This window comes from Mobula birostris, chromosome 14 (genome assembly GCF_030028105.1).
Source record: "Mobula birostris isolate sMobBir1 chromosome 14, sMobBir1.hap1, whole genome shotgun sequence".
Taxonomy (NCBI): Eukaryota; Metazoa; Chordata; class Chondrichthyes; order Myliobatiformes; family Myliobatidae; genus Mobula; species Mobula birostris.
In genome coordinates this window covers 38063146-38207324 of record NC_092383.1, presented here as the reverse complement: position 1 = coordinate 38207324, position 144179 = coordinate 38063146, and the positions used below count along the sequence as shown (strand labels likewise).

The 144179-nt window shown below is 45.6% G+C and overlaps 3 protein-coding genes across 5 annotated transcripts in view; 1 reads left to right on the top strand and 2 right to left on the bottom strand.

Moving 5' to 3' along the window:
* LOC140209483 (cortexin domain-containing 1 protein) overlaps positions 1-40070 on the top strand; it is a 60732-nt gene extending 20662 nt beyond the window's left edge. For 2 of the 3 annotated variants that reach the window (XM_072277732.1, XM_072277730.1), the window contains exon 2: positions 39010-40070. In XM_072277732.1, coding sequence (XP_072133833.1) covers positions 39052-39243 — 192 coding nt within the window. In that variant the 5' untranslated portion in view covers positions 39010-39051 and the 3' untranslated portion in view covers positions 39244-40070. Of the gene's footprint in view, positions 1-35785; positions 35854-39009 lie in introns of those variants that run through there. The other variant, XM_072277731.1, reaches the window with a different exon arrangement.
* A 20969-nt stretch (positions 40071-61039) lies between these two features.
* Positions 61040-66572, bottom strand: LOC140209482 (fumarylacetoacetase-like). The gene is made up of 3 exons (XM_072277728.1): positions 66475-66572; positions 65393-65510; positions 61040-61508 (listed from the first exon to the last, which is right to left on the bottom strand). The coding sequence occupies exons 1-3, from the start codon at positions 66559-66561 to the stop codon at positions 61429-61431; spliced, it is 285 nt and encodes a 94-aa protein (XP_072133829.1). The 5' UTR covers positions 66562-66572; the 3' UTR covers positions 61040-61428.
* Positions 66573-71454: 4882 nt separating this feature from the next.
* fah (fumarylacetoacetate hydrolase (fumarylacetoacetase)) lies at positions 71455-143218 on the bottom strand. The gene is made up of 14 exons (XM_072278400.1): positions 143024-143218; positions 130622-130732; positions 126902-127023; positions 121370-121419; positions 119642-119732; positions 107251-107348; positions 94263-94315; positions 86039-86138; positions 84527-84657; positions 80744-80819; positions 79560-79606; positions 76890-76991; positions 75808-75925; positions 71455-71923 (listed from the first exon to the last, which is right to left on the bottom strand). Exons 1-14 carry the CDS (start codon positions 143102-143104, stop codon positions 71844-71846), a joined length of 1260 nt encoding a protein of 419 aa, XP_072134501.1. The 5' UTR covers positions 143105-143218; the 3' UTR covers positions 71455-71843.
* Between the last annotated feature and the right edge of the window lie 961 nt (positions 143219-144179).

Sequence of the window (144179 nt, the reverse complement as noted above, 5' to 3'; positions counted from 1 at the left end):
CCCTCCATCAGTAGCTCATTGTCAACAGAATACACTGCAGCAACTCATCAAGGTTTCTTCCAAATCTCTGACCTTCTCGACTGGAAGGACAAGGACAGCGGTACGTGGGAACACCGTGGCCACCACCCCGTGCACTGTTTAACATATGCTGCAGCTCCTTTGCAGCTGCTGTGTCAGAATTTTGAACTTTCAATAAAATGGCAACACAAGTGTGCTTGCCCCAATCGTATATCTCGCCTTCTTGAGAGCTGCTATGAATTGTAAATACAGCTCTTGCTGAACCCATGTGCCAATATTTGCTTTAAGCATTTTCCTGGATCAGCCAGGGTGCTGATTGCTCAGACTGGGAGTCTGTAGACTTCATATAATGCCGTAGCATTATGCTAAACTGCTTTCAAAAATCTAAAATTCAGCCAGTCTAACATCTACAGTGCTACACAAAACAGATTTCTGTGCCCTCTACCCTTGGTCAAGCTACAATCACTCTCCCATTTTGGCCAATTTCTCATTCTAAGTTGAATCAATGTTTAATTTCTCAGCAGCTTTTGAAGGAAAGTCGGTTTAAAAATGTATGCAATATTTTCAGATGTGGGATTCCAGGGTGCCTGACAACCTCCCTGATGACTACATCTGCAGGAAGTGCACCCAACTTCTGCTCCTGACTGACATGGTCAAGGAACCAGAGCTGGGTGTACTCAGGGTCCTCTGGGAGGCTGAAAACTGCATGGATAAGACCGTTACCGAGGTGGTCACAGCCAGAGCGCAGGCTTCAGTTAGAGATGAGTGACCACCAGTAGTAAGGGGAGTAAGCAGTCAGGGCAGGGCTCTCTGTGTATCCCCCTCAGCAACAAGTATACCCCTTTGGATACTGCTGGGAGGTGGAGTGGTGGTGTTGACCTATCCAGGCCCAGCAGCAGCAGCCAGGCCAGTGGCACTGTGGCCAGCTCTGATGCTCAGCAGGGAAGGGTGAAGTCAGGCAGAGCTGTAGTGATAGGAGGCTGTGTTGCTGAGCAGAAAGATCTTGGGATGCAAGTTCATAGCTCCTTGAAAATGGCTACACGGGTTGATAGGGTGGTTAGGAAGGCTTATGGAATACTTGCTTTTATTAGTTGAGGCACTGAGTTCAAAAGTCAGAAGGCTACATTGCATCTTTATAAAACTCTAGTTAGGCCACATCTGGAGTATTGCATACAGTTCTGGTCACCCCACTATAGAAGGATGCTGAGTTTTTGCAGAGGGTGCAGAGGAGGTTTACCAGGATGCTGCCTGGTTTAGAGGGCGTGTGCTATCACAAGAAGCTGGATAAACTTGGGTTGTTTTCTCTAGAATGCTGGAGACTGAGGGGAGATCTGACAGAGGTTTACAAGATTATGAGAGGCACAGATAGAGTGGACAGAGAGTATCTGCTTCCCAGGGTTGAAATGTCTAATACCAGAGGGCATGCATTGAAGGTGAAGTGGGTAGGTTCAAAGGGGTTGTGAGGGGTAAGCTTTTTACTTAAAGAGTGGTGGATTCCTGGAATGCGCCTCCTGGTATGGTGGTAGAGGCAAATACATTAGCAGCTTTCAAGAGCCATTTGAATAGGCACATGACTGTAAGGAGGATGGAGGGATATGAACATGGTGTAGGTAGGAGGGATTAGTGTTGGAGTGTTTTTGATTTACTTTTTTAGCTGGTTCAGCACAACATTGTGGGCTGAATGGCCTGTTCCTGTGCTTTACTGTTCTATGTACTCTGAGACTCGCTAGTTAGGGGGACAGACAGCAGGTTCTGTGGCCGTGAGAGAGAAGCCAGTATGATGTGTTGCCCTCAAGGTGCTAGGGTCCAGGATGTCTCAGAGCGGCTGCAAGAAGGAGGGTGAACAGTCAGAGGTCACGTGTACATTGGCACCAATAACACAGGTAGACAAGGGGACGTGGTCTCGCACGGTGAGTATAGGGAGGTAAGGGGAGGCTGAAAAGCAGGACCTCCAATGTAGTCATTCCTGGATTACTCCCAGTACCACATGCTGGTCAGGGCAGGAAAAGGATGATAGTGCAGATGAATGAGTGGCTGAGGAACTGGTACAAGGGTCAGGGTTTCAGGTTCTTGGATAACTGGCCAGGAGTGACCTGTACAAGATGGATGGGTTGTACCTAAACTGGAGGGAAACCAATATCCTGTGGCCAGGTTTGCTAGGTCTGATGAGGAAGGTTTAAACTAGTTTGGCAGGTTGATGGGAACCAGGAAGATTGGGCTGAGGATGGGTCAGTTGGTATACAAGTCAATGCATTGTGAGTGAGACTGTGAGGAAGGACAGGCAGAAGATGGGAAAAATTACAGTCAGTGGGATGAGTTGGAGTGTAACATGGGGGCAAGATTAAAAAGGGTGATGAATACAGGACCAAGGGATGTTGTAGTTGAATGCATGGAGTGTACAGAATAAGGCAAATGATTTTGTAGTGCAGTAAGAGATTGACAGGTTATAACATTGTGGCCATGCACTTTGCTAGAAGGAATAAAGGCATAGGCTATCTTCTAAGCAGGAAGTAAATCCAAAAATCAGAGGTGCAAGGAACTTGGAAGTCCTTGTGAAGGATTTCCTAAAGGTTAACTTGCTGGTTGAGTTGGTAGTGAGGAAGGCAAATACAATGTTAGCATTCACTTCGAGAGGACTCAAGTATAAGAGCAAGGATGAGAGGCTGAGGCTTTATAAGGCACTGGTCAGACCACACTTTAAGTATTGTGAGCTGGTTTGGTTCCCTTATCTAAGGAACAGATAAGGGATTGGAGAGGGTCCAGAGGATTGTATCTGAATTGAAGATGGGCAGGTTGGGGGAGTGGTTACCCACGTGCCTGCTGCCCAAGTACCTCCAGGCAGTGGAGAAAATGGAAATGTCTAGAAGACAAATACCTGCATTTTCATGTCTCCTTCAGGATGCTGACAAGGTCCTGCAAACGTCAATGTGTGAACGTACAGATTTATTTTACTATTATACTTGGTATTGGCTGTAGGGCAAATACTAGTCAAGACACTGGGGATAATTCCCCTGACCTTCTTTGAAACAGTTCCATGGGATAGTTTTATATTGGGAGAGCAGATAGGGCTTTGATTTAATATTTTGTTCAAAAGGTGGTCCTCTCTTGACTCCAAACAAACGTTTCAATTAAATTTTTGGTACTAAAGTCTTGGGAGTAGAGCATGAATTCAGAATATTTTAGCTTTAAGATATTCACAGTGTCATATTAAAGTGGAAGGTAGAAGGAAGAAATTTATAAACTAGAATTTTAACACTCAGGCCCTCATAGTTAGCTTTCCTCCATTCCCTGAATCACCTCCTCTCTCTGATAAACTATAAACCTCAAGGTTTCTATCTAAAAGCTTCACTTCTGCCACACTATCATGGCTTTTCTGTCACAATGCATCCTTTTAAAATTGCTACGGTACGTCTACCTTTCCTTTTCAGTTAAATTATGTCAACAATAGAACATAACCACCTTAATGATATTCCTGTCATTAACAAGCCATGGCTGATCTGATCTTGGCCTGAACTCCTTTCCCCGCGATTTCCCTTGACTCTGGCTAGAATATATTCAGTCACGCTGCCTCCGCTGCTTTCTGAGGTTCAGAATTCCAGTGGTTCCAGACTCTCTAAGAGAAGAGATTCCTTCTCCCCTTGGCCTGAAATGAGTTAGTCCTTACTCTGAAACACTGGCCTTTAGTTCTTCATTGAAGTGAAGCATCCTTTGAACATTCATCCTGTGGAGACCTTTCAGAATTAGGTCACCTCTCCTCCTTTGAAATGCCAATAATACATCCCCATTAACCTTGTGAACTTTGAATAAACTGCTTTCAGTACAAGTATATCCCTCCATAAATGAGATCAACGGTTTCACAATCCTCCCAGGTGTCATCTCTCTCTGCAGATGTAGGAAAATTTTAATATTCCATCCCCTTATAATTAAGGTCCCCACTGGCCATCTATTAGATGCCATACCTGCACACTAACTTTAAAGTTATTTGATGTGTGGCAACACACAGATCCCTCTGCACTTTGATTTTTTAAGCCTGTCTACATTTAAACATTAGTGTTATGCAGCACAGGAGGCCCTTCAGCCCAGCTTGTATATGCTGACCAAGATGTTTTCCCCAGTTAGTCCAGTTTTCCTGCGTTTGGCTCACATCTCTCTCAACCATTTCTGTCTGAATGTCTTTTAAACCTTTAATTGTACCTGTCTCCACCAGGTTGTCTAGCACCTCGTTCTGCATACCCACCACCACCTGTGTGAAAAACTTACCCTTTGAGTCCCCTTTAAGTCTCTCCCTCTCACCTTCAGCCTGTGCCCTCAAGTTCAGACACACAGACTGCGATCATTCACCTTACCTATGTCCCTTGTGGTTTTATCGACTTCAAAAGAGTCACCCTTCAGCTTCCAATTCTCCAAGAAAAACAGTCCCAGCCTCTCCAGTTTCTCCTTACAACTTAAACCGTCCACTCCCGGCAACAGACTTGTGAAGCTTTTCTGCACTCTCTCTATCTTAATGGCATTCTTCCTGTAGTGTGTCAAGTGAAACTGCACATAATACTCCAGCCATGATCTTGCCAGCATCTTTTATAAATGTAACATAACATCCCAGCCTTGTACTCAGTACCCCACTCAATGCCACATGCCTCTTCCCTACCTTACCCACCTGCGTCACCACATTCAGTGAACCTTGTACTTGTACTCTCAGTCACTCTGTCTATAACACTCCAAGTGCCCTGTCACCCACTGTATACAGTATATCCTACACTGGTTTAAATTTCCAAAATGCATCTCTTTGCATTGTCCAAGTTAAATTCCATCAGCCGTTCCTTGACCCACTTTCCCAATTTATCTGGATTGTGTTTTAACTTTAGACGACCTTTTTCACTGTCCACCACACTGCCAATTTTGGTGTTATCTGCAGACCTGGTAAACAGGCCACCTGCATTTTCATCCAAGTCATTAATATATATGACAGTGGCAAGGGGCCCAGCGCCAATCCCTGTGACACACAATTAATCAGAAGCCTCCGATCTGAAAGTCAGACATTAAGCTTATCTATTCTTCCCATCAATCTTGCTGATCTCTCAGTTCTCTTTATTAAATCTCATCTGCCAAACTTCCATTACTTTCTTAACCCATATATAAGATTCTCCTCACAACTTACTCTTATACCTTTCTTTGCATAATCACCAAATTTGGTGATACTTTGACCTGGTTACAGTTTGTCAACCCTAAAATACCCCGTTATTCCAACTTTATTTCCCAGTAGTTACCAAAACCCCCAGTCACGTCCAGAGCTCAGTGTCGTACAGTAACTTCCAGGTGGTGTCTGTGCTTTCTGCCCTCTCTAGCAGGCAGTTGTGAACAGATCTTGAGCTCTATATCCACCTGGTATACTTGAAACAAGAATTTATTGCTTAGTAAATGCTCTGGACAATTTACAGGAAAAGCTGTAATTGTGAAGATTAACAGTCAGCTTCCCGGTCTGTCCTACAGCTCCAGTCAGAGCACTATGTACAGTATTGAATATGTTATTAGGCAGAGTATGTTGAAATCATAGAGAATGTTCAACATTGATTAGAAAGTTAATGAGAGAAGTCCAAGTTACTTGAGGGTGCAAAAGATTACGAAGTGATGCAAATAAATGTTTACATAGCGTTATGAAAAGGTGAATGGAGAAATTTCTGGACACGGACGCAAGGTAAATAGCCATCAATTCAATGCTGGCTTTAAGAGTGTAATAAGAGGTTATCCCTTACAGTGATTTTTATTAGAACGTTGACAAGCTCACACAGAAAAGTTCAGGTAAAGATCAATGGCCTAGAAATTGGATCATGTGCTGTCTTTATTTTTAGCTTTCTATAGCCTATTATCCAGTTGATGAGTAAATTTGATTGGCATGATTTCAGGTGGAAAAGGTTACCAGTTATGCAGTTTTAGTAGTCACAACTGGTCCTGGCCCACTTTAGCAGATCTGCCGTTGTGCCCATGCAAGACACCAATTGTCACTCAAAAAGCTCCTCAGTCCTTTTTGTGAAGAGCTGAAGGAACAGTCTGTGATGTGGAACAGTCTCGGGAAGATGGGGAGCACAGTAAGCCTCCTTTGTGCCTGAGTTGCACTCTACTGATGCAGGGGACGCCTAGAACTCAATTAAAGATTGCTCAGACAACTGCCAAAGTCCAGAGGTGGTTTAGTCGGCAGCTACTGAGCAACTCACTCAGTGGTGACACCACTGGTGGCACACTGTTATTGCAAGCTTTCAAATGGGAGCTCAGAGGATCAGGAAACATGGAGCAAGGGGCAACAAGCAATGAATCGATTTAGAGGTGGTAAGAGACCAGAGGGAGAGTGAAGGTGAATTGAGAATTTTGGAAGTGGGATGTTGATGTGACACTGTGTACTTCGATTTTCCACTCACCTCTCGGCCATGATGGAAGTATCCAGTTTCCTTGTCCCAGCTGGTTCACCTCAACATGGGTGCTCAATCCCTCTACACTTCCACCACAAGTCAGGTGAGTCCCACATCACAGAGTTTCTTCCCGAAACAGAATGCCAACTAAATCTCCATGCAACACACACAAAATGCTGGAGGAGCTCAGCAGGCCAGGCAGCATCGATGGAAAAGAGTCAATAGTCGATGTTTCAGGCTGAGACCCTTCATTGGGACTGGAGAAAAGAGATGAGAAGACAGAATAAGTCAGAGTTATCCTTACTCTGAGTTCTTCTCCTTCCTTTCCAGCCTTGATGAAGAATCTTATCCTGAAACATCGACTGTTTAGTCTTTCCTCCAGCATTTTCTGTATGTTGCATGGATTTCCAATATCTGCAGATTTTCTCTTGTTTTAGATTTTCTCCACAACCATACTTGGCTGGACTTGGTTTTACATTGTACAACTTCTCTTTCAACTCCACTCACTTTCTCCAGATCAAAGGTATGCACAGGCACTTGCACATTGCCAAGTTATGCCTGTCTTTCTATGTGGAGTAGTTTTTGTTTCAGTCTTACTCAGGCCCATTCTCTCAACTCATCAGGCGTATTGACAACTGCTTCCTGCGCTCAATCAGAACATGAAAATTTCATCACTTTCTCTGCATTCTCCACCCTGCTCACCTTCACATGCTCTACCTCGGACTCTTTGCTCCCTTTGATCCCTCTGTCTCCATCTCAGGAGACAGGCTGGCCACAAGTGTCCATTACAAACCCATAGCATCCCACTGTTATCTGGACTATATTTCCTTTCACCTTGCCTCCTGGACAGCTTGCATTCTATTTTCCCAGTTCCTGCATTTACTTCAGTATGAAACTTTCTCCGCAGAAGGCTGAATGTCAAATTATCCAACTCTAGGTAACTTGCTCTTGGGACTGTGAGGCTAAGCACAGCTCCAATGCAGTATTTAAGTTTGCTGACAAAGGTGGTGACAAATCAGCATATAGGAGGGAGACTGAAAATCTGGCTAAGTGGTTCCATAACAACAACCTCTTACTTAATGGCAGCAAAATGAAGGAACTGATTATTGACTTCAGGGGGAGGAAACTGGTGGTTCACGAGCCAGTCCTCATTGGGGATCAGAGGTGGAGAGAGTCAGTGACTTTATATGCTTCAGTGTTGTCATCTTAGAGGATCTGTCCTGGGTCCAGCACGTGGGTGTAATGACGAAGAAACCACGGCAGCGCTTCTACTTTGTTAGCAGTTTGTCACTATTGAGCTCATCTACAAGGAGCATTGAAAGCAGCATCCATCATCAGAGACCCCCGTCACATAAGTCATGCTTTCTTCTTGCTGCTGCCTTCAGGAAGAAGGCCCCAACACCCACACCAGTGGGTTCAGGGAGGGTTATTTCCCTCAATCATCAGGTTCCTGAACCAGTGGGGATAATTTCACTCAGCATTACTTTCCCCAACACCGAACTGTTCCCACAACCTATGACTGAGGCTTTGCTTTAATTGCAGTAATGCAGAAACTGCAGCTTCTGTAATCATCTGCCACAATGGAAAGCAGTAAACTACAAAAGCCGGAATTCTGAAACAGAAACAGAAAACACTGGAAATGCCCAGTGTGGCAGACAGCATCTGTGGAAAGAGAAACAGAGTTAAAGTTTCATTTGAATACCCTTTGTTTGAACTGGAAAATAGGGAAAAACAAAGCAATTAGTGTTGAGTTACAAAGGCGGTAAGGGAGGAATGGATGGGACAAGGGGAATATTCACAATAGGGTGAGGCCAGAACTGTGTAAGGGATCAATTGTGAAGGCCATCTGGTTGATGAGGTCTAACAGAAGGAAAAGAAACTGAGCAAAAGCTGGGAAAAGCTGCAATCTTCTGGAAAGCAAACAAAATCAAAGTTACAGTGCATTTATCTGCTCAGTCAGTGTTGGGGTTCATTCTCGATAAATACATTAAATGAACCTGTCTTGATTTTTTAAATTAGCATTTTGCTGTTCAAACCCTTCCTTAAGGCTTTCCCCACCTTACCCCTTTAGGCTCTCAATCCTCATTTAACAGTCAGCATGGAGTTGATGGGCTGAAGGGCCTGTTTCTGTGTTGTACTCCTCAATAACCATGTTTATTCTACACTTGCTGATTTTATGCTCCGTTGCTCTTGTGTGAAGTAGATGCATCAACTGCACCACTAGGGGAATGTGCCTGAGATCTGACAGGACTTGCAGGCAATTAGCAACTGAAATGGCAAGAAAATTCTTCACTTAACACTTCAAAGTCTCTCTTCCTGACGGTTGTGGAGATTTGAGCCACTGAATTAATTCAAACCTGAGACTTAAAGATGATTGGAAATGTAAGGACTTAAGTGAGATTGGCACCGACCGGGAAAATTGCACTCAGTGACCACTTTATCAGGTACACCTGTATAGTACAAATATCTCATCAGTCAATCATGTTGCAGAAACTCAATGCATAAAAGCATGCAGACATGGTCAAGAGGTTCAGTTGTTGTTCAGACCAAAATCAAAATGGGGAAGAAATGTGACCTAGGTGACTTTGACAGTAGAATGATAGTTGGTGCCAGATGGGGTGGTTTGAGTATCTCAAAAACTTCAAACCTCCTGGGATTTTCACACACAACAATCTCCAGAGTTTATAGAAAATGGTGTGATAAACAAAAACAAAACATCCAGTGAACTACAGTTAGTGAGAGAGGTCAAAGGAGAATGACCAGCCTGGTTCAAGCTGACAGGAAGGTGACAGTAACTCAGATAACCACGTGTTACAACAGCGGTGTGCAGACAAGCATCTCTGAACCCACAACATGCCAAAGCTTGAAGTGGACGGGCCACAGCAGCAGAAGACCCCAACACACACTCAGTGTGTGATAAAGTAGCCACCGATTGTATAATGACCTATAAGCTCTGTTGATTAATATCAGAGAAAATAGCTTTCTCCTGCTCCTATTCTTACCTTATTAAAATTCTCCTCATGTTCTGTGCATTAGCTATCATTGGGAAAGCTGGCAGAAAGGATCAGGCAACCCTACTGGAAAACCAGCCTGATTTTTTTTTCGCTTCAGGGTGTGTCAAGGCTTCATCTATCTCCCAGGAATGAGTAGGCATTTTGTGGAGATTCAGCAGGAACAACTGCAGATGCAGCGTAAGTCAGGCCTGAGTGCTCCCTAAATCTCTCCAATATGTTCAGGGGGTACAGCAAAACCCGAAAGCTGGCGATAGTGGTAACAAGAACAAAGAAGTATTTGACTAATTCTTTAATTCCGTGTCCATCAATACAATGAATTTTAAAAAGTGATTATGAATCAATAATAGCTTCTGAATGTACTAAAACATTTAATTAAAATTGCATTGCTTTCCAATGAAGCACAGAGAGTGCTGCAAGGAGTCAAGGAGCTCTGATTTACTGCGTAATTGTTGGCTTAAGACGTACAGCTTCAGTGCCAGTAATGACCCAATGCATAGGGATAATGCTGATCAGGCTGGATCCTGGCACAGAGCAGTGTTCGAGGTCGGGCTATACAATAGTCTTAGTGCATTAGTTACTGATTTCTCTAACATTTGCAGAAAAGGCATCCCGGAGTTCCTGGGAGCTAGTTTGTGTTTGGTGCTGTATTGGGTATTTTGCCCACTGTCGCACAACAGCCAGGATACTGCCTACCCCAGCTGGCAAAATGGCTGATCTGGAGCGTTTGAGTATAACTTACAACTATGGTGAGAAAGTCAGTGTGCCAAGCAAACAGGAGGTTAATGCTGCTGATCCTTATCAGCTTCACAATTTCAGTTACAGCCAAAGCTGAACATCTTTGTCTCTTTTTACAGTGAACATTAGTAATGAACCTTGCTAGCTGGGGTCAGCAGGTCTTCACTTACTTATCACAAACCAGAGAAAGGCCATTCGGCCCATTGAACATATGCTAACACAACAAAAAATTCCTCACTCCCATTTCCTTTAGTCTGAATCTGACCATATTTCTATTCCCCTCCTATATCTGGACTTGAGACTCATATGTTGCAATTGGCTTGATATTGTGGGCATTTTCCTTTCCTTGTTATATTTGTTTTGAAAGGGCTGTATCACTTTACTCTCCCCCACGTTTTTTTTGGCTAAGTAAATTACTTCTCAGTCACTCTTGATTTTAGGAACAGTTTCCTTCCTCGCCAATATGTTATTTATTAATATCCAAAAAGTTGGAGCCTATGTTTCATCATTTAGAAAGTTAATTTTATTTAAGTCCACTGAGTTCTCATGTCTGCAAACACTGACTTCATAGAGAGGGACAAAATGGGATCTAGCAATTATCAAAATGATTACACAAAATAAACCCTTAAAAGCACCATGACCCATACTGCATGAAGGAGAGCAATATCCATTGTAAACACAAGAGATTCTGCAGATGCTGGAAATCCAGGGCAATACACACGAACATCTGGGGAACTCAGCAGGTCAGGCAACATGTATGAAAATGAATAAGCAGTCGATGTTTCAGGCTGAGACCCTTCTTCAGCACTGGGAAGGAATGGGGAATACACCAGAATAAAAGGGCAGAGGGACGGGAAGGAGGATAGCTAGGAGGTGTTAGGTGAAGCCAGTTGGGTGGGAAAGGGAAAGAACTGGAGAAGAAGGAATCAGATAGGAGAGGAGATTGGACCATAGGAGAAAGGAGGGGCAGGAGACAGGTGATAGGCAGGTGCGGAGAAGAAGTAAGAGGCCGGAGTGGGGAATAGAAGAAGAGGGAGAAAAAATTACTAGAAGTAGAATTTGATGTTCATGCATCAGGTTGGAGGCTACCCGGATGGAATACAAAGTGTTGCTCCTCCACCCTCAGAATGGCCTCATGGTAGCACAAGAGGAGGCCATGGAGTGACATGTCAGAATGGGAATGGGAATGTTTGGACCAGGACACTCCACTGTCGGTGGATGGAGCAGAGCTGCTCACCAAGGCGTTCCCTCAATTTACGTCAGGTCTCACCAATGTAGAGGATGCCACATCAGGAGCATTAGATACAATAGATAACCCCAACAGATTCACAGGTGATGTTGCCTCACCTGGAAGGACTGTCTGGGGCCCTGAATGGAAGCAAAGGAATAGGTGAGTTGGCAGATGTAGCATTTCTGTCGCTTCCAGGTATATGTAATGGGAAGGAGGATTAGTGGGGAGCGAGTTATGGACAACAACACCACAGAGGGAGCTATCCCTGTGGAAAGTGGGAAGTGAGATGTGTTTGGTGGTAGGATCCCATTGAAGATGGTGGAAGTTGCAGAGTATGATGTGTTGAATGTGGAGGCTCATGGGGTGGTAGGTGAGGACAAGAGGAACCCTATTTCTGTGAGAGCAGTAAGAAGATGAGGTGAGTATGGATGTCTGGGAAATGGAGGAGCTGTGGTTGAAGGAAACATCAATGGTGGAGAAGTGAAACTCCATGCAACTATATACATTCAATTACATAAGTTCTATACAACATTGCAGTCCCTCGGTCAGGTATCTCCTTCCATATATAACGCAGCCAGATGTGTACGGTATTTCAGGGCTCACCAGGGCCCTGTATAATTGGAGCAAGATGTTATTTCTCATTATTAGATCTTTCTCTTACTCTTTCTTTTTATGACCATAAAACCATAAGACAAAGGAACAGAATTAGGGCATTTGGCCTAGTAGTGTAGATGAAGATGAATTTTTTTGATGGCTTATATAAGATCCCATACTAGAGGTTGGTAATCAAAATTGGAGCATGTGGAATTGGAGGCATGGTTTTGACCAGCAAACAATCTGAATATTGGAAGTTTTGAGAGGAGGGGACTTCAATCAGGTACAATGTCTGAGTACAAAAGGCAGCAGCGTGTCGGTACAGCGAAAACGAGCTTTGACCAGCAATCAATCGGCATTTATGATTGATTAGCAAAAGGAAATAAAAGGAAGGCAGAGGCAAGCCCAGAGGCCATCATTGCAGTCTGAGTGGATAGTGTCAGACTGGAGAACATGAGGCTTTGGCTCTTCGAGGCGTCCGCAGATGCCAGACAGGACAGTGGAGCGCTCCTCTTGTGGGATATGGGAAGGCAAGGAGACCTCCAGTATCCATGACGACTACAACTGTGAGAAGTGCATCCAGCTGCAGCTTCTAACAATCCACATTACGGAGTTGGAGCTGGAACTGGATGAACTCCGGATCATTTGGGAGACTGAAGGGGTGATAGATAGGACTTATACCGTGGTAGTTACACCCAAGGTGCAGGACACAGGAAACTAGGTGACAGTCAGGAAGGGGAAAGGGGTTAAGGAGCCAGTGCAGAGTACCCCTGTGGGCATTCTCCTCAACAACAGGTATATCACTTTGGATACAGGCAGGGGGGTGGGGGGGGGGGTGATGACCTAACAGAGGAAAGTCACAGTGGTCAGGTCTCTGGCACTGAGCCTGCCTTTGTGTATCAGAAGGGATGGAAGGAGAAAAGCATGCTGTGGTGATAGGGGATTCGTTAGTTAGAGGTAGTATTCTAAAGGAAAGATATATCAACCACGGCTAAGGAGAGAAGTCAAAGCCAACATAAAAGCTCATGAGAGGGCATATAATAGAGCTAAAATTAGTGGGAAGTTAGAGGATTGGGAAGCTTTTAAATACCATCAGAAGGCAACTAAAAAAAGTCATCAAGAAGGTAAAGATGGAATATGAAAGTAAGCTATCCAATAGTATTAAAGGGGATACCAAGTTTCTTCAGATATATAAAGTGTAAAAGAGAGGCAAGAGTGGATATCAGACTGCTGGAAAACCATGCTGGAGAGGTAGTAATGGGGGACAAGGAAATGGCAGAAGAACTGAACAAGTATTTTGCGTCTGGTTTCACTGTAGAAGACATTAACAGGATGGTGAAAGTTCCAGGTGTCAGGGGGCTTGAATGAACCAGAGATGATTAGGGACCTTAAGATATAAGAACAATTAGGAGGCAGATTTCATAATATGATTGAGTTCAACTTGAAATTTGAGGGAGAAAATGAGGTGATTAGGCAACTTAAGGAACCCTTAGGAGGCAGTGATCACAATGTAATTGAGTTCAACTTGAAATTTGATAGGGAGAAAGTAAAGTCTGACGTAGCAATATTTCAGTGGAGTACAGTGATATGAGAGAAGAGTTGGCCAAAGTAAATTAGAAGAAGTTGCTGGCAGGGATGACAGCAGCGCAGTAATGGTGTGAGTTTCTGGGAAAAATGAGGAAGGTGCAGGATAGATATATTCCAAAAGCAAAGAAATACTCAAATGGCAAAATAGTACAACCCTAGCTGACAAGGGAAGTCAAAGCCAATGTAAAAGCGAAAGAGAGGGCATATAAAAATGCACAAATTAGTGGTAAGACAAAGGGTTGGGAAGCTTTTAAAAACCTACAGAGAACAAATAAAAGAAGCATTAGGAGGGAAAAAATGAAGTATGAAAGCAAGCTAGCAAACAATATCAAAGTGGATAGTAAAAGCTTTTTCAAGATTGTTAAAAATTAAAGAGAGATGAGAATGGATAAAGGACTACCAGAAAATGACACCGGAGAAATAATAACAGGGGACAAGGAGATGGCAGATGAAATAAGTGAGTATTTTGCATTAGTCTTCACTGTGGAAGGCACTAGCCCATTGAAAGGTGCGAGGGAAGAGAAGTGAATGCAGTTACTATTACAAGGGAGAAGGTGCTCAAAAAGCTGAAAGATCTAAGGGTGCATAAGTCACCGGGACCGGATGAATTGCATCCTAGGGTTCGGAAAGAGAGATTGTAGAGATTGTGTGGGCACTAATAATGATCTTTCAAAGATTATTGGACTGGCATAGCGCCAGAGGACTGGAAAAATGCAAATGTCACTCTACTGTTTAAAAAAGGAGGAAGGCAGCAGAAAGGGAATTATAGACCAGTTAGTCTGCCTTCAGTGGTTGGGAAGATGTTGGAGTCAATTGTTAAGAATGAGGTTATGGAGTACCTGGTGACACAGGACAAGATAGGAAAAGTCAGCATGGTTTCCTTAAGGGGAAATCTTGCTTGACAAGCCTGTTGGAATTCTTTGAGGAGATTACAAGTAGGAAGATAAAGGGGGTGCAGTGGATGTTGTATATTTGGACTTTCAGAAGGCCTTTGATGAGGTGCCACACATGAGGCTGGTTACCAAGTTAAGAGCCCATGGTATTACAGGAAAGTTATTGGCATAGTTAGAGCATTGGCTGATTGGTAGGAGGTAGCAAGTGAAGATAAAGGGATTCTTTTCTGGTTGGGTGCCAGTGGCTAGTGGTGTTCTGCAGGGGTCAGTGTTGGGACTGCTTCTTCTTATGCTGTATATCAGTGATTTAGATGATGGCTTTGTTGCCATGTTCGCAGATGATACAAAGATTGGTGCAGAAGGACTTTGACAGATTAGAAGAATGGGCAAGAAATTGGCAAATGAAGTGCAATGTTGGAAAATGCATGGTCATGCACTTTGGTAGTAGAAATAAATGTGCGAACTATTTTCTAAATGGGGAGAAAATCCACGAATCTGAGATGCAGAGGGACTTGGGTGTCCTTGTACAGAACACCCTAAAGGTTAACTTGCAGGAAGAGTCAGTGGTGAGGAAGGCAAGTGCAATGTTAGCATTCATTTCAAAGGGTCTAGAATACAAGAGCAGGGATATGATGCTGAGGCTTTATAAGGCACTGGTGAGGCCTCACTTTGAGTACTGTGAACAGTTTTAGGCTCCTTATCTAAGAAAAGATGTGCTGGCATTGGAGAGGGTTCAGAGGAGGTTCACAAGTATGATTCTGGGAATGAAAGGGTTATCATAGGAGAAACATTTGACAGCTCTGGGTCTATACTCACTGGAGTTTAGAAGGATGAGGGGGATTTCATTGAAACCTTTTGAATGTTGAAGGACCTAGACAGAGTAGATGTGGAAAGGGCGATTCCCCTAGTGGGGGGGGGTCTAGGACAAGAGGGCACAGCGTCAGGATAGAGGGGTGTCCATTTAAAACAGAAATGTTGAGAAATTTCTTTAGCCAGAGGGTGGTGAATTTGTGGAATTTATTACCACAGGCAGCTGTGGAGGCCAGGTCGTTGGGTGTATTTAAGGCAGAGCTTATTAGGCTATGGGGAGAAGGCTGTGGAGTGGAGCTGAGGAGGAGGAAAAAAAGATCTGCCATGATTGAATGGCGGAGCAGACTCGATGTGCCAAATGGCCTAACTCTGCTCCTTTGTCTTATGGTCTTATGGTTTAAATGTGTGAAACTACCATTACTAGAGAGAAGGTTCTTAGGAAACTGCAAGGTCTGAATGTAGATAAGTCACCTTGACCAGATGGTGTACACTCCAGGGTTCTGAAAAAGTGGCTGAAGAGATTGTGGAGGCATTTGTAAAGATCTTTTAAGAATCATGAGATTCTGAAATGGTTACAGAAGACTGGAAAATTTCAAATGTCACTTCATTCTTCAAGAAGGGAGAGAGGCGGAAGAAAGGGAACTATAGGCCAGTTAGTCTGACCTCAGTGGTTGGAAAGATGTTGGAGTCGATTATTAAGGATGATGTTTCAGGGTACTTGGAGGCACATGATAAAATAGGCCACAGTCAGAATGGTTTCCTCAAGGGAAAACCTTCCTTGACAAATCAGTTGGAATTCTTTGAAGAAATAACAAGCAAAATAGACAAAGGAGAATTGGATTTTCAGAAGGCCTTTGCCAAAGTGCCACACACGAGGCTGCTTAACAAGCTATGAGCCCATGGTATTACAAGAAAGATTTTAGTATGGGTAAAACAGTGACTAATTGGCAGGAGGCAAAGAGTGGGAATAAAAGAAGCCTTTTCTGGTTGGCTGCTGTTGACTAATGGTGTTCCTCAGGGTTCTGTGGTGGGACCAGTTCATCTGGGAATTGATGGCTTTGTTGAAAAGTTTGCAGATAGTTTTGAGGAAGTAAAGACTACAGAAGGACTTAGACGGATTAGGAGAATGGGCGAAGAAATGGCAGATGGAATACAATGTTGGGAAAAGTATGGTCATGCACTTAGGTAGAAGAAATGAAAGGTTTGACTGTTTTCTAAATGGAGAGAAACTACAAAAAAGAATCTGAGGTGCAAAGGGACTTGGTAGTCCTTGTGTAGGATTCCCTAAAGGTTAACTTGCAGGTTGAGTCTGTGGAGAGGAAGGCAAATGCAAAATTAGCATTCATTTCAGGAGGACTAGAACATCAAAGCAAAGATGTAATGAGGCCTCACTTGGAGTATTGTGAGCAGTTTTGGGCTCTTATCTGAGAAATAATGTGCTGAAACTGGAGAGGGTTCAAAGGAGGTTTATGAAGATGATTCCAGAATTAAATGGCTTGTCATATGTAGAGTGTTTGATAGCTCTAGGCCTGTATTCACTAGAATTCAGAAGAATGAGGAGTGACTATATACCCTGCAAAAATTCATTTCAAGGAGGTAGCACCATCAATTTGCGGGAGACTTCCGGGAGAGGTGGGATGTCTGCAATAGGGTAGCTCCTTAGCAGCTAGCCAGCTAGTTTAAATAATGTTAGCTATGCTAATGAATGAATGACACCTGTTAAACTCACCTCAACATGTCTTTTACAGTCATCTGGGCAATAGAAAAGTCACTGTTGCAAACAGTGCAGCAAGCAACACTGTCATTATTTTTGACCCCTATTAGGCAGGGGTACACTTTAGTGTAGTCTGGGGTGACGTATGTTTTATATTTTCTTTTTTTGGAATACTCTGCCATGGCGCACTCTCTCTCTCGTGGTCTCTGTCCTGCTCGCTCGCGCTCTCTCTCTCTCTCTCTCTCTCACTCGCTCGCTCTCAAAAAAATTGATTTCCGGGGCATTGTATATAATTTGTGGGCATCAGGGAGCCACTATTAATATGCAGGAGACTACTGGAACTTCCGGGAGAGGTGGGATGTCTGCTATATTGAAACCTATCGAATGGTGAAAGGCCTTGATAGAGTGGATATGGAGAGGATGTTTCCTATGGAGGGAGAGTCTAGGAGCAGAGGGCACATTCTCAGAATAGAGGGGCGTCTTTTTAGAATGGAGATGAGGGGGAATTCCTTTAGCCAGAGAGTGGTGAATCTGTGGAATTCTTTGTCACGGGCAGCTGTGGATGCCAAGTCTTTATGTATATTTAAGGCAGAGGTTGATAGATTCTTACAAAATGCTGGAGGAACTCAGCAGGTCGGGCAGCATTCGTGGAAACGATCAGTCAACATTTCGGGCCAGAGCCCTTCGTCAGGACTGAAGAGGATTCTGGCCCGAAACATTGACTGATATCCTGTGACATCCTGTTTCCACGGATGCTGCCCGACCTGCTGAGTTCCTCCAGCGTGTTGTGAATGTTGCTTTGACCCCAGCATCTGCAAATTATTTTGTGTTTTGATAGATTCTTGATTGGTCAGGGCATGAAGGGTATGCGGAGAAGGCTGAAGATTGGGGCTGAGAGGAAAATTGGATCAGCCATGATGAAATGACGGAGCAGACACAAAGAACCAAATGGCCTAATTCTGCTCCTATATCTTATGGTCTTACGATTGAGAGTCAGTTAACAAATAGAAAGCCAAATGTCAGAAGGAGCATTTCTTTCTTGGGCCTGTACTGGTGAGATACCATGTGGGTCAATACATTTGGCTGAGGGGAGCAAATGTAACGTTTCTAGTGAACATGATGAATATGACGGGGTTTCAGAAGAATGTGAATGAGGTGAGAGTGTGTGCAACGTCGTGACAGATGGAGTACAATGTAAGGCTAAAAATGGAAATGCTGCAAACTTTTTTTGATCATGGAAGATTAGGAAGTGCTGATGTTCAAAGAGCCCAGAGGGTCCTTATATACAAGTCACTGGAAGATAATTTGCAGGTAAGGAGAAGAGGTAAGAGGCTAGAATGGGGAATAGGGAGAGACTCAATCAGAGCACACCCGGAATATTGTGTACAATCCTATCTTTTTATCTTTAAAAGACTCAGTGAAGTGAAGTTTCACCATAAGATGCTGGGTCTGCCATTATGCTGAGAGACTTATTAAGCCAAGCCTCTATAAAGTTGAGAGAAATGGGAGATGACCTCACTGAAATGTGCAACATTCTCAAAGCGCCTAACAAGGTAGTTACCGAGAGGATGGTTCCCCTGATTAGGGAGTGTAGAACTAACGTTCATGTTTGCAAAATTTAAGACTAAAATGATGACAGATTTCTTCATCATCCACCAGGGGGCCAGAGGGGATTGGTCAAAAAGTAGATTAGGGAATTAAAGGGGCATGGGGATAGGACAGGAAAGTAATGCTGAGGTAGAGAATTAGTTTGTTGAATGATGGAGCAGGGCTTGAAGAGATGCATGTTGAGCTTCTTGAAGGCATGATTTGGAAAGGAATTACAAGTATAATGTGGCAACTCTACTCCATTCCCCTCTTTACCTGCTTCTTCTGGTCATTAATTTCAAGACCAATGACTGAACTATTAATCAAAATGGTGGTGGGGGGGGAATCTTTCAGTGCATCAGACAGCATCTGTAGGGAGAGTAACTGTCTCAGCTTCATCAGACTGGAAATGTTAGAAAATAAATGTGTTTTAAGTTGCAGATATAGAGAGAGTTGAAGGAAACAGAGGGAATATCTGTGTAGTGAGCAGTTTAAGAATATCAAGGTATTGATTACTTTAAAAACTGCCAGTAGACAGAAGAGGAAACAGCATTACGGAAACTCAATTGCGACGTAGGGAGGGGTTTTCATCGCTGATTGGTTGCGTGGCGAACTCTATGCATGGTGGTCTGAAATTTTGCCCACATTGGCTTATAAATAGGATCAACTCGACTTTTGTATCCTCTGCCTGATAGAAGGAGTGGGGAGAATGACTGGGTGGGAGAGATCCTCAATCCAGTTGGCTGCTTTTCCAAGGCAGTGGGAAGTGTGGACAGAGTCAGTGGATTTAGGACAGTACACAATTAACAAAGAAGTTACACTTTGCCAGATCGTCTTAAACACCTCCCAAGAAAGAATGACCAAACCCAAAGCTCATTATGATACTAAGGAGAACTGCCCTGCTTTTGTTCGAATAATGCCATGGATCTCTTCCATCCACTTGAGAGGGCAAACAGGGACAGGGATACCACAATAACAGCACAGCCCTCCTTCAGTACTCACTGAGGCGTCAGCCTACCTTCTGACACTGGAGTCCGTCTTAACTACATGAAAAATATCTGTTCGATATGAAGTTGTTTTCCAGATATCCTCGATTTGTTGAAGTACGTCACACCTGACTCTTCTAATTCCAACCTTAACCGCCTAAGATCACATTTGTGTTGTAAATCAATCTTTATTCTGCCTTAATATCCTGACGTACATCACAATCATACTTGAGTGGGCCAGTAGGAGGAATGACCATCAGCATACCGGGCAGTTCTCTTTTATCATTCTGAAAACTCAACCACAACAAGATCTATCTCGTGTGCAGTCATTTCACCTGACCTTTTCTTTGGACTGCAATGCAAAGATCAGGCAAATAAACCTTTAACAAGATGTTTACACATGGTTTATGCAGTTGGTTAATTTCCAATTCATTTTTACATGGATGCAAGCCAAGTCTGAGTTGAGAAAATCAAAAGAAAGGCAGGTTTGGCAGCTGAACTTCTTAACCAATGCTTCTTGTTAAGGCACCACTTTGACAATTAGAATGCAGTTGGTGCATGGATTCATTGCTAGCAGGAGTCTCCATCAATATAATCCCAACTTTAAATTCATCATTAGGAGCTCAACATTCCCGGTGGCTGTAGTGTATATACACCCTTTGGCCACTTCATTCGGTACACCTATACAACTGCTTATTAATGCAAATATCTAATTAGTCAATCATGTGACAAAAACTCAATGTATAAAAGCATGCAGATGTGGTCAAAAGATTCGGTTGTTCTTCAGACCAAACATTCGAGCGGGAAGAAATGTGTTCAAAGTGACTTTGACTGTGGAATGATTGTTAGTGCCAGACAGAGTGTTGGAGTATCTTAGAAACTGCTGATCTCTGGGGATTTCCATGCTAAACAGTTTCTGGAGTTTACAGAGAATGGTGCGAAAATCAAAACATAAACATTCGGTGAGTGGCAGTTCTGTGGGCAAAAGTGGCTTGTTAGTGAGAGAGGTCGGAGGAGAATGGCCAGACTGGTTCTAGCTGCCAGGAAGGTGATAGTAACTCAAAAACCTACGCATCTCTGGATACACAACACGTCCACACCTTGAAGTGGATGGGCTACAGCAGCAGAAGACTATGAACTGCACTCAGTAGCCACTTTTTTAAGTACAGGAGGTACCTTATAAAGTGACCACTGAATGTATGTCTAGGGGACCTTTAAAAAAATGTTTGAATCAGGTGGTATGCCTTCGGATATATCACTATACCCTGACAACCCAGTGTAGCTGTGAGTTACTGTCTTTAGTGAAGTTGGTCTTGTTTTTGCCTACCCATCTCATTATTGTTCTAATGCTTGAAGCAACACAAAGGAACTCAGAGTTCAGTGTCTGACCTTTCCCTTCCTGACTTAAATCAGGAATTCTCCAACTGACTTCCATTATTCTAAGGCGTTAGATATATTTTATAAATATTGATTGTATTAGTAATATCTGAGATCTACAACTTGGATTCCTTTAATGGATTGCAGTTTCACTGTAATAAAAATGGACAGAGTTTAAAATGATGAATTATGATGGTATGTTGCATAAACCTGGCTTATATTCCCCTGAGTGGAGGAATGATTTCAGTGAACCATGTAAAATATTTATGGAAGACAAGAGCATATATAAAATTTTATTTGACGTTGGTTAGACCACATCTGCAGTATTTATTTGTGCAGTTGTGGTTGTCAGAGCGGATGAAGCTGAATGGAGACTTGGTACCGGAGCTTAGTATTATGACAGTATAAACAGGATAGAAAGGGGGAATTAGCCCATTTGGAAATGGTGCTTTTGTTTTTCTGTTTAGAGATACAGCACAGTAGCAGTGCCTTCTGGTCCAGCAGGCTGCACGGCCTAATTGCATTCTTGTCACCAATTAACTACTAACCTACGTCTTTGGAATGTGGGAGGAAACCGGACAACGCGGAGGAAACCCACACAGTCCACGGGAGAACATGTACAGTCCTCACAGACATTGAGCCTGGGCCACTGGTGCTGTGACGGTGCAACACTGACCACTACACTACCGTGCCGTCTATAAGAAACTTTTCCCCGTAGCAGAGGTCTCCAGAGGGCGTAGGCTCAATGTAAAGGATAGGCAGTTTAGCGAGGACCTCAGGAGGAATTTTTTCACCGGGGTCTGGTTGGAATCCGGAAAATGCTGTCTGAATGGTTGATGGAGGCTGAATCTCTCACAACATTCATGAGCACCAAGACTGTGGAAGACTATGAACCAAGTGTGGATAAATGAGATTAGTACAATGTCATACACAATGCTGCGGGCCTATACTATGCTGTACTGTTCTATGTTCTGGGATCTCCACTGTTCCTGTGGCCTGTTTCTGAGACTAAAGGCTGATTTATACTTCTGTGTCAACTTGACGCTGTAACCTACGCAAGTGGCCTACGCGCGTTGTCAGCATTTATACTAGTGCGTTGGTGTGTCTGCGTTTCCCCGCAATTCGCGCACAGATCTGCCCGTGCAAGGCTTCATGGTCGTGGTAGTCTTTCTTGGGGTAAACAAGTTTGAAGCGAGCATCTTTTTTCATAAAAGCGAAATGTGTCCTCCATAATTTCGGAGGTCTGTAAAGCTTTATGGAAAGCATTGCAGCCAGAGTTCCTTCCCTGCCCTTCAGTCGCCCAGTGGGAAGCTATTGCAGCGTAGGAAGAAATGCGATGCTACCAAGTGGACCAATCACAGTTGTTGCGGTCTGCGTTGCCGCGACGCGTAGTTACATTTTGGGAGAGGTGTACATCAGGCTATGGCGTAGGCACAGCGTAGGGTTCGCGGCTACGCTGTACTTACCGCATCAATTTGATGCAGAAGTATAAATCAGCCTTTACTGTCATTAGCATTTAATTGAGTTGTTCCCTGTCCCGAGTGGTGTTATATATTCTTCAGTGCTGCCACACTTCAGCAGCTACTGGGTCCACTATGTCAGACGGCTTTACCCAAGCCATAAACACAAGACGTCCTATTGATGCTGGAGGTCCACAGCAACACACACAAGGTGCTGGAGGAACTCGGCAGGTCAGGCAGCATCTATGGAGAGGAATAAATAGTTGACGTTTTGGGCCGAGCTCCATCATCGGGGAAAGGAGACAGAATAAGAAGTTGGGGGAGGGGAAGGAATACCAGTTGGCAGGTGATACGTGGGACCAGGTGGAAAGGAAGGTAGCTGTGTGGGGGAGGGGGGGATAAAGTAAGAAACTGGGAGAGGTAAAGAGTAAACGGCAGTAAATTTTACCCAAGTTCTCTCCTCAGCCACTCAGCAACTAACGTTCCAGTTTTGAAGGACAAATGAAGGCAGGACTTTTACATTGAACAGAGGGGTCTTGGGTAGTTGTAAAACAGAGGGACTTTGGAGTACAGAAGCATGGTTTCCACGAAGTGGAATCACAGGTAGATAGGGCAGTGAAGGAGGCTCCTTGCACACCCGCCTTCATCATCCAAGGCACCGAGTATAGGGGTTGAGCGGGTGCACTCAAGCTACATTTATTATCAAAGTCTGTATAACAGTAAACAACCCCCACCGACGGCTATGAAACAAACAAACTCCTTGGAACCCACTCAAAGGAAAACATCAAACCCCAATGTGCAAAAAGAAATTGCGCAAACAGCAACAAAAAAGAATGGGCAAAAACACAGAATATAAACCACAAAGACAAAGGAGTCTATATTCACTTCCGCTCACTGTTCGCTCTCTGCAGTGCGCCCCGATACAAAATCGCCCAAATATAGTAACAGGAGGGGGAGTGACCAGAAACTAGAAAATACATCATAACATGAATTACAGTCCAATCCACAAACAGCGTCGCTGAAACCGTGCTCTGACACCGTCCTCTGAGAGCATCGAGGGAGAGAGAGCGATCACTCGGAAGTGGGCAACTTCCTTCAGGAGCAGCGAGTGAGAGGGAGAGAGAGACCGTCACACAGCCACCTTCTCTGGCAGCAGCGAGTGAGACGCTGGTAGATGGCGCTGAACACTCGCTTGCCTTCCGCATTTGCCTTGATGTTTTCAATTTTCCTCGATGCTTTGACCAGTGAGGCCAGCGGGAAATGGAGTCGATCAAGGGCTCGTGCCCTGTCCCCAAGCTTCTTGCTCTCAAGGAGGCCGCTCTCCTCCAAGAACCTTCTTGAAATCAGCAAAGCCTGAATCGGCCCGAAAACACACCACCAATCTGTAGATCACAGTTGTGAGTGTACAAGTCATTGGTGGGACCACAGTTGCAATATTAATTCACTTTGGTCACCCTATGATTAAACTGGAAACAGGACATAAAATATTTACAAGGATATTGCCGGGAGGAGTGGTGCCCCACACAGACTTCCAATCTGCGCCTTGTAAGGCATGAAAATTCCCGACGCAGGCCTCTCATGGTCCGAGTCGATGTTCTCTCCTGCCAGGACTCAGGGTACTGAGTTATAGGGAGAGCTTCGACAGGCTGGGCCCTTACTCCTTGGATTCCTCATGGAAATAAATGAAATTAGGAGGAGTAATGTGTGTGGTCTTTTTTACAGGGTTGCTGAATTGAAAACTAGAGGACATAATATTAACGTTTGAGCTGAAAGGTTTAATAACGACCTTAGGGACATTTTATTTACACAGAAGGTGGAATTGTATGTTACAGCTACCAGAAGAAGTAGCTGAGGTACATTATATACAATTAAGAAGTGGAACATGGGTGACAAGGGTTTAGAGAGATATGGGCCAAGCGTTGGGAAATAAGATTAGCTTGAACGTGCATCTTGGTCTTCACGGATAAGAAGGGCCTTTTTTCATACTGTACAACTCTATGAATGTATGAAGGTCTGATCATTTCAACCGTTTGCTGATTGCCTCATCCTGACCAGCATTCACCAACCATTCCTGAAGCCCCTGACTGCACGTGACCAACCTACAGCTCCCGAGAATACCTGACATGGCCGCATTAAAGTACTCTTTCAGCGTTTCATTCTGTCCTGCTATGATCCCTCCTTTCTAGCTTCTGGCAGTAGTAGAATTGGTATGGTTCTGTCAGAGAGGTCATTGCCCTCCTCCTCCTCAGCTTCCGGGCATTGCGTGACATCCCGAACATATTTCTCTGTTCCTTGTCCTCCCTGCGACCCCTGTGATCTGGTTCACCCTCTGGAACTTTTTCTCTCACTCCGCGTGCAAGCTGAATGGCTGAATCTCTCCATCACTGCTGCTGCACTGAGAGAACCCTGTCCTCTGTTACCTCTCTCAGATCAAAGTCCTCGCTCAAGCAGCAGCCTCGTGTTCTTGTCACTGCACTGAAACCGTATTCTTGTGTTGCTTGGGATAGAGGTACTAGTAACACATTCCTCACTGTAGACATTCACGCTCAGCTGATAAAAATGTTGGGATAAGTTCATGGATAGGAAGAATTTAGAGGAGGACGGGGCAGATGTTGGCAATTGGGATGTCTAGTGGGCACCATTGTTGGTATAGATAGATGGGCAAAGGACTTGTAAACAGTCAATCTGCCTAATACACACTGTTATTAAAGTTTATCTATATTGTATTACCTTTCTTAGACTATCAGTCCCTTTGCCGTTTATTCTCTCCCCCTCTGTCACAAACCTACACTGCTGCCCTGCCCCTCATTGTCCTGCCCATCCCGGACTCTATTCCCTGCACTAAACCCCTAACTTTTCCTGGTTCTGCAACACTAGCTCTGCTCCTCTTCTCCAATGTCGCTACCTGATCTACTGGGCACACTCACCATTTCCTGTGTATCTCCCTGTGTACCGTACATTGTTTAACACTTCAGGTTAGTCCTGGCGCAGGGTTTCGGTCTGACGTTCCTCTTGCCCCCCCCCCCCGCCACGCACAGATGCTGCTTGACCTGCTGATTACCTCCAGCAGATTATTTGTTGTCCCAGATTACACATATTGTTTTCAGTGAAAATTAGATAAATCCTTTGTTGGACTGAAATTATTTTAACAACTTCATGGATGAAATCAAATCAGCTTAGAGGGAGATGTAAATTTTGATCCATTATATTGAGTACTGCTGCCCAAAGTCTCTAAAATACAATCAGCATGTCGATTTCTACAGAGCTGGATCTCAGGAATTGCAAACAACAGGAATTCTGCAGATGCTGGAAATTCAAGCAACACACATCAAAGTTGCTGGTGAACGCAGCAGGCCAGGCAGCATCTCTAGGAAGAGGTACAGTTGACGTTTCGGGCTGAGACCCTTCGTCAGGACTAACTGAAGGAAGAGCTAGTAAGAGATTTGAAAGTGGGAGGGGGAGGGGGAGATCCAAAATGATAGGAGAAGACAGGAGGGGGAAGGATGGAGCCAAGAGCTGGACAGGTGATAGGCAAAAGGGATATGAGAGGATCATGGGACAGGAGGCCCAGGGAGAAAGACAAAGGGGGGGGAACCCAGAGGATGGGCAAGGGGTATAGTCAGAGGGACAGAGGGAGAAAAAGGAGAGAGAGAGAAATGATGTGTGTATATAAATAAATAACGGACGGGGTACGATGGGGAGGTGGGGCATTAGCAGAAGTTAGAGAAGTCAATGTTCATGCCATCAGGTTGGAGGCTACCCAGACGGAATATAAGGTGTTGTTCCTCCATCCTAAGTGTGGCTTCATCTTTACAGTAGAGGAGGCCGTGGATAGACATGTCAGAATGGGAATGGGATGTGGAATTAAAATGTGTGGCCACTGGGAGATCCTGCTTTCTCTGGCGGACAGAGCCTAGGTGTTCAGCAAAGCGGTCTCCCAGTCTGCTTCGGGTCTCGCCAATATATAGAAGGCCACATCGGGAGCACTGGACGCAGTATATCACCCCAGCCGACTCACAGCTGAAGTGTTGCCTCACCTGGAAGGACTGTCTGGAGCCCTGAATGGTGGTAAGGGAGGAAGTGTAAGGGCATGTGTAGCACTTGTTCCGCTTACAAGGATAAGTGCCAGGAGGGAGATCAGTGGGGAGGGATGGGGGGGACGAATGGACAAGGGAGTTGTGTAGGGAGCGATCCCTGCGGTATGCGGGGGGGGGGAGGGAAAGATGTGTTTAGTGGTGGGATCCCATTGGAGGTGGCGAAAGTTACGGAGAATAATATGTTGGACCCGGAGGCTGGTGGGGTGGTAGGTGAGAACCAGGGGAACCCTATTCCTAGTGGGGTGGTGGGAGGATGGAGTGAGAGCAGATGTGCGTGAAATGGGGGAGATGCGTTTGAGAGCAGAGTTGATGGTGGAGGAAGGGAAGCCCCTTTCTTTAAAAAAAGGAAGACATCTCCCTCGTCCTGGAATGAAAAGCCTCATTCTGAGAGTAGATGCAGCGAAGACGGAGGAATTGCGAGAAGGGGATGGCATTTTTGCAAGAGACAGGGTGAGAAGAGGAATAGTACAGATAGCTGTGAGAGTCAGTAGGCTTATAGTAGACATCAGTGGATGAGCTGTCTCCAGAGATAGAGACAGAAAGATCTAGAAAGGGGAGGGAGGTGTCAGAAATGGACCAGGTAAACTTGAGGGCAGGGTGAAAGTTGGAGGCAAAGTTAATAAAGTCAACGAGCTCAGCATGCGTGCAGGAAGCAGCGGTGATGTAGCGAAGGAAAAGTGGGGGACAGATACCAGAATAGGCACGGCACATAGATTGTTCCACAAAGCCAACAAAAAGGCAGGCATAGCCAGGACCTATACGGGTGCCCATAGCTACACCTTTAGTTTGGAGGAAGTGGGAGGAGCCAAAGGAGAAATTATTAAGAGTAAGGACTAATTCCGCTAGACGGAGCAGAGTGGTGGTAGAGGGGAACTGATGAGGTCTGGAATCCAAAAAGAAGCGTAGAGCTTTGAGACCTTCCTGATGGGGGATGGAAGTATACAGGGACTGGACATCCATGGTGAAAATAAAGCAGTGGGGGCCAGGGAACTTAAAATCATCAAAAAGTGTAAGAGCGTGGGAAGTGTCACGAACATAGGTAGGAAGGGATTGAACAAGGGGGGATAAAACCGTGTCGAGGTATACAGAAACGAGTTCAGTGGGGCAGGTGCAAGCTGAGACAATAGGTCTGCCAGGACAGGCAGGTTTGTGGATCTTGGGTAGGAGGTAGAAACGGGAAGTGCGAGGTGTGGGAACTATAAGGTTGGTAGCAGTGGATGGGAGATCCCCTGAGCGGATAAAGTCGGTGATGGTGTGGGAGACAATGGCCTGGTGCTCCTTAGTGGGGTCACGATCGAGGGGTAGATAAGAGGAGGTATCCGCGAGTTGTTGCTGTGCCTCGGCAAGGTAGAGGTCAGTACACCAGACTACAACAGCACCCCCTTATCAGCGGGTTTTATAGTAAGGTTAGGATTAGTGCGGAGGGAGTGGAGAGCAGAGCGTTCTGAAGGAGTAAGGCTGGAATGGGAACAGGAATTGAATGGATTTCAGATAACAATAGAAAGTGCTATGAAGAATGCATGAATAGTACTTCAAAAGTGCTTTCCCAAGATATTCAGTGCTACCAATAAAAGTAATTATAAAGTTATCTGCAGCACGGTGTGTGAACACATCTCTTTGAACTTTCTGTTTGGAAGTAAAAAGCATTACTGAAGCAGTGATGATTGATTAATTTTGGCTCCTTGCCCAATGCATATAAACCTTGGTCCTTTTCAAATGGACAAACTGACACAACAGGGAAAGTGCTGGCACTGCAGCCCTGTCGTTTTACCTGGGACTCAGTTTATCAAACGCTCTGTCGGATGCAGAGTACTGTGGTGCTGAGCACTCGGCTGTGTGGAATCTCATATTTAAAACTCAGCACGACTGCCAGGCAGTTCCTTGACTGATCAGTGAAATTAGAAATCAGAAGAAGGTTTGTAACACAATAGATGAAAATGGTGAACTGTGTCTTTGCCTTAACGTGTGTCTGAAATATTTCTGATACCGCTTCCCATGGAAGGCACATCTTTAACTTCACAGGCCATCGTGCAGCAAGTTCCGACTCCAAACTGTACAAAGCAGGCTGTCAAAACTCTGCCCAACACTACAATTAGGGACACGGGAGGTATACATTATGAGGCAAACACGAGGAAATCTGCAGATGCTGGAAATTCAAGCAACACACACACAAACCTGGTCGTCACCTACCACCCCACCAGCCTCCGGGTCCAACATATTATTCTCCGTAACTTCCGCCACCTCCAATGGGATCCCACCACTAAGCACATCTTTCCCTCCCCCCCCCCCCGCTTTCCACAGGGATCGCTCCCTACACGACTCCCTTGTCCATTCGTTCCCCCCCATCCCTCCCCACTGATCTCCCTCCTGGTACTTACCCTTGTAAGCGGAACAAGTGCTACACATGCCCTTACACTTCCTCCCTTACCACCATTCAGGGCCCCAGACAGTCCTTCCAGGTGAGGCGACACTTCACCTGTGAGTCGGCTGGGGTGATATACTGTGTCCGGTGCTCCCGATGTGGCCTTCTATATATTGGCGAGACCCGACGCAGACTGGGAGATCATTTTGCTGAACACCTACGCTCTGTCCGCCAGAGAAAGCAGGATCTCCCAGTGGCCACACATTTTAATTCCACATCCCATTCCCATTCTGACATGTCTATCCACGGCCTCCTCTACTGTAAAGATGAAGCCACACTCAGGTTGGAGGAACAACACCTTATATTCCGTCTGGGTAGCCTCCAACCTGATGGCATGAACATCGACTTCTCTAACTTCTGCTGATGCCCCACCTCCCCCTCGTACCCCATCCGTTATTTATTTATATACACACATTCTTTCTCTCACTCTCCTTTTTCTCCCTCTGACTATACCCCTTGCCCATCCTCTGGGTCCCCTCCCCTTTTCCTTCTCCCTGGGTCTCCTGTCCCATGATCCTCTCATATCCTTTTTGCCAATCACCTGTCCAGCTCTTGGCTCCGTCCCTCCCCCTCCTGTCTTCTCCTATCATTTTGGATCTCCCCCTCCCCCTCCCACTTTCAAATCTCTTACTAGCTCTTCCTTCAGTTAGTCCTGATGAAGGGTCTCGGCCCGAAACGTCGACTGTACCTCTTCCTAGAGATGCTGCCTGGCCTGCTGTGTTCACCAGCAACTTTGATGTGAGTTGCTTGAATTTCCAGCATCTGCAGAATTCCTTGTGTTTACACACACAAAATGCTGGTGAACGCAGCAGGCCAGGCAGCATCTCTAGGAAGAGGTACAGTTGAAGTTTCGGGCTGAGACCCTTCATGGGGACTAGCTGAAGGAAGAGCTAGTAAGAGATTTGAAAGTGGGAGGGAGAGGGGGAGATCCAAAATGATAGGAGAAGACAGGAGGGGAAGGATGAAGCTAAGAGCTGGGAAGTTGATTGGCAAATGGGATACGAGGCTGGAGAAGGGAGAGGGTCATGGGCTGGGAAGCCTAGGGAAAAAGAAAGGGGGAGGGGAGCCCAAAGGATGGAGAGCAGGCAAGGAGTTTTTGTGAGAGGAACAGAGGGAGAAAAAAGATAGAGAGAAAAAAGGGGTAAAAATAATAAATAGTAAGTAAATAAATAAGGGATGGGGTACAAAGGGGAGGAGGGCAACATGACTTGTTTGAAGTCACTGACAGTCTCAGTGACAAAGCTGACGACAAGACTCGCTGTTTAGGAACCTCTGTTGGGGAATTCTCAGGAGTAATGCAGGGGAAACTTGCAATGTCCACAGCTTTTTAAAAATAGAAAGACAGATCAATAAGTGATCACACTTTACATTTGGGTTGACTCAGCTGATATCCCCTCACTTTAATACCTCATGCCATCACTCCGTTGTTGATCCGTTCATCTCAGGTGGCACATCCAGGTTGAGGATAAATCACTGCCGGGGTTCTGTGGTTCTGGGAGGTGGCTGATGAGGCCAAGGAGGAAATCACAAACCCTCCTGCAATGAGAAAGAAGGGGCCTAATGTAGGCAGCTTGGTAGTTGAGGGTTGGTGCGTTCCCTCTACCATTTTACCATTTCCCTTTTCATTTGTCCTCCCCACCCCACTGGGGCAGAAGGTAGAAAAGCCAGAAAGAAAGTACCGCTAGGGTAAAGGACAGTTCCTACCCCATCGTTATAAAACTCCTGAGCAGACTTTTTGTACGATAAAATGGTACCCCGCAATCCACCTCGTCATGACTTTGAAGCTTATTGTCTGCCTGCACTGCATTTTCCCTGTAACCATATCTTACATTCTGTTATTGCTTTTGCTTGTGCTGCCTCGATGTACTGATGTCATGAAATGGTCTGTGTGGGTAGCATGCAAAATAAAGCTTCTCTCTGTACCTCAGTACAGCTGACAATAAAAAACCAATTTGCCAATTTATACTGGACCTCTGTTTGGTCCTCAAACATGGATTTGGGTTTCTCAAAACCATTCCAAATGCTTCCTCTCCACTCTGAGCAGTGATTCATGGGCTAGGATTCAAGGGGGATACTACATTTTTCTAAGGGTATCTTAAGAATACCTATGAGTCTTTCTTGTAATCACTTCCTGTCATAGAGCATAGTTCTTTGGGAGTCTGATGCCGATCTTGCAAATGATGGGGGTTGCCTCACAGAGCCAATTATGGATAAATAAGTATTCACTGTTGGTGACGTTGGCCTGCGAGAGCACTGATGTTGGTCATTGCAGTGGATCTGGAAGAGATTGTGGAGACGTGTCCAGTTCCTCAAGGTGCCCGCTGTTTGGTAGTGCAATTCTCACAAGAACATACTCTAGTTGAGCAGCAGTCACTGCTGCCCAGTGGGTCATAAGCTTTGTATTGGGTCCAAAGCCTTGAACTTCAAAAACTATTTCCTTAGTTGACTAAAGATGTCCTGGTGCACAAGCAGTGGTGAATTTGATCAAGGGTGTCTGCCTTTATTGAGAGATGCCTCCTCAATGTAAGTAGTTAGCAGACACGCATATTCCCCATTACGAGCAAGCGTGCTGGAGGCGAGAGGGGGAATTGTGGGATAAAAGATGGCGACCCTCATGTATTGAACAGAGATGTTGAAAGGAAAGCTGTTTAAACCAAAGAAAAACATGTCTTTGTTGTTTGAGCATTAACAGTTGAGTATAAGAGCCAATCACCTGTAGGCTTCTGTGAAAGAGTCGATGGTAGCCTAGAGTTTGACTTTTGATGTCTGCCTTGTCAAATACTAAGGTTGGGGTGACCTTTGTTCTGGAATGGGGGAGATGTTGAACATCTGTTAGTCTATTTGTTCACATCGTCTACTCTTTCTGCAGCCCATATCTTGAGAGAACTAGTTCCTATTTGCTGCCTGCGAACATCCTTGCTTTCTCTCAGCAAACCATGGATGCAAGTAACTGGCTTATCCCCTCCTAAGAAACTCTGCAATTCCACTGTTTGACTTGACTTTCATTTCTGTCAGCCTGGCGGTCACCAGATTCCAGCTCCATTGCTGCCCCCAGCTCAGACACCACGCTCGCCTGAATGGAGGGAGACACTCGTACCCTTGTGGTCCTTCTCTCACCATCCCAGGTGGAGCATAGTGGGCCAAGAAAGCACCATTTTATAAAGAATTCACGCTCGGTAACATTCAGCTGGCATTATGGGTGGATTTGAGACTCCTTGTTGCCTCCCAAGCCCATCTGACCAGCAGTCTGCTTAAGTGGGGTCAGTGCACCCCGCAGAGTGAGGCCCCTCACTGCCCCAGGCCGTGCACACAGTCCCTCATTCTGAATAACTCCCTTGAGATCGCAGCTGTGAGATCCTTAACTGTGAGGGATAACTAGACACATCTTTTTCTCCCGGGGACCCAACAGTTCACCTTCCCCATAACCTGGAGGCTCCCTCCCTTTCATATGTTAGCACCCAAAATGGCAGGGAGAGGTGGTGTTGTTTCAGAGGCATGGCCTGGTTTGCACCAAGCTCACTCACTGCATATCAGTACAGATGTTTGTAGTTCTCCCTCAACCAAAAAGGTGGCCTTAAATGTTGTGTCTTCATCACCCTCCTCCAGGGTGCAATAGATCCCATTCCCCATTGCTGCTTCTGCCTTCTTCTGCCATGAGCACAGCACCCCAGTGAGTCTGTTCCCCCTTGTGTCCAGATAATTGACATTCCACAGGAGCCTGCACCTCTTGTGCAAAGTGCACTGCTCTGAGAAAATTGCAGCCTGGGCCATTTTGATGGGTCACTCTGAAACCAGGTAAGATCTCCTGCCCTTTGCAATGTGTGATCTGCTGAGATCTTGCTGAACCTGCCTGCACATCCATGTGATTTGGCTGCAGTGAAGTCCACATTGCTATTGACGTCTCTCTCTGCTTATTCCAGGGCTCCACGCCCTGCGCTAACAGTATGACACATTTGCAAGTCTGTCTCCCTCCTGGTGACCATCCCACACACGCAGCATTGATTCCTTTGTCACACTGCATATCAGGTGACCTGGCATCTTCTGATCTAAAAATATACTCTCTAATTGTTTGTATCCTCACCCTAACTGCATGCTCACCAGCTGTTCTGTTCCCCAGGTCTGCACAGAGCCTTGAAAAAGTCTGATGTTGTTTGATTAAAATTACTCTTTCACTCTTCTTTCACGTGAACCTTTGTCCGTAGTCGGCCAATTATTACCTCACATATCTCCAATGTCTCATGTTCTCCTTCCTCTTCTTGTCTATTGCCACATTCCCCTTCCTGTGACCTTTCTCCAGATGTAGTTTGCCCTCAGATACATTCCAACTCATTCCATATACAGTAAAGCTCCAGTAACCCAGCACTGGTATTGCTAGCGAGCAGATTTTCCAGACCATTACTTCTATTAAAAACCAAACACACTTCAATTTCTTTTTTTTTTCACGTTTTACACAATAGTATAATTTTCTAATGAGCCTGGTGAATTTAAAGGGAGTGGGAAATATACAAACACTCCAGAACCTAGTCCAGCTGTAAACCCACCCATGTTCCAGACCTGTTGTGTTACAGATCCCAACCTACTTCCAATTGCATCCAGATCCCAGCTTTGCTATATTCCAAACTAACCAATCCCCCCACTCGGCTCTGGCCGCACACCCAGACCCCTGGTTCACATTCCAGAATAGTCACTGAGCCAGAGGTCGGACCAAAAGCATTTCCATATGATCAGATGCTGCATTATTGGAATTTTACCACATGTACTTCTCTGTTTCCTTCCAACTGCCTTGGCATGCCCAGAGTAGCAACTTCCTGAAGGGCGTCATGGCTGGAGGTTTATTTCTTGTTGCTGCATGCATAAGCAAGTAAACAGAACTTCCTTCACTGAAGGCAGCAGGCTTTGAACAGACAACAGTATCATGTAATAGAGATGTTACAGATACCCTGTGTGCATAGATATGGAACACTGGTCTACTCCTGATCCTACTGCAGGCGAGGGCTCGTGTCAGAAGAACGAAAACCTTGAAGGGATATTTTAATCTGAAATCCTCAAGAGCACTCAAAGCAGGGAAGGAGCACTCAGGATGTCATTTACAATCTCGAAACTGTGCACTGAGGACACACAAAACCTTACGTCAGCAGCAGAGGACACACGTCGCCTCAGAAGCTAATCCCACCACCTCCATCCCCCCAGTTCCCACCTTGACAGCTCCTGCCCCAACTGTGCACAAGTCTACAATTCCCACTTTGGCATCATCATCCAACATTCACAGACCTGGACTGGAAACAAGTTGCCCTCAATCTCAAGCCTATGCGCAAGAAGAATATTCAACATTGAGAAAGAATTCCAGATGGAAAAGGAAATCATTTGCATTCCAAATAAAAGAGATTACATCCTTATTTACAAACGAGGAAAAAGTAAAGCAAATCGGTGGATGAGATAATCCTACCACATTGATGAATATTAATATCACTGCCCCTGGAGAACTTTGCTTGGTATCTGGTCTCTGTTTTATGAAAAGCAGATTGCACCAGGAACCTGAAGATTCACACTCAACAACTCAGGAACAGCTTCTTTCCCTCTGCCATCTGATTTCTGAATAGACATTGAACCCATGAACACCATTTTTATTTCCTATTTTTGCACCGTTTATTTAACTATCTAATGTATTTATATAGTTAGTGTAATTCATACTTTTCTCGATTATTATGCATTGCAATGTACTGCTGCCAGGAAGCCAACGTATGCCGGTGAGTTTAAACCTGATTCTGATTCTGGACGGATACAGAGAGAAAGACTGAGTGAGAGAGGGATGGATGAAGTAGATTTTGAGAAAGATTATACACACTGGACTTGTTCTCGCAGGAAAGAGGGGTTGTGATGAAAGGATAGCTGTAAGCTCCTGGTAATGTTGACTCTGAGAATAGTCTGCTGAGTTTATTCAGAACAGCAGGATCGGGCTCCCATCACACGGCTGCAGAGGATAAACTCGAACCTGAATCAGGAAACATATTCAATGACAACGTGATTCCTCTTTAGAAGTAGCCCCCTGGGGAGACGGTGGAAGCAGCTGGTGTTAATTCATTCAAAAAACAAATTAGATTTCTGTTTAGAAAATAATGAATATTGTACGATAAAAGAAGAATGTGAGGCGTGACATGAGGTACATGAGACATGATTAGGAAGAACATTGGGCCAGTAGGGAAACAGTCCCACTGTGCCTGGATCTGTTGCAGACTGACATGGAGAGATTAACTACATGATTAGTCAATAACTCTATTCTTATTTTAGCACGGAACAACCAGAATGGTGGAAATCAATCTTGATAGACATTTATCATATCGCAGCTCCCGTCCGTACAGTGTTGGAGACTAGGGGAGGCCCGGTAACAGTATATAAAATTATGATATGATCACCATCATCCACTGTTTTCTCACTGTTACCATCAGGTAGGAGGTACAGAAGCCTGAAGGCACACACTTAGCAATTCAGGAAGTTTCTTCCCCTCTGCCATCCGATTCCTAAATGGACTTTGAAGCTTTGGACACTACCTCACTTTTTTTAATATACAGTATTTCTGTTTTTGCACATTTTTTAATAATCTATTCAATATATATAATTGATTTACTTGTTTATTATTATGTTTTATTTTATTTATTTTCTCTCTCTCTCTCTCTCTCTCTCTCTCTCTCTGCTAGATTATGTATTGCATTGAACTGCTGCTGCTAAGTTAACAAATTTCATGTCACATGCCAGTGATAATAAACCTGATTCTGATTCTGACCTGCCCTGTTCTCATTGCTACCATCAGGGAGGAGGTACAGGAGCCTGAAGGCACACACTCAATGATTCAGGAACAGCTTCTTCCCCTCTGCCACCTGATATTTGAATGGACATTGAACCCATAATCACAACCTATATATACTTCCTGTAATTCACATTTATTTTCTCTATTATCATCTATTGCATTGTACTGCTGCTGTGAAGTTAACAGATTTCACGACATTTGGCGGTGACGTTAAACCAGATTCTGACTCTGCCAGTATAGGTGATCAGAGTTTTTCCTGGGTGAAAAGGTCAAACACTGCAGGGCATAGGTTGAAGGTGAGAGTGGGGAGGTTTAAGGGAAATTTGCAAGGTGAGTTCTTCACATAGAAAGTGAATAGAGGGGCCTGGAGCAGCTGCAAGGGAGGTGGTGGAAACGGGTATGAGAGCAGATGAACAGGCAGGGACTAGAGGGATATGGACCATGTATGGGATTAGTTAGATCAGTCAGAACAGACAGGATGGGCTGAATGGTGCTATACTGTTCCATGTTCTACAACTATTTTTCCTATTTTTACTGGTCTTGTCATCATTTTTTTTGTATTGAGTATGGATTTAACATAAATGATGCGCTTGATTCTTAAAAGGCTTCTTCATCAGTGTTTACTTTCACATCCTGGCTACAAGAATATCATCGCTAGAACAGAGTATAACATGGGATTGAGCAGAGGGAACTAAGTCTCAGATTAAGACAAAGAGTGACAATTGTCCATCTCAGGAACCCGGAAGGATAGGGAATGCACAGAGTGACTTCTCAGGAACTGAACAGATATCACTCCGAAGATGAGAAGCATGTGTAAATATGTTTCAAATGTTCTTTCTGACCAAGCATGAGGAGCAAGAGTGGATACATGGGGCTTACTGGTAAGTGTTCTCCTCCGTGGGTGACTTTCAGCACACCCTAGACAATGCACCACCCACTGGCTGGAGTTCCCGCTGCCCCTACACTTACCCCGGGTCCATCAATGGGGCGCACTGGAGAGGGTCAGCAGGGTGCTTTACTGCACTGAGTTGGATTGGCTGGGTTTGTCTTCCTTGGAGTGGAAGAGGTTGAAAGGGAGCCCTTATTAAATATGCAAAATTATAAGGGGCATGATTCGGAAGAGAATCAGAAACTAGACACCTGAGGACAGAAATTTAGGGTAAAGGAAAAGGTTGGAAAGTTTAGAGAGGATCAGAAGAGGGTTGTTATCACCCCTGGGGTTATTGGAATCTGAAATGTGCTGCCTGAACAGGTGAAGGAGGAGATCCCCTCACAATATTTAAAATGAACACTTGATGGCCAGGACATAGAAGGCTTCAGGCCAAGTGCTGGTAGAAGGATTAGTGTGGGTGAGCATGAACACGGTGGGTCAAAAGGCCTATTTCTGTACTGTATGGCCATCCACGTGCATCTCCAGCATTGTGCCTTTTCCTCCAGTTTCTTGGCCAGGGATCTGGGCATTGATCTTCTGGGTGGCATAGTAGTGTAGGGGTTAGTGTGGTGTTATTACAGTGGCAGTGGTCAGGGTTCAATTCCCACTGCTGTCTGTAAGAAGTCTGTACATTCTCCCTCTGACTGTGTGGGTTTCCTCTGGGTGCTCTGGTTTCCTCCCACATTCCAGGGCTAGTAAGTTGTGGGCATGCTATGTTGGCACCAGAAACCTGACACTTGGTGCCCAGCACATCCTCATTGCAAATTATGCATTTCACTGTAAATTTTGCTTAAGAGATTGTAGAGGCATTAGTAATGACATTTCAAGAATCCCAAGATTCTGGAATGGTTTGGAGGACTGAAAAATTGCAAATGTCACTCCACTCTTCAAGAAGGGAGGGATGCAGAACAAGGAAAATTGTAGTCCTGTTAGCCTGACCTCAGTGGTTGGGAAGATGTTGGAGTCGATTGTCAAGGGTGAGGTCTCAGGGTACTTGGATGCACATGCTAAAGTAGGCCAACGTCAGCATGGTTTCCTTAAGGGAAAATTTTGTCTGACAAATGGATTGGAATTCTTTGAAGAAGAAACAAGCAGGATAGATAGAGGAGGATTGGTGGATTTCATGTATTTGGATTTTCAGAAGACGTTTGACAAGGTGCCCCATAGTAAGAGCCTGTGATATTACAGGAAAGGTGCCAACATGGATAGAGAATTGGCTGATTGGTAGAAGGCAAAGAGTGGCAATAAAGGAAGCTTTCTCTGATTGGTTGCTGGTGACTAGTGATGTTCCGCAGGGGTTGGTGTTGAAACCATTTCTTTTTACATTATATATCAATGATTTGGATGATGGAATTAATGGCTTTGTGGTCAAATTTGCAGAAGGTATGAAGATAGGTTCAGGGACAGGTAGTATTGAGGAAGCAGGGAGGCTGCAGAAGGATTTAGATTCGGAGAATGGGCAAAGAAGTGGCAGATGGAATGCACTTTGTCACGCAATTTGGAGAAGGAATAAAAGCATACAGCCCATTTTCTAAACTGACAGAAAATGTAAAAATCCAAGGTGCAAAGGGATTGGGAGTCTTCATGAAGGATTCACTAAAGTTTAACTTGCAAGTTCAGTTGATGGTGAGGAAGGCAAATGCAATGTTAGCATTCATTTAGAGAGGACTAGAATATAAAAGCAAGGATGTAATGATGAGGCTTTATAAGGCACTGGTGAGGCCCTACATGGAGTATTTTGAGCAGTTTTGGGCTCTTCATCTAAGAAAAGATGTGCTGACATTGGAGAAGGTTCAGAGGAGGTTTACAACAATGATTCCAGGAATGAAAGGATTACTGTATGAAGCGCGTTTGATGGTTCTGAGCCTGTACCGCTGGAATTTAGAAGAATGAGGGGATATTTCATTGAAACCTATCAAATATTGATTGACCTAGATAGAGTGGATGTGGAGAGGGTGTTTTCTATATGGGTGAGTCTAGGACCAGAGGAAACAGTGTCAGAACGGAAAGAATAGAGATGAGATTGAATTTCTTTAGCCACAGTGTGGTGAATCTGTGGAATTCGTTTCCACAGGCTGCTGTGGAGGCCAGATCATTGGGTACATTTATGGTGGAGATTGATAGGCTCTTGATTAGTCAGTGTGTGAAAGTTACAGGACAAGGCAGGAAAAGGGGATTGAAAATGAATCAGCCATGATGAAGTGGTGGAGGAGAGTCAATGGACCAAATGGCCTAATTCAGCTCCTATCTCTTATGGCCTTATAAGTAGACATTATAAGAATATAGTTATTTTTCTTTATGTAATCCTGAATTAAAATCGTCATGTCTACCTCCTTTTTATTTGAAGGAATTTCAGGATGGGAGCAGTGACAAGCCAGCCTGATGAAAGATGTCCAAAGCAATGGAGAATGCGACCCCTGAACCAGTTTATGTCGATGTGGACAAAGGATTGACATTGGCCTGCTTTGTCTTCCTGTGCCTCTTCCTAATCGTGATGATTGTCCGATGTGCTAAGGTGATCATGGACCCGTACAGTGCCATCCCTACATCCACGTGGGAAGAGCAGCATCTCGATGACTGATGACAATGCCAGGGCAGAGGAGCTCACCGGATTCCTCCACGGGCAGCTGGGAAGGAATCCTGTGCTTCTGGGTCTGTGGGAGAGAATGGAACCATTTACCAAGCCGAATATTAGAATCCTGTGGAAGTGTTTACTGAAAATTGCATGTGAATAAGTGCCTCACTAAAATGTTGTGTTTGTCTCAGATGACCTTTGTGTTAATATTGTGCAATGCACTGAATCAATAGAACCATATATCTGGCACACTTCGTCTGTTGTCTTAGGGTAGCATAGGATAAACACAAGTCAATTATCTGCAATCAAATATAAAAATAACATATAATGAAGTCTTGGCCTATGCCTGCTAAATTCTATGGTCAAGATTCCTAATACTTTCTATAAGCAATATCTAGTGAAGATATCAGTTTGGAATGCTTTGTAGCGAATGTGCCTACCTTAATTCCAGTAAGGCGAGAGAGTGTGATGAGAATCAGACTTGTTAATGAAAAATGTTTACAATCATTGGTGCTTCTCAACTTGTAACCTTGCTCTCATTACAGCTACACTTGCTAATTTTCTCAAGAAGATTTGTTTCCTGTTTCTGAAAGTAAGTCTCAGCAGTTGAATGATTGAGCAACCCCTTCCATTATAACCCACTTGGTTATTCAGATCATTGACCCTGGACTACATCACATGACTCTTAGTTATACAGTACATCCACTTTGTGTGAAAGAGCAACCAGCCATGCATTGTGAGCCACTTTGCCATCCTAACTCCAACACCAATGCCAGTATTTAACAAGCATAATAAAGGCAATTTTAAAACTTTCAATGTGAGTCCATTGTTAAATGGTAGCAATTCGTGCATATTGAGGGAATTTTCCCACATCTTCAATGGCTTCACTGGACTCGGTTAGTTCTTCCCTGTTATGGTTTGTATTTAGAATGGCTTGTGAATCTCAGAGTTTGCAGCAGTTCTTTCCAAAAGACTATGCATAAACACTATTCACCTGGTTTTACCTGGTGTGTATATTTTACTGCAGTGCAGTGTATTGTGCATACAGTCTTGAGTTGTCACAGTGAACATGATGGCTGTCGTGTCATTGCGTCTAAGTGCCCCTGTGGTAATGAAAAATAAAATGGTCTCTCAATGACTCAACAACATCTTGCTTTGAAACATTTTCATCTAGTTATAAACAATGAAAGAGAATGTCCACTTTGAGTACGTCAGCCGTCCAAGTCTGCCTGAAACTCTTTCTGTTCAACATCGAAAAGTTGCTGTAATCTGTTTTACCATGAGCTTTCCTGACACAAAAAACAGCATTTTAACTGTAACTTTAAAATGTATTCCTCCTTATGCTTCAGAGTGGAGATTTTTGAAAAGTCATACCGTCCAAGTGGAAATTACTTTATCACAAGACTAGTTCCAAAGCAAATTTCAACAGACATCGGAAATCCAAAATGAAGAGGGAAAATGCTGGAAGGGCTCTGCAGGTTTGACTTTCACCTTCTGCTTCCTCCCACTGAGCCAATTATAAATACAAAGCACCATCTCTCCCTGTGTCCAATGGAGAGCAGCCCCTTTGACAAGCATGTGGGAGCTTGCCAAATGCCTTGCTAAAGTCCATATAGACAACATCCACTACCCTATCCTTATCTACCCTCTTGGTTGCCATGTTGACTGTCCCAGAGCCTTGTATACCCTTTTGGAAGCCATGCTGACTGTCTCAAATCAGACACTGGCTCTCTAGATGTTGGTAGATCCTGTCTTTCAGAATTCCTTCCAGCAATTGACCACCACCGGTGTTTATTTGTGCTACTAATTTTAAACAAATGGTACTACTTCAGTCACTCTCCAGTCCTCCAGAATCAGGTTTAAAATCACCAGCATACGTCATGAAATATGTCGTTGTGGGTTTGAGGTGTGCCCAGCCACACAGTTGTGGCTGTAAAGAGAGTAGACCGTGGGCTAAGCATGCATCCTTGAGATGCACCAGTGTCAATTGTCAGCGAGGAGGAGATGTTATTTCCGCACTGACTGTGGTCTCCCAGTGAGGAAGTCAAGGATCCAGTTAGAGAGGGAGGTACAGGGGCCCAGATTTTGGAGCTTGTTGATTTGTACTGAGGTTGTGATGGTGTTGAATGCTGAGCTGTATCAATAAACAGTAGCTGATGTAGATATTGTTATTGTCCAGGTGATCCAAGGCTGTGTGCAGACCCAGTGAGATTGTATCCACTGTAGACCAATTGTGGAGATAGGCAAAATGACACAGTGGTGGGGCATTGGGAGCAAGGGTGGACCCAAATGCAAGACACATCTTGTGAAGTTTCTTAGATTTAGTTTATTGTTCAATACCAGGAGAGCAAGGCAGGAGCAGGAAATAGCAAACTGGACAAGGACTTAGGTCTACGACTAGGCTGGGACCAAGGGTCTGGGCTTGGACTCGGAATCGGCTCCCAGAACTAGAGGCGACATGAAGAGGCTACGATATGGACTCCGAGCCGGGGACCAGGCAAGGACCCAGTACCTGGGTCTTGCCCCTGGCTCGAACCCCAGAACCAGGCGTGGACATGACATGGGCTAGGGAGAGGAGGAACATGGAAAAACAGAGCCTCGGTCTCGAGAGAGCAGGTACATGGAACCATGGACACATACACAGAACACAGAGTTGGGACCCCTCCTTGGGTACAAGACATAGGGCCGGGACTCACACACAGAACAGAGAGCCGGGACCCCTCCTTGGGTACAGGACATAGGGCCGGGACTCACAACCCCACGTGGGGCAACAGCAAGACGGCCTGATTTACCCCACGGAGGCGAGGACAAGACAAGACAAGACATGACCCCCCACGGGGCAACGGCAAGACAGCCAGACTTACCCCACGGAGGCGAAGACAAGACAAGACCAACACGAAAGAACACCAGACAGTACCTATCTAGCTCCGGCGATAGAACTAGACCGAAGTGCAGGCAGGGGCTGCAAATGAGGGCTAGAGGCGAGAGGGGCAGAGAAGGGATTCAGACAAGGGGGTAGGACAGGAATCACAGACCGCCAGGGCCAGGACTTGACTCGGAACTTGGATGCCGCCAGGGCCAGGATTTGACTTGGAGCCTCCGGGTAGTGGTGAGCTCTTGACTTGGCACAGGAACAGTAGACAGCGGTCTTGATTCCCTCCGGTGGGTTAATTGACGGACTCACCTCGGTGAGGAAACTTTGCAGGCTTGCTTTGGTGAGGTAACTTGACAGGGTTGCTCCAGTGAGGAAAGGCGAATTACCGGCACTCGCTTCGGGCAGAGACTAGGCTTGCTCCAGCCAGATAACATCGGCACGCTGTACCTTTGGTGACTTTGCAGACACTCTCACACCGAACAGCTGAAAGCCAGAGACTATAAACTACCGGTTCAGCCGAGAGTAAATTGCCTCTAATCACCAAGGTTGAGGGACATGGGAAAACAGGGAACCAAAAGGAAACAAGGAGTCAATGGTCCGGATTGTAACATAAACAAAGTAAATTTAAAGGAACCCTGATCTGGACCATGACACAAAATGCAGTGGGTCCATGTCCTTGCTTAGGCAAGAGTTGATTCTGGCCATGAGCAACATCTCAAAGCATTTCATTACAATAGGTGTGAGTACCACTGGTTGTTAATCAATGAAGCATCTCACCCTGCTCTTCTTGGGCACTGGTATGATTGTCACCCTTTTGAAGCAAGTGGGAACCTCCGACTGCAGCAGTGAGAGATTACAGATGTCCTTGAACATTCCCCCCAGTTCGTTGGCACAGGTTTTCAGACCCCTACCAGGTACACCAGGGTCCTATATAGCTGCAACATTACTTCTCAGCTCTTAAACTCAGTCCCACAGTTGATGAAGGCCAATGCACCGTATGCCTTCTTAATCACAGAGTCAACCTGCGCAGCAGCTTTGAGTGTCCTATGCACTCATACCCCAAGATCCCTCTGATCCTCCACACTGCCAAGAGTCTTACCATTAATACTATATTCTGCCATCATATTTGACCTACCAAAATGAACCACCTCACACTTATCTGGGTTGAACTACATCTGCCATTTCTCAGCCCAGTTTTGCATCCTATCAATGTCCCGCTGTAACCTCTGACAGCCCTCCACACTATCAACAACATCCCTAACCTTTGTGTCATCAGAAAGTTTACTAACCCATCCCTGCACTTCCTCATCCAGGTCATTTATACACATCACAAAGAGTAGGGGTCCCAGAACAGATCCCTGAGGCACACTACTGGTCACCGACCTCCATGCAGAATATGACCCATCTACAACGACTCTTTGCCTTCTGTGGGCAAGCCAGTTCTGGATCCACAAAGCAAGGTCCCCTTAGATCCCATGCATCCTTACTTTCTCAGTAAGCCTTGCATGGGGTACCTCATCAAATGCCTTGCTGAAATCCAAATACAGTACATCTACTGCTCTACCTTCATCAATGTGTTTAGTCGCATCCTCAAAAAAGTCATACAGGCTTGTAAGGCTTGACCTGCCCTTGACAAAGCCATGATGACTATTTCTAATCATATTATGCCTCTCCAAATGTTCATAAATCCTGCCTCTCAGGATCTTTTCCATCAACTTACCAACAACTGAAGTTAAGACTCACTAGTCTATAATTTCCTGGGCTATATCTACTCCCTTTCTTGAATAAGGGAACGACATCTGCAACCCTCCAATCCTCTGGAACCTCTCCCGTCCCCATTGATGATGTAAAGATCATTGCTAGAGTCTCAGCAATCTCCTCCCTTGCCTCTGGAACAATGGCGGGGCATTGGGAGCAAGGGTGGACCCAAATGCAAGACACATCTTGTGAAGTTTCTTAGATTTAGTTTACTGTTCAATACCAGGAGAGCAAGGCAGGAGCAGGAAATAGCGAACTGGACAAGGACTTAGGTCTACGACTAGGCTGGGACCAAGGGTCTGGGCTTGGACTCGGAATCGGCTCCCAGAACTAGAGGAGACATGAAGAGGCTAGGGTATGGACTCCAAGCCAGGGACTGGGCAAGGACCCAGTACCTGGGTCTTGCCTCGGGCTCGGACCCCAGAACCAGGCAAGGACATGACATGGGCTAGGGAGAGGAGGAACATGGGAACACAGAGCCTCGGTCTCAGGGAGCAGGTACATGGAACCTTGGACACATACACAGAACACAGAGTCGGGACCCCTCCTTGGGTACAGGACATAGGGCTGGGACTCACGCACAGAACAGAGAGCCGGGACCCCTCCTTGGGTACAGGACATAGGGCCGGGACTCATGACCCTCCGCAGGGCAAAGGCAAGACAGCCTGACTTACCCCACGGAGGTGAGGACAAGACAAGACAGAACATGACCCCCCGGCAGGGCAATGGCAAGACGGCCTGACCTACCCCACGGAGGCGAGGTCAAGACAAGACAAGACATGACTCCCCGCGGGGTAATGGCAAGACGGCCTGACTTACCCCATGGAGGTGAGGACAAGACAAGACCAACATGAATGAACACCAGACAGTACCTATCTAGCTCCGGTGATGGAACTAGACTGAAGTGCAGTTGGGGGCTGCAGACAAGGGCTAGAGGTGAGAGGGACAGAGAAGGGATTCAGACAAGGGGGTAGGACAGGAATCACAGACCGCCAGGGACAGGACTTGACTCAGAACTGGGAAGCCGCCAGGGCCAGGACTTGACTCAGAACTGGGAAGCCGCCAGGGCCAGGACTTGACATGGTGCTTGAATGCCGCCAGGACCAGGACTTAACTTGGTGTTTGAATGCCGCTGGAGCCAGGACTTGACTTGGAGCCTCCGGGTAGTGGCGAGTTCTCGACTCGGCCCGGGAACAGTCGACAGCGGTTCTTGATTCCCTCCGGCGGGTTAACTGACGGACTCACCTCGGTGAGGCAACTTTTCAGGCTCGCTTTGGCGAGGTAACTGGACAGGGTTGCTCTGGTGAGGAGAGGCGAATTACCAGCTCTTGCTTCGGCAGAGACTAGGCTTGCTCCAGCCAGATGACATCGGCACACCGTACCTTGGATGACTTTGCAGATGCTCCCGCACCGAATAGCTGAAAGCCGGAGACTATAAACTACCGGTTCAGCTGAGTGTTAATTGCCTCTAATCTCCAAAGTCGAGGGACATTGGAAAACAGGGAATCAACGGTCTGGATTGTAACATAAACAAGCTAAATTTAAAGGGACCCCGATCCGGACCACGACAGCCTCCCACAGTAGCCTGGGGTACATCTCATCCGGTCCTGGAGACTTATCCAACTTGATGCTTTTCAAAAGCACCAGCACATCCTCTTTCTTAATATCTACATGCTCAAGCTTTTCAATCCGCTGTAAGTCCTCCCTACTATTGCCAAGATCCTTTTTTGAACCTTTCGTAAGCTTTTCTTTTCTTCTTGACTAGATTTACAACAGCCTTTGTACACCATGGTTCCTGTACCCTACCATCTTTCCCCCGTCTCATTAGAACGTACCTATGCAGAATGCCACACAAACATCCCCTGAACATTTGCCACATTTCTTCCAATACATTTCCCTGAGAACATCTGTTCCCAATTTATGCTTCCAGGTTCCTGCCTGATAGCTTCATATTTCCCCTTACTCCAATTAAACGCTTTCCTAACTTGTCTGTTCCTATCCCTCTCCAAAGCAATGGTAAAGGAGATAGAATTGTGATCACTATCTCCAAAATGCTCTCCCACTGAGAGACCTGACACCTGACCAGGTTCATTTCCCAATACCAGATCAAGTACAGCCTCTCCTCTTGTAGGCTTATCTACATGTTGTGTCAGGAAACCTTCTTGAACACACCTAACAAACTCCACCCCATCTAAACCATCTCTGATCAACAGTGCCACACCCCCACCTCTTCTGCCTCCCTCCCTGTCCTTTCTGAAATACCTAAAGCCTGGCACTCCTGCCCCTGAGCCATCCATGTCTCTGTAATGGCCACAACATCATAGCTCCAAGTACTGATCCACACTCTAAGCTCATCCGCTTTGTTCATAATACTCCTTGCATTAAAATAGACACATCTTCAAACCATCAGTCTGAGCATGCCCCTTCTCTATCACCTGTATATCCTCCCTCTCGCACTGTCTCCAAGCTTTCTCTATTTGTGAGCCAACCACCTCTACCTCAATCTCTTCAGTTCAGTTCCCACCCCCCAGCAATTCTAGTTTAAACTCTCCCCAATAGCCTTAGCAAACCTCTACCAGGATATTGGTCTCCCTGGGATTCAAGTGAAACCTATCCTTTTTGTACAGGTCATGCCTGCCCCAGAAAAGGTCCCAATGATCCAGAAATCTGAATCCCTGCCCCGCTCCAATCCCTCAGCCACGCATTTATCCTCCACTTCATTCTATTCCTACACTCACTGTCATATGGTTCAGGCAGAAATCCTGAGATTACTACCTTTGATGTCCTGCTTCTCAACCTCCTTCCTAACTCCTTGTCGTCTGTTTTCAGGACCTCCTCCCTTTTCCTACCTATGTCGTCAGTACCGATATTTACCATGACCTCTGGCTGTTCACCTTCCCACTTCAGGATATTGTGGACATGATCAGAAACATCCTGGACCCTGGCTCCTGGGAGACAAACTACCATCCGTGTTTCTTTCCTGCGTCCACAGGATCGCCTATCTGACCCCTAACTATAGAGTCCCCTATTACTGCTGTCTTCTTCCTTTCCCTGTCCTTCTGAGCCACAGGGCCAGACTCTGTGCCAGAGACGTGACCACCGTTGCCTCCCCCAGGTAGGCCGTCTCCCCCAACAGTACTCAAGCAGGAGTACTTATTGTTAAGGAGGACAGCTACAGGGGTATTCTCTAGTATCTGACTCTTGCCCTTCCCTCTCCTGACTGTTACCCACTTACCTGTCTCTCAAAGCCCCAGTGTGACTACTTGGCTGTAGCTCCTCTCTATCACCTCCTCTCTCTCCCTGACCAGACAAAGGTTATCGAGCTGCATCTCCAGTTCCCTAATGCAGTCCCCAAGGAGCTGCAGCTCGATACACCTGGTGCAGATGTGGCTATCCGGGAGGCTGGGAGTTTTCTGACGTCCCACATCTGACACCCAGTACAGAACACTGGCCTCACAGACATACTTCCTGTATGTATTCTACACAGGTAACCTACCTTGCCTTGACCTGTTATTGCCAAAGGCCCGTAGAGCCAAAGCCATCCTACTCTGTCTCCCTCTACTCTAGCACCCGCTCTGTAAAGGTATCTTCTTTTAAATTCTTTGCACCGGTCTAACTCGCTGATGTCCACCTGCTTGTGCAGTTTTCCCTTGATCCCTGTTGATTAGTTCTGGATAACTGGTCTTTAATGCCACAGAAGATTATAAATCTCCTGGTTCATCGACAGCTTTTGGTTTAGGTAGGTTGGAATGTTCTCAAAGGCGCACACTCATCCACACAGGTCTTGATGAAGTTGGTGACTTCTGTGGCATATTCATTCAGATTTGAACATGAACCCTGAATATTGTCCAGTCCACTAACTCAAAAGCAGTTCTGTAAGTGCTCTTCTACCTCTTTTGACCATACATTCTCAGTCCTCTTCACTTTAGTCCTTAGTCTCTGCCTATTTGCCAGGAGTAGCTAGTTGGACTTTCCGAAGTGGGAGCATGGGGTGGCACAAGAAGCGCTCTTGATTCTGGTATAACAGTGGTTGAGTGTATTGGCTCCTCTGGTTCCACAAGTGAAATGTGATAGTAGTTGTTCAAAGACTCCTCAAGCTGCCCTGCAATGATAAGGAAGGCATCAGGGTGTGCTGTTTTGTGACTGTTGATCACAGTGCTCAGCTTCTTTAGTGCCTGCTTGATGTTGGCCTGAGGTGGAATGTACACCGTTACCAGGATGGTGGCAGAAAACTGCCTCAGCAGACAAAATGGATGACACAACAACTGGATGTTCCAGGTTGGGTGAGCAGAACTGAGACAGAATTGTCACGTCTGTGCACCACGATGAGTTAATCATGAAGCATACTGCCCCTCCTTAACCTTTAAAAGACTCAACTGACCTGTTTTTATGGTGAATGATGAAGCTATCGAGCTGTGGCACTGCATCTGAAAAGGTGGTGGTTAGTCATGTTTCTATGAAGCAAGGTACAGGCAGTTCCTGATGTCGCTCTGTAAATGCAAGCTTGCTCTGAGGTTAGCAATTTTATTTTACAGAGACTGTACATTTGCCAGCAGGATAGTCAGGAGCTGACGTCTGAAGCCCCTGCATTTCAATCATATCTGTAGCCCAGTGCACCTTCTCCATTTCCTTTTTTTTAAAGGGGAAGTGTATTTGCGACCTGAGACTACCATAAGATATAGGAGCAGAATTAGGCCATTTGGCCCATCAAGTCCACTCTGCCATTTCATCATAGCTGATCCTCTCAGCTCCAATCTCCTGTGTTCTCCCCAAATCTCTTCATGCCCTGATTAATTAAGAATTTGTCAACCTTCACCTTAAATAATGACTTAGCCTCCAAGCTGCCTGTAGCAACAAATTCCACAGATTCAGTTGTTACTGTGGAAAAGTTACAGAACCTAAGGAAAAGGGGGAAATTAGTGTTGATGTCTTAGAGCATATACGAATTAGAAGTGGGGAGGTTTTGGAGGACTTAAAGTGCATTAAAATGGATAAATCCCAAGGACCTGACCTGGTACATTCTTGGACCTTGTGGGAAGCTCAAGAGGAAATAATGGAGGCCATTACAAAGATCTTTGTTTCATCTCTGGTCACAGATAAGGTATCAGAAGATGGTGCCGATAAGTGGTGACTCTGTTAGAATCATCAAATATTCCCATTTAGGACAACTACAGCTGAAATCCACAGTCACAGCCGTGGCTACTTCAGTAAGCAAAATTGTTTTAAGATGTTTAAAAAATCCAGGTTTATTCTCTATCAGATTCCATCATCTACGGCTCTCTGTGGCCTCCACTGACCACCTCCCAGCCTCTGTCACTATCTCCACTCTCCCGGCTTCCATTTGCCTATAACCCCACTTCACCAGGATCCACCTATTACCGGCTACATCCTGTTCCATTCCCTCCCTTCACCATTTTTGCTCTGGCTCTCTCCCCTCCATTTTTCAGTCCAGATGAAGGGTCTCAACCTAAAACATCGACTGTCCATGCTTCCCTCCACAGATCCTATCTGGCCGGTTGAGTTCCTCCAGCAGTTCTTTTTCAGCATTATATCTGGTGTGTCCCTAGGATCTGCCTTGGTCCCACCCTACTCTATGTTTCCCACGTCCTATACAGTGTCAATGCTCCTCAGTAACGCTCCACCCCCACCCCCCACTCCATTGCAGTTGTACTTCCATGAAGGTCACAGTCACCGTTACAGTGCTCAGTTTAATTGCACTCATCATCAAGTGAGCTAATTTGCTCCTGTTTGACCTCTCCATGGATCTATAAACTGATACCCAAGATATACTGCCTGGAGGCTCAGCAGTCTGCTCTCCCCAAATCTCCTCACACTGTACCGTCCACAGTTTCTGCTCACACTGTACCGTCCACGGTTTCTCCTCACGCTGTACCGTCCACAGTTTCTCCTCACGCTGTACCGTCCACGGTTTCTGCTCACACTGTACCGTCCATGGTTTCTGCTCACACTGTACCGTCCACGGTTTCTGCTCACGCTGTACCGTCCACGGTTTCTGCTCACACTGTACCGTCCACGGTTTTTCCTCACACTGTACCGTCCACAGTTTCTCCTCACGCTGTACCGTCCACGGTTTCTCCTCACGCTGTACCGTCCACGGTTTCTGCTCACGCTGTACCGTCCACGGTTTCTCCTCACACTGTACCGTCCACGGTTTCTGCTCACACTGTACCGTCCACGGTTTCTGCTCACGCTGTACCGTCCACAGTTTCTGCTCACACTGTACCGTCCACGGTTTTTCCTCACACTGTACCGTCCACAGTTTCTCCTCACACTGTACCGTCCACAGTTTCTGCTCATGCTGTACCGTCCACGGTTTCTGCTCACACTGTACCGTCCACAGTTTCTGCTCACACTGTACCGTCCACAGTTTCTGTTTACGCTGAGGCACTGGTCAGCCTCTTAGTTCCTTCTGAAAGCCCCTGTATGACAACCAGATTAGACCAGTGAGCGCCTGTTTCCAATGTGCTCAAAGCAGGTGAACGTTAGTTCATGTGAGGAACTCCTGCTTGGATCTCGCCCTCTGATAATGCAGCACGTTTAGCCTTTCACCACACTTCACCTCAGCCTGGACAAAATGTTCAGGATTCTGGAGTAGATCCACATCTGTGACTTCAAAAGCAAGCCTGTTAACCCACTGCTAAGCCAATGTCCGAGGGCCAAACCTTTAAAACTTTCATTGGGCATTGGAGTATTTAAGTGCTGTGGGAAACAAATCTACAATCTTTTGAACAATGTTGTTTCAAGGCATACAGTTAGTTATACAGGAGGGTAGTCCATCTTGTACAAAGTATTTCATTGAACCAGAACTAAGTAAAACCCAAACCATTACCGTGAAACAGAGCAATGTTTTGTGAAAGGCTTTCCTGTGTCGGTCTCGTTCACTTATTTTCTTGCTGAGTTCCATTCCAGAGTTGTAGTGCTGTCCTCGGACACTAGGCTCCTCAGGTGGAACTGAAAGGGCACAACAGAAAGATTAAAACTAGCTGTCGTCTTTCCATTCACAAACAAGAGAAAATCTGCAGGTGCTGGAAATCCCAGCAACATACACAAGATGCTGGAGGAACTCAGCAGGCCAGGCAGCATCTAGGAAAAGAGTACAGTTGATGTTTTGGCTGAAACCCTTCAGCATGCTGGAGAAAAAGGCTAAGGAGTAGATTTAAAAGGTGGGGGGAAGGAAGAGAGAAGCACAAGGTGAGAGGTGAAACCTGGAGGGGGAGGGATGAAGTAAAGAGTGGGAAGTTGATCGCTGAAAAGAGACAGAAGGCCATGGAAGAAAGAAAAGGGGGTAGGAGCACCAGAGGGAGGCACTACCTCTCTCACTACCATTCAGGGCCCTAAACAGTCCTTCCAGGTGAGGTGGCACTTCACCTGTGAGTCTGTTGGGGGTCATATACTGTGTTCAGTGCTCCCAGTGTGGCCTCCTGTATATCAGTGAGACCCAATGTAGATTGGGAGATCGCTTCACCGAGCACCTCAGCTCTGTCCGCCAGAGGCTATCCTCTTAATTCCACTTCCCATTCCCATTACAATATGTCCATCTTTGGCCTCCTCCATTGTCATGATGAGGCCACATTTAGGTTGGAGGAACAACACTTTATATTCATTTTGGGTAGCCTCCAACCTGATGGGATGAACATTGATTTCTCAGACTTCCGGTAATACCTCACTTCCCTCCTTCACCATTCCCCATCCCCTTTTCCCTCTTTCACCTTACCTCCCTGCCCACCCATCTCCCCCCTTCTGGTGTTCCTCTCCCCTTTTCTTCCTTCCATGGCCTTCTGTCTCCTTCACCAGTCAACTTCCCACTCTTTACTTCATCCTTCCCCCTCCAGGTTTCGCCTATCGCCTAGCATTTCTCTCTCCCCTCCCTCCACCTTTTAAATCTACTCCTCTGCTCTTTTCTCCAGTCCTGCCAAAGGATTTCAGCCTGAAATGTCGACTGTTTACTCTTTTCCTATATGCTGCCTGGCCTGCTGAGTTCCTCCAGCATTCTGTGTGTGTTGTCTTCCATTCGCTATTTTGGCAGGTAAACTTGTCTGAAATTAACTGCTACAGACATTGACACTAGCCCATGGAGCAGAGATTGACTAGTTGTAGACATTTACTGGAATGAAATCTTCCCTCAACAACAGCCAATAGCATTACTTCAAAGTTAACTCAAGTTGTTCTGCTGGATTCAAGAGAGGTATAGGAAACACAAGCTTAGTTTTCAGGGCTGTAGCTGGGTAATGTAGAAGATAATTTGATTCATCACTCAATCTGTTCATAGTACCCTGCATTCATTAAGTTGAAGGGCTGCGGCCAGCAACGATCAGTGATGAGGTTTGAGGGGCTGAGTGGCCTACTGCTGTTCCTATTTACTGTCTTGAGTTAACCAAGTTAATGAAAATTAATTAAGAATAATTAATGGAATAGCAATGGCTAGAAGTCTTTTTCAGAATGTACAGGTTGACCTTCACTAATCCAGCACCACTGGGACCTGAGAAGTGCCAGATTAGTGAAAATGCCGAATTACAGAAGGATCACATTAAGCATAATCAGTGCCCGATTATCGAAGGAACCGGATTACAGGTAGTCAGATTAGTGAAGGTCGACCTGTACTTGGGTCAATGGAATTTGCTCTGAACAAAAGAGCAAAAAGTTCATTACGTCATATTTCTTCAGGGGCAAATTCAACTGAGCTATGATTCCGGGATCTCTGGACTGAAAATTAACCTTACAAAATGGAGTGGTGCCAGTAAAATGTTAGCTTGTGAAAGGAAACAAATTACTACATGAAGCGCAGAGTGAATGTCACAGAGAGCTGGATATTAAGTGCTTACTTATTAGGTTTCATCCTGGCAATTAGCCACAGTCTTTAAAATGTACTCCTTTCATTAAGGAAATGAATGAAGATACACAACACATGCCATTGTAATTCGGTAGATTTATACAGAAAGACTGAGGAGGTTGATAAGCTGTAATGGAGAGAGAATGGTCACATCTGTGCATGTATTCAAGGTGTTAGTCCCACTGGAGCTCAGTTCACTTGTAGCTACAGAAGATCCGGTTTCTGAAGAACTCTGCAACTTCTCAGTACAATTTCCATTGATTGAGACTCTGCCCCTCTGTAATCTATTGGCCTTCTGTCTCTGGATCAATTAGATTAATTTGTTAATAATAAATATTAGTTTCTTTGCAGTATTAATGTGTAACATTAACAGGACCCAAGTCCTCGGCCAGCTGCTCTCATTGCACCACACTGTCCCCGGACAATAAAAGGTGATGACGAGAGCTTGGTAAAGGTACACCACTTCCCATATCCCATACTCACATCACAAAATGCTTTACCACCCTTAACGTCGCAGCATAGCTTCTGGTTGATTGAGAGAAAAAGGGATCTGAAGATCAAGATCTCCACTGGGCACAGATACATGGTCTACAGGCTAGCAGTGATTTATATGCTTCTGAGGTTGGGACTAACTACAACAGCCAACTCAAAGCACTGGAATAATAGCACTACAAAAGCATAGGGTCGTACACCCAGAAATAGCCTTTTCAGACCATCCATTCTGCTCATTTCATTTTCCAGTATTTGGCTCATGACCTTGACATTTCAAGTGCCCATCTAATTACTACTTAAACATTGTGAGAATACATCCTCCCTTAGCATAGTGCATCCCAGATTTCAAATACCGTCTTAACCTTACTCTAAACCTTGGCTCTCTGCTTGCTATGGGAAGGACTACCTTACTATCTACCCTATCTATGCCCTTTGACATTGTAATCTCAATCATATTCTCCCTCAGCCTCCTCCTCGTAAGGGCAATAAACTCAGAGTATCCAGTCTCTTGTCATAAAATTCTGGGACATCTCCTCTGCAGTACCATCATACCTTTTACGCAAGCAGAACTGCACGTTCCAGCTGTGACCTAACAATCACTTTGTGAAGTTGCACCACATTCTCGCTACTTTTATTTTCTATGTCCTATTTAATGAAAGTGCCTTATATCTTCCTTGCCACTTATCAACCTGTGCAGCCACCTGCTAGGATTCTTGGATTGATAAACCAAGATTTCCCTGATCCTCAATACTCCCTCTGTATGTCCTGACACTAGTTCAAAGTTCAAAGTTCAAAAGTTCAAAGTAAATTTATTACCAAAGTACATATATACGTCACCATATACAACCTCATGATTCTTTTTCATGCAGGCATACTCAATAAATCCATAGGATAATAACCATAATAAAACTAGTTTGAGCATTCTACCAGTGTGCAAAAGACAATAAAAGACAACAAAAAGAAAGAAATAGTAATAATAATAAATAAATAAATAAACAATAAATATCAAAAACATGAGATGAAGAGTCCTTGAATGAAGTTATCATCTTTGGTTTGGTTCAAGAGCCTGATGATTGAGGGATAATAACTGTTCCTGAATCTGATGATGTGAGTCCTGAAGCTCCTGTACCCTTTTCTTGATGGTAGCAGCGAGAAAGGAGTGAGAAGTAGAGGTGCTGCCATGCTTTCTTATTAATTGCATTTATAAGCTGGGTCCAGGACAGATCTCTGAAATACTAACATGGAGGAATTTAAAGTTGCTGGCTCTCTCCACCTCTGATCCTCTGATGAGGACTGGCTCATGGACCTCTGGTTTCCTCCTCCTGAGGTCAATAATCAGCACCTTGGCCTTGCAGATATTGAGTAGAAGGTCCCTGTTATGGCACCACTCAGCTAGGTTTCTGATTCAGCACCACCTTTGATGCAGCCCACAACAGTGCTGTTAGCAGCAAACTTGAATATGGCATTGGAGCTGTGCTTAGCCACACAGTCATAGGTGTAAAGTGAGTAGAGCAGGGGGCTAAGCACATAGCCCCGTGATGCTCCTGTGCTGAGAGAGATCGCGGATTCTCCATAAGAACATTGCCTCACATACTATCCTTGGATTAAATTCTATTCTCTGTTCGTTGCACCAACTTATTAAAGTCCCCACCATCCAGGATATGTTCTCTTCTCATTACTACCATCAGGGAGTATGTGTGGGAGCATGACAGCCGACACTCAATGATTCAGAAACAGCTTCTTCCTCTTTGCCATCAGATTTCTGACCCGTCCATGAATCCATAAACACAACCTCATTATTCCTTTCTTTTGCACTACCAACTTATTTCTGTGATTTATAGATTTTCATATCTTTGCATTGTACTACAGCCACAAAACAACACATAATCATGTCATGTATCAATGATAATCAATCTGATTCTGATTCAATATTATCTGGTAGTCCAAGACATCTATATCACTACAGAAAACACCACCAAAATTGTGTCTTCTCTGAACTGACTAATTATACTCCCACATTCGTTTCAAATCGTTGATGTGTATAACAGACAGTAAGGATCCCAGCAGGAATTATTGCAGTAAAGCACTAGTCACCAGGCTTCGGATCACAAAGACAACCATCACCCTAGTCTGTCTTCCTCTTCTAACCAAAGGGAAAAAATTCAGCCAAACATATTGCTCCTGAAATGTTCCATTCCAGACAACTTGTGGGTCTACACTGAATCTTCGGCAGTGCATTCTTGTTGTTTGACTCCATGCACAGAACACCCCTTCTTTATTGCCCCTGGTGTTCTTTAGTATTTTCCCTCAAGAGACCAGCAATAGCAACCTCAGCTATAGCTGTTCAGGCACTGGTGATATATACATATCCAAGTCTTCTTAGAAATACAACAACTTCTTCTTTATAAGAGTAACTTGCACCAGAATTTTATCGTTCTCCTTCCTGAATTTCCTTCCTCCATCTCGGAGATGAAAACAGATGGGTGGTATTACTATAAGATCTCACCCACATCGTTAGTTACTGATATCCCTTTAGCCCCTATAGGCCTTACTCTTCCCCGGTCACTCTGTTTTTCCTTAATATACTTACAATATGCTTTAAGATTGACTTATATTTTCTGCTAGTGATATTTCATGCCCCCTCTTTGGAGACATTGTGTCATACAGTACAGAAACAGGATCTTCAGTCCAACTCTTCATGTGACCTTACGAACTACTTTGCCCTCCTATTCCCTTAAGTACCCTAGGCCTTCGGCTGGTGGTGTAGTGGCATCAGCACCGGACTTCAAAGCAGATGGTCCTGAGTTCAAACCCAGCTGGGTCCCAAGCTGGGCAGCAGCAGTATCTGAGCGGAAGGAAGGCCTGACAATCTACTCCTGTATCTTGCATGAAAACTCTACCCTATGGTTCATGAGGTCACGAAGAGTTGGACTCAACTTAATGACTGAATAACAACAGGCCTTCCATACTCCTAATGAGCCTCCCCCATTTTCAGTTCCCTAAACATGTTAATATCCAACTTTCAATATTCCTTAATATCCTTTCAATCTTTCAGTAAATTTGGCCCAGTTTTCTCACTGTTTCACTTTAAACTTCTGCACATTCGCAGAAGGATAAGTGAACCAGTGTTAGTGTCCTGTACCGGACACCTGCAATATTAGAGCTTATTTTCACTCCCTGTCAGAGAGGTTAGTCTGCTTGTCATTATTGTTCTGACACCATACTGATGAAGTTGTCATTGTGTTCCAAACTGCCAAGGGAGGAGATTACCAGGTGAACAGAGAACAAAACTCTAGGATGTACTCAAAACTTTCTTTAAGAAATACAACGGTCTCACTGACTCCTGGGACCCTCTGGAACATGGGTGCTCAAAGTGAAGAAGGAGCATTTGAGCTGAGGCAATGCATTGGGAGCACTCCCAAGTCCTACATACAAATCCCATTGTGGAAGGTAAGTTTGCAAGTAGTGTAATTCAATGGAAAATTGGGAAATTAAACCTAAACCTGGTATGAATGTTATTAAGAGGACACAAGGTGTAAGGTGGACAGGCGATGGTTAACAATTAAACAAATAAAATGTCTGACTCACACAAAATATATATTCCATTCAGACACCTAAACCCCGCAGGAAAAGTGGTCCAGAAGTGACTGACAAGAAAAATTAAAGTTAGTATTAAATTGAAGGAAGAGTCTTATAAAGTTGCCAAAGGTAGCCATAGGATTGAGGATTATGAGGATTTTAGAATCCAACAAAGGGGGACCAAGAAATGGATAGGGAAAGAAATGGAATTTGCAAAGTTAAGTGGCAAGAAACATGATAAAAGGACTGAAAGGTCCTTTATGAAGGATCTAGTAAAAGTGAGGAACTAAAGTATTAGTCAAGGAGAAATTGGTGAGACCAATAGCCAATAAATCCCAAGGGTCCAATGATCATATCACAGAGCTGTGAAAGAAGTAACTATTTGGAAAATTAATGCATTAGTTATCATCTTCTGAAAATCCATATTTTCTGGAACTGATCAGATGATTTGAAAGGTGATGCAAGGGAGGGAGAGAGAAAGCAGGGAACTACCAGCCTACTAGGCGAATGTCAATAGCAGGGAAATAGCTGGAATTTAGAATAGAGCATGTAATAACAGAATGCCATGAAATATATAATAGAATAGAGCAGAGACAGTGTAGGTTTATGGTGGTTGTCTAACCAAGATGCTACACCACACAGTCAACTGTGCTAAAAACCATTTTCATATTCTTAAAATTTATTAATAGGAAGTCAAAGTCACACAGCATAGAAATGGGCCTTTGGTCCATCATGTCTGTGTCAGACATCAGGTGCCTAATTAAGTTAATCTCAATTCCAGTACTCAGCCTGTAGCCTTCTATTTCATACATTCCAAGTGCTGATCTAAATGCTTCTTCAACACCCATTCAGCAGTGGTACAATATTATCTAACAACCCCAGGATGAAAAAAAATCTTCATTTCCTCAAGGTCTCCAACTCCATACTGTAAACCTGTGCCTCCTGGTTCCAGGTATCTCTGTTTAGGGGAGGGGGAATTTTTCTCTCTTCTATATATATCTATGCATTTATAATTCTGTATATCTCTGTCAAGTTCCCTATCAGCCTTCTTCACTCCAACTTACCCAGTCTCCCCTCATAACTCAGACTCTCCAAGCAGGCCAATGTCCTTATAAATCTCCTCTGCACTCTCTCCAATGTAAGCACGACCGCCTTACGGTGCAGTTTCCAGAGCTGCAGACCGTACTCCAGATGTGGCCTACAAATTTTTATGGAGTGTGACGAAAGTACACATAGACTAAGATGTTAACTGTCCTGTGCTGGCACCAGTGGAATCAGCAGTTGGTCTGCCACCTGTCTTCAGGAGAAAGAGAGATAAGGAAAACAGTGGAGCAGCATTCAGAGATGTTAATGAAGAGACGGGAGAGCTGTCAAGACCGGCTCCTCTTTGAACCCTGAACTGTTTGAAGCGATGGACAGGCGATACCCCAGCGGGGGGATAAAAAGGGACAGGTTCGCTAAGGCAAGACACACACGACACCACGAGGTAATGAGACCCTGGAAGCGGTGTGCCTCCCACAAGTCGGTGGGAGTTTTGGAGGGGTGATCACGAGACCAAGCCACAGACGCACAGGGTGGAAAGGTACGATCGACGGGAACCTGGTGTGTGTCCGCCCTTGCCTGGGTGCCAGGTTCACCGCAGAGAAACGATCGTATCTGGAAACGGAGGGGTCACAGTCAGTGACCTCAGAAGACATTACAAAGGACTCGCCCGAAAGCTGACTGCGAAGAATATCGAAGGTCTGTGTGGAAGCCGTTTGAATATTCATTGGCTTGTGCTCTCTCTCGCCTCCCCCCCACCGTCCATCGCCACGGCAGTGATTACTGTGAACTGAACTGAACTCAATTGAACTGAACTTTGCATCACTTTTAAACTGGTCATTTACCCCTAGACAACGATAGAGCTTGATTGATCCTGTTATCCTAATTCTGTGTACATGTGTGTTTATCATTGCTGAACTGTTGCATTTAGTATCCTTTTGATTAGAGTACTGTGTTGCTTGTTTCTTTAATAAAACTTTCTTAGTTCCAGTAATCCAGACTCCAACTGAGTGATCCATTTCTGCTGGTTTGGCAACCCAGTTACGGGGTACGTAACAGGAGTTACTGTATGACTCTATACAGGCAGTCCCTGGCTTTCCAACATGTTTTTTTTTCAAAGGTACATTTAATGTCAGAGAAATGTATACAATATACATCCTGAAATGCTTTTCCTTCACAACCATCCATGAAAACAGAGAAGAGCCCCCAAAGAATGAATGACAGTTAAATGTTAGAACCCCAAAGTCCCCCCAGCTCCCCCCTCCCACGCATAAGCAACAGCAAGCAACAATCCCCCCTCCCCCCACCGGCAAAATAAAAGCATCGGCACCTGTCACCAAGCACTCAAGCGTGAGCAAAGCAACAGCAAAGACACAGTCTTGCAGTTACTCCAAAGACTACATTGTTCACCTGGCATTCAGCATAACATAGGCTCTCTCTCTCCCCCTAATAAGGGAGAAAGAGGTGTCTCTGTTTCACAGCAAAAGGGGAGACATAACAAACAACTCGCTGGTTTACGATGTTGAAAGTCCGTTGCCTCACTTTCTCCGAGCTCTGTGCCCAAAGATCTCAGGTCTCTGGGCACACAGCCTTAGATCTTCCATCTCAATAGACAATAGGTGCAGGAGTAGGCCATTCGGCCCTTCGAGCCAGCACCACCATTCACTGTGATCATGGCTGATCATCCACAATCAGTACCCTGTTCCTGCCTTCTCCCTATATCCCTTGACTCCACTATCTTTAAGAGCTCCATCTAACTCTTTTTTGAAAGCATCCAGAGAATTGGCCTCCACTGCCTTCTGAGGCACAGCATTCCACAGATCCACAACTCTCTGGGTGAAAAAGTTTTTCCTCAACTCCATTCTAAATGGCCTACCCTTTATTCTTAACCTGTGGCCTCTGGTTCTGGACTCCCCCAGCATCGTGTCATCTCTCATGACACACCAGTCTCCTGCCTGGACACTGATCTCCAATCGCCCCATCTCCAGAGCTACGAAATCTCGGTCCTCCAAAGATGAGTGAAGCACTTAGGCCAAGCCCTTGGCACGCCGAATAATGGCCATTCCTGAAACCCCAAAAGTGGGTCCCATTCCTGCAAAGAACCATAGTCAGTGCGTAACTTCAGGTCAGGGTCTTCAAAAGAACCCTGAGAGGGAAAAATAGAGATATTAAAGATGGAAATAGAGCCATTTCCAAAGATGCAAGCAAAGGAGACACCGTTTTATGAGTCAATTTTGATGATAAGTTGTAAAATACAATAAAGTCACTTGATAAGAGTACACACACACCCACAGCATTGTAAAGAATGGTGTCAAAGGGGGTCAATTAGCATGACCTTTATTTGTCTTCCCCTTGTCTAGTTTCAGTGGCACAGAATCAGGATGCCCCACACTCAGTGGTCGGTTTTGATGGACCTGAGGTATCAGTCGATGTTACACTGTTGAACAGAGTAGGGTTGCACAGGTAACAAGTGATTGCTTGTCAATGTCCAAAGCAAATCTCATAAGTGGCCTCCCGCAGTGAAACTGGCAGCCTGTGCTCTTAAGAGGCAATGATGACTAATTGCTGTGGGGAGGTTACATGTAAACAGATTTTCTTTTACAAGACTGGTCTTCCTTCAGATGGAATAATATTCATAAGAACTCCTTCATAGGGATGGGATCTCCAAACATTGGGTGTTCATAACCCAGAGAGGGTCTATAACATGTTCCATCACCTTTCTTAAACATAGGTAGAAGTTCCAGTATCCACAGCTTTCCTGCTAAATATTTCTTATGATGTTCTTCCATCCCATCCTGAGGTGTGTCCACCAAATACCCTTCAAAAAGCATTCAATAATTAAGTGACAATCAACTCAGATAACCTTAGTAACTAAAGCACCTAAAGCATTCCCATTACTCAGTGGCTGATTATACGGAGTGGTTCTAGGTGTGAAATTCATGTTCAATCTGTTTGATTTCTGTGCTCTCCAAGGGTAAGGGCATTGGAGCTCTATTGCATATCCTCAGCCTACATCACTGAAACAGATTATCTGCCATTGGTGTTTGCAGGGTATCCTGGCCAGATTGGACAACCCTAAATTACAACTCTTACAAAAGTACGTCAGATCTCGTGAGGCACCCTGGAGCATCTGAAGGGTCATTAAAGGTGATATATAAATGTAAGGATTTCTTATATACATCTAGTACAAGCTCCAGACACAATGATCCTTTCAATGACAACTTTTATTATAATATCATCACTTCACAACAGTTAATTCTGAAATACACTCTGAAATGTTTGGCTTAAAATTCAGCAGAGAATAAATGTATCCCTTCCTCACAATAAGACATCATTAGGATTTTCTTTAAGAGCATAGTGTTTTCAGGGGTCCCCAACCTGCTTTGTGCTTTGGATCAATACCACTAAACAAGAGGTCGGTGGATCCCAGGTTGGATTTAAAAAAGCATTACAAATCACAGCATTCAATCACGAGATGAGCAACCCCATAAGTTGTAAATGTGGACCGAGGGAGCAGTCAGTCAAGAGCAATTCCACCAAGTAATGGTCGCAGGGGAAACTGGGCTGCATCCCTCGGTCTTCAGTCATGGCATGCTCAGTACATCTGAACTGCAGGAAGCACTTTCCCAGCACATTCCCCGAAGCCGACTCGATAACCATTGCCCTGGCAAAATCCTAAAAGCAAAAGGAAAATCATATTAACACTGGAGACGCAGAAGATGACAGATGCTGTAATCTGGAGCAAAAAAGTGCTGGAAGATCTCAGTAGATCAGGCCCATCCCTCTGCCTCCAACAATGCTCCCTGGCCTGCTAAGCTCCTCCAACAGTCTGGTTTCTATTTTACATTGAGTTGCTTTTAACTGCGTCAAGTGTATTTAAAACAAGGTGGAATTACTGTCAGATTATAGATTGTGGCCGAGCCCATTTCCACAGTGAAGGTACTTTGTTGAGGGGTGGTGTGCCCCTTGTTCTCCCTGCCTCGCCACCCAGCTTTTCTCCCTCAGGTAGCACTGATGCCAGGTGATACCTTTGACATTCCCCCTCCCGCACTGAGGCGAGGCAGAGCAAGCTCAGCTGCCAGCTCAATATACAAAGCGCCTGGCGCGCCTGAAAACGGCGTGACTTCACCAGGGCTGTTGCTGGATGCTCACTCACTGCTAGCCCCCCTCTGCTTCACCCTGCTTATCCGATTACCAGGAGCAGCCTCAGTGTCACAGGGAGAGGAGCTTCTGCCTCCATCTCCAGTGACTGGTTCCCTCTCCACCCCTCCCGGCCTCCAGTGCTGCCTGTGTGGGAATTACACATGCTGCCTGCTTCTCAAGGTTCCTCCCACACCCCAAAGATATGGGGGTTAATCAGCCCCTGTTGTTTAGGTGAATGGGGGGGTGGGAGTGAGGGTGATGGATCGTGGGGAGAATAAAATGAGATTCCTGCAAATGAATGCTCAGGTAGTCAGCATGAATTTGGTGGAATGAAGAGCCTGTTTGTGTGTTGTATGACCCCAGGCAGATGCAAGCCTTTTGTTTTCTTTATATGCCGTAGTGATCATTATGTAATTATCTGTCATTTGACTTTCAGAAGATCAAAAACTATTTTCTATTTTTTAAGGGAAGGTTCCTTCTTTCTGTACCAGAGAACAGAGAGAACCACTGAACTCACAGCTCAAGGTAAAGAATTAGAGGCTGAGTATAAAGTATTTCCACCATTTAAAGTTAAATTGGATAGCTATATGGACAGGAAAGGAATGGAGGGTTATGGGCTGGGTGCAGGTCTGTGAGACTAGGTGAGAGTAAGAGTTCGGCACGGACTAGAAGGGCTGAGATGGCCTGTTTCCATGCTGTAATTGTTATATGGTTATTTCCCCGGTACCGCCGGGATTTTCTCTCAGTTACTTATGGAAGGAGGGTGTCACTGACAAAGCCAGCACTTACTGACCAGGAGAAGGGGGCGGTGAGGCAACTTTTGGAACCCGTGCATTCACTCTGTGAATGTGATGTTGGGGTGGGGATTGCAGGACATAGACCTGTGACGAAGATTGCATTCCCAGATCTGATCTGTGGTGTGCAGCTTGGAGAGGAACAGCAGGAGGTAATGTTCCCTTGTACCTGCTCAGTAGCTGCCCTTGTCCTGACACACTAGGTGAGGAAAGGCTCGGGAGAGACCTCAGCAAGTTCTTTCTGTGTGCTTTGCCGCTGCTGTGGAACACTGGTTGAGGGAATGAGGGTTCACGGCCAAGTCCATGCTGACTATCGTCTGCACAGGGTCATACAGCACAGAAGTAGGCCCTTCGTCCCATCAAGTCCATGCTGAGCATCCTTTGTATAGGGGCATACAACACTCATTTGCACCATCAAGCACTCATTTGCACTCATCTCATTTTACTCTCCCCTTATTCCCGTCACAATCAAGTGGGCTGCTTTGTCCAGGATGATGTGGTACTTCTTAGACTATCCAGGCAAGGTGAGAGTGTTCCAAAACTGTCCTGACTTGTGCCCTGTGGATAGTGGAAAGGCTTTAGGGTGGTAGAAGGTGAGTCACTCAGTGCAGGATACCTAGCCATGATATTTGTTTGGAAAGACAAGGCACTGCAGATGCTGAAATAGAGACCTAGACTAATACAGCATGTAAACAGGCCCTTCAGCCCAATCTAACCATTTGCCCAAATTTAGCCCATTTCCCTCAAAATCTTTCCTATTCATGTATTTGTCAAAGTGTCTTTTAAATGCTGTTCTTGTAAATGCTTCAATCACTTCCTCTGGCAACTTCTTCCATAAACAGTACATACCACCCACTTTGTGAAGAACGAGGGTAAGGTAGGTGACCACCCTCCTTATGAGAACCTTGGGTAAGCACCTACCTTTCTACATTCCTTCCTGCATATGGGGTGTTATTTATTTCTCTCCCTACCCTTCCTTGTGTTGTGTGCCTTTGTAAGAGCTATCTGCCTGTAATTTCTCCAGAAGATAAATGGATCACCCTTAAGTTACAAGTTCCAGAGATGACTTGACTTTTTTCCATTATAAGGAAAACTCAGGCCAGCATCAAAGTTTCCTTTTCACTTCAAGCTTGAAGGCCAGCATTTGTCAGTGAAGAAGTCAAAACCAGATAGGAGTGACAAACATTGGCATCAGGAGCAGGAAAAGGCCACTTAGCCCCCCAACCCTGCTCCAATCTTCAATATGATCATGTCTGATTGTAACCCCAACTCTGCATTCCTGTTTATCAGTGATCTACCTCACCTAGATACCATTTTGTATCGACAATATCTCTCTGCACACTTTGAAGAAGAGAATTTCAAAGTTTCACAGCCATCTGAGAGGAAAAATTGCACATCTCTTTCTTAATTGGATGACCATTGATCTTTAAATATTGACACCCATTTCTAGACTCTCTCACAAGAGGAAACATCTCTGAGGACCCTATAAGTTTCAATCAAACTTTTTCTCACCTTTTCTAAATTCCAGCGGGAACAAGCCCAGCCTATCCAATCTTTAGATCATTAAACAACTTGCTTATTCTAGGTTGGAGTTTAGTAAACCTTCTCCGAATCAATTATGACGTATTTAAACAGGAGATCAACACTGTTCACTGTTCTCCAGATGTGGTCTCACCTATACTATATATAAGTGAAGCATTACTTTTTGTATTTAATTTCTCTCATAATAAATGATAACACTTGCAATACCTGGGTATCAGCTTTACGGGGTCTCAGAGAAGCAAGGCAGAAGATAGCAGCATCGAAACAGCAAGCTGCTAGTCTCCCGCCCTCACTGTTGCAGGAGCAACACCTTCCTCCCTCGATGGGGAGAGAGACTGTCTGAGATACCGAAGTGTTAGGATGATTATGGTCTCTTTGGGAGCTTTGCTATGGCTCACATAGTGGGTGGTGGGGGGGGGGGGGGGGGAGGGTGTGATTTGATGCTTTCCCTGGTGCAAGTGGGAGGAGGAGGAGAGGGAGGATTGAAGCTTTTACTGCCACCTGTGTGTAGGAGAGGGAGGGAGGGCTTTGGGGTTCTCATGTTTCTATCAATCATTCTTTGGAGTTTTTTCCCTGTTTCATGGATGTCTGCGTAGAGTAAGAATTTCAGGTTGTATATTATATACATTCTCTGATATTAAATTGAAGAATATCCGGATCCCTCTATGTCTCAGAGCTCTGCAATTTCTCAATATTTAGACATTATACTTTTGAGGTTTTTTTTCCTGGCAATTTGACATTCTCTCACATTATGCTCCATTTGCCAGATCTTTGCCTACTCACTCAACTGGTTGGTTTCTTGTATAATCTTCGGCTGTGGCAAATAATGTGAGGCTGGATTCACGAGAGCCAGCATTAATGATCTTGAGTTCCTATGCAGACGTTTGCGTGGCATGTACATAGCCCAAGGATCAGGGACAGAAGCTGGAAAGCTGAGCACACACAGACCAACAGCTTCAGGGGATATGGACCCCCCCCACCCCCCGCCACCGATTTCTTTACACCTGATGCAAGCCAGTCTGGATTCACAGCCCTCCAGTCCCTGCAAGCCCTGCGATGCCATTTTCTCTGTGGCCGTACCAGTTAGGATAACTTCGTCACCATCCTGAAGAAATTTGCGGTTGTGTCCACTGCCCAGGTCAATGGCTTTTGTTCCCTTCCACGACAGCTCTAGCATTGAACCGAAGTTCTCTGGGCTCTACAGTACACGGCCAGATACATTCCATTACACAATGTTCAAGAACATTTAAAAGCTATCAATTAAGAAAACTGAAAAATTATTAATTATCAAAAGATACAAAATCTTAGACACCATAAAACAGCTTGATCTGAAGTAAGTAATGTGTTAACCAGTGCTCGTCATTCTCACAGTGTAACTGTACTGAGTTTGTGCACCAGGTATCAGAGAGTTAGACAGCACAGAAAAAGTCTTCAGCCAGCCAGTTCCGTGCCAACCACCCATGCATTACACTCGTACAGCACAGAAGGCAGCCCTTCAACCCATCGTGTCTTTTCTGACCATGCAGTAGCAACCAGCATAGATGGGAAAGTCTTGGGGTGGAGATGTCAGCAAAGTTGCATGGAATCCCAAACCTCCTGATACTCACAGGGGAATATGTGGCTCTGCTCATAACCTCCAGCATCTTGTGGCCATTTTGTAACAATTAATCTTGCAAAGTCAGCTGCAGGTTCATATTAAGCGCAGAGAAATGCGGCAAAGATAGTGTATAATCAGTAAGAATACCACACCATTTTCCAGTGTTGTTGGATCTGTGAATATCCATGGATTCTTTTGCCACTGGGTGAGACAGGGATCAGCCTGGTGGCTCTGCACCTGTGTCACAGTTCCAGCATCCTGGATTCCATCCTGACCTTGGACACTTTCGGTGTGGAGTTTGCATGTTTCCACAGTGACTATGTCAGACTCCCTGGGGTGCTCTGGTTTCTTCTCACATCCTAAATTTGTGCTGGCTGGTAGGCCAAATGGCTGCTCTAAATTTCCCCTCGCGTTGGGGGGTGGCAGAAGAATTGGGGAAGAGTTCATAGGTTAAAGGGGAATAAGTGGGTGGGATTGATCTGAGAGCCAAAATAGACTCAATGGACCAAGTGGCCTCCAGTTAGTTGTTAGAAATGTGAGACAGGAGAAAGAGACTGATACTCACATGGCCACTGATAGTTCCAGATGCCAGTAAGTCTCCAGGCCTTATGTTGCACCCATTAATTGTATGGTGAGCCAGCTGTTGCTTCATTGTCCAATACATGTTCTGAGGAAAAGTGAAGAACAGAATTAGAACACATTAATTTCTGTTTTAAAAGAAGTGTATTCAGCAAACCCTATAAAGGCAATTCCCTACATATGTTGGTCACTTTTAATATGCCAAAAGGTCGGAAGGCCATCCTTAAAGGTGTCACCAGAGAACATCTGACAAGGAGATAGGGAGAAGTCACGAGTAACTGGAAGGCAGGTCTTAGGAAATGAATTGCAAGGATGCAGCAAGGAGAAGGGATTGGGGAGGAAGTTCATGGTTTTGGCTGGGTGGCTGACAGCATGGTAAGCAAGTATGGAGTAACAGTGAGGAAGGAGTAATGTCATCACCAGGAATGAGCAAAACACCAGAACACCAGGAAGGCAGAGATACTGGGGGGTGCGGGAGTAGGAAGAGGCTCCACAGACAGAGTAAGGGCATGGAGGGGTTTGAAAGCAAGGATAGTGAGCATGTACAGGTGGGCAGGATTGTCCATCAATGTAGATGGCAGTGTGAAATCTGCAGCCCCACAACATTTGCTCCAGGTATTTGATGGAATGTCAGCAGCTTTTCTCTAACTGTTCCTGATGGGTAACTTCTGCACCAGCAGTGCTAATTCAAATCTCACGCCCTGCACTTCATCCTTAGAGACTGAGACTACTCAAGCACCCATCACATGAGTTCATTCTGTATCTGTTTTGTTTGCTTGGAGCTCCGAAGGTGACCCACCAGAGGGATTCAGGTGAAGGTGTCCTACCAGAGGGACATAGGGTGAACGTGTCCTACCAGAGGGACTAGGGGTGAAGGTGAACTACCAGAGGGACAGGGGTTAAGGTGACACACCAGAGGGATTGGAGTGAAGGTGTCCTACCAGAGGGATTGGGGTGAAGGTGGCCTACCAGAGGGACTGGGATGAAGGTGGCCTACCAGAGGGACAGGGGTGAAGGTGTCCTACCAGAGGGACAGGGGTGAAGGTGTCCTACCAGAGGGACAGGGGTGAAGGTGTCCTACCAGAGGGATTGGGGTGAAGGTGTCCTACCAGAGGGACTGGGGTGAAGGTGACCTCCCAGTGGGATTGGGGTGAAGGTGTCCTACCAGAGGGACTGGGGTGAAGGTGACCTCCCAGTGGGATTGGGGTGAAGGTGACCTACCAGAGGGACAGGGGTGAAGGTGTCCTACCAGAGGGATTGGGGTGAAGGTGTCCTACCAGAGGGATTGGGGTGAAGGTGTCCTACCAGAGGGACTGGGGTGAAGGTGACCTCCCAGTGGGATTGGGGTGAATGTGACCTACCAGAGGGATTGGGGTGAAGGTGACCTACCAGAGGGACACGGGGAGATCCAGAAAATCCAGGTTTTGATTTATGACCTTAATCATTCACACTCAGTTCAAAAAGGCGTACTTTACTCTGTGAGTAGTGGAACCTGTTTGCTTTAAAAGGATATCGCTGGTGCATTCCTTATACGAAGTAGTCTCAGTTTCAGCTGAGCTTTAATTTAATCGGAGTGTTGATGACACACTGTAGAGTTTTGGATCACAAACCAGACTCGTGCATTGTCTGAGAGTGCCCTCCGCACCCAACTCATTCCCTGCCTCCTCTGCTCCGGCCTCCACAGCTCGATACTGATGACCAGCGCCCTCTGCACCATTACACCTCCTGACTTCCGGACCGGCGACTCCCCTGCTCCGTCACCGCTGCCGAACCCCTCTGCTCCGCAGTGGCTTTCTGCCCCTTTGTACCAATCCTGGCTTCTGATCTCTCCTGATTGTTGGCAGTTCCTGCTCCCCCTGCACATCATCAGCTGCTCCACTGCTCAGCAACGCAGCAATGAAACTTCCACACTCCTTGCCCGACCTCCACTGTAAGTGCCAATTACACTAACGTTTCCCTCCGGCAATTTCACGATTACTTTGGGAGCTACAGATCAGCAGTTGGTCTGCCACCTGTCTTCAGGAGAAAGAGAGATAAGGAAAACAGTGGAGCAGCATTCAGAGATGTTAATGAAGAGACGGGAGAGCTGTCAAGACCGGCTCCTCTTTGAACCCTGAACTGTTTGAAGCGATGGACAGGCGATACCCCAGCGGGGGGATAAAAAGGGACAGGTTCGCTAAGGCAAGACACACACGACACCACGAGGTAATGAGACCCTGGAAGCGGTGTGCCTCCCACAAGTCGGTGGGAGTTTTGGAGGGGTGATCACGAGACCAAGCCACAGACGCACAGGGTGGAAAGGTACGATCGACGGGAACCTGGTGTGTGTCCGCCCTTGCCTGGGTGCCAGGTTCACCGCAGAGAAACGATCGTATCTGGAAACGGAGGGGTCACAGTCAGTGACCTCAGAAGACATTACAAAGGACTCGCCCGAAAGCTGACTGCGAAGAATATCGAAGGTCTGTGTGGAAGCCGTTTGAATATTCATTGGCTTGTGCTCTCTCTCGCCTCCCCCCCACCGTCCATCGCCACGGCAGTGATTACTGTGAACTGAACTGAACTCAATTGAACTGAACTTTGCATCACTTTTAAACTGGTCATTTACCCCTAGACAACGATAGAGCTTGATTGATCCTGTTATCCTAATTCTGTGTACATGTGTGTTTATCATTGCTGAACTGTTGCATTTAGTATCCTTTTGATTAGAGTACTGTGTTGCTTGTTTCTTTAATAAAACTTTCTTAGTTCCAGTAATCCAGACTCCAACTGAGTGATCCATTTCTGCTGGTTTGGCAACCCAGTTACGGGGTACGTAACAGGAGTTACTGTATGACTCTATACAGGCAGTCCCTGGCTTTCCAACATGTTTTTTTTTCAAAGGTACATTTAATGTCAGAGAAATGTATACAATATACATCCTGAAATGCTTTTCCTTCACAACCATCCATGAAAACAGAGAAGAGCCCCCAAAGAATGAATGACAGTTAAATGTTAGAACCCCAAAGTCCCCCCAGCTCCCCCCTCCCACGCATAAGCAACAGCAAGCAACAATCCCCCCTCCCCCCACCGGCAAAATAAAAGCATCGGCACCTGTCACCAAGCACTCAAGCGTGAGCAAAGCAACAGCAAAGACACAGTCTTGCAGTTACTCCAAAGACTACATTGTTCACCTGGCATTCAGCATAACATAGGCTCTCTCTCTCCCCCTAATAAGGGAGAAAGAGGTGTCTCTGTTTCACAGCAAAAGGGGAGACATAACAAACAACTCGCTGGTTTACGATGTTGAAAGTCCGTTGCCTCACTTTCTCCGAGCTCTGTGCCCAAAGATCTCAGGTCTCTGGGCACACAGCCTTAGATCTTCCATCTCAATAGACAATAGGTGCAGGAGTAGGCCATTCGGCCCTTCGAGCCAGCACCACCATTCACTGTGATCATGGCTGATCATCCACAATCAGTACCCTGTTCCTGCCTTCTCCCTATATCCCTTGACTCCACTATCTTTAAGAGCTCCATCTAACTCTTTTTTGAAAGCATCCAGAGAATTGGCCTCCACTGCCTTCTGAGGCACAGCATTCCACAGATCCACAACTCTCTGGGTGAAAAAGTTTTTCCTCAACTCCATTCTAAATGGCCTACCCTTTATTCTTAACCTGTGGCCTCTGGTTCTGGACTCCCCCAGCATCGTGTCATCTCTCATGACACACCAGTCTCCTGCCTGGACACTGATCTCCAATCGCCCCATCTCCAGAGCTACGAAATCTCGGTCCTCCAAAGATGAGTGAAGCACTTAGGCCAAGCCCTTGGCACGCCGAATAATGGCCATTCCTGAAACCCCAAAAGTGGGTCCCATTCCTGCAAAGAACCATAGTCAGTGCGTAACTTCAGGTCAGGGTCTTCAAAAGAACCCTGAGAGGGAAAAATAGAGATATTAAAGATGGAAATAGAGCCATTTCCAAAGATGCAAGCAAAGGAGACACCGTTTTATGAGTCAATTTTGATGATAAGTTGTAAAATACAATAAAGTCACTTGATAAGAGTACACACACACCCACAGCATTGTAAAGAATGGTGTCAAAGGGGGTCAATTAGCATGACCTTTATTTGTCTTCCCCTTGTCTAGTTTCAGTGGCACAGAATCAGGATGCCCCACACTCAGTGGTCGGTTTTGATGGACCTGAGGTATCAGTCGATGTTACACTGTTGAACAGAGTAGGGTTGCACAGGTAACAAGTGATTGCTTGTCAATGTCCAAAGCAAATCTCATAAGTGGCCTCCCGCAGTGAAACTGGCAGCCTGTGCTCTTAAGAGGCAATGATGACTAATTGCTGTGGGGAGGTTACATGTAAACAGATTTTCTTTTACAAGACTGGTCTTCCTTCAGATGGAATAATATTCATAAGAACTCCTTCATAGGGATGGGATCTCCAAACATTGGGTGTTCATAACCCAGAGAGGGTCTATAACATGTTCCATCACCTTTCTTAAACATAGGTAGAAGTTCCAGTATCCACAGCTTTCCTGCTAAATATTTCTTATGATGTTCTTCCATCCCATCCTGAGGTGTGTCCACCAAATACCCTTCAAAAAGCATTCAATAATTAAGTGACAATCAACTCAGATAACCTTAGTAACTAAAGCACCTAAAGCATTCCCATTACTCAGTGGCTGATTATACGGAGTGGTTCTAGGTGTGAAATTCATGTTCAATCTGTTTGATTTCTGTGCTCTCCAAGGGTAAGGGCATTGGAGCTCTATTGCATATCCTCAGCCTACATCACTGAAACAGATTATCTGCCATTGGTGTTTGCAGGGTATCCTGGCCAGATTGGACAACCCTAAATTACAACTCTTACAAAAGTACGTCAGATCTCGTGAGGCACCCTGGAGCATCTGAAGGGTCATTAAAGGTGATATATAAATGTAAGGATTTCTTATATACATCTAGTACAAGCTCCAGACACAATGATCCTTTCAATGACAACTTTTATTATAATATCATCACTTCACAACAGTTAATTCTGAAATACACTCTGAAATGTTTGGCTTAAAATTCAGCAGAGAATAAATGTATCCCTTCCTCACAATAAGACATCATTAGGATTTTCTTTAAGAGCATAGTGTTTTCAGGGGTCCCCAACCTGCTTTGTGCTTTGGATCAATACCACTAAACAAGAGGTCGGTGGATCCCAGGTTGGATTTAAAAAAGCATTACAAATCACAGCATTCAATCACGAGATGAGCAACCCCATAAGTTGTAAATGTGGACCGAGGGAGCAGTCAGTCAAGAGCAATTCCACCAAGTAATGGTCGCAGGGGAAACTGGGCTGCATCCCTCGGTCTTCAGTCATGGCATGCTCAGTACATCTGAACTGCAGGAAGCACTTTCCCAGCACATTCCCCGAAGCCGACTCGATAACCATTGCCCTGGCAAAATCCTAAAAGCAAAAGGAAAATCATATTAACACTGGAGACGCAGAAGATGACAGATGCTGTAATCTGGAGCAAAAAAGTGCTGGAAGATCTCAGTAGATCAGGCCCATCCCTCTGCCTCCAACAATGCTCCCTGGCCTGCTAAGCTCCTCCAACAGTCTGGTTTCTATTTTACATTGAGTTGCTTTTAACTGCGTCAAGTGTATTTAAAACAAGGTGGAATTACTGTCAGATTATAGATTGTGGCCGAGCCCATTTCCACAGTGAAGGTACTTTGTTGAGGGGTGGTGTGCCCCTTGTTCTCCCTGCCTCGCCACCCAGCTTTTCTCCCTCAGGTAGCACTGATGCCAGGTGATACCTTTGACATTCCCCCTCCCGCACTGAGGCGAGGCAGAGCAAGCTCAGCTGCCAGCTCAATATACAAAGCGCCTGGCGCGCCTGAAAACGGCGTGACTTCACCAGGGCTGTTGCTGGATGCTCACTCACTGCTAGCCCCCCTCTGCTTCACCCTGCTTATCCGATTACCAGGAGCAGCCTCAGTGTCACAGGGAGAGGAGCTTCTGCCTCCATCTCCAGTGACTGGTTCCCTCTCCACCCCTCCCGGCCTCCAGTGCTGCCTGTGTGGGAATTACACATGCTGCCTGCTTCTCAAGGTTCCTCCCACACCCCAAAGATATGGGGGTTAATCAGCCCCTGTTGTTTAGGTGAATGGGGGGGTGGGAGTGAGGGTGATGGATCGTGGGGAGAATAAAATGAGATTCCTGCAAATGAATGCTCAGGTAGTCAGCATGAATTTGGTGGAATGAAGAGCCTGTTTGTGTGTTGTATGACCCCAGGCAGATGCAAGCCTTTTGTTTTCTTTATATGCCGTAGTGATCATTATGTAATTATCTGTCATTTGACTTTCAGAAGATCAAAAACTATTTTCTATTTTTTAAGGGAAGGTTCCTTCTTTCTGTACCAGAGAACAGAGAGAACCACTGAACTCACAGCTCAAGGTAAAGAATTAGAGGCTGAGTATAAAGTATTTCCACCATTTAAAGTTAAATTGGATAGCTATATGGACAGGAAAGGAATGGAGGGTTATGGGCTGGGTGCAGGTCTGTGAGACTAGGTGAGAGTAAGAGTTCGGCACGGACTAGAAGGGCTGAGATGGCCTGTTTCCATGCTGTAATTGTTATATGGTTATTTCCCCGGTACCGCCGGGATTTTCTCTCAGTTACTTATGGAAGGAGGGTGTCACTGACAAAGCCAGCACTTACTGACCAGGAGAAGGGGGCGGTGAGGCAACTTTTGGAACCCGTGCATTCACTCTGTGAATGTGATGTTGGGGTGGGGATTGCAGGACATAGACCTGTGACGAAGATTGCATTCCCAGATCTGATCTGTGGTGTGCAGCTTGGAGAGGAACAGCAGGAGGTAATGTTCCCTTGTACCTGCTCAGTAGCTGCCCTTGTCCTGACACACTAGGTGAGGAAAGGCTCGGGAGAGACCTCAGCAAGTTCTTTCTGTGTGCTTTGCCGCTGCTGTGGAACACTGGTTGAGGGAATGAGGGTTCACGGCCAAGTCCATGCTGACTATCGTCTGCACAGGGTCATACAGCACAGAAGTAGGCCCTTCGTCCCATCAAGTCCATGCTGAGCATCCTTTGTATAGGGGCATACAACACTCATTTGCACCATCAAGCACTCATTTGCACTCATCTCATTTTACTCTCCCCTTATTCCCGTCACAATCAAGTGGGCTGCTTTGTCCAGGATGATGTGGTACTTCTTAGACTATCCAGGCAAGGTGAGAGTGTTCCAAAACTGTCCTGACTTGTGCCCTGTGGATAGTGGAAAGGCTTTAGGGTGGTAGAAGGTGAGTCACTCAGTGCAGGATACCTAGCCATGATATTTGTTTGGAAAGACAAGGCACTGCAGATGCTGAAATAGAGACCTAGACTAATACAGCATGTAAACAGGCCCTTCAGCCCAATCTAACCATTTGCCCAAATTTAGCCCATTTCCCTCAAAATCTTTCCTATTCATGTATTTGTCAAAGTGTCTTTTAAATGCTGTTCTTGTAAATGCTTCAATCACTTCCTCTGGCAACTTCTTCCATAAACAGTACATACCACCCACTTTGTGAAGAACGAGGGTAAGGTAGGTGACCACCCTCCTTATGAGAACCTTGGGTAAGCACCTACCTTTCTACATTCCTTCCTGCATATGGGGTGTTATTTATTTCTCTCCCTACCCTTCCTTGTGTTGTGTGCCTTTGTAAGAGCTATCTGCCTGTAATTTCTCCAGAAGATAAATGGATCACCCTTAAGTTACAAGTTCCAGAGATGACTTGACTTTTTTCCATTATAAGGAAAACTCAGGCCAGCATCAAAGTTTCCTTTTCACTTCAAGCTTGAAGGCCAGCATTTGTCAGTGAAGAAGTCAAAACCAGATAGGAGTGACAAACATTGGCATCAGGAGCAGGAAAAGGCCACTTAGCCCCCCAACCCTGCTCCAATCTTCAATATGATCATGTCTGATTGTAACCCCAACTCTGCATTCCTGTTTATCAGTGATCTACCTCACCTAGATACCATTTTGTATCGACAATATCTCTCTGCACACTTTGAAGAAGAGAATTTCAAAGTTTCACAGCCATCTGAGAGGAAAAATTGCACATCTCTTTCTTAATTGGATGACCATTGATCTTTAAATATTGACACCCATTTCTAGACTCTCTCACAAGAGGAAACATCTCTGAGGACCCTATAAGTTTCAATCAAACTTTTTCTCACCTTTTCTAAATTCCAGCGGGAACAAGCCCAGCCTATCCAATCTTTAGATCATTAAACAACTTGCTTATTCTAGGTTGGAGTTTAGTAAACCTTCTCCGAATCAATTATGACGTATTTAAACAGGAGATCAACACTGTTCACTGTTCTCCAGATGTGGTCTCACCTATACTATATATAAGTGAAGCATTACTTTTTGTATTTAATTTCTCTCATAATAAATGATAACACTTGCAATACCTGGGTATCAGCTTTACGGGGTCTCAGAGAAGCAAGGCAGAAGATAGCAGCATCGAAACAGCAAGCTGCTAGTCTCCCGCCCTCACTGTTGCAGGAGCAACACCTTCCTCCCTCGATGGGGAGAGAGACTGTCTGAGATACCGAAGTGTTAGGATGATTATGGTCTCTTTGGGAGCTTTGCTATGGCTCACATAGTGGGTGGTGGGGGGGGGGGGGGGGGAGGGTGTGATTTGATGCTTTCCCTGGTGCAAGTGGGAGGAGGAGGAGAGGGAGGATTGAAGCTTTTACTGCCACCTGTGTGTAGGAGAGGGAGGGAGGGCTTTGGGGTTCTCATGTTTCTATCAATCATTCTTTGGAGTTTTTTCCCTGTTTCATGGATGTCTGCGTAGAGTAAGAATTTCAGGTTGTATATTATATACATTCTCTGATATTAAATTGAAGAATATCCGGATCCCTCTATGTCTCAGAGCTCTGCAATTTCTCAATATTTAGACATTATACTTTTGAGGTTTTTTTTCCTGGCAATTTGACATTCTCTCACATTATGCTCCATTTGCCAGATCTTTGCCTACTCACTCAACTGGTTGGTTTCTTGTATAATCTTCGGCTGTGGCAAATAATGTGAGGCTGGATTCACGAGAGCCAGCATTAATGATCTTGAGTTCCTATGCAGACGTTTGCGTGGCATGTACATAGCCCAAGGATCAGGGACAGAAGCTGGAAAGCTGAGCACACACAGACCAACAGCTTCAGGGGATATGGACCCCCCCCACCCCCCGCCACCGATTTCTTTACACCTGATGCAAGCCAGTCTGGATTCACAGCCCTCCAGTCCCTGCAAGCCCTGCGATGCCATTTTCTCTGTGGCCGTACCAGTTAGGATAACTTCGTCACCATCCTGAAGAAATTTGCGGTTGTGTCCACTGCCCAGGTCAATGGCTTTTGTTCCCTTCCACGACAGCTCTAGCATTGAACCGAAGTTCTCTGGGCTCTACAGTACACGGCCAGATACATTCCATTACACAATGTTCAAGAACATTTAAAAGCTATCAATTAAGAAAACTGAAAAATTATTAATTATCAAAAGATACAAAATCTTAGACACCATAAAACAGCTTGATCTGAAGTAAGTAATGTGTTAACCAGTGCTCGTCATTCTCACAGTGTAACTGTACTGAGTTTGTGCACCAGGTATCAGAGAGTTAGACAGCACAGAAAAAGTCTTCAGCCAGCCAGTTCCGTGCCAACCACCCATGCATTACACTCGTACAGCACAGAAGGCAGCCCTTCAACCCATCGTGTCTTTTCTGACCATGCAGTAGCAACCAGCATAGATGGGAAAGTCTTGGGGTGGAGATGTCAGCAAAGTTGCATGGAATCCCAAACCTCCTGATACTCACAGGGGAATATGTGGCTCTGCTCATAACCTCCAGCATCTTGTGGCCATTTTGTAACAATTAATCTTGCAAAGTCAGCTGCAGGTTCATATTAAGCGCAGAGAAATGCGGCAAAGATAGTGTATAATCAGTAAGAATACCACACCATTTTCCAGTGTTGTTGGATCTGTGAATATCCATGGATTCTTTTGCCACTGGGTGAGACAGGGATCAGCCTGGTGGCTCTGCACCTGTGTCACAGTTCCAGCATCCTGGATTCCATCCTGACCTTGGACACTTTCGGTGTGGAGTTTGCATGTTTCCACAGTGACTATGTCAGACTCCCTGGGGTGCTCTGGTTTCTTCTCACATCCTAAATTTGTGCTGGCTGGTAGGCCAAATGGCTGCTCTAAATTTCCCCTCGCGTTGGGGGGTGGCAGAAGAATTGGGGAAGAGTTCATAGGTTAAAGGGGAATAAGTGGGTGGGATTGATCTGAGAGCCAAAATAGACTCAATGGACCAAGTGGCCTCCAGTTAGTTGTTAGAAATGTGAGACAGGAGAAAGAGACTGATACTCACATGGCCACTGATAGTTCCAGATGCCAGTAAGTCTCCAGGCCTTATGTTGCACCCATTAATTGTATGGTGAGCCAGCTGTTGCTTCATTGTCCAATACATGTTCTGAGGAAAAGTGAAGAACAGAATTAGAACACATTAATTTCTGTTTTAAAAGAAGTGTATTCAGCAAACCCTATAAAGGCAATTCCCTACATATGTTGGTCACTTTTAATATGCCAAAAGGTCGGAAGGCCATCCTTAAAGGTGTCACCAGAGAACATCTGACAAGGAGATAGGGAGAAGTCACGAGTAACTGGAAGGCAGGTCTTAGGAAATGAATTGCAAGGATGCAGCAAGGAGAAGGGATTGGGGAGGAAGTTCATGGTTTTGGCTGGGTGGCTGACAGCATGGTAAGCAAGTATGGAGTAACAGTGAGGAAGGAGTAATGTCATCACCAGGAATGAGCAAAACACCAGAACACCAGGAAGGCAGAGATACTGGGGGGTGCGGGAGTAGGAAGAGGCTCCACAGACAGAGTAAGGGCATGGAGGGGTTTGAAAGCAAGGATAGTGAGCATGTACAGGTGGGCAGGATTGTCCATCAATGTAGATGGCAGTGTGAAATCTGCAGCCCCACAACATTTGCTCCAGGTATTTGATGGAATGTCAGCAGCTTTTCTCTAACTGTTCCTGATGGGTAACTTCTGCACCAGCAGTGCTAATTCAAATCTCACGCCCTGCACTTCATCCTTAGAGACTGAGACTACTCAAGCACCCATCACATGAGTTCATTCTGTATCTGTTTTGTTTGCTTGGAGCTCCGAAGGTGACCCACCAGAGGGATTCAGGTGAAGGTGTCCTACCAGAGGGACATAGGGTGAACGTGTCCTACCAGAGGGACTAGGGGTGAAGGTGAACTACCAGAGGGACAGGGGTTAAGGTGACACACCAGAGGGATTGGAGTGAAGGTGTCCTACCAGAGGGATTGGGGTGAAGGTGGCCTACCAGAGGGACTGGGATGAAGGTGGCCTACCAGAGGGACAGGGGTGAAGGTGTCCTACCAGAGGGACAGGGGTGAAGGTGTCCTACCAGAGGGACAGGGGTGAAGGTGTCCTACCAGAGGGATTGGGGTGAAGGTGTCCTACCAGAGGGACTGGGGTGAAGGTGACCTCCCAGTGGGATTGGGGTGAAGGTGTCCTACCAGAGGGACTGGGGTGAAGGTGACCTCCCAGTGGGATTGGGGTGAAGGTGACCTACCAGAGGGACAGGGGTGAAGGTGTCCTACCAGAGGGATTGGGGTGAAGGTGTCCTACCAGAGGGATTGGGGTGAAGGTGTCCTACCAGAGGGACTGGGGTGAAGGTGACCTCCCAGTGGGATTGGGGTGAATGTGACCTACCAGAGGGATTGGGGTGAAGGTGACCTACCAGAGGGACACGGGGAGATCCAGAAAATCCAGGTTTTGATTTATGACCTTAATCATTCACACTCAGTTCAAAAAGGCGTACTTTACTCTGTGAGTAGTGGAACCTGTTTGCTTTAAAAGGATATCGCTGGTGCATTCCTTATACGAAGTAGTCTCAGTTTCAGCTGAGCTTTAATTTAATCGGAGTGTTGATGACACACTGTAGAGTTTTGGATCACAAACCAGACTCGTGCATTGTCTGAGAGTGCCCTCCGCACCCAACTCATTCCCTGCCTCCTCTGCTCCGGCCTCCACAGCTCGATACTGATGACCAGCGCCCTCTGCACCATTACACCTCCTGACTTCCGGACCGGCGACTCCCCTGCTCCGTCACCGCTGCCGAACCCCTCTGCTCCGCAGTGGCTTTCTGCCCCTTTGTACCAATCCTGGCTTCTGATCTCTCCTGATTGTTGGCAGTTCCTGCTCCCCCTGCACATCATCAGCTGCTCCACTGCTCAGCAACGCAGCAATGAAACTTCCACACTCCTTGCCCGACCTCCACTGTAAGTGCCAATTACACTAACGTTTCCCTCCGGCAATTTCACGATTACTTTGGGAGCTACAGATCTGATATCAATAGCAACCTTAGTGCAATTCAATTTCTGTGCAATCCAGCCCATGTCTGGAGGCTGAAAGCTCAGTAACCAGAGGATTCAGGGCTGAGGAGTCACGGACAGCAGTAGAAGTGTTTCTAGAGTCAGGGACACCCTCCTGGAGGGAATGATAAAGCAGATTCATCTGTAATTTTCAGGAGGGATGTTGTGATGTCGAAGTGTTGGGATGGACAGTGGTTTCTGATTGATTTTTGATCATGGTCTCCGAGGACTTGTTGTTACTTGCATAGTTGGGGCGGAGTCAGAGAGTCTGAACCGTTTGCTGGAACAAGTGGAGGGAGGAGGAGGGCGAGGGTTGATTCTTTGGGGCTGCTTGTGCGTGGGGTGGCTTTGGGGTTCTCATGTTCTCTGTCTTTCATTCTTTGGGGTTTGTTTTTTCCCTCTGTTTTGTGAATATCTGTGAAGAGCAATAATTTCAGGCTGTATACTGTATATGGTCTCTGACATTAAATTGAATAATTGGAAGTTTATTTAAATCAGAAAATTCTATGCTGTTGCTGGTAAAGTGCAAAACAGGTTGGGTAGTTGTCTGGGGCAAGATGGGCTGATTGGCCTGCTGTGGGGTTGTAGGATTCAGTGACTGGAAAATGATGGGATGCAGGGCACCAATCTCACCTTGAAGTTGGTCCGGCAGATAGTTGCCTTTTCTGCCATCTCTTCACCTGCACCAACACAAAAAAAATTCTTGAAGCCAGATCAGATATCAATAGTTTGATTAATTGAATTACTGGATTAAAAAAGTCAATGGAATAGCAAAAATGCGTCATAGAAATTTATTTGTATTTTTAAACAGATTCAAGCACACAAGGGCGAACATTAAACTTTATGAAGTATTTGATAGATTACATCCCCTAAGCAAACATCATTCTTTGTACATTTAGAAAACAGACTGTTCCATTAAAACAAATTGTAGTTTCTTCCCTCTGAGACAAGGGCTTCCAACAAAACAAAGACCTTTTTCTCAGTCAACTGACTTCCAATAAATCCAGTGAGGTAAAACGTCAGCTCCAGGTGGGTGATTGCAAGAAGCATAGCTAGAGCACTGATTCAGCCCAATTTGACTGGACATTGGCTAACTCTTATCTGGATATGTCTTCCCTATTCCCATTTCAAGAACCTTCCTCCTATTATTAATCTTTTTCAAATCTGCTTCTAATTCCTCTCTTCATGAAATTTTCATCTCCGAGTCAATATCTTTGGGCAGTATTTCTAATATCTCATGCTATCAACTTTTAAAGCATCCAGTGTTTCAATTTCCTCCTCGTTCACTGTTACTTTATTAGCACCCTCCTCCCTGGTAATGACAGTTGCAAAGTACTCTCCCAGCACTTGAACACTGACCTGAGAATTCATGTACAGGTTCCCATTCTTATCCTTCATTAGGAACCAATCCTTTCCATCAGTAACTGAAATGAAACACCCTCACTAGGTAAAGGGATGTCCCCAGGTTAGAAACGGCCAACTTATAGACACCGTATATATGAGCAAGCTCCCATGATGTTATTAAGTTCAAAAGTGTGTGATGTACATACCCACGTCTGTTCCTAGCTCTCTCCCTCTCCCCACCCTCTGGAGGTACTGTAGTGGGACAGTTACCATACTGAGTGATTTGCAGTACTTTTGGACTAACGGACGCTTGCTAAAATGGAACCCATCATTAGCTGGGAACAGCCTGTATTTACAAATTGATGTTGATAAATAAGGTTACAATATTGAATTTTTAAAAAAATTATCAATTGATTTCATTGCCCCAAATTTAAAAAGTGACGCATGACACATAGAAGTTTTCTGTAACTCACCTTTAATGGAAACAAAAAGGTTGATGTCAAATGTGTACGGATCTTCACTTTGTAGGTAGGGCAAAGGCGTGGGATCCTATACAATCCAAACATCAACACAATGAAGTCAACTGACATTCCAAGCTGCATTAGATACTTAAAACTCAACACCCACTCCGTCAGAGTCTTGATTCTGTGCTTAAATACAGTAATGGATGTCTACTGGGCTAGCAAAGGGGTGGAGGGCTTAGCTGGAATACCAGATAAATATCTGTTTTTGCCAAGTAGGATTGCACCAAATTCTGGGCGGAAAGAAGATGGCAGAGATAATTATGGCGAAAAATGATGAGGAGAAGGTGCAGAAAAAAACAGGCAATATTGAGGAAGGTGTGAAGGCAGCACAATCTCTTAATTCCCCCTGGACACAGGGGAATTGCCAGGAGAGGTTCAATACCCTTGCTCAAAGCAAGGTTCAAGGTCATGTCTGGCAATCACAAGATGGTCAGTTAACTTCAGTGGTGGGGAAGCATTTAGAAACAGTATGATGGACAATGCTAATATGCATTTGCAGAAGCCAGAGTTGATAAAAGTCCTCCAAAGTGTATTTATGTAAGGCTGAATGAGCCTTTTGATTGGGTAACAAAGCAGGTTGAAGGGAATATTCTCATTTTTTTTTTCCAGTCCTGATGAAGGGTCTCAGCCTGAAACATTGAAGGTACTCTTTTCCATAGATGTTGCCTGTCTTGCTGAGTTCCTCCAGCATTTTGTGTGTGGCATTGAAGGGAATACTTCTCAGCCTTGAAAAGATAGCCAGGGGTGTTCTCCAGAGCTCAGTGCTGACACTCTCCTTTCTGTGATGCATATCGATGACCGGGATATGCAGGTAGAATCTCTTTTGCAGATGTCAGGACACTAGTGAATCGAGATGTAGATCCAAAAGGTGTGTGGGTCTGTACAGGGTGTAGGTGCATCTGCATTTTTGAAAGTAGCAAGGCATGCTGAGAGTGTGGCTTGTAAAACACATGGTGATCCAGGATTCACAACCCAAGCACAGAGTATACAAGTAGAAGGTTTAGCTGAGATATGCACACCAAATGCTGGAGGAGCTCAGCAGGTCAGGCAGCATCTACGGAGATGAATGAACAGTTAATGTTTTGGGCTGAGATCCTTCATCAGACTGCGAAGGAAGGGGGAAGAAGCCAGAAGCAGGTTAAGCTGAGCTGTTGTAAAATGCTGGCCAGCTCAACACTAGACCAGACTATTGTCTCCAATTCAAATCATCCAGCTATAGGGGGACTTGAAGGTGAGAGAGTGCCGACGTGATGGCTGCAGGTTGGGGCATCTCAGCTCCAGGGTTACATGGGAAGTTGGGTCGTTCTCCTGGAAGACGACAGAGTCATCAGTTTAATTCAGGGTAAACAGAGAGAAGCAGTTCCCATAAATGGGTGCTTCAAAGAATGGGGCCACTCTGTAAGAATTCTCAGCAAACGTACAAGGCGGGGTGAGGCGTAGTTGTGAACAAAAGGTTTAATATACGCAGAGAGTGACGATGGCTTAGAGCCTGGTGTCCAGATGGGTGTGGAAGCAGAATCAGTGAAGTTCTGACAGGGAACTCAATACAGATTTACAGGGCAAGAGCAGGGCAATGGAAGCTCAAACAACAGGAATTCTGCAGATGCTGGAAATTCAAGCAACACACATCAAAGTTGCTGGTGAACGCAGCAGGCCAGGCAGCATCTCTAGGAAGAGGTACAGTCGACGTTTCAGACCAAGACCCTTCGTCAGGACTAACTGAAGGAAGAGTGAGTAAGGGATTTGAAAGTTGGAGGGAGAGGGGGAGATCCAAAATGATAGGAGAAGACAGGAGGGGGAGGGATAGAGCCAAGAGCTGGACAGGTGATAGGAAAAGGGATACGAGAGGATCATGGGACAGGAGGTCCGGGAAGAAAGACAAGGGGGGGGGAACCAGAGGATGGGCAAGGGGTATATTCAGAGGGACAGAGGGAGAAAAAGGAGAGTGAGAGAAAGAATGTGTGCATAAAAATAAGTAACAGATGGGGTACGAGGGGGAGGTGGGGCACCAGCGGAAGTTAGAGAAGTGGATGTTCATGCCATCAGGTTGGAGGCTACCCAGACGGAATATAAGGTGCCGTTCCTCCAACCTGAGTGTGGCCCCATCTCTACAGCAGAGGAGGCTGTGGACAGACACGTCAGAATGGGAATAGGACGCGGAACCAAAATGTGTGGCCACTGGGAGATCCCACCCTCTCCGGCGGACAGAGCGTAGGTGTTCAGCAAAGCGGTCTCCCAGTCTGCGTTGGGTCACGCCGATATATAGAAGGCCACATCGGGAGCACCGGACACAGTATATTACCCCAGCCAACTCAGAGGTGAAGTGTTGCCTCACCTGGAAGGACTGTTTGGGGCCCTGAATGGTGGTAAGGGAGGAAGTGTAAGGGCATGTGTAGCACTTGTTCCGCTTACACGGATAAGTGCCAGACTTGTTCTGCTTACACGGATAAGTGCTAGAACTTACAAGTTCCGTGTAAGCGGAACAAGTGCTACACATGCCCTTACACTTCCTCCCTTACCACCATTCAGGGCCCCAAACAGTCCTTCCAGGTGAGGCAACACTTCACCTGTGAGTCGACTGGGGTGATATACTGTGTCCGGTGCTCCCGATGTGGCCTTCTATATATTGGCGAGACCCGACGCAGACTGGGAGACCGCTTTGCTGAACATCTACGCTCTGTCCGCCAGAGAAAGCAGGATCTCCCAGTGGCCACACATTTTAATTCCACATGTCTATCCACGGCCTCCTCTACTGTAGAGATGGGGCCACACTCAGGTTGGAGGAACACCTTATATTCCGTCTGGGTAGCCTCCAACCTGATGGCGTGAACATCGACATCTCTAACTTCCGCTAATGCCCCACCTCCCCCTCGTACCCCATCTGTTACTTATTTTTATACACACATTCTTTCTCTCACTCTCCTTTTTCTCCCTCTGTCCCTCTGACTATACCCCTTGCCCATCCTCTGGGTCCCCCCCCCCCTTGTCTTTCTCCCTGGGCCTCCTGTCCCATGATCCTCTCGTATCCCTTTTGCCTATCACCTGTCCAGCTCTTGGCTCCATCCCTCCCCCTCCTGGCTTCTCCTATCATTTTGGATCTCCCCCTCCCCTTCTCACTTTCAAATCTCTTACTAGCTCTTCCTTCAGTTAGTCCTGACGAAGGGTCTCGGTCTGAAACGTCGACTGTACCTCTTCCTAGAGATGCTGCCTGGCCTGCTGCGTTCACCAGCAACTTTTATGTGTGTTGCAATGGAAGCTGATGGGATTGTTCCACAGGCGGCTAGCAGAGATGGGCCAAATGGATAGAGTATTTGGTAGTGGTTCAAGGAAAGCACTCCCACTTTGAACTCAACACAACGTGGGTCCAAGTTTCCAAAGCAGAGTGTTGAGCACAAGATCCAGACTGGGTCTGCATTGCTGAAGAGAGCAGTGGCAGGGAAAGTCAAACCAAGAAGATTGCAGACAATAAATATTCCAATGTACAATCCCAGAGAGCATTGGTAGCTGTCTGCCATCTAACAAACGATACTTCATCCTCCACCATCATTACTGAAATCTGATATTTATTTCATTGTGGCCTGCGGTAAACTGCCGCAGTAAATTAACCGCAATCTTTTACAACAGAGGCCACACCTCAAAGCCAAGCTTTCATTCTAATCAAGTAAATCAGGAATATTGTTATAGTTAAACTGACATGAAGCCAGCCAGTTACCTAGTAACCTTGCCATTTACCTGTACTGGATTGGCCACTACAAAGGGCAGCAAGGCTTCCATTGTTACGACCCAGGGAGAGATGGTCGTTCCAAAACTCTTCCCCAGAAATGGTCCAAGGGGAACATATTCCCATTTTTGAATATCTCGGGCTGTAAAATAGAAAACCAGCTTCAGGCTGAAAGCAGCAAGCGATAGCAAGGTGAAGCAGCCTTGGCACTAATCTCTCTCTCCCTCTCTCCAAGTTCTACCAAGTTACAATCCTTTGAATGAACCAAGTTTTAACAGTGACATTTTTGACAACAAGGCAAGGCAATATTTGGATGGACTGAGGCTCACAGGGAAGGTTAAATACTGGCTGAGTGTGAGAACAGTGGATAAAATCAGAATGCATCAGGACGTGTACATGAATCCAGTAATCTCAGCCCAACATTCTGAGTAAAGACGGGAAGATTGGAATGACATTGGAATGATAGTGTGCACGTAGCATGGGAAAGAGGAGGTGAGCAAGGATGGGGGCAGGTTAGGAATGTGAATGCAGGCTGCAGATAGGCGTGGGGGTGGGAGAACAGATGGTGCGGAGTGATGGTCGGATTGAAGATGTGGACTGAGAATAGAGATGAGAAGATCAGTTTCATGATGAAAATGAAGATAGAAGTTCAAATCAAGATCAGAGCACAATATAAAGGTAGCCAGAAATATGACAGTAAGAGTTTCCACTGATATTTAAAAAGAGCTGACAAGGTGAACATTGGTCCTACAGAATGCAATTCTGGGAAATTAACTTTGGGAAACAAGTAGATGGAGGTTGTATTGAGTGGTCATTAACCTTCCGTCCGGAGGATACAAGTAACATCATAATAACTCCAATTAGGAACTGAAAGGAATGGAGGAGCTCAAGGAAATTATAATCACCCCTCCCCAGTGTCCAGACTTCTCTCATCATTTTGTCTACTTACTGAGGATGTGGGCTGTGGTTGAGGCTTCTGGGAGGTTGGCAGGAACGTGGAGTTGAGGTTTACATTCAAAGAAGTCAAGATCTTATAAAATGGGGCAACAGACCCAAGGCAGGGAGAACTAACCCAGAAAGAGCCAGGCATTAGATTCAGTTCTGGGGATGATAACTGAAGAAGACCAACAATTAAGTAGCAGCAGTTTGGTGGTAATAGAAGATATGACAGGCCAATGAGAGAACATGATTGGGACTGGTCAATGGCATAGGGAGCACAGGTTCTGTAGGGGCCTTGAAAGTTCTAACTAGTTCCATTAACACCAGGAAGAAAAATATGATGCATCATCCTTCCTGTTTCCAGCAGTGAATGACCTGCTGGGCATTCCCCAGCCTTCTACCCTTTCCATTCCAGACATCCAGAACTAACTTCCAGAGCAGCATGAGCAGAATGACATAAGAAACTACGATTACGGTTTCAAGCATCGTACTTAGACAAATCTCTTTCTCATGCACATCATGGGTTTTTTCCACAACGGACATAACACCTGACTGGGGAGACAATGACGAAACGGTCAGCTTACCACTCCAATCGTTCATAAGAACCATGCCAAAGATATGCTCATGTGCCTGGGATATGGGGATAGGCTCTCCCAACTTGTTGCCTGGTCCTATAAAGAAGCCCTAATTTAGGAAGAAAAAAAGATGAGAAGTTACAGTTTGTTTTCCTTCTGATTATCACAAGCACAAAGCATATAACCATATAACAATTACAGCATGGGAACAGGCCATCTCGGTCCTTCTAGTCCATGCCGAACCCTTACTCTCACCTAGACCCACTGATCTGCACTCAGCCAATAACCCTCCATTCCTTTCCTGTCCATATATCTATCCAATTTAACTTTAAATGACAACATCAAACCTGCCTCAACCACTTCTGCTGGAAGCCCGTTCCACACAGCTACCACTCTCTGAGTAAAGAAATTCTCCTTCATGTTACCCCTAAACTTTTGCCCTTTAACTCTCAACTCATGTCCTCTTGTTTGAATCTCCCCCACTCTCAATGGAAAAAGCCTATCCACATCAACTCTATCTATCCCCCTCATAATTTTAAATACCTCTATCAAGTCCCCCCTCAACCTTCTACACTCCAAAGAATAAAGACCTAACTTGTTCAACCTTTTTCTGTAACTTCATTCTAGTAAACAACAGGAATTCTGCAGATGCTGGAAATTCAAGCAACACACATCAAAGTTGCTGGTGAACGCAGCAGGCCAGGCAGCATCTCTAGGAAGAGGTGCAGTCGACGTTTCAGGCCGAGACCCTTCGTCAGGACTAACTGAAGGAAGAGTGAGTAAGGGATTTGAAAGTAGGAGGGGGAGGGGGAGATCCAAAATGATAGGAGAAGACAGGAGGGGGAGGGATGGAGCCAAGAGCTGGACAGGTGATAGGCAAAAGGGATAGGAGAGGGTCATGGGACAGGAGGTCTGGGAAGAAAGACAAGGGGGGGAGGGACCCAGAGGATGGGCAAGGGGTATATTCAGAGGGACAGAGGGAGAAAAAGGAGAGTGAGAGAAAGAATGTGTGTATAAAAATAAGTAACAGATGAGGTACGAGGGGGAGGTGGGGCACCAGCGGAAGTTAGAGAAGTCGATGTTCATGCCATCAGGTTGGAGGCTACCCAGACGGAATATAAGGTGTTCCTCCAACCTGAGTGTGGCCCCATCTCTACAGTAGAGGAGGCCGTGGATAGACATGTGGAATTAAAATGTGTGGCCACTGGGAGATCCTGCTTTCTCTGGCGGACAGAGCGTAGATGTTCAGCAAAGCGGTCTCCCAGTCTGCGTCGGGTCTCGCCAATATATAGAAGGCCACATCGGGAGCACCGGACACAGTATATCACCCCAGTCGACTCACAGGTGAAGTGTTGCCTCACCTGGAAGGACTGTTTGGGGCCCTGAATGGTGGTAAGGGAGGAAGTGTAAGGGCATGTGTAGCACTTGTTCCGCTTACACGGATAAGTGCCAGGAGGGAGATCAGTGGGGAGGGATGGGGGGGGACGAATGGACAAGGGAGTTGCATAGGGAGCGATCCCTGCGGAATGCAGAGAGTGGGGGGGAGGGAAAGATGTGCTTAGTGGTGGGATCCCGTTGGAGGTGGCGGAAGTTACGGAGAATAATATGTTGGACCCGGAGGCTGGTGGGGTGGTAGGTGAGGACCAGGGGAACCCTATTCCTAGTGGGGTGGCGGGAGGATGGAGTGAGAGCAGATATACGTTTAATGGGGGAGATGCGTTTAAGAGCAGAGTTGATAGTGGAGGAAGGGAAGTCCCTTTCTTTAAAAAAGGAAGACATCTCCCTCGTCCTAGAATGAAAAGCCTCATCCTGAGAGCAGATGCGGCGGAGACGGAGGAGTTGCGAGAAGGGGATGGCATTTTTGCAAGAGACAGGGTGAGAAGAGGAATAGTCCAGATAGCTGTGAGAGTCAGTAGGCTTATAGTAAACATCAATGGATAAGCTGTCTCCAGAGACAGAGACAGAAAGATCTAGAAAGGGGAGGGAGGTGTCAGAAATGGACCAGGTAAACTTGAGGGCAGGGTGAAAGTTGGAGGCAAATTTAATAAAGTCAACGAGTTCTGCATGCATGCAGGAAGCAGTGCCAATGCAGTCGTCGATGTAGCGAAGGAAAAGTGGGGGACAGATACCAGAATAGGCACGGAATATACAACCCCATCATCTAGATCATTTATATGACAAACAACATTGGACTCAGTACAGATCCCCGAGGCACACCACAAGACACCGTCCTCCAATCTGACACACAGTTATCCACCACTACTCTCTGGTGTCTCCCATCCAGCCACTGCTGAATCCATTTTACTACTTTGATATTAATACCGAACGATTGAACCTTCCTAACTAACCTTCCATGTGGAACCTTGTCAAAGGTCTTACTGAAGTCCCTATAGACAACATCCTCCGCTTTACCCTTGTCAACTTTCCTAGTAACCTCATCAAAAATTTCAATAAGGTTTGTCAAACATGACCTTCCACACACAAATCCATGTTGACTGTTCCTAATCAGACCCTGTCTATCCAGATAATTATATATACCATCTCTAAGAATACTTTCCATCAATTTACCCACCACTGACATCAAACTCACAGGCTGATAATTGCTAGATTTACTCTTAGAACCCTTTTAAAACAATGGAACCACATGAGCAATACGCCAATCCTCCGGCACCATCTCCGTTTCTAATGACATTTGAAATATTTCTGTCAGAGCCCCTGCTATTTCCACAGTAACTTCCCTCAAGGTCCGAGGGAATATCCTGTCCAGACCAAGAGACTTAGCCACTTTTATATTCCTTAAAAGCGCCAGTACTTCCTCTTCTTTAATCATCATACTTTCCGTAACTACCCTTCTTGTTTCCCTTACCTTACACAATTCAATATCCTTCTCCTTAGTGAATACCAAAGAAAAGAAATTGTTCAAAATCTCCCCCATCTCTTTTGGCTCCGCACATAGCTGTCCACTCTGATTCTCTAAGGGACCAATGTTATCCCTCACTATCATTTTGCTATTAATATAACTGTAGAAACCCTTTGGATTTATTTTCACCCTACTTGCCAAAGACATGTTAGCTAACTTCTGCAGACAGCCTGGTACCTTGGCAAGTTCAGTGTCCTGTCACCTACAGAACTGAGCTGTTACTTGCCCTTTTAAACCTCTGCCTCAGAAATAAATTCACAATGAAATAAGCTCCCGGTGGAGTCCTGGACTCTGGGAGTACAGATGTGAGGACACTAGTGGAGAAATAAAGCAACATTCCTTGTCCCTCTTTTTAAACGGATGCACTGGATCTTCTTACATCACGTGAAGTGGGTTAAGTGCCCCATTCACAGGGTGTCACAGCAGATCGGGCAGCAGGCCTTTGGTCCTGCAGCAGAGCATCAGACTGCAAGAGTGCTTCAGAATACAACACCAGCATACAGCAAGGCCCTGCCCACTCAGCTAAGATTACAGCGTGCAGTCTTTGAAGGAGATTAGATTAAATAGGAGGAAGACACAGGAGACTGCAGATGCCGGAACCTGCAGCAACTAACAAGTCGCTGGAGGAACTCAGCGGGTCAGTCAGCATCTGTGAAGGAAAATGGACAGTCAATGTCTTGGATCAGGACCCTTTGTCTGGACTGGAATCAATAAATCAAACAGATCTCAAATATTTAATAGAATTTGTCAAATTTGGAAACTCTGGCATGGTTTCTGCATTATTATGCTGCTACAGATTTTAAGGAGCTGGGACTTGCACTGTTTGCTCAGCAGTGGCGAGCGGAGCCAGTGTGGTGTAGAGGTGTCACCAACCCAGACCTCAGATTGGAGGGTGCAGCAGTCAGCAACCACAGTTCTTCCGGCACGTAGACTTTGAGGAGAGAAGAGTCTCGGTGAGGCATGGTTATCTACTTAAAGGCCCTATTTTGGATCAAATGCAACTTTTTAATTCACGAGATAACCTGATGGTGAACCTGGGATCATTTGGCTGGTGTGATTACGGTTTTCACTCCATCTTTGAGGGGGTTTGCTCTCAATTCTAATCTACTACACACCTTTAATTAAAACTTGCATCTTGAAGCAGAGTTAGTGAAAAGACAAATAGCCAGAGGATAACCAATTGCTTAGCCAAGTACATCGAGCAATTAAGTGAAGGCGTGCACCGAGTGTGGGCAATGTGTCACAGCAGACCCTTGGAACTGAAAAAGTGCTGAGCTGCAGCTGGAGACCACCAAACTGATGCAGACTGGTGTCGTCCATGGCAACCACATCTGCAGCTCGGGCAGCTTCAGCTCAGAGTTGACCAGCTTGAGTCTGAGATTTGAGCACTGAAGCACAAGGAGGGGTAGGGCTGTCTGGATGCTTTGTCCCTTTGATTCAGCACTGCCAAAATGGTCAGTAGAAAGGACTCAGACACGAGGAAATCTGCAGATGCTGGAATTTCAAGCAACACCCAAAAAATGCTGGTGAATGCAGCAGGCCGGGCAGCATCTATAGGAAGAGGTACAGTCGACGTTTCGGGCTGAGAAGGTCTGGCCTGAAATGTCGGCTACCTCTTCCTATAGATGCTGCCTGGCCTGCTGCGTTCACCAGCATTTTTTGTTGTGTTAGTCGAAAGGACTGCCAAGTGTGACTGCAAGGGATGCAGATATGGCAGAAGGCAATGTTCGAGGAGAGCCTCACCCCATTTACCTGTGTTTGAGCAATGGAATTCTTGAAGTCACTCCAGGGGTGATGAGTAAACTGTTCACAGCACCGCAGTACACATGACCATTTGCCTTGTGAAAGTGTAAAATATAGCAGTGCTGGGAGTGGTATATTTAACCAATTTCCCCCGGGATCAATAAAGTATGACTATGACTATGATTATGACTTTAGAGGGGAGAGACACCCACAGGCATGAAAGTAAATCCCAAAGGCAGTAGAGCTGAGTTGGTTAGCACCAAGTTGATCAGCAAATCATCGGGGCCGGACTTAGTGCATGAACCGCTGGAGCAGAGTTGGTTAGCAAATTGCCTGAGCTAAATTGGCGAATAAATTGTCCGGGCTGGGCCAGTTCACAAATTGTCCGGGCCGACTGCGTTATTGAATTGTCTGAACCAACAGTACTTCCCGACTGGTGCCAAGACTGACAACTGGGGCAGGAAAGGAATTCGTAATGGACTAGTTCCTGACCTTTATTATGTCCTATTCACCATAATTATTCACTTCCAGATGTGGTGGTCTGTGCAGGAACCAATAACACAGAAAGAACAGTGGTGGAGCTCTGTTAAGATATTTTACAAGTTTAAGGTTTAAATTCAACCAAAGGCAATAATTTCTGGATTACTACCTGATCCATGCGTAATTTGGTAAAGGCCAATACGATTGGAAAGTTGACCATGTGTCCTGGGGACTGGCTTGGGCAGAGTAGCCTTCAGTTCATGTAATGCTGGTACCGGTATTGGGGAAGTTCAGCGCCTCACCTTACCAGGGCTGGGACCAGCATTCTATCAAATCAGCTCGGGGTGCAGAAAAGGCTTTAAACTAAGTAGTTGGTTGTGAGAAGTGAAGGGTGAAGGATAAAGAGGGAAGTTTATAAAGTTAAAGAGAATGGACAAACTGATGCGTAGTTGCACTGAAATGAGTAATGATTTTCGGAATCAGTCAGGAAGGCACAGAGTGTATACACAGTAGAGACACAGTGAGGAAAACGGTAAATAAAAACAAAATTGAAGGCAGTTTATCTAAATGCATGCAGGACTTGTGATAAGTGAGACAAATTGATGGCACAAGTATATGTAAGTACATGGTCCAACAGCCATCAGGGAGATATGGTTGCAAAGTGACCAGGGCTCAGAATTAATTATTCCAAGATGCTTAACCTTTAGAGTAGAGAGAGAGATGAGATAAAGCGATTACAGAGAAAGGATCTAGGCTCAGAAGATTAAGAAATAGAGCCAGCATTGCTCGAGCTAAGAAGCAGCAAGAGACAGTAACAATTGATGAGAGTCGCCAATAGAGTCCTAAAAAATGATGGTAGATAGGACACAGTAAAAGTCAGGAACCAGTTATATCTGTAAAATTAGTCAGCACCATCATGGGTACTAGCCAAGACATCTTCAAGGAGCAGTGTCTCAGGAAGGAGGTCCATCATTAAGGACTCCCATCACCCAGGACATGCGCTCTTCTCACTGTTACCATCAGGAAGGAGGTACAGAGACCTGAAGGCACAAACTCAGCGATTCAGGAACAGCTTCTTCCCCTCTGCCATCTGATTCCTGAATGGACATTGAACCCATGAACACTACCTCACTACTTGTTATTTCAGTTTTTGCATCACTTATTTTAACTGATACACATACATAGAGTAACAGTTTGCGTGCTACGAGCCCATTTCTGGTTCCAGGCACCTTGTGGAGGGTATAGAGTTCCTTCCCTCTCCCCCTCTTTCTCCTCCCTCTGCCATGCCTCACAGAACCATTGGGAAGGTGCGCTCTGAGCCCACTTTGAACTGAGTATCTGTTTCTCACAAAGCCCGTGATCCTATTTCAACATTACATGGAAATGCACACGGTCACAGGGAGAACATACAAACTCCATACAGGTAACACGGGATGTCAGCACTGAACCAGATCACTGTGCCTCTGTGTTTTGAGGCATTTAAAGAGAATGGTTCACCGTGGCCCAATCAGAGCATGGGAAATTGTGACAACACTGTTCCTGACCAAATCTCTTTCTAATGTTAAAGCACTTGAGACTCTGCATTTGCTATTAATTCAGAGCAACACTGCTGGAGGAACTCAGCAGCTCAGGCAGCATCTATGGAAGGGAGTAAACAGTCGGTGTTCTGGGCTGAGTCCTGATGAAGGGCCTTGGCCCAAAGTGTTGACTGTTTATTCAATTCCATAGATGCAGCTTGACCTGTTGAGTTCCTCTGGTATTTTGTGCGTGTTGCTCTCTCTAATCTCACTTGAAAACACACCTCCAAAATGGGTGGGATCAATTGCATCATGCAATGATAGAATTTCCCTTCATTCACTGCAATTTCTTGGAATAAATGCATTTTGTTTGCAGAATCATAGTAAAATATAACACAGGAGGCTATTTGGCCCACTGAGTCTACTAGCTCAATGTAGGAGCAATCGAAATAGTCTCACCCTCTTTGCTTCTCTTGTGGAGCTGTAAAATATTGTCTTTCTGCTGCTTTTTCACTTTTGAACATTCTACATTATCCTTTTTCTTCCCCTCCTTTATAATTATACATTTCCATTCCATCACCAGAGAAAGACAGATTTCCTTCTCTTGGGGAGATTTGTGAGCCCGGTGTGCTTTGGCAACAAGCCAGTACCTAGTGTTCCATTTCACTACCCCTCACGAGTTTACAGGTGGCGGGGTGGAAATGCATCTCTACCAAAGGAGGTGTGAGATGCCCCTTATCACCCTTGGGAAAGGTGCAACATCTGCCGAGCTCCCCCCCCCCCCCCCAGTCAGGGTCACGTGAAGCCACGGGACCAGGCGATGGATGGTTGTATGAGCAGCCGGTGCATATCACAAACCCTAGTTATGCACCCACTGATGCCAAGCAGACAGTCTCTGGAGAGTATTGATAATGGCTGGGCTTACCCATCTTGTAAAGACACTACCCAGAGAAGGCAATGGCAAACCACTTCTGTACAAATATTTGCCAAGAACAATAATGGTCATGAAAAGACCATGATCACCCATGTCATATGACACAGCACATAATGAACGAATTAACTAATGAGTTTATTTTCAATTCCAGATAAAGTCTTTCCTGGTAGGATCTGAGCTCATGTCTCTGCAGTGTAATCCCAGGCCTCTGGTTGACTGATGCAATAATTCAACCACTCCTCTACTACCATACTTCGAGCTCCTTTTAACACTTGCTTCAATCATGAAGAGTCAAAACATCACACAGCGTAAAACAGGCCATTCAGCCCATCATTTTCCATGCTGACCATCAAGTACACATTCATATTAATCCCATTTATCAGCTCCTGGCCCATTGCCTTCCTTGCCTTGGTGATTCACCTAGATTCTTCCCAACTGTTGTGAGCGTCTCTGTGTCCACTATCCTGGCAGACTGTGGATTAGTTTCAAAGTGATTTCTCTACTTAGCAGAAGCTTCTTGCGTCAACTCTGTGTCCTATATTTAATCAGCCCTGCTTTCCAATTGCTGCCTGACACAGCAGGTTACACATCTGCCTCTCTGTTGCTGCTGTAGGCCAAGAAGGAATGGACCAGACTTACCATCTCCAACTCAAAGTCCAGAAGTTTGCAGGCTCCGAACACGGGCGGCTTTGCTGAAAAGGAAACATTTTTCAGCTGTAAACGTCACCATGGAAAATACTTTTCAAAGCATTAGCTCTGTTGGAATTTTTAAACATGATCATTTGTACAGACATGTTCAGCAGATAAAATTACTGAAAGATGTCCGGCACAGCGACGGTACGTTGGGTGCAGGGAGGATGTTCCCGATGGCTACTGCTGAAGGCTATGGAGGCCAAGTCTTTAAATATATTGAGGAAGGAGGTAGATATACTTCAAGACATCAAGGAATATGGGGAGAAGCTGGGAACAGAGCCACATCCCAAGAGCCAAATGGCCGATTCTGCTGCTATTTTTATTGTTTCTAGGTACCTGTTGCATTGGGCTCCAGCTCAGCAAGAATGTGGCTCCTTTTCCCATGGTGGAGAATCAAGAACCAGCACAGGTGAGAGGGAAGGGATTTCACAGGAACCTGAGAGCCAACTTTTTCCACCCAGAGGGTGGTCCAGATATGGAACAGGGTGCCACAGGAGGTTGTCCAGGCAGGTACATTAACAACATCCAAAAAGGCACTTGGACAAGTGGCTGGAAAGGAAATGTTTAGGGAGATCTGAGCCAAGCGTGGTCTAGCGTAGACAGGCATTTTGGTTGGCATGGATTAATTGTTCCGAGGGCCTGTTTCTGTGCTATTTAACTCTACGACTCTGCGATCATTAGTGAGCCATGGATGGTTTGGGTTTTAATGGTTCAGTCACCACAGTAGGGCAGAGTACAGCGGATGCCCACGTTCGGTCTAACGCACTGCAGGCTCTCCATTCCCTAACAATGGATAAAGTGGATTAAAGAGCAAACAAATCGTAGCGTAGTGGTTAGCACAACGCTTTACGGTACAGGTGACCTGGGTTCAATTCCCACCACTGCCTATAAGTAGTTTGTACGTTGTTTGTACGTTCTCCCTGTGACTGCATGGGTTTCCTCTGGGTGCTTCAGTTTCCTCCCACAGTCCAAAGCCGGATTGGTATTGCAAACTGTCCCGTGATTATACGAGGATTAAAATCAGGGGATTGCTGGGCGGCAGTGCTCAAAGAGCCAGAAGAGCCTATTCCGTGGTGTATCTCAGTAAATAACAAATTAAAATGTCATAGTGATTGTTCTGTCACCCAGAGCTCCGGATTTGTGGCATTCACTTCCCAAATGACCTGTATGAAGTCTGAGTGAGTCTGGTTCACAGAAAAAGACACAGCAGCAAGCAGGATGGGACTGGAGGGCTCTCTGGTCAGGCTTGGATAAAGCCGTGGTATGGGGTTTTGAGAGAAGTAATGAGATTCTACATCCTGTCAAAATTAGGAACATACACCATTCATCAGACTTGGCAGGCCTTCACTTGAATGAACAGAAAGGAAAGGGATTAATGAGATGACCTTGAAATTTTGGGATGCATCATTTGGTAGTGAATACTTGTCAGTCGACAATACTTGGATTGTCGCACAGACACCACAGCGCTGTGAGAGAAAGTAAACAAACTGCGTCTCTTCTGAACAATCCAGTGTGAAACTGTACAAATATCAGCAACAATACCTCCTGAAAGGCCATTGAGGTAAAAGTGTGGAAAATTTATTCAGCAGTACATGCAAACTGTTGAAGGACCTCAGCAGTTCATACAAACGGTCAACAAAAAAATCAAGTCAAGTTCAGTTTATTTTCATTCAAACATACAAATGCATGTACAGTACACCACCAAATGAAACAGTGTTTCTCCAGGCCAAGGTGCACAATATATAACTCACACACATAACACATAAAGTAATTCAGGTTCAGTACCCCTTATCCAAAATATCTGGGGACAGAAGAGTTTTGGATTCTTTTGCATGTTTGAATAAATAATGAGTTAGCTTGGGATCGCCATCATTCCTGACTGAATTTAAGTGCTACTGGTAATCAGTTGTTCATCACACATATGCAGTGATGCAGCCTTTCAGCAGGCTAGGTTTTCATCAGCGGCTATCTTGGCAAACTCATCGATGAATTTCTGTGCTGCTTCATGATCAACAGGCGCTTTATCACCAAAAATCTTTAAAATTTTAATGCTGAGCCTTTTCTTAAATTTCTGCTAACAGCCTGCTGAATATTCACAATTATCTTCAATCTTCAGTTCATCCTGATAGGTCTTAGCTTATTTCATGATTAGCATACTATTAAGCAACATATATTCATTTCTGCACTGATGGATTCACTCTTCCAATACACAATCGAGATCTTCATTTTTCACTGTATGCAGTGCTTTTCTATTTTTCATTAACTTCTCATCATTACATACGTGAGGTCACTTCTCAGAACTGCCTGCAGTGTGCAAAACCTCGCGCATTGCCTGGGGACTTTTCCAGTGCCTTGTGGAATTTGTGACATCATGTCAGTGCTCAAAAAGATTTCAGATTTTGGAGGTTTTTAGATTTTGGAATTTCGGATAAGGGGTACACAACCTGGATTACTGCAAATAAGTGCAATGCCCTAGTTAAGAACATGTTTTATTGTATTCCTGCTGCTATGCTGTTAAGTATTTTATTTAAGTATTAAGTGGCGGGAGGAGAAGATGGCAGCGCGACGCAGTGCGCACAGCTCTCCGGTGAAATGATCTCGTATCTGTAAGTAGGACGCCGTGCACAATTCTGATTTGATGGAGACAGACATGAGAAGCAGAGGAACATCTGGAGAAATTTCTGAAATGCCCAGTTCACTGCCGCTGCTACTGTGCGATCGAGAATCTCCGGAGGGAAGGCCCCAAAATCCCCGGCTTTGCCTGCTGCTGGTGACCGAGGCTGAGGTCGAAGTGTTCGGCAGAGATGGTGCTCGGTACTCGGTGTTGGAGGACTGATCAGAACTCAAAGTTTTCGGACGACTCAGAGTCGGACTGTGGTCGGGCATGGCAGGGAGAGTTTTCTTTCTTCTCCTGTCTGCATGAGATGTGGGACTTTCAAGAGACTTTGAACTTTTTTACTGTGCCATGGCCTGCTCTTCATCAAGTTATGGTATTGTTGCACTGTTGTAACTATACATTATAATTATGTGGTTTTTGTTAGTTTTTCAGTCTTGGGCTGACCTGTGTTTCTGTGATATCACACAGGAGGAATATTGTATCATTCCTTAATGCATGCATTACTAAATGACAATAAAAGAGGACTGTGTGTCTTCATAATCTAATCTAATCTAATTTCAGCAGCTTTCCTGTAAAACACAGTGTGTTCTGGTAATTAAGCTTCGTAGACTAGTTATTTTGGTTTCCGCTAAGATGAGGAGACGTTGACTCAGCTGAGGCATGTTGAGTCAGCCGATCGGGTTTGACTCGGTAACGTGCTGTCCAGTGGGATGCAATGAGCATTTCAGAGAGCTGGGCGGCATCAGATTTCTGAGGGACAGTGGGTTGCTTTTGTGCCTTTGTTGGCAGGCGTTGGAAGAATGAGGAGGTGCGGAGAAGAGCACAAGGGAAGACACTCGCTGAATCCCACCTGAAGGGGAGACGCTGTTGTAAGAAGCGCATTATGCAGACGAATGGTTCCAAGCAGAAAGTGCCAATACTCTGTGTCAGCAGTTTGTTCATAACTTTCTTCATGGGAAGTTCGTACTGTGGCTGGTGACAGGGGTTCAGCGTCGTGAGTAATTAAAACAATACAACCGACTACTTCGGAAAGGAGCTCCAACGTTTATGTGCACATTTAGACGGTTTAACTGTAATGGACCCTTTTCTTTTTCTATTAACTGTTGTTAAAGTCGAAATACCTGGAAACATACTTCCACTTTAATAATTTTATGCCGGTATAAGGTCTGTTATTTCCTAGCAAATGATAACTTTGCATGGGGCAATATTGATACAGCATTCACCCAATTTTCATTCCCTCAGTGGAACAGTCCAAATTTCCTATCTGATTGAACCTGAATCAAACCGACCCTAGATGTGTGTTGTTTAATAAAGGAGGCCTTCTGTTACCCATCCAATACTAACTCACATGGCTGATAGCCAAAGTTAGCTAACGAGCCTAGTTTGTTACATGCCTCGGTGAGGGGGCTATATAAGGTGCACTTACAAGGCAAGTTAGGAAGTAAACAGTATAACGCAACTGGTGCTTCATACATGATGAGATCTGGGTAGTGGCAGGGAGTTCAATAAAGTTCAAAGTAAATTTATTTTCAAAGTACACATATGGCACCATAAGCAGCTCTGAGATTCATTTTCTTGTGGGCATACTCAGTAAATCTATAGAATAATAACCATAGAAGAATCAATAAAAGACCACTCATCTAGGGAATTCAACCAGAGTGCAGAAGACAACAAATTGCAAATACAAAGCAAAGAAATAAGCAATAAATATCAAGGACATGAGAGGAAGAGTCTTTGATGGCTGTGGGAACACTTCAATGATGGGGCAAGTGACATTGAGTGAAGTTATACCCTCTGGTTTAAGAGCCTGCTGGTTGAGGGGTAATAACTGTTCCTGAGCCTGGTGGCTTGGACCCTAAGGCTCCTTTACCTTCTTCCTGATGGCAGCAGCAAGAAGAGAGTGTGGCCTGGGTGGTGGGGTCCCTGATGATGGATGCTGTTTTTCTGCAATAGCATTTCATATAAATGTGCTCAACGGTGGGGAGGCTTTACCCATGATGGACAGGGCCATGTCCACTACTTTTTGTAGGAATGTCCATTCAAGAGCATTGGTATGTCTACACCAGGTTGTGATGCATGAGTCAATATGCTCTGCATCATACATCTGTAGAACTTTGTCAAAGCTTTAGATATGCTGAACCTCTACAAACTCCTCATGAGATAGAAGCACTGCTGTGCTTTCTTGATAATTGCACTTACATGATAGGCCCAGGATGGGTCCTCCAAAATTATAACACCTAGGACTTTAAAGTTGCTGACGCTCTCCACATCTGATCCTCCAAGGAGGACTGGCTCATAGACATCTGGTTTCCTTCTCCTGAAGTCAATAATCAGCTCCTTGGTCTTCCTGACATTGAAAATCTGGCTGAGTGGTCTCATATCAACAAGTTCTCACTCAATCTCCCTCCTGTCTGCTGATTCACCATCACCTTTGATCACCATCACCATCTCCCTCCTGTCTGCTGATTCACCATCACCATCTCCCTCCTGTTTGCCGATTCACCATCACCTTTCATCACCATCACCATCTCCCTCCTGTCTGCCGATTCACCATCACCTTTCATCACCATCATCATCTCCCTCCTGTATGCCGATTCACCATCACCTTTCATCATCATCACCATCTCCCTCCTGTCTGCCGATTCACCACCACCTTTGATCACCATCACCATCTCTCTCCTGTCCGCCGATTCACCATCACCTTTCATCACCATCACCATCTCCCTCCTGTATGCCGATTCACCATCACCTTTCATCATCATCACCATCTCCCTCCTGTGTGCCGATTCACCATCACCTTTCATCACCATCACCATCTCCCTCCTGTCTGCCGATTCACCATCACCTTTCATCACCATCACCCTCCTGTCTGCCGATTCACCACCACCTTTCATCACCATCACCATTTCCCTCCTGTCTGCCGATTCACCATCACCTTTCATCACCATTTCCCTCCTGTTTGCCGATTCACCATCACCTTTCATCACCATCACCCTCCTGTCTGCCGATTCACCATCACCTTTCATCACCATCTCCCTCCTGTATGCCGATTCACCATCACATTTGATCACCATCACCATCTCCCTCCTGTCCGCCGATTCACCACCACCTTTGATCACCATCACCATCTCCCTCCTGTCTGCCGATTCACCATCACCTTTCATCACCATCACCATCTCCCTCCTGTCTGCCGATTCACCATCACCTTTCATCACCATCACCATTTCCCTCCTGTCTGCCGATTCACCATCACCTTTCATCACCATCACCATCTCCCTCCTGTCTGCCGATTCACCATCACCTTTCATCACCATCACCCTCCTGTCTGCCGATTCACCATCACCTTTCATCACCATCACCCTCCTGTCTGCCGATTCACCACCACCTTTCATCACCATCACCATTTCCCTCCTGTCTGCCGATTCACCATCACCTTTCATCACCATCACCCTCCTGTCTGCCGATTCACCATCACCTTTCATCACCATCACTATCTCCCTCCTGTATGCCGATTCACCATCACATTTGATCACCATCACCATCTCCCTCCTGTCCGCCGATTCATCATCACCTTTCATCATCATCACCATCTCCCTCCTGTATGCCGATTCACCATCACCTTTCATCACCATCACCATCACCCTCCTGTCTGCCGATTCACCATCACCATCTCCCTCCTGTTTGCCGATTCACCATCACCTTTCATCACCATCACCATCTCCCTCCTGTATGCCGATTCACCACCACCTTTCATCACCATCACCATCTCCCTCCTGTATGCCGATTCACCATCACATTTGATCACCATCACCATCTCCCTCCTGTCTGCCGATTCACCACCACCTTTCATCACCATCACCTTTCATCACCATCACCATCTCCCTCCTGTTAGCCGATTCATCATCACCTTTCATCACCATCACCATCTCCCTCCTGTATGCCGATTCACCATCACCTTTGATCACCATCACCATCACCATCTCCCTCCTATCTGCTGATTCACCATCACCTTTCATCACCATCACCATCTCCCTCCTGTATGCCGATTCACCACCACCTTTGATCACCATCACCATCTCCCTCCTGTATGCCGATTCACCATCACCTTTCATCACTATCACCTTTCATCACCATCACCATCTCCCTCCTGTCCGCCGATTCACCATCACCTTTGATCACCATCACCATCACCATCTCCCTCCTATCTGCTGATTCACCATCACCTTTCATCACCATCTCCCTCCTGTCTGCCGATTCACCATCACCATCTCCCTCCTGTTTGCCGATTCACCATCACATTTGATCACCATCACCATCTCCCTCCTGTCTGCCGATTCACCATCACATTTGATCACCATCACCATCTCCCTCCTGTATGCCGATTCACCACCACCTTTGATCACCATCACCATCTCCCTCCTGTATGCCGATTCACCATCACCTTTCATCACCATCACCTTTCATCACCATCACCATCTCCCTCCTGTATGCCGATTCACCATCACCTTTCATCACCATCACCATCTCCCTCCTATCTGCCGATTCACCATCACCTTTGATCACCATCACCATCTCCCTCCTGTATGCCGATTCACCATCACCTTTCATCACCATCACCATCTCCCTCCTGTCTGCCGATTCACCATCACCTTTGATCACCATCACCATCACCATCTCCCTCCTGTATGCCGATTCATCATCACCTTTCATCACTATCACCTTTCATCACCATCACCATCTCCCTCCTGTATGCCGATTCGCCATCACCTTTGATCACCATCACCATCTCCCTCCTGTATGCCGATTCACCATCACCTTTCATCACCATCACCATCTCCCTCCTGTATGCCGATTCACCATCACCTTTGATCACCATCACCATCTCCCTCCTGTCCGCCGATTCACCATCACCTTTCATCATCATCACCATCTCCCTCCTGTCTGCCGATTCACCACCACCTTTCATCACCATCTCCCTCCTGTCTGCCGATTCACCATCACCATCTCCCTCCTGTTTGCCGATTCACCACCACCTTTCATCACCATCACCATCTCCCTCCTGTATGCCAATTCACCACCACCTTTCATCATCATCATCATCTCCCTCCTGTATGCCGATTCACCAACACCTTTCATCACCAACACCATCTCCCTCCTGTCTGCTGATTCACCATCACCTTTCATCACCATCACCATCTCCCTCCTGTATGCCGATTCACCATCACCTTTGATCACCATCTCCCTCCTATCTGCCGATTCACCATCACCTTTCATCACCATCACCATCTCCCTCCTGTCTGCCGATTCACCATCACCTTTGATCACCATCACCATCTCCCTCCTGTCTGCTGATTCACCACCACCTTTCATCACCATCACCATCTCCCTCCTGTATGCCGATTCACCATCACCTTTCATCACCATCACCATCACCATCTCCCTCCTGTATGCCGATTCACTATCACCTTTCATCACCATCACCATCTCCCTCCTGTTTGCCGATTCACCATCACCTTTCATCACCATCACCATCTCCCTCCTGTCTGCCGATTCACCATCACCTTTGCTTCTGTCTCTGACAGTGGTGTCATCAGTAAACTTGAATATGGCACAGGAGCTGTGCTTAGCCACACAGTCAGAATGTGAATCGGAATCAGGTTTATTGTCACTGGCATGTGATGTGAAATTTATTAACTTAGCAGCAGCAGTTCAATGCAATACATAATCTAGCAGAGAGAGAAAAAATAATAATAATAAACGAACAAGTAAATCTATTACGTATATTGAATAGACCCCACAGAAACCATAAAAAAACTACAGCACAGAAACAGGCCTTTTGGCCCTTCTTGGCTGTGCCGAACCATTTTCTGCCTAGTCCCACTGACCTGCACACGGACCATATCCCTCCATACACCTCCCATCCATGTATCTGTCCAATTTATTCTTAAATGTTAAAAAAGAACCTGCATTTACCACCTCGTCTGGCAGCTCATTCCATACTCCCACCACTCTCTGTGTGAAGAAGCCCCCCCCTAATGTTCCCTTTAAACTTTTTCCCCCTCACCCTTAACCCATGTCCTCTGGTTTTTTTCTCCCCTTGCCTCAGTGGAAAAAGCCTGCTTGCATTCACCCTATCTATACCCATCATAATTTTATATACCTCTATCAAATCTCCCCTCATTCTTCTACGCTCCAGGGAATAAAGTGCTAACCTATTCAACCTTTCTCTGTAACTGAGTTTCTCAAGTCCCGGCAACATCCTTGTAAAGCTTATCTGCACTCTTTCAACCTCATTAATATCCTTCCTGTAATTTGGTGACCAAAACTGAACACAATACTCCAGATTCGGCCTTATACAACCTCATCATAACATTCCAGCTCTTATACTCAATACTTTGACTAATAAAGGCCAATGTACCAAAAGCTTTCTTTACGGCCCTATCTACCTGTGACGCCACTTTTAGGGAATTTTGTATCTGTATTCCCAGATCCCTCTGTTCTACTGCACTCCTCAGTGCCTTACCATTTACCTTGTATGTTCTACCTTGGTTTGTCCTTCCAAAGTGTAATACCTCACACTTGTCTGTATTAAACTCCATCTGCCATATTTCAGCCCATTTTTCCGGCTGGTCCAAGTCCCTCTGCAGGCTCTGAACACCTCCAATCTTTGTATCATCAGCAAATTTGCTGATCCAATTTACCACATTGTCATCCAGATCATTGATATAGATGACAAATAACAATGGACCCAGCACTGATCCCTGTGGCACACCACTGGTCACAGACCTCCACTCGGAGAAGCAATTCTCTACTACCACTCTTTGGCTTCTTCCATTGAGCCAATGTCTAATCCAATTTATCACCTCTCCATGTATACCTAACGACTGAATTTTCCTAACTAACCTCCCATGCAGGACCTTGTCAAAGGCCTTACTGAAGTCCATGTAGACAACATCCACTGCCTTCCCTTCATCCACTTTCCTGGTAACCTCCTCCAAAAACTCCAATAGATTGGTCAAACATGACCTACCACACACAAAGCCATGTTGACTCTCCCTAATAATTCCCTGTCTATCCAAATGCTTGTAGATTCTGTCTCTTAGTACTCCCTCCAATAACTTACCCACTACCGACATCAAACTTACCGGCCTATAATTTCCTGGATTACTTTTCGATCCTTTTTTAAACAACGGAACAACATGAGCTACTCTCCAATCCTCCGGCACCTCACCCATAGACACTGACATTTTAAATATATCAGCCAGGGCCCCTGCAATTTCAACACTAGTGTCTTTCAAGGTCCGAGGGAATACCCTGTCAGGTCCTGGGGATTTATCCACTTTAATTTGCCTCAAAATAGCAAGCACCTCCTCCTTTTCAATCTGTACAGTTTCCATGATCTCACTACTTGTTTCCCTTAATTCCATAGACTTCTTGCCAGTTTCCTTAGTAAATACAGACGCAAAAAAACCATTTAAGATCTCCCCCATTTCTTTTGGTTCCGCACATAGCCGACCACTCTGATCTTCAAGAGGACCAATTTTATCCCTTACAATCCTTTTACTCTTAATATACCTATAAAAGCTCTTTGAATTATCCTTCACTTTGACTGCCAAGGCAACCTCACGTCTTCTTTTAGCCCTCCTGATTTCTTTCTTAAGTATTTTCTTGCACTTTTTATACTCCTCAAGCACCTTATTTACTCCCTGTTTCCCATACATGTTATACAACTCTCTCTTCTTCTTTATCAGAGTTGCAATATCCCTTGAGAACCAAGGTTCCTTATTCCTATTCATTTTGCCTTTAATCCTGACAGGAACATACAAGCTCTGCACTCTCAAAATTTCTCCTTTGAAGGTTTCCCACTTACTGATCACATCCTTGCCAGAGAACAACCTGTCCCAATCCACACTTTCTAAATCCTTTCTCATTTCTTCAAATTTGGCCTTCTTCCAGTTCAGAATTTCAACCCTAGGACCAGATCTATCTTTGTCCATGATCAAGTTGAAACTAATGGTGTTATGATCACTGGAACCAAAGTGCTCCCCTACACACACTTCCGTCACCTGTCCTAACTCCTTTCCTAACAGGAGATCCAATATTGCATCCCCTCTAGTTGGTCCCTCTATATATTAATTTAGAAAACTTTCCTGAACACATTTGTCCTGCTGCATGTGCCTCGCACTTGGTGTCACAGAAGGGGCTGTATATTCTCTGTGAATAATCCTGTCTCGCCTTCCTGACGGCACAGGAAAACAAAACTCATGCTGACGTGACAGCCATCTTATCCCACGATCTGAAGGCAGCATTCTGATCATTCAGTGAGTTGGGACCTCTGCTGTCAGCCTTGGCTTCTGCCTTCAGAGCTCTTAAACAGATGCATTTTATAATGGTGATAACCTGAATGTACTTCTCTGTATACCCAGTCACAGATCGCGCATACTCATCGATGCTGATCCTCTTCTTGGTTCAATGCAGTCTGCCCCTGGAGACCTTGACTACGAGTGATACAACAATACTTCAACTTACTGGGTAGCACCACCACTGAGGGCAACGTAGTGGCACAACAGGTAGAACTGCTGCCTCGCAGTGGCGGGATCCCTGGTTCAATCCCGACCTCCGGTGCTGTCTGAGTGGAGTTTGCACGTTCTCCCTGTCACTATCTGCGCTTCCTTTGGAGGTTAATTAGCCACTGTAAATGGTCTCACGTGTGAAGTCTGGCAGGAGCTCATGAGAGTGTGAGGGGGATAAAAGTGAGATGTTATTGTAAGATTAGTGTAAATGGGCTGCTTATAGTTGGCAAGGACTCAAGCAACCAAACGTTCTGTCTGCCTGCTGTGTCTCTCTAAGTTCTGTCTGCCTGCTGTGTCTCTCTAAGTTCTGTCTGCCTGCTGTGTCTCTCTAAGTTCTGTCTGCCTGCTGTGTCTCTCTAAGACTCCTTGACTCCTGACCCCATTGAAGGGTGAAACATCATTTGCAACCATGGCTTCCTATGTGACCCCATGCCATCCAGAGCATACACATGCCCCATCACCAAGACCCAAATCTTCTGCCTCTGAATCCTCCCTCTCATCATGGTTACACTCTTACAATGACCATCTTTATACCTACATGTTTCCAAGCCCTGTCTGCTTACTTTCACCTGGAGGAATTAAACATGTAATTAGGGAAGTTATACATCATATATATAGGACACTGGTGAAACCACATCTGCAGGACCGTGGACAGGATGGGATGCTACTGCATTCAAAGTTCAGAGAAGCTGACTAGATGAACACCCAGAACTGGGTGGTCTGGCCTATGAGGAAAGGCTGGACAGGCAAGGCTTATACCCACTGGAGTTTAGATGGGTGAGAGGAGACTTCATTGGAACAGAATATCTTGACAGTTCTTGTCTGGGTGGATGTGGAGAGGATTGTTCCTGTGGGAGAATCTGGAACGAGGTTCAATTTTTCAAACTTTCTTCCTCAAAGGATTGTGGAAGTTCAGGAATCTTCCAGGCAGAAGTATAGAAATTCTTGATACACTAGGAGGTAAAAGGTTATGATAGAGAGCGGGTGGGAAAGGGTGGAGAATGCAGAATTAAAGTTGCATCAGATCAGCAGTCATCTTATTTAACAGTGGAGCAGATTAGTTGGGCTGTGTGTCCTCTTCCTGTTCCTAAATCGTATATTCATGGGACCTTCACCAGCCTTAAATATCTGCATAGCTCTGCTTCTGGTCAGATGTTCATCCCTGAATTTACTCCATCCGTAATGAACAGGCATGTCTTCAGTTTCCACATGTCCAGATTTCTCTCCTTAAACCCTCTTGCTCTCCACTTCTGGCTCTCCTTCAAAGCACAGCAGGGACAACCTCCCTGACTCAGCTCGTGCTGAACTGTCCTTGGGCACCAAATCTTGCCTGATGCATTATATCAATGCAAGCTATTTCAGACACTGTGCATGTTTAGCTGACTAATTTTGCCCTCTCGCAAGTGTTTAGAATTATGAAGGTAATTTTCTATTAAAGGGCGTCCAACGCTCAAAAACTTGCACCATCATTAGCAACTGAAGGGCATTCCAAACATAAAATCAATATCATGGGGTCACATAAATCTATCATCAGTGACAATAGTCGATACAGTTTCAACACCATCAATAAAGCTACTATAATCCAAATTCGGACGGCCCTTTCCGAAGTCACCTTCGAAAAATTATTCAATTAATTGAGTTACCTTCGACATACGACAATTTTTAAACTGCATTCCTTTGCTTATCAAGAGCTCTCACCAGCCAGGGGCTCACTGAAATTAATTCTGTATTGGCTCATACTCACTGTCGTCGGGTTTCATCTGTCCCAGGGGTCTTCTGACGGGGGTCCCAGACACAACAACAGACGATGCACGGCCATGGTAGCCAACAGGTAAATACAACCTGAGAAAGTACCACACAGAGTATTAGTTTAAACTCTGCAATGCCCACCTTCATACTGTGATCACGTATGATAAGGACAGATGAACTTATTCACCCTGACCAACCTGACCTTGGACTCTTGCATGTGGCAAGTATATCAGTCACAACATACACCAGCAGGACAACATTCAGCCCATCAATGAATGTAACCTAAACCATGTCCTGTGTTTAGTCATAGAGTCATAGAGATATACCATGTGGAAAACGATCCCTGCTGACCAAGATGCCCAATCCTAGCTCATCTGATTTGCCAGCTTTTGGCCCATAACCTTCTAAACCTTTCTAATCCACGTACCTACCCAAATGTCTTAAAAATTGTTACTACACCACTTCCTCTTGCAGCTCTTTCTCTCTCTCTATATACGTGTGTGTGTCTATATATCTATATCTACATCTATCACCCTTTGTGTAAAAGTATTGCCCCTCAAGTTCCTATTAAATCTTTCCCCTCTCATCTTAAACCTGTGAGTGCTCCAGTTTCCTCCCACGTTGAAAAAATGTGTGGTAAGGGTTAACTGTAGGCATGCTATGTTGGCACTGGATTTGTGGAAAGGGTTAACTGTAGGTATGCTATGTTGGCACCGGATGTGTAGTAAGGGTTAACTGTAGGCATACTATGTTGGCACTGGATGTGTGGTAAGGGTTAACTGTAGGCATGATATGTTGGCACTGGATGTGCGGTAAGGGTTAACTGTAGGCATGATATGTTGGCACTGGATGTGCGGTAAGGGTTAACTGTAGGCATGATATGTTGGCACTGGATGTGCGGTAAGGGTTAACTGTAGGCATGATATGTTGGCACTGGATGTGCGGTAAGGGTTAACTGTAGGCATGATATGTTGGCACTGGATGTGCGGTAAAGGTTAACTGTAGGCATGATATGTTGGCACTGGATGTGCGGTAAGGGTTAACTGTAGGCATGATATGTTGGCACTGGATGTGCGGTAAGGGTTAACTGTAGGCATGATATGTTGGCACTGGATGTGCGGTAAGGGTTAACTGTAGGCATGATATGTTGGCACTGGATGTGTGGCGATACCTGTGGACTGCCACAGCGCATCCCTCACTGATTTGTTTTGCACTTTTCAATTTATTAAGATTGTTCGTACATGAAGGTAAACAAAACTGAACACAATACTCCAAATGCGGCCTCACCATCATCCTGTATAACCACACCATGACCTCCCAACCTGTAAACTCAATGCCCTGATTTATGAATGCTGCCATACCAAAATTCTTCTTCACCACCCTGTCTAACTGTGATTCCACATTCAGTGGACCAATGTACTTGCAGTCCTAGAGCCCTCTGTTCTACAAAACTCCCCAGGGCCCTGCTGTTTAGTGTGAAACTCCCACCTGAATCTGACTTTCCAAAGCACCCCGCACTCATCCGAATTTAACTCCATTTGCCATTCCTCAAAACTTACTGAACCAGTCTGAACTTTCCTGTTATTTGTTGAAACTGGTGCCTCGTTACTTTTCCAGATTTACCTTTTCCACATTGTTAACCATTTTATAAACCTTCAAACCAGAAATATTCTCCCTTTAAAATCAAAAAGCTAGTTCCCCCCTTTCATTCTGACTCTGGAATTATGCTTCTGTATCTACACACCAAACTTCACACAGCAATGTGTATTCTTACACCAGGTCTCACTACGTCCTGTCATTCCATTAGAACCATAAATGGGAGATGCTAAAGGCTTAATAAACTAATTAGAAAGGCTGGCTCTGTTATAGGAGTCAAACTGGAGGCTGTGCTGGAACAAAGGATCTGACAGAAAATCCTGGCAATTCTGGACAATGTTTCTCACCCTCCGCATGCCACCTTGCCTGAACAGAGGAGCGCTTTTAGAAATAGACTAAGACAACTGCGCTGCTCCAAACAACACTATATGAGGCCATTTTTACCCTCAGCCATTAGGCTCTATAATGAGTCAACCTATAGCCAGGGAAGTGATGACCTCCCCCGCCACCGACTGTTTATGGTAACTTATTTTTCATTCTTTCTTCCTTCTCTTCTAATATTTGTATATCTGTGCATTTGTAGTGCTACTGAGACACTGCAATTTCCTTTGGGATCAATAAAGTATCCATCTGTAGAAAGTGCTGATCTGTGATCCTGTCCTCACCAGCCATCATGAAATAAATGTGAAATTGAAACTCACATTCTACTGGGAAGACTGATTGCTGCCCCTTTGTTTCTGGGACTTATACTGCCTACAGCAGATATTTCAGGGTTCAGCAGAGATGCCACTAATGCTGCCGCTCCAAAATCCTTCAAATCTACTGGCAGTTCAGTTATCCAAATCGGTATCCTCCCCCAGGACAATATCCCCGCATCCATGCCCTTGTTATACTCAGCCAATTACATTTGTCAGGCCATTTTACCTGCATCCCTGCGACAGAAAGTCTTCCCCAGGCTCTCTCTTAGGAAGAGTATCCCAGGCGGACAGCAGGCATTTTGAGACATAGGTGGCATGATAGTGTAGTGGTTACAGTGTAGGCGGCCCAGGTTCAATTCCCACCGCTGCCTGTAAGGAGTTTGTCCATTCTCCCCGTGACCACGTGGGGTTTGCTCCGGTTCCCTCCCACAGTCCAAAGACGTACCAGTTGGTAGGATAATTGGTCATTGTAAATTGCCCCATGATTAGGCTAGGATTAAATCAGGGGATTGCTGGGCAGCATGGCTCGAAGGCCAGAAGAGCCTGTTCTCTTCTGTATCTCAAGAATTAAAAGAAATTATATTTCCAAAGCCTCCTTGAAAACTAGGAACGTTTCCACTGACTTGTGTGAATCTTTGATCCGTGAGTGCTCAAAGTGGAAAGAGAGCATCAAGGCTGAATGCTGGGCGCGTGCACTGGTGACACACAGAGCCCTGTGTAAGTGTAACGGGAGCACAGCAGGTCACAAGCTGCACAAGCACATCCCACCAGTCACCCCGTTTCCATGCTGGCAAAGTCTGCAGTTCACGCACTGGCCTCATCAGTCACCTCAGAAGTTCAAAGTATTATTAGAGTACATACCGTACACATCACCTCGTACAACCCTGAGACTTTTTTCTCCTGTGGGCATACTCAACAAATGTATAGAATAGTAACTGTAAATGGAATCAGTGAACAACAAACTGTTGAAATGTAATTATAAATAAATACAATAAATAATGAGAGCATGAAGTATCAAGACAAAGAGTCCTTAAATTGAGATAATTGATTATGGGGCCATATCAATTAATGAATGTTATTATCTCCTTTTGTTCAGGAGCCTGATGGTTAAGAGGTGGTAACTGTTCTTGAACCTGGAGGTGTGAGTCCTGAGGCACCTGTACCTTCTACCTGACGGCAGCAGCGAGAAAAGAGCATGGCCTGGATGCTGCTTTCCTACCAAAGTGTTTCATGTAAATATGCCCAATGGTTGGGAGTGTTTTACCCATGATGTACTGGGCCAAATCCACTACCTTTTGGAGGATTTTCCATTCAAAGGCATTAGTGTTCCCCTACCAGGCCAGAATGCAGCCAGTCAGCACACTTTCCACCACACATCTATAGAAGTCTGTCCAGATTTTAGATGTCATGTAAAGTCTTTGCAGCCTTCTAAGGAAGTTGAGATGCTGTTGTGCTTTCTTTGCAATTACATTTATATCCTGAACAGGTGCTCTGAGATAGTGACACTCAGAAATATAAAGTTACTTACCCTCTCCACCTCTGGTCCTCTGATATTTACTGGCTCTTGGACCTCTGCTTTCCATCTCCTGAAGTCTACAATCAGTTCATTGGTCTTGCTGACATTGAGTGACAGATTGTCATTATGACACCACTCAGCCAAATTTTCAATCTTCCTCCTCAATGCTGATTCACCACCTTTGATACAGCCCACCACAGTGGTGTCATCAGCAAACTTGTATATGGTGTTGGAGCTGTACTTAGCCTCACAGTCGTAAGTGTAAAGCGAGTAGAGCAGGGGGCTAAGCGCACATCCCTGTGGTGCTCCTGTGCTGATGGAGATTGTGGAGATGCTCTTGCCAATCTGAACTGACTGGGGTCTGCAAGTGAGAAAATCCAGGATCCAATTGCACAAGGGGGTATAGAGGCCCAGGGCTAGGATTGATTAACTTGGAGGGGATTGTGGTGTTAAATGCTGAGCTGTAATCGATAAAGAGCATCCTGATGTCTGCTTCTTTCCTGTCCAGATGTTCCAGGGTTGCGTGAAGAGCCAAAGAGAAGGCATCCGCTGTAGACCTGTTGGTTCAGTAGGCAAATTGGAGCAGATCCAAGTCACCACTCAGGCAGGAGCTGATATGCTTCAACGCCAGCCTCTCAAAACACTTCATCACTGTGGATGCAAGTGCCACTGGGCGTAGTCTCTGAAGCACATTACAATGTTCTTCTTAGGCACCGGTATATTTAAAGCCTACTTGAATAATGTGCTTACCTCAGACTGCCGGAGCGAGAGGTTAAAGATATCCATGAACACACCGGCACAGGTACTCAGTACTTGGCCAGGTACTCTGTCTGGACCAGATGCTTTCCTTGATTTCACTCTCTTGAAGGTAGACTGCACATCTTCTTCTGATGCTGAGACCAAAGGACCATTAGGAGACATGGGTGTATGATGGTTCCTACATGTTCTGATGAGCAAAGCGAGCATAGGAGACACCGAGCTCATCTGGAAGCGAAGCTCTACTGTCCCCAGTGTTTAACTTTGTACCAGGCTATGGCCTTAGAGAACTCATAAGACTCGAATGAAAATAAGTCATCCTCAGACTTGAGAACGTGCCATAGAAAGAAAGTGACCTAACTCCATAGCCCATCTTTTTCTCACTTGGCATTACCACTTACTGTAGATTATTCCAAACTTTCAAGAGCTTTCCATCTGAAGCACAAACTCAGTTACACCATCCTCAGATGCTGCCTGACTGGCTGAGTGTTTCCAGGCAATTTCTGTATTTACTCCAAATTTCTAAATGTGAAAATGAATGGACTGCCCAAATGTTTAGGCTATCTCCTCTTCCGCACTCCCTTACTCCTCTACACCTGTCCTTCCTTCTCTCTTCCCTATTCCTGCACCCCTCTCCCTGCTATACTCCTTTCTCTCTAATGCCTGCGCCCTCTCTACTCCTTGCTCATGATCCCTCTCTCCTCTCCTCTGTGTATCTTTCTCTCTCCTACTCCTTTCGCACACTCTCTCCTGAGTAACCCCACGACCTCTCCTCCCCCTGCAAGCAGACCACAACCTTGTCGTGGTTTGGAGCCTTGCATGCCTCAATAGCCCGGACAGCTATGTCGGCTGGAGTCAGGACTTTATGCTTTGGCTACTGGTAGGGTCACCCATGCCAATCAGGTCAAAGGGTAGAGGTCTGACTGAGTGGTCCACCAGTCCTCCAGGCTCAGGGGCTCAGCTTAAGACTAACAACTAAAACAAAATTGCTACACTGACAGCAATGAAGATTCCTTTTACATCTGAGTGTGTTGGTATTCCTGGGTATCCACCCGGAATTTGCATGACTGACAGTAGTGAAAGCTGAGAAGAAGCTACTGGCACAATGAAAGAAGCTCTGAGCACCACCAGGTATGAAGGACCTTCAATGCTGCACGAAACACCAATGTTGTAATGGGCTTATCTGCTACCTTTCCTATACTCCTAAACTTCTGTCTCCTCTACTCCTGCCCCTCCCTCCCTCTCCCTCCCTCCTCTACTCCTGCCCCTCCCTCTCTCTCCCTCCTCTACTCCTGCCCCTCCCTCTCCCTCCCTCCTCTACTCCTGACCCTCCCTCTCCCTCTACTCCTGCCCCTCCCTCTCCCTCCCTCCTCTACTCCTGACCCTGTCTCTCCCTCCTCTACTCCTGCCCCTCTCCCTCCCTCCTCTACTCCTGACCCTCCCTCTCCCTCCCTCCTCTACTCCTGACCCTGTCTCTCCCTCCTCTACTCCTGACCCTGTCTCTCCCTCCTCTACTCCTGCTCCTCCCTCTCCCTCCTCTACTCCTGCCCCTCTCCCTCCATCCTCTACTCCTGACCCTCCCTCTCCCTCCTCTACTGCCCCTCCCTCTCCCTCCTCTACTCCTGCCCCTCCCTCTCTCTCCCTCCTCTACTCCTGACCCTCCCTCTCCCTCCCTCTCCCTCCCTCCTCTACTCCTGACCCTGTCTCTCCCTCCTCTACTCCTGCTCCTCCCTCTCCCTCCTCTACTCCTGCCCCTCTCCCTCCATCCTCTACTCCTGACCCTCCCTCTCCCTCCTCTACTGCCCCTCCCTCTCCCTCCTCTACTCCTGCCCCTCCCCCTCTCCTCTACTCTTGTCCCTCCCTCTCTCCTCTCTCCTACTGCCCCTCTCTCTCTACTGCCCCTCTCTCTCCTCCACTGTCCCCTCTCTCCTCTACTGCCCCCTCTCTCCTGTACTCCTGACCCTCCCCTTCTCTCCTCTACTCCTGCCCCCTCTCCCTCTCTCTCCTCTACCCCTGCCCATCTCTCTCCTCCTGCCCTCTCTCTTGACTCCTGCCTCTCCCTCTCTCCTCTACTCCTGTTCCTCTCTCTTCTCTACTCCTGCCCCCTCCCTCTGTCTCATCTACTCCTGCCCCCTCTCTTTCATCTACTCTACTCCTGCCCCACCTCTCTCTCTCCTCCACTAGCCCCTTTCTCTCCTGTACTCCTGCCCCACCCCCTCTCTTCTCTATTCCTGTTCCTCTCTCCTTCTCTTCTCCTGCCCCCCTCTCTCTCTCATTTACTCCTGCCCCCTCTCTCCTGTTCTCCTGCCCCCCTCTCTCCTGTTCTCCTGTCTCCTCTCTCTCTCTCCTGTTCTCCTGCCCCCTCTCTCTCATGCACTCCTGCCCTTCTCCCTGCCTTCTACTGCATCCTCCTTCTCTCTACTCTGTAGAAATAGTATCAAAATCTGTAGAAATAGTATCTACCATGAGGTACTCTACATTGCCTTGAAAGTTCAAATCACTATTTAACAATCTGAGTTTTACAAATACTCCCTCGCCTCCCTCTGTGTAACCCCTAGCAAGTAAGGACATTCAAAACCTTGCCCGAGTCCACCCACCCAAACCTCACTGTGCCATCATGCTAAGTTTGCTGCATCAGGGGTGCCTCAGCCGCAAGCTCCACTCTTTAAATCCCTCTTCAGCCTCACCAGCCCCTCGCTCTCGCATCCCCTGCCTCACAAATCTTGCTAGATACCTATGCTCCTCTTTTTCTGGTATCTTTTGAAAAACTCTGGATACAGGAGTAATGGAAGTTATTATTTAATCTAAGGAAAAGCCTTATAATGCAGCCAGGAAAGGCAGTACATCTGATGACTGGCAGAATTCACAAAGTCAGCAAACAAGGGCCATAAAATTGATAAGGAGAAACATCAAAACAGACTGTAAAAGCTTCTGTCGGTATGATGAGGAAGGAGGGCGAATGTGGGTCCTTGAGGATGGAAGAATGTCATTACGTGGAGGAACAAAGTCACAGAGAAATGGCACTAGTATTTTATGTGTTTTCATCGAGACACAAAACGTCTCCTGTTAATACTGGAGAGGCAAGAGTTCAGTGGAAATAGAAGAAATCAGAATTAGCAAGAGGTTCTACTGGGGAAGTCAGTGAATCAGCAAACTGATAAATGCCAAGGAGCCGATTACCAGCATCCCAGAGGGTTCTCAGACCAACTAACAACATCTTTGGTCTCCCTGTGTATCCACTCCTCCTCCGCTCTGCAACTTAAACCACACTCGTCTTCTCTCCTCTCCAGTTCTGATGGAGGATTATTGAACCAAAAAGCTAAACTCATTTTTTTTCTCTCCACAGATACTGCACAGCCCTCTGTTTATCCCACCAATTTCTGCTCATGGATTTCAGGCAACCAGTTCATTGCTCCAATTGAAGGACAGACTGATTGATACCCCACCCAGCTATTCAGCTGCTCACCACTCTGAGGTTATGGCTCTTTAACCAGCAATTTTTTGAGGCTGTTTTTGTTCAACGTTTTGTCCTTCCAAAGAGTTACAGAAAGAGCCAGTTTCCAAGGAAACAAGTACAGAACAGAACAACACTTAAAGGGTTTTCACATGCATTTGAAGAGCAATTCAATGCATTAAGTGACTAACACAGCCAAATAACTAAGCTGAAAGGAGTCCTCGGTGTCTACTCTCCCAGTTCTGATGCAGGGTCTCCATTTGAAACAATGACCGTCCTTTCCCTGCACAGATCCCGCCCGCTAAGCTCGTTCAGCAGTTTATCTTTTGCTTTAATCAAGAATAAAATGTCCATTGAACAGGTTAGACTCATACACCCAGGGATGCCTTAGATTTAACATGAAAGGTAATATTAATGTTATAAGATTCGAAATACATTTATTATAAAAGCCTGTGATTCATCTTCCCCACAGACAGCCATGAAACAAAGAAAACTATGGAATCCGTTCAGAGGAAAACATCGACTGCCTACCCCCAATACGCGGGGAGAAAAGAACAAATTGCACAAACGGCAAAAAAAAGTGAAAAACTCAGAATATAAAACACACAAAGTCATCTTTGAAAGAGTCCAGGTATATTCAGTACGGCTCAGTTCAGACCCATCTTACGCTGTGTCGTTCGTTATCTGCAGGCCGCCCCAATCAAAATCGCACAAAGGAAGGAAGGACCAGGAACCAGAAACACATGGTTGAAGTTCCAGGTCAGAATGTTACAAGTCTCCTTAGATTTGGTATGAGTTTAAATATAAAGAAAGGAATCACACATCAGAGGGATCCTTCCTGCGGGGGGGGGGGGGGGGTATAAGGTTGCCCAGGGTTGCTTTGGACTGCAAGGAAATGAGTTGAGTCTAATTGTGCCCCTTTTGCCTCTCAGACACCCTCAGTTCTGCCTCATCAGCCACAACGGAGGGTGGCTTGCAGCCAAGTATCTCTTAAGGTGGAGGTAGAAGTTATTTCAGGGATAATTGACATAGAATCACAGAAATAGGCCCTTCAGCCCCACAAGCCCATGCTGGGCCCATGACTACTGGGGAGTAGGAACTCAGCAGGTCAGGCAGCAACAGCAGAGAGAGAAACAGATATAAGAATAACCAACATTTATCAGAACCTGAATCTTCAATAAAGGGTCTTTGACTATCAACGTTAATTCTTTTTCTTTCCACAAATGCTACCTGACCTACATTCCAGGAGGAAGGAGATGTCCTCCTTTTTTAAAGAAAGGGGCTTCCCTTCCTCCACCATCAACTCCGCTCTCAAACGCATCACTCCCATTTCACGCACATCTGGTCTCACCCCATCCTCCTGCCACCCCACTAGGAATAGGGTTCCCCTTGTCCTTACCTACCACCCCACCAGCCTCCAGGTCCAACATATAATTCTCCGTAACTTCCGCCACCTCCAACAGGATCCCACCACTAAGCACATCTTTCCCTCCTCCCCACCTCTGCTTTCTGCAGGGATCTCTCCCTACACGACTCCCTTGTCAATTCGTTCCCCCCCCCCCACCATCCCTCCCCACCGATCTCCCTCCTGGCACTTATCCTTGTAAGCGGAACAAGTGCTACACATGCCCTTACACTTCCTCCCTCACCACCATTCAGGGCCCCAGACAGTCCTTGCAGGTGAGGCGACACTTCACCTGTGAGTTGGCTGGGGTGATATACTGCGTCCGGTGCTCCCAATGTGGCCTTCTATATATTGGCGAGACCTGATGCAGACTGGGAGACCGTTTCGCTGAACACCTATGCTCTGTCCGCCAGAGAAAGCAGGATCTCCCAGTCGCCACACATTTAAATTCCACATCCCATTCCCATTCTGATATGTCTATCCACGGCCTCCTCTACTGTAAAGATGAAGCCACATTCAGGTTGGAGGAACAACACCTTACATTCCGTCTGGGTAGCCTCCAACCTGATGGCATGAACATTGACTCCTCAAACTTCCGTTAATGCCCCACCTCCCCCTCATACCCCATCCGTTATTGCCCATCCTCTGGGCTTCTCCTCTCCCTCCTTCTTTCTCCCTAGGCCTCCTGTCCCATGATCTTCTCATATCCCTTTTGCCAATCACCTGTCCAGCTCTTGGCTCCATCCCTCCCCCTCCTGTCTTCTCCTATCATTTTGGATTTCCCCCTCCCCCTCCCACTTTCAAATCTCTTACTAGCTCTTCCTTCAGTTAGTCCTGACGAAGGGTCTCGGCCTGAAACGTCGACTGTACCTCTTCCTATAGATGCTGCCTGGCCTGCTGCGTTCACCAGCAACTTTTATGTGTGTTATGAGATACCTACCTCATTTTCCAGTGCACCACCTGTGATCTTCCACGCTTTGATGTTTCAAGTGATCATCTAAATACTTTTTTAGTGTTAGGACAATGCCTGCCTCCACCACCTCCTCAGGCAGTATGTTCCAGATTCTACTCACCTTTGACTGGAAACATTTTTCCTCAAATCTCCTCAAATTATCCTACTCCTTACCTTAAACCTAAGCTCTCTGGCCATTGACACTATGGAAGGGACAAAGTATCCACTATCTATCCCTTCTTAATCCCTCCTGATGCTGTGTATTTGAAGCTTGGTTGAGGACAAGAAGGGCTGTTGAACTGTACTGATGAGACTTCTCTCTCTCCAGTAACACCGCCCCCCCCTGCCCTTTTCGCTGACCAACTTCTGGTTTAGAGCTCTAGGCCAGAACTCGCTTGAAATCACTCTTCAGGGGTGGAAAAAATGCATGGGACTTTTGTGCAGAGCCAAAGGGGGCAGTGGTGGGGAAAGGCACATACATGAAAGGAAGATGTCTGAGACAGCCACCAGAAGTTTTACATAGACAGAGGTAATACTGCTTGCCGGGTAGGAACTTGTGTGCCAAGACTGTCTGGTTTAGTGGGGTGGATCAAATGGAGGGTTTCACACCGATAATGCCAGCTCCATCAGAGGTTTAAGGCTACTTGCAGCAGAGGGATAAGCACTCGCTGTAACAGTCCGAAATATCCATACAACCACAGGAGCAGAATTAGGCTATTCAGCCCATCAAGTCTGCTCCACCATTCAATCCTGACCGATTTATTATCCTTCTCACCCCCATTCTCCTGCCTTCTCACCATAACCACCATCGCACTTGCTAATCAAGAACTTATCAACCTCGGCTTTAAAATTTCCAATGACTTGGTCTTCATTGCTGTCTGCGGCAAGGTATTTCACAGATTCACCAGCTTCTAGCTGAGGAAATTTCTCCTCATCTCTGTTCTAAATGTATGTCTTCTATTCTGTACCCTCAGGTCTTAGGTTCTCTCAATATTGGAAACATCCTCTCTCCATCCACTCTGTCTAGATTTTTCACTGCACTACTGGCATGGTAAGAGCTTGCCAACTCTCAAGGGTTGTCCAGAACTGAAAACTCATCCAATAGATTTTGAAAGAAGTCTTACACCTTTGCTGCAAAGAGTTCAAGAAAGATTCACACGGATGTTGCAGGGTTTGAGTTATGGAGGAGAGATCTGGGACTGTTTTTCTTGGCACGATGGAAGCTGAGGGATGATCTTGTAGAAAATTATTAATTCTCAGGGTTTATTGGTCACATTGAAAGAGGATCTGAGGGGCAAGTTTTTCAGACAGGGTGGTGGGGAAATGGAACAAGCTGCCAGTGGAAGTGGTAGAGGGGTTATGATTGTGGTATATAAAATTATGAAGGGTATCGACAGCATGTTCTACAAGAAGCATTTCCAATATCAGCAATAGATAGGGGACATTGATTTTAGGTCAGGGAGAAAGAGACTTAGACGGCATCTGTGAGGGCCTTCTTGACTGAGAGAGGAGAGGAGTGGAGAGAGCCTGGAATGACTGGTTAAGGCAGGGCCACTAACAGCATTTAACAATCACTCAGCCGTGGACAGCTAAGGACCAAGGGGGACTACTGCGGAGGGTGTTCATTGGCAGGTGGTGGATACACAGAACGAGCTGCCAGAAGAAGTGGCAGAGGTGACTACAATGGCCATGTTTAAAATATATACAGATAGGTACAGGGATAGGAAAGGTCTAGAGGGGTATGGGAAAATGGGATTGGCATAGACAAGCATCCTGGTTGGCATGGACAAGTTAGACTAAGGGCCATGTTTCCAGTTTGTGCAATTCATGAATCTCGGAATCTATCGGGAATTCCCCCACAGTTTTCCTTTATTAATTCTGATAGGGTGGAGATGAAAGTTTGCCTCATTTGATGTGATACAGCCTCCGGGAATCATTACATTACTGCACAGAAAGGCGCCAACAACTTCTGGATGAATGCAGACGCAGGTGGAAGGAGGTGCACTGACCAGTTCGACATAAGGGCATTGTCCTTGCCACGAAACATCACTCCAACGTTCGTGGCATGCTGGCGGGATGAATAGAAGTCTGTATAATCACCTGAAAATCAAACAGTACAATTACACTGGGAACAGCACTTCCTAATCAAATTGATGTTCATTTCTGCCCGCAGAGACTCTGTTCTGAAAAGCGTCACTCAGAGAAGGTACTCCTCACTCAGGCACTTCCTCGGCTGGGTCAGTGTGATCTCCAGCAGAAACGTTCAGTGACTGACGGGAAGTTTCCATGCAGAGAGCACTCTTTACCCGCCACAACACCCACTCAGGACGATATCCCAGGGAATAAAACAGCATCCCAAACGGACGCAGTGGAACACATGGGATCTGTGAACAGCAGTGTGACCTTGTCAGATTTATTGGTGGAGATCAGACCCTGTTACCGAGCTCCCTTGGCCAGTCAAACCCTTACCATGTTCAATCAAATCAGAACCAATCAAGTTCTCATAAATAACCAATTATTTTTGGAAACTGAGGTTTGAATTTCATGTCACTTCAGAGCCACAGGACCTGTGGGACGGGTGGGGCTCTGTCCACATCTCCATTCAGGACACGGACACATACCAAGGCTTTTGTATGGATTATGTGCCTCCTAGAGCCCCTCCAATAGTGGTCGTACTTCGGTACCATCACCCTCCTCTGGGACATCCTGCTCACTGCCATTAACTCCACAGCCCGATCCTTTAGTGAGCCCCTGGAGACAAGTGAGAGGGTGTGTGTGGGCTGGCTTGGATCAGCGTATCGAAAGTGGCCACCCTGGGGGAATTGCAGAAAATTGCAGAACATATACAACAGGGCTTTAATTGATGCATCCAGGAACATATATTAGTGTCAGGCAGACAAGCGTGAGAGTCTGACCAAGACTATCCCGCAGACGGCAAACTGAACACACCCTGCAGACGCAGTCTAAATGCACCTCGCAGATGGCAGTCTGAATGCACCCCACAGATCACAGTCTGAAAGCGCTCCATAGACACAGTCTGAAACACCCCGTAGACGCAGTCTGTAAGCGCCCCGCAGACGCAGTCTGTAAGCGCCCCGCAGATGGAAATCCAAATGCAGCCCACAGACTGCAGTCTGAATACATCTTGCAGACATCTTGTCAACTGTCTGAACACATCCTGAAGACACCATCTGAACATATCTTGCATTCACATTCTAACACACCCTTCAGAAAAGGTTTATCACATAAAAAAAATTCCAGTCAGTGTCCGGGTTCTCAGCCTAATAACCTGATTCTCAATAACAAAAAATAACTTGTGAAGTTGTGATTCTGTCTACGATGGAGTATTGTTTCTCTCTCCACAGATGTTGCCTGTGCTGCTGATTGTTTCCTGAAGTTTCTGTTGTTTTGTAGCTTGTAAATCAGAAAAGAAGTCAAACAATTTCTCTTCCCAGTATCTCAGCTAAAAATCTTAAATCCAATATAAAATAATTATTAAGTTTGATCCCTGCTGGATGTGGTTTTGACTTTGTGTGGCAGTTCTACTTACACCCACGAGGAAGACCAATGCGGGCAGGCAGAGGGCCTACTGTAACTCAAGGGGCTGAGGGAGAGGTGAGAGTGCTCGGTCACTGGAATCAGGAATTGTTCATTCAGCTCATCTGTCTACACGGGCTTCCATGTTCCCCACAGCTACAATCCTGAGGTCTGGATTGAATCGTCAGGACCCAACCTACCAATGTCTGCTGGAAGGTGCATAGTTGCCAAATCCTGGGAGATAAACGCCCTACAAAAAAAATAGACAGAGCTCAGTGACACACGCGTACACGCCTTCACATATGAAACCTTGTCCCACTGTCCTGTGTAGGGGTTTCTTCTTTCATATTCCTTGCTAAGGCTAATAATAAAATGGCTTCTCTGTAATGTTAACTGATGAGATAATATTCTCTGCAGCAGCGTGTTTGGGTTATAGTTAGCGGTAACAGGATTTGTATTCATTTGCTAACCAATTGGGATAGATGTTATTCTTTCTGTCTGTGTGAAAGCTGTTAGCTTACACGGGCTTGGGGGAGAAGGCGCGAAGAGGATGAAGAGAGAAGACGTGGCTTGAGAAGACAGTTGCTGGACCCGCTGGGCCTGGGCTCGGGGTGGGAGCCCAGGGCTCAACGACAAGCGGAGGATCAGCGAAAGGGAATCCGTGAGCTCCAACGTTTGTGCACCGGACATGTTTATGAGATTATTGGCGCCTTTTATTTGTTTTCCTTTTCTTTTGTTTCTCTACTAACCCCATAATTAAAGATAAAATCTTAATGGTTTAACCACACATTGTGGACGGAATGTTATTTTGGGGTACTGATGTTACACAGGGGACACAACACGCAGCATCCTCCCAAACAAGAGTGCTAAAGTTTGGCCGGGTAGGGGGCGCCACCCCCGAGATCATGCCACTAGGCAAAGCGAGTCTTACACCTGTTTCACAGTTCAGGTCAAAACTTCATTTCTACATATACAAACTGCTGAGCAAAGCTGTCACCCTCCTCCAGTCTGTGTTTTACTCAGACCTGGGGGTAATGTTGCCAGAGGCCCGACATATTCAGGGTTGCAGGTCATCCCAGGCAGCGGGATTCAGCCTGAACTTCACTTCCACTTCCATCACTGCCTCTTTTCACTGAGGTTACTGGATGCCCTATGGATGGAGGTCAGGACCCAGAGGCAGTCTGCAGTCAGCCAGTCAGCCAGTCAGAGAGCATGGGTTCCTGAGGTCTAAAACATGTAGCCCCCCCAACATGAAGCTATGGCACCGAATCAGTGCAATTTCCAAGTGTGGCTTTCACCCATTGTACCCCGGATCAAATGGTGGGTCATGGTTGCCCCATCCTTCCACTCACAGTGAATGGGGAAGGCTGCCTTCCTTCTAATTCACATGGTTCTCAAGTGCCCGGATTGACTGTCCTTGAAGATCGATAATCTGCAGGGTGTAGGCCAGAGAGCGGGGAAAGGTAATTAACCTCATCTGTGCTTGGCTGGACTGAGTACTGTGGGCTGAATGGCCTTACCTGCTGTAAATGTCTATGTTCCTGTGGAATTTGAATGTTGAAGCTTGTGGTCAGCACCCATGGGACACAAGAATGCAAGGAAATAGGAGCAGGGGTGGGTCACCAGTAACATACCTTCTAATATTTTTTCACCACTGCATTGACCAAGCATTGCTCTGGGCAGGAAATTTTTACATGGCCTGAAAACTGCATAGCACTTTAAATGTATAAATGCCAAGAAAATTTCAGCTGTGCAGCAGCAAAGGCTACGTGCGCAAGAGCATTTCAGTTACTACACAACTGCACACCCACGCAGGTTTAAGGGAACAGTGTTCACCAGTCTCGTCACACCTGCCCCACCATTCAATATAATGATGGTGTCATGATCCAGTCCATGAAATCCGCATTCCAGTTCACGGTCCGGTCTATGCTCCTTATTCCAGATTTTCTGGTTTTCCCCAGTTTCTGTTGAGGCAGCTGATTCTTGTTTAGGCTGGCTTCATAAATAGCTTCAGGATTCAGCCTCTGGCTGAACATGTAGTTCTGTGTTGCAGGAAGTATGAGATACAGAGAGAGAGATGATGAGAAATAAATTAAGGGAGTTGGTGATGCAGGAACTCACATTAAAAGGGTTGCTGGGCACGGGTGAGAGAGCACAAGTCCGGGTATTTTTAGTGTTTTTAAGGGGTACAGGGGTTTTTTATAGAATATGACGAATAAACAGGAATAGGATACTAGGATGGTCAAAGATGGGAGGGTGAAGTGTAGGTGTGTGTGTGTGTGAGTGATTGGGTGAAGGGATTTAGAATGTATGCCTAGTGCACATTCTGGAGCAGAGGGTGGCGGTAATGCACCATTAAGCTGGATGCCAACCGCCGTAAAACAAGATACAGACAGACAGACAGCCTCTGGCTGCTGGATTGTTCCTGCTCTAACCCCCTGTCTGAATCCCTTCTCTGTCCCTTCCTCCTGAAGTCTTGCCATGCCCCTGCAACCTGTATCTGAAGCCTTGCCTGTAACCTTTGCCTGCACTGCTGTCATGTTCCATCACTGGAGTAAGATAAGGAACTGTCTATTGTTGTTTTGAACTGTCTCTGTGTCCACACCTTTGCTAGGTAGGTCTGGTTGTCTGCTGCTACCTTGTGTTAGGAACTGTCTTCTTGTATTCTACATTCTGTGTATGAGTCCTGGCCCTGTTTCCAAGGAGGGGTCCTGGCTCTGCGTTCCTGTCTCTCCCTCGACCAAGTCAAGGCTTCGGGGTCTCATTCAGTCCTAGCCATGATCCAAGAACCTTGTCCTGTCCAACCACGGCTTTGTATTCTTGTCTTGTCCATGTGCCTCGCCCAGCCCGGTGCTGGGGTTCCCTTGTCCTGTCCAGGAGTCTCATGTCCAGTCCTGTTGCCTCTCCTGTCCTGTAGCCATGTCATGTCCTTGCTTAGTTCTGGGGTTTGAGCCTGAGGCCAAACCCAGGTTCTGGGTCCTTGTCCAGTCTCTGGTTCGGAGTCCCAGCACAGGCTCCTAGTTCATGGTTCCTAGTCCTGGTCCCACTTTCCCAAGCCCAGGCTCCTTGTTCATAGTTCCTTGGCTGGGTTCCCTGTCTAGTTCATGTCCTAGCCCAAGTCTGCATTCTCGTCCCTGCTCCTTGTCTGTATCCTGTCACGTCCTTACTCTAGTCAAGTCCTGTTCCTAGTAGTTCAGTGTCTGTGTCTTGCATTTGGGTCTGTTCCCTTATGATAGATGGTTAATCCACATTGCTGTCAACAGCCCTCTCTACCAATTCCCCATAACCCTCAGTCCCTTAATCTAAAAAAATATTTATCTTACCTCCAACTTAACTAATTCTAATGATCCAGCATCCACCACTCTCAGACAGCAGATTTCTGAACTGTCCATCAGAAAAGGTGTTGCCGGACACTGTACAGATCCTTTGCCAGACCCAACCCTGTCACTCAATGGAGAACATGAGCAGCATCTTAGATCTTACGCCACGTGTGGCTGGGGTGCAGACCCAACTGAGAGGGACACATTTTGGACATCTTGGTTTTCCCCATGTACAGATCCCACATTCAGGAAAGTGCAGGACATTTCTCTCCAACACTCTCACACATTAGAGGCATGCCATTTCCCTTTCCAATTGCCAACTTCTCCAACATCAATTCATCACCAACTCCCCATTCCTTCTACCCCCACACTCCTCCTCTCAAACTCACAATTGCAACTTTCCAAAGTCAATCCTGTTCGTCCCCTCTTCCTTTTCCTCTCCCAGGTTTTCTCGAGGAATAGAGTATAGGAGCAGGGATGTGATGTTGAGGCTCTATAAGGCGCTGGTGAGACCTCACTTGGAGTACTGTGGGCAGTTTTGGTCTCCTTATTTAAGAAAGGATATGCTGACATTGGAGAGGGTACAGAGAAGATTCACTAGAATGATTCCGGGAATGAGAGAGTTAACATATGAGGAACGTTTGTCCGCTCTTGGACTGTATTCCTTGGAGTTTAGAAGAATGAGGGGAGACCTCATAGAAACATTTTGAATGTTGAAAGGCATGGACAGAGTAGATGTGGCAAAGTTGTTTCCCATGATGGGGGAGTCTAGTACGAGAGGGCATGACTTAAGGATTGAAGGGCGCCAATTCAGAACAGAAATGTGAAGAAATTTTTTTAGTCAGAGGGTGGTGAATCTATGGAATTTGTTGCCACGGGCAGCAGTGGAGGCCAAGTCATTGGGTGTATTTAAGGCAGAGATTGATAGGTATCTGAGCAGCCAGGGCATCAAAGGTTATGGTGAGAAGGCGGGGGTGTGGGACTAAATGGGAGAATGGATCAGCTCATGATAAAATGGCGGAGCAGACTTGATGGGCCGAATGGCTGACTTCTGCTCCTTTGTCTTATGGTCTTATGGTTTTATTCCACCGAGTACAGGACTACAGGAGCGGCCACTCAGCTATAGCCGTCTTCCTGTGGTACAATTGTTGAGGAAAATCCCAAACATTGATGCCCCACAACCGTAGTGACCTGGATCAAATGCCAACCTCCAGTCCAGCCTTTGTGGGCCTTTCGCATTCTCCCTCTGACTGTGTGGATTTCCTCTGAGTTCCTCCCACATCTCAAAGATGCACAGGTTGGCTGGTTAATTAGCGGCTTTAAAGTTACCCTTGACAGTGAGGAGGAGTGGAGGGGGTGGGGAGTATTCAAGGGCAAGTCTGAGACAATAGGTTGGAGAGAAGTAACTGAGGCAAAGGGGTTGATGGGCTTACTTAGGGAGCAACCTTATCTTGGAATGAACTCAACAGATAGACTGAATACAAGGTCATGTTTGCATTTTGATGCGCCCAATAAGACCATACGCAAAATGCACCAAATCTTACTGCCACCTCCTCACCGACCAGTATTGCCTTCTGGTTCAGCCCTACCTTGACATTTCAAACTCTCCTGTACCCTTCCATCTCCATCATCTTCCACTGACCTACAGAATTTCACAATGTCGATTTGCCCCAGTTCTTACCTTGGAATATGACACCATCATCATTAGTGGCTGCACCGTAAAGGTAGCCCACATCTGCAGCTGGTGGAGTTGCTGCCTCACAGTGCCAGGGTCTCGGGGCCAATCCCGAACTTCGGGTAATGTCTGTGTGGAGTTTGCACATTCTCCCTGTGACTGTGTGTGTCCTCCATATGCTCTGGTCTCCTTCCTCATCTCAAGAATGTGTGGGCTGGTAAATTAATTGTCTGGTGTCAATTGCCTTAGAGTATGGATGTGAGGTGGAATCTGGAAGAGTTAATGGGAATGTGGGAAAAATAAGGTAAATTATTTTGGAATTAGTGCAAAAGTGAGTGGTTGAAGATAGATGTGGACTCAGTGGTGAAGGGTCTTTTTCTCTGCTGTATCTCTGTGTAATTCTATGATTCTCAGATACCAAGACCAAAGACCACACAACTAACTTCTCCTTGCCAGCTCTCTCTCTTTCACACACACTCACACACTCAAAATCTTGTCAAAACTTCTGTCTCTAAATGTTCATTGTACCTAATTTCCCCTGGCATGGTCCAGCACTAAATTTAGTTTGCTAATACTAAATACAAAATAGTAAATTTTGGTTCTTTTTGCATTATTAATGAAAGGAGTAACAAGTTGTGTGGGTTTACACTGCAGTTCCTAACTTCACGTTATCATAACAGGCTACATCAGATTCAAACCGGAATCGAAATCATCTCATGATCAGGTCCGTAACTTACTTCTTCCTCAGTTCCTTGTTATCCCGCAGAGCTGGTTCATTGGCTGACAGGAGTTTCTGGAGAAAGGCCCGAGCTTCCCTCCAGGCATCCCGTCCCAGAGCCATGAAGGAGTTCAGAGTCGGCTGGAAAATAAATCCAGGGAACAATGAGCCAAGTAACTTCCTGCCTACTGTATTATGCTGTGAATCTAAGTCAGTGCAAGTACTAAGCCAATGCTACCCTCCAGTGTGTACGAATGAAACATCTTTTCTTCTGGGAACCTTGGAAATTAATTGGCTGAGCTGCAACAGAGCAAGGCTGTAGGGGTTTAAAGAACTGAGCAGAAACACCAGCACCCTCTTCCCTTCACTCCCGTGTAACCCAGGATCAACCCATCTGGTCCTGGGGATTTATCCACCTTCAATTCAAGGTGTTGAGTACCTCCTCTTTACTTAATGGAGACCTGCACTAGATTTTCACTTTGCCTTCACTGAACTCTACAAATACCCAAGATTCCAGTTAATTGGGCCATTGTTTAATTGGCTCTGGTTCCATTTCATTTATTTGGGATACACGTCTCTTAATTGGGACAGAAGACTGATACTGAGCAATTTCTAACTAGTGTCACTCATGTGCACTTGTTTGGTAATTAATCATTACACTGTATAATAGCGAATAATTTTTAAATAGCATCTGTTGCGTGTGCTTCTGTTCAAAAAAGCAGTGAGTTTTGTCACCGATAGTTGATGAGAAATAAGCACTAGAATAATTCAGAACAGCTGTGCTCGCTGCGGATTCAAGCTTTGAGGCTTGTAGATGCCAGTAATGGCTGGGAGTGAAAATGAAACAACTGCAACAAGTTAGGAACTACGAATATATTGATGGTAACAATATTCATCTTGGATGTTACAATTAAAAAAAAATTTGGACGATGCAATCATGTGAAAGTAGTCCACTACCTGCACTAGATGTCCGTGCTGATTTCGTTCATTTACACTCAATCAAAAGAACACAGCAGTGTACACATTATGAATTCCTCCTGCAATAACTATTAGTTTTATAGCACTGTAGATATTGGTGGTGTGCTAATTTGTTCTGCATTTCATTTAAATATATAATTTGTTAGTTGGTTACACAGTAGTTTTATATATCTTTTTAACTAGTTCCATGAAACTTCAACTAATTAGGGCAGCCACTTAATTGGGCCAAAATGTACTGGTCCCATTGTTTCCCAAGTAACTGGAATCCGTTGAACAAATTATTAATTAGACCTCACCTGTGTCTCTGGGTCCAAGTTGCCCCGATGGGCCGTACTCTTTCCTTAGTTATCCTTTTGCTCTGAACATCCTCTGTCTCTCACTGAGCTTTCACGACCCCTTTGTGCATTCTACATTTTCTATTTCAGTGCCCCCCTTCGCTCATTCTCATGACAGACCTCTTTTACAATTAGGTCCCCAAACCTGTCTCATGTCCCTCTCCTCTCCTTATTCCACCCTCAATATCCAGGTACCTATTTCCTATTCCCTATCCTGTGCTTTTACCCTTAAAGGGACATTTTGGGCTTTGAATTGTTATTGATTCTCCTTTGGAATCCTCCCATCCCGTGGCAAGACAGCCCTGGAGCGTGGTGATTCGCTGCAACCTTCATCCTGCAGCTCCACTCATTAGGTCTGTTATCATTTTAATTGTGCAGATGTAGACTTATTGCACATAGATGCTCCCAGTCTACCTTTGCCATGTACTCCTTTGTGTTAGTAAATTGTCCATCCCAACCTTTATTACTGGTCCATCCTATCCTTACCCTTGACCACTTTAAAATGCATTAAGTTATGATCACTTTCTCCAAATGCTCTCCCACAGCCACTCCATCCACTTGAACAGCTTTATTCCCCAAGCAGCTCCTCACAGCCGTGTCCGTGTCCTGGACTAAACCACCATCATCACAAACCTCCTTCAAAGGTCCGAAATGCACAACACTCAATTCCATTTGCAACTCCTCACCAATACTTCTGCACATGAGCGCGCGCGCACACACACACACACACACACACACACACACACACACACACACACACACACACACACATCTTTGACTACCCACTCTTGATATCACTATTTCCCTCATCTGGGAGTTCCTCACCTGAAGCAGGCGCCTAAATGCCATAGGGTACAAGGTCAGGTTAAAAACCAGGTTTTCTGAGGCAAGTGACTTACCACCTGACACCACAAAGTTTCATCGTTCACCTTCCTGATCTGTGCCTTGTGATGGAATTCTCTCCACTTATCTGGACGAGTACAGCACCAACAACTCTGGAAGCTCACCACCACCCAGGACATTTGATTGACCCTCCATCAACTACCCTAAACACTCCCTGCCTGCACCACTGGTGCAGAGGGCTACAAAGTTCATTGTACTTCCCCACCCAGGCTACCCTGAGAGCACTTCCCAGTTCAGGACCTCAATGTGTCAGAAAGGACAAGGGCAGCAGGTGCACCTGCTGGTTCCAACATGAGCACCCGACTTCATCACCGCCCGGTCTAAGTCCTGAAACAATAACACCGTGGAGCACATTCACCCAAAGGACTGCAGGGGCCCACCACTACCCTCAGAAGGGTAATTAGTGATGGGTAATAAATACTGGATTTGCATGTGATGTACAGAACCTATCTCAGAAAAACTCATTCTGTTCCACTGCTGAACCAATTGTCAGCATTGCAGGAGGTATATGCAGTCTTATGAGGTTGGGGTGCCCTCTGCTGGGAACATCAGAATGCCTTTGTGAATGTCTGAGTTGCAAATAAATCATCCAAAAGTGCTGACTGAATTATTTAATAGTTGTAGAAATGATTACAAGACAGATCACAGCAAGGCAGATAACTATTGTTCTTTCCATCTTTCCTCCTTCACTGCAACTTCAAACCTGTTTGACTTTTAAACCTGCTCTGAATATAATTAACATCAAGTTGCTGGTGAACACAGCAGGCCAGGCAGCATCTCTAGGAAGAGGTACAGTCGACGTTTCAGGCCAAGACCCTTTGTCAGGACAAACGTTAGTCCTGCCATTGGAGACCAGATATTGGACCTTGGACCTAAGTTAGTCCTGACGAAGGGTCCCGGCCTGAAACGTCGACTGTACCTCTTCCTAGAGATGCTGCCTGGCTTGCTGCGTTCACCAGCAACTTTGATGTGTGTTGCTTGAATTTCCAGCATCTGCAGAATTCCTCGTGTTTACAGAGGATAACATTAACCAGCTTCTCTCCCCAACAGCCATTCACAGCCAGCTCATCAGCCTGGGTTCCAAACCATAGGCATTGTCCCCAGATTCCAGTTACCTGATCCCTGAAAGGACAAAGCTTCCAATCCCCAATTCCATCCTGGAATTCCTTGATATCTGACCCAGGTCACCTTTGTCCTCCAGTAAGCCCAAATTCCTCTAACATCACCTTCAGAGAGCAGTAATTTCTGCCTGTCCGTTGGCACCCTACCCAGTCAAACCCCTGATCCGTGACCCTCTGCCACACTCGACAAAACTCCCATGAAGAAGCTCCCATCGGGAAGGGAGTGGATAGGAAAGTGAACCAAGGGAAACCATACTCTCCAGGCTCTATCAGCTACATTAACTACACACTACTGCACAACCCCATACGACTTCTGCGTCAAAGGTAAATCAACCCTTTCAATGAGATCCAAAGAGCCAGCAATTATTTTGCATCAAGACTCGCGCCTGATGCAGTTGTTACCTGAGTGAATACATGTTGGCTTGAGGATAGAACAGGACCAGTGAAGAGATGCTTTACGATGCTAAGGTCCAATATCTGGTCTCCAATGGCAACACCAATTCTATGGATAGGCTGGACAAGATAAAAATGTAGAGATTATAAAAGACAGATGTTAATAAATGTACAACGGAAGAGCGATGGGATTCTTGATTCTAGATTCCTGATTGATCAGGGCATAAAAGGTTATGGAGAGAAGGCAGGAGATTGGGGCTGAGAAGAAAATTGGATCAGCCATGTTGAAATGCTGGAGCAGACTTGATTGGCCAAATGGTCTAATTCTGCTCCTCTATCTTATGGGATTAAAGCTACCAACGTTCAGAACGTTCAAAATGGTCAACACCTCTTTCCACACGGAGACTTCAACCCTGCTCTAAGAAGTATGTGCATCTCACACCACTGCAGATACACCCTTCCACTACTGATTATTTCACTGTCCTTTCCAGACAGCAGAGCCCAGCACAGCAGGAGGTAACAAACACCGTGACCACATCTCAACGTAACATGTAAAAAAGCTGAAGTTGCCATCACAATCCACTGAGACTGACAGGTGCGGCTATTCAGAGGGACCAGGGTGTCCTTTGACAGAAATTAGTGAAGGTGAATCCAACTCCATTGATCATTGCAACACTTAGAAAGTTTGACATAGACTTTTCTGCTCCAGTTATCCCAGCCTCCTGGAGAAAAGACTTGTAGAAAACTTTACTCTAAGTGTTGAATCCATCATCTGCATCAGCAGTTCCAAAATGTGCCACTGAAAGGGATGCTCAGTGGAGATGGGTTGGCGGACACAGATTCTGGGTGATGTGGACAACACCGGCAGTGTCTGGCCTTGGAGCGTAGACAATGTGGTCAGTTCAGTATCCTCAAGATAACTAATACTTATTGCCCGCTGCACCGCTGGCGTTTAGGGCAGCAATGAAGGTCCTCTACCTCTGTTTGTCCTTGGTCATCTTCTCCATCATGCCCCTGGTATGGTTCAGTATTCTTAGTCGCACATAGATAAAGAAGGATTCTTCATTGCTGTTTCCATAATAATTTTGTTTGACCAGTCAGGGTTGTTAGTCCTGAGCTGAACTCCCGAACCTGGAGAACCAGTGGACCACTCTTAGTCTGGTCTCTACCCTTTGACCTGTTTGGCATGAGTGACCCACCAAGACCGAAAGCACAAGGCCCTGACTCCAGACAACAGAGCTCTCTGGGCCATTGAGGCAAGCAAGCCTCTAAACCCTGTGACAAGTTTGTGGTCGTCTTGGAAGTAGGTAACTAATAAATATGCAATAAAAACTGCCCTTTCACTGTTACCCATAGTTACTAGTTAAACTTGGTAGGCTTTAACTGCAGCAGCAAAAAAGAGATTAACGTGCAAAGTATCTCTTAAATGTTTTAAAGAAGTTGCTGTGGTAATGGGGATAAAATGTTGGAGCTATTTGTATGCAGTAGCTGCAGCAGGAGAGGATGGTGCAGTGACACAGCAGGTAGTGCTGCTGCCGACAGTGACCCAGATTCAATCCCGATCTCCAGCAGTGTCTGCGTGGAGTGTGCACGTTCCTCCTGTGACAATGTGGGTTTAGTGTGACTGCGCTAGCTTCCTCCCACATCCCAGAGACGCGCCAGTTAGCACTTCAACTGACCGTTGCAAATTGTTCCACTTGTGCGTGAGTGGAAGGTGCCGGAGGTAGTTTTTGGGACCGTGCCCAGAAGAAAACGGGACTAGTTCTTCATGGTCAGCATGGGCCCGGTTAGCTGAAGGCCTGTTTCAGTACTGTGTGACCAGTGAATCTGCCTCTCCCAACCTGCCCAATATTGCAACATATTCTGAATGGGCTTTTAAGAAAAAAGTGATGTGAAAGAAAACTTCTTTATCTAATAGCCTGATGAAGTTTAAATAAATAAAAACCTAATGTTGTTCTTTCTGGGAGTTAAATTAGCTCACCACCTGTTGCATGAAGAAGAAACCTAAAGAAATAAGCAGCATATCTTTATGAATTGGATTAAGCTGTGGTGTTGATCGGGGTGAGTGCCTTTATTATGGGAGACAGCTGGATACCATCCATCATCCGATCAATCCTGCCATTTGCAACTCTGCTGTCATCTTTTCCCTTGACTCCCCTAACCCAGCTGCCTATGTTTTGGATAATACAGCAGCTTGTGATACTAATGGTGTCGTGGAAAGGCCTTCAGCACTTCCCCTTGTCCAATGTACCCGATGTTTTCCTTCTCTTCAATAGCACTGCAAAGCCCATCGATGGTGTAGTGACATCAGCACCGAACTTCAAGGTGAATGGTCCCGAGTTCGAATCCGGCTGGCTCCTTGCACGCTTTCCGTCTGTGCTGGCTTGAGCGTCAAATACTACAGAAACAGCAAGAATGCCGCCTGATGCGCCAGAGGGCACAAAAAGCAACAACGGCAGCATCCACAGAGAGATTACTCTCCCAACACCAACTTCAGTGACTTCAGATGATGCAAAAGATCACAATCTCAGTCTAGTTCGCAGAATAATGTTACTCATTGAATCTTTACATGAGTAAACTGAACAAAAGTAAGTACCGGTCGACCCTCACTAATCTGACTACCTGTAATCTGGTTCCTTCGATAATCCGGCACTGATTATGCTTAATGTGATCCTTCTGTAATTCGGCATTTTCACTAGTCCGGCTCTCCTCAGGTCCCAATGGTGCCAGATTAGTGAAGGTCGACCTGTACTAAGTCCTGATGAAGGGTCTCGGCCTGAAACGTCAATTGTTTATTCCCCTCCATAGGTGCTGCCTGACTTGCTAAGGTCCTCCAGTATTTTGTGTGTGTTGCTCAAGATTTCAAGAATCTGGAGAATCCTTTGTGTTTGAGACTAAGTATTTTCTAGGTTTAGACGTAGGAATCTTTCATCTCATAGACTGAATAGTTTAGCACTTATATTCTCTGCCTGTTAGGTCCATCAGGGTATAAATCAGTTACATATTGTCTGCAGTTTCCCTTATTTCAAGCAGTTTTTGTTGACTGGTCTGACAATGATTGATGAGGAGATGTACTCTTGATGATCAATCCAAGGCCAACAGACCAACATTGATCAAGGTCCCAAATGGGCCAGCCGATAAAACTTACACTGCAAACTTTATAACGCTCTTTGGCAAAGTACATTAAACCTTTGCACTCACTGCAAATGCAGTCACTGATTACTAGTGGGGTCTCTCATTAACTTTCAAGTTTAACCACTTCAGTATCAGGTTACTGAATGTTCTGAGTACACATTGCTGGACCTGATGGTACTCCTAATTGGATTGCACTTTGAGCAGTCTGTATCCTGAAGCTTGCTTTGTTTCTCCTCAACACCTCCATCCCACAACAGGATAGCCTGAGGGCTCTTTGCTTCTCCATAGTACTGAGACCAATCAGTTCCTCCATCACCCTCCTACTCTATCCCCCCCAACCCAGTGCTCTCATGACCTACCGTCCTCCTCATCCAACGGCCCCCAAACCAACATTCCTTTCTTCAGCCAAACCCTCACCATCCACTGTCTTCCTCCCCCAACCACTGCCCTCACCATGCACCCTCCTGCCTCCCCCTCCCCCTTCACCTGGCTGAATTTATCCTCACATTGAACAACTTCCCTTTAATTCCTCACACTTGCTCCCAAATCCAAGTTGTAGCAATGGGAACCCACGTCGCTCCCAGTTATGTGAACCTTTCTGTGGCATGCATGAAATGCTGCTCGCTTCAGTCTTGCTCAGGTCTCTCTCTCTCTCTCTCACCCCAAAGGTCAACACATTCACCTTTACCCTCTCCTTTAATGGCATTATTTGGCCAGTTGGAATGGAAGGACTCCTTCATTGGTTGAAACTGTTGAGATTCCCATCACAGCTGAGGTGTGACCAGGGCAACATTTGCTTCTGTCTTCCCCTTTGATCTTCGCTGTCATGTTCATACCAAACTTTGAAGGTGAACATCAAAAAATTATAGATGCTGAAAATCTGAAATAGAGACTGAAAATTCTTTTTGTTTTAAAATTCAGATCTTTGTAAATGCTCCCTTTCTTCTTGATCTCTAATCTGCACACCTTCGATTGAACATCAGCCTCAAAGACTCACCACAATGAGGTTTTAACCTGTACGACAAATGTATGAACATTTACATTTACAAATGTTTGACCATGGGAGAGTTCAAACGGTGACATTTATTCAAGCCTGCCTCCAGAATTTACAAAAGAACATTGCTGGAACCTATAAAGTGGTTAGTCACAATCCTTAAAGATGTCTGAGTTTTTGGAGTTACATTGATCATTCACATCCACTATTACACACCCTATTGGTAACAACTTGCAATTCTGCAACTTCATTTCATCAACCATTCCATCCTTTAATCTCACATCTCTAGCAGTCACTGTTTCTCTGCTTTTCTTACGGTAATTTAATCAGACACAGCTCAGGTTTAATCACTGCTGTCTCACAGCTGCCTCCTTCACCATCTATCCCATTCAACATCCTCATTTTCACTCTGTCAGACCTTTCCCTTTGGTCTCCAGCTGCCCCCACTTTTTCTGCCACTTACAATTACTTTTCCTTGTTCTCATGAAAGGGCATTGGCCTAATATTAACTCGCTCTCTCTGCAGACCTGATGAACATTTGTAGCAGTCTCTGCCTAATCACTTCAGGGTTCTTTCACCATTTCTCAAAATTATCTCAGGATACTTCATCACTGAATGCAGTTTAATCAAAGACAATGATATATAGCAGATATTCTCGTATGTAAAGGGTGCACATCTTCCTCACAATGTTCATACTGTACATTCTAACTGGTCAACAGTAGCTCTGGGATTAATGTAAAAATTCTGAGGACGGACAGCCCAAATAAAGCTACTTCAATCCTGCACACCGCCCCCCCCCCCATCCCCTGCAGTACTAGGAAAGTCCAAACTGTTTCCCTTGCACCTGTTCTGAGCTGTTTCTGGAGTGGAGACTATTTCAGAGAAAGTCGGTGATAGCTCTTTCCCAGCCTGAGCCAACATTTCCCATTCAAACAGCATCACGTGAAAGAAAGCAGATTATCATTTGTTTCCCTGCCCACTTGGATCTGATTGCTCTGCCCCTATAGGCCCTGAAAGTGCAATGTTCCTCTCTCCACAGCTGCTGCCTGACTCCCTATGCTTTCCAGCAATTTCCGTTTCCATTACAGGAACCAGACAGGATGAGAGATTGAACTTTGTCAGGATATGAAAATCCTGCCTCCTTACAAGCCTTCACTTTCATCTTTGTACACAGATCTACATCTCTAGCAAGGGCACATTTTAAAACACTGACTTTCAAAACAAAAATAAACAAATTGGTTGTAAAGATTTTAATATTGTAGATTTAGAAAGTTAACATTTCAAAAGATCAACCTGTACTCTGAGTAATTTCTATCCTACAGTGTTACAGTGCTGCTAACACCAGGCAGGAAATTCAGAAGAAACGTTACCCTCGATTCTCCCTTCACAGATCCTGCCTGACACACCGAGAGTTTCTGGAGGTTACTGGTTTTACTTTAGCTCAGTGATTCCCAAGGGGGGCAGTAAGACCCACCTCTAAGGGGGGCAGTTACGTGTTTTAAGGGGGCATTAGGAGAAAGAGAAGTCCTCAGGGAGCATTCACGATTCTTAGGGGGAGGGGCGTTAAGTGGCACCCTAACTTGAGGCACAAGACCTGGCCAACTGTTAGTTGGGCAGGCACTTCCAAACAAAAGGACAAGGCACTGGAACACAAGAAGAACCAAAGCTCTGCAGGCGGTGAGCACTCGTCGTCACAACGTATCTTTGACTCGGCAATCTCATTCGACCTTACCAACCAGACTTTATTGGAGATGCATAAATTAGCAACCAGGGTGCCCAACAGTTCCCCTTGACTCGCAGCACAAGATGAGTTCATGCAATTTAACAGTTGGCAGGTCAAGTACATCCTCTCAACTTTCTCTACAGATCTACAGAAAACAGGTTGTGCAACGATACAGCACTGGCCAAAACCAAACGGTGAAACAGAGCCAATCAGTGAACCTGCTGACCATGGGGATTCCTCTTGAGGTGTTCAAAGGGTGGTCAAGGAACATCTTTGGAGATTATGAGACCTTACGTGATTGGTCAATCACACTAACTGGAATAGTATAAAGGTAACTTGCCGAACACCAGCCCTATCCCGACTAACACTCAGATTCCAGTCTGAATCCTTGTTAACGTAATTTTCACTGTTGTGATCGTCTTCATCTTCACCTCGCCGTTCCTTTGTCTGCCACTACCATCATTCCATCCTCCTCAACTCACTGTCATCGTCAGCATCTGATAGACATTCCCATTTTGTGTTAATTTTTTATTTTAATTTAGCCCCATTAATGATGGATAAATACGTACTGTGCGATCTCTACAAGTCTGAAGGCAATGAAGCCTTGAATTCTAATCCTGCTACGAAACAGAAACTACAGAAAGTTTGTCAATACAATGTTACAAACCTGGAGAACAGTTTTATTCCACTCCCATCAGATCAGTGATGCCCCATGTGTCTTATTTGTAATACTGTATGTCTAATGAAGCCATGAAACCATCAAGATTGCAGGAACACTTCTGTAAAAGACACCCTAAAAAGGCTGCTTGTGGTATTACTCAATTCCAGAAGATGAAAGAAGCATTGGAAAAGCATTGCACACTCAAGTTATTTGCCAAGAAAGCTAGAAGTGACCTGGATAGGGGTCTCATTGCTTCTTATCACATTTCCAAAATGATGGGAAGTGTGGAAAATCTCATAATTGGTGTCAGAAGTGCTCACAACTGTTCTCAGAATGGACACCAGTACTTTAAAATTAATTCTTCTGAGTAATAACTGTAGCTTATCATGTTGATGAAATGAGTGAAGACATCAAGTATCAACTATGCAGAGAGCTACAAAAAAACAGAATTTGGGATACAACTGAATGATTTAACTGTGTGAGACAATGCGGAATTGCTAACTGCACATGTACATTTTATCAAAAATGGAAAGTTTATGAAGGGATTCTCTTTTGTAAAAAATTAAAAACAAATATCAATGGAGAATCAATCTACGATGAGCACAGAATGTATATTGAGGATAAAAGTATTCCGATTAGAAATATGATTTCTTGTGCACAATATATGACAAGTCACTATGCTGCTTTAGTGACATTTATGAAAAAAGAAATTCCAAGTCTGTTTGCAATCCATTGTATAATTCACCATCAACATCTTTCTGCCAAAAAAACACAACTAGTGACTTTTTTCAAGCATAACTCTTGTAATATCTGCTATCAACAAAATTAAAGCTCATCTATTAAAGAGCAGAATATTTCCCCAGTTATGCCAAGATAACGATGAAGAGTTTGAACGTTTGCTTCTTCACACTGAGGTGCGTTGGCTGTCAAAAGGCTGCTGCTTAAAATGGTTCTTTGATCTTTTTGACACTGTGCTTGAATTTTTGCTCCAAGCTGACAAAAGCTTGAGAAACAAGATTGAACTTCTACATGGAGATTTGGCATACCTAGCCAATCTGTATGACAAAATGAACATTCTAAATATGAAACCGCAGGGTGAGAATTTCAATTTAATCCGGGCAAAAAGTGCAGTGTCCATTTTTATTGCAACATTGGAAAAATACAAGGAAAGCATTGGGAGAAGAATGTTCTCAGTTTCCTTTCACAGACAGTGATTTGCAAGGGTACTGCTTATACCTGCATTCACTGAAGAAGGATTTTCAAAATTGATTCAAGGCCTGCTGCGTTCACCAGCAACTTTGACGTGTGTTGCTGGACAGACAATACTGATGGGTTTGCTGCACTTGCTAACACCCTTGCCAAATTGGAACCTCCCATAAATTGGGATGATCGCCTAGATAATCCTGGCGAGAAATTGGGAAGTAAAATGGCTAGATTGTTGTGAGAAATAAATTTTCCATCGAAATGGGGTTCTCATACTGATGGCTGTTGGCTGCTGGCCACAGCCTTGCACCAACAGTTCGAAAGGACCCGTGAAGTGGAACAAGAAAAGGATAAATTGAGGGATTTAGATTAGATTATGAGGAGACGCAGTCCTCTTTTATTGTCACTTAGTAATGCATGCATTAAGAAATGATACAATGTTCCTCCAGAATGATCACAGAAACACAAGACAAACCAAGATTGAAAAACTGACAAAAACCACATAATTATAACATATAGTTACATCAGTGTAAAGTAATACCGTCACTTGATAAAGAACAGACCATGGGCACGGTAAAAAAAAAGCCTCAAAGTCTCTCGAAAGTCCCATCATCTCATGCAAATGGTAGAAGGAAGATAAACTCTCCCTGCCATGAGCTTCCAGCGCCGCAAACTTGCCGATGCAGCACCCTGGAAGCACCTGACCATAGCCGACTCTTGAGTCCGTCCGAAAACCTCGAGCCTCCGACACCGAGCACCATCTCTGCCGAGCGCTTCGACCCTGGCCCCGGTAACCGGCAACAGGCAATAGGCAAAGCCGAGGATTTGGGGCCTTCCCTTCCGGAGATTCTCGAGCGCACAGTAGCAGCAGCAGCGAAGAAGGCATTTCAGAAGTTTCACCAGACATTCCTCTGTGCTTCTCACATCTGTCTCCATCAAATCAGCATTGTGCATGGTATGAAGTGAATGCTTTGAAGGAGAGGTGCTCAGTAATGACTGAGGTGGTGAGGACCAGTCAGAATAGGGCACAGGAAGCTGAGGATCAGGGAACTAAGATGGCATGTAGGCTAGTGCAAATTAAACATCAGGAGGCAGCCCACTGCCAGAATTATACCCCCCCCCGATCCCATGAAGATAAGATCGATGTTGCTATCCAGGGGAGACCCAGACGCCTGGGATGGGGATATATGGTATGATGATAATGATAATGGGTCCTTTGGTGAGGGGGAAACTGCTTTTGCCCCAGAACCATTGCTGGCCCGGCCTGTTGTGGTGACTTCTCAGAAAAATGTCCATGGGCAGCTGGGAGTACAGACTCTCGAGTACAAGTATAATGATAAGGACTATCTGAGATGGCTGCTCGTTTTGAACGAAGGTCTGGGGAATCACTGACTGAATGGTTCCTCTGCTTGTGGGATGATGGAGGTGCTAGTATAACCTTTTATCCTGAAGAACTAGCAAGGCTAGGGTCTTTAACCTCGAATTCTTGTATTAATATTGATATTCTCGTATTTGGAGTAATGTGTGCAGTTTTGGTCACCAAATTACAGGAAGGATATTAATAAGGTTGAAAGAGTGCAGAGAAGGTTTACAAGGATGTTGCTGGGACTTGAGAAATTGAGTTACAGAGAAAGGTTGAATAGGTTAGGACTTTATTCCCTGGAGCTTAGAAGAATGAGGGGAGATTTGATAGAGGTTTATAAAATTATGATGGGTATAGAAAGAGTGAATGCAAGCAGGCTTTTTCCACTGTGGCTGGGGGAGAAAAAAAACAGAGGACATAGGTTAAGGTTGAAGGGGGAAAAGTTTAAAGGGAACATTAGAGGGGGCTTCTTCACACAGAGAGTGGTGGGAGTGTGGAATGAGCTGCCAGATGAAGTGGTAAACGTGGGCTCACTTTTAACATTTAAAAACTTAGACAGGTACATGGATGAGAGGTGTATGGAAGGATGTGGTCCGTGTGCAAGTCAGTGGGACGAGACAGAAAAATGGTTTGGCACAGCCAAGAAGGGCCAAAAGGCCTGTTTCTGTGCTGTAAAGTTCTATGGTTCTATGGTTCTATGATTTGAACAATCTGAAAATTCCAAACTGGGTAATAAACCCATCTCTTTGCAAGGTAGGAGAACAGAAAGAGAGCTTGCAAGAAGAAATGATTGAAATTCAGAATGATGACGAAGCAAAAATGCCTTTCAAAAATGTCGGCTTTTGTGGTATGTGGCTACACTGTCTTGGTCTTTGGAGAACAGCGAAAATGCTCTTCATTGCATTTCCATCCCCCTACCTCAGTGGTCCCCAACCACCGGGCCACGGACCGGTACCGGGCCGTGAGGAAGCGATATGATTTGGTCAGCTGCACCTTTCCTCATTCCCTGTCACGGCCACTGATCAGCCATTACGCATGCGAGGTCATGACCCGCGCGTCATCCGTGTCATGGCGGGAAGGCGATCAACTCCTCGAGCTTGCAAATGACGACGGGCTGAAAAGTATGTTTGACATAACATCTCTGTCGGCATTCTGGATTAAAGTCAAGGCTAAATATCCTGAGATAGCCACGAAAGCTCTGAAAACGTTGCTTCCATTTCCAATGTTTTTCTGCCAAGTGGAGTTTTCTGCAATGAATGCAACGAAAACTAAACTGCGGAATAGACTGGACATCAGGAACCCCCTTCGAGTATTGCTGTCTCCCATCACCCCTTGATAGGACGGTGTTGTTGCAAGGAAACAAACCCAGGGCTCCCACTGATTCAGCGATATTGGTGTGTTGCAATGATTTTATATATTCATACAGGGAAAATATGCGCTGTGCGTTTAATATCCAAATATTACTTAAAATGTTATGATGCTATTGACTTATAAGTGACCTATATAATCATATAACAATTACAGGCGATCTCGGCCCTTCTAGTCTGTGCCGAACGCTACCCTCACCTACTCCCACCGACCTGCACTCAGCCCATAACCCTCCATTCCTTTCCTGTCCAGATACCTATCCAATTTTTCTTTAAATGATCATATCGAACCTGCTTCTGCCATTTCTACTGGAAGTTCTTTCAACACTTACTTCAAGCTCCCCTGATAATTGACTTATCATTATACCACCCCACTGCGTCCGATGCTCCCGATGTGGCCTTTTATATATTGGCGAGACCCGACGCAGACTGAGAGACCGCTTTGCTGAACACCTACGCTCTGTCCGCCAGAGAAAGCAGGATCTCCCAGTGGCCACACATTTTAATTCCACATCCCATTCCCATTCTGACATGTCTATCCACAGCCTCCTCTACTGTAAAGATGAAGCCACACTCAGGTTGGAGGAACAACACCTTATACTCCGTCTGGGTAGCCTCCAACCTGATGGCATGAACATCGACTTCTCTAACTTCTGCTAATGCCCCCCCTCCCCCTCGTACCCCATCTGTTACTTATTTTTATACACACATTCTTTCTCTCACTCTCCTTTTTCTCCCTCTGTCCCTCTGAATATACCCCTTGCCCATCCTCTGGGCTCCCCCCCCCCGGCGTCTTTCTTCCCGGGCCTCCTGTCCCATGATCCTCTCGTATCCCTTTTGCCAATCACCTGTCCAGCTCTTGGCTCCATCCCTCCCCCTCCTGTCTTCTCCTATCATTTTGGATCTCCCCCTCCCACTCCAACTTTCAAATCCCTTACTCACTCTTCCTTCAGTTAGTCCTGACGAAGGGTCTCGGCCTGAAACGTCGACTGCACCTCTTCCTACAGATGCTGCCTGACCTGCTGCGTTCACCAGCAACTTTGATGTGTGTTGCTGAAATTTCCAGCATCTGCAGAATTCCTGTTGTTTGCATTTGACTGCTACTCTTGTTCGCTGGCAACCCTACCCGCGCCCCCCCCCCCCGGTCAGCCGGTCCACAAGAATATTGTCAATATTAAACTGGTCCGCAGTGCAAAAAAGGTTGGGGACTCCTGTCCTACCTTATTATAACCATATAACAAATACAGCACAGAAACAGGCCATTTCGGCCCCTCTAGTCCGTGCCGAACGCTTACTCTCACCTAGTCCCACCAACTTGCACTCAGCCCATAACCCTCCATTCCTTTCCTGTCCGTATGCCTATCCAAATTTTCTTTAAATGACAATATCAAACCTGCCTCTACCACTTCTACTGGAAGCTCATCCACACAGCTACCACTCTCTGAGTAAGTAAGTTCCCCCTCATGTTACCCCTAAACTTTTGCTTCCCTATTGAAAGAGGGTTCAGTGCAGTGAACCACGTACTCACAAAAATCAGAAACTGCTTGGACATTGTTACACATGGGGACTTAAGGCTTTTGCTGTCGCAACTTGAGCCGGATACTTCAACCCTTGCTAAAAACCATCAGGCTCAAGGATCACATTGATATCGAAGCTGCTGTATAGTGCACAGGTACTGTGTAAGCTAGGTTTAAAGACAAATAAAAAATTTAAACAGAATCATTTTTCTCATGTTAGCATGTGGTAGACATGCTTTTACACTATGGGGGCTCCGGAGAGTAAGAGGGGTGTTGGCAAATATGAAGATCCTTTAGGGGGGCGTTGGGTTAAAGAAAAGATCGGGAAACATTGCTTCAGCTGATGTTCGCGGCGGCTGGAAGTTGAAACTAAGTTGTCGCGAGAACTTGCGCCAATTGTGAACCCGAAGAGATCAACTACTTTGTTCCCACGTGAAATGACACTTACATTGCCTGCCGTGGAAAATACTCCGTAAGGAAGGTTCTGGATGGGGAAGTCCGAGTTCTCCGCTACTTTCAGGAAGGACATGGTGACACTGGTGACAGCGGCGACGGCCCCGGTCGCTGTTAAACCGGGAAGGTCCAATCGCAGCGCGGTGTACCGCACCGCCCAGTCCCGTGATCCGCCGTCGCTCCCTGGTCCATGCCCTCGGCTCCGGCCACTGGCTGGCTTTGCTGGAGCTGGATGAAGCTGCGCGCTTGTTGGAGGAGTTACTGCAGCTAAATCTGCTCCGGCCAGTCTCCGAAACACGACCCTGCCGAGTTCTGGCCGCATGCTCCACATTGGCAGTGTTTTGATTTCCAAGTTATTTGGGAATTTTAAGGCAGTAACATGCTGCGTTTTATTGTTGAACGCGTATTAGGATAGGCGGGCGCTGTGGACTCTTCATTCACCCAGGGACGGTGCTTGTCACAGATATCATTGAGTCGCGCAGCACGAGAACGGGCCCTTCGGTCCGACTCGTTCATGCTGACCAAGAGCCCACCCAAGCTAGTTCCATTGCCGTCATTTGACCTAAATAGAACGTAGAAATCTACAGCACATTACAAACCCTTTGGCCCACATTGTTGTGCTGACCATGTAACCTACTTTAGAAACAGCCTAGAGTTACCACATAGCCCTCTATTTTACTAAGCTCCACATACCTATCTAACAGTCTCTTAAAACACCCTATTGTATCCGCTTCTACCACCATTGCTGGCAGTGCATTCCACACACCTACCACTCTCTGTGTGAAAAGCTTACCTCTGACATGCCCCTTGTACCTACTTCCAAGTACCTTAAACTGCGCCCCCTCGTGTTAGCCATTAAAGCATACACAATTAATGTATCTCATCATCTTATACACCTCTATCAGGTCACCTTTCAGCTTCCATCGCTCCAATGAGAAATGGCCAAGTTCACTCAACCTATTCTCATAAGGCACATTCTCCAATCCAGGCAACATCCTTGTAAATCTCCTCTTCACTCTCTCTATAGTATCCACATCCTTCCTGTAGTGAGGTGACCAGAACTGAACACACTACTCCAAGTGGGATCTAACTAAGGCCTTATATAGTTCTAACATTATCTCATGGCTCTTCAACATAACCCCATGGTTGAT

What these genes read in the sequence shown, in the direction of transcription:
- LOC140209482 (XM_072277728.1), bottom strand. Translation starts at nt 66,561, where the DNA reads ATGAAGCAACAGCTGGCTCACCATACAATTAATGGGTGCAACATAAGG. An exon ending in CTGGAACTATCAGTGGCCAT is followed by an intron (nt 65,511 to 66,474) that starts GTGAGTATCAGT and finishes CGTGTACTGTAG; the next exon opens with AGCCCAGAGAACTTCGGTTC. An exon ending in TGACGAAGTTATCCTAACTG is followed by an intron (nt 61,509 to 65,392) that starts GTACGGCCACAG and finishes TTTTGCTTTTAG; the next exon opens with GATTTTGCCAGGGCAATGGT.
- fah (XM_072278400.1), bottom strand. Translation starts at nt 143,104, where the DNA reads ATGTCCTTCCTGAAAGTAGCGGAGAACTCGGACTTCCCCATCCAGAAC. An exon ending in GCACCTTCCAGCAGACATTG is followed by an intron (nt 119,733 to 121,369) that starts GTAGGTTGGGTC and finishes TTTGATTTTCAG; the next exon opens with GTGATTATACAGACTTCTAT. An exon ending in CCTTTTTGTTTCCATTAAAG is followed by an intron (nt 79,607 to 80,743) that starts GTGAGTTACAGA and finishes GTGTTGGTGCAG; the next exon opens with GTGAAGAGATGGCAGAAAAG.